Source organism: Lycium barbarum, chromosome 6 (assembly GCF_019175385.1).
Source record: "Lycium barbarum isolate Lr01 chromosome 6, ASM1917538v2, whole genome shotgun sequence".
Lineage (NCBI taxonomy): Eukaryota > Viridiplantae > Streptophyta > Magnoliopsida > Solanales > Solanaceae > Lycium > Lycium barbarum.
Genome location: NC_083342.1, coordinates 115,512,603 through 115,634,883, shown reverse-complemented (window position 1 = coordinate 115,634,883; position 122,281 = coordinate 115,512,603). Strand labels below are relative to the sequence as shown.

The following is a 122,281-nucleotide window of genomic DNA, read 5'->3' as shown; positions in this document are numbered from 1 at the left end:
GGCTAAATCATTCTTCATGAATCCCAATCAAGTTCAAGCAGAACTTGCCAACTGGAAGAGCTTTTGTGAACATGTCGGTAGGATTGTCTCTGATGTTGATTTTCTTAACAGAGACTTTTCCTTCAGCAATGGTTTCCCGAATGAAGTGATACTTGATATCTATATGCTTCGTCCTCTCATGATACATCTGATCTTTAGTCAAGTGAATGGCACTTTGACTATCACAGAAAACGGTAATACCACCTTGGTGTAATCTAAGTTCAGCAAATAGACCCTTCGACCATAAGGCTTCTTTGATCGCCTCAGTTACGGCCATATATTCTGCTTCGGTAGTAGATAAAGCTACTACATGTTGTAATGTAGCTTTCCAACTGATAGCACAACCACCAATGCAAAACACGTAGCCTGTCAGTGATCTTCTTTTATCAAGATCACCTGCATAATCAGAGTCTACAAAACCAACCAAAAAGTCAGTATTTCTCCCAAACTCCAAACATGCGTTTGAAGTACCTTTTAAGTATTTGAGAATCCATTTCACAGCCTGTCAATGTGCTTTACCAGGGCAAGCCATATACCGGCTTACCACACTCACTGCTTGTGAAATATCTGGACATGTACACACCATCGCATACATAATACTGCCAACTGCACTAGAATATGGTACATGTGCCATATACCTCTCTTCTTCCTCTGACTGCGGTGATTGAGCATCTGATAACTTAAAATGAGCATCAAGAGGAGTACTCACTGGTTTAGCATCTTTCATGCCAAACCTCTCCAAGACTTTCTCCAAGTACTTCTTCTGGGTCAGGAATAGCCGGTTGGCTCCTCGATCTCTTTTGATCTCCATGCCAAGGATTTTCTTAGTTGCTCCTAAATCTTTCATTTCAAATTCACTTTTCAGCTGACTTTTCAAATTGTGAATTTCTATCAAATCCTTAGCAGCAATGAGCATGTCGTCAACATATAACAATAAGTAAACAAATGAACCATCATTTAACTTCCAGAAGTAAACACAACTATCATACATGGTCCTCGAATAATCATGACCCAACATAAAGGAATCAAACCTTTTGTATCATTGTCTTGGAGACTGCTTTAATCTGTACAAGGATTTCTTCAACAAGCAAACATGATCTTCTTTTCCTTCAATCTCAAAGCCTTCAGGTTGATGCATGTATATTTGTTCCTCAAGTTCTCCATGTAAGAAAGTTGTCTTAACATCAAGTTGTTCTAACTCCAAATCATACATGGCAACTAAGGCAAGCAAAACACAAATAGAACTATGTTTAACAACAGGTGAGAAAATATCATTAAAATCAACTCATTGTACCTGACTATAGCCCTTTGCAACTAATCGTGCCTTATACCGTGCATCTTCAACCCCTGAAATGCCATCTTTTTTCTTGAAGACCCATTTGTAGCCAACAATTCTCTTTCCTGATGGCAGCTTTACAAGAGACCAAGTACCATTCTTGTGGAGAGATTCAACTTCTTCGTTCATTGTGGCTGAATCACTACCAGAAACTGCTTCTGAATATTTTGATGGTTCTCCAATTTCTTCAGTTTCCGGTGCAACTGAAAAAGCAAATGCAACATAATCTCCATACCTTCCTGGTTATTGAATTTGTCTCTTTGGTATGTGTGTGGCTATGGAATACTCATTTGGTTCAACTTCAGGCTCAACTTCTGGAGCTTCAGCTTCTGGCTCAACTTCAGGAGTTTCAACTATATTTTGTTCCACAGTTGATGAGCTTAGCTTAGAAGGACTCATGTATACCTTGCTCTTTATTCTTATTACAAGAGCTAGAAGACTCTTTTCTGGGATGTAACATAGAAGATTCATCAAAAGTTACATCTCTGCTAATTACAAATTTGGTGACTAGATACCATAGTCTATATCCTTTCACCCCAGATACATATCCAAGGAAAATACACTTTTTAACCCTTGGCTCTAATTTTCCTTCATTCACATGGATGCATGCGGGACAACCAAAACTTTTTAAATCTGAATAATTAGCAGGAGTACCTGACCACATTTCCTCCGGAGTCTTAAAGTTCAAAGGTGCAGAAGGAGCACGGTTGACAATATAACAAGCTGTAGAGATAGCTTCTGCCCAAAAGGTGTTTGTCAACCTAGCATTTGAAATCAAGCAACGAGCTCTTTCCAAAAGAGTTCTGTTTATCCTTTCTACAACACCATTTTGCTTAGGGGTCTCCTCACAGTGTGATGTCGAGCAATTCCTTCATTTTTGCAAAATTCGTTGAACTCATCATTACAAAATTCCAAGCCATTATCTGTTCTAAGCCGCTTGACCTGTTTTCCTGTTTGCTTCTCAATCAAAACTTTCCATTGTTTGAAAGTTAAGAAAACATCACTTTTATTTTTCAGGAAATAAACCCAAACTTTCCTTGAATAATCATCAATGAAAGTTGGCATATACCTGGCACCAACTTTTGACGGGGTACGAGAAGGACCCCAAAGATCTGAATGAATGTAATCCAAAGTACCTTTTGTTCGATGAATTGCTGGAGATTTGAAGCTGGCTCTTTTCTGCTTCCCGAACACACAGTGTTCGCAGAACTCCATGTTTCCAGTACTTTGTCCATATAGGAGACCTCTTTTGCTGAGAATGGAAAGACCTTTCTCACTCATATGCCACAATTTGGTGATGTCGGAATCAGGTTGATTTGATGTGGAAACTGCAGCAGCACCTGTAACAGTGGATCCCAATAAAGTGTACAAAGTACCAGATCTGCGTGCTTTCATGATCACAAGAGCACCTAGAGAGATTTTCAAAACTCCACCTTCACCTGTGTATTTGCACCCAAGAGATTCTAGAGTGCCCAATGAGATGAGATGTTTCTTTAAGTCAGGAACATATCTAACATCAGTGAGAGTTCTCACCACACCATCATGCATTCTGATTCGGATTGTACCTTAACCAATAACTTTGCATGGAGCGTTGTTGCCCATCAACACAACTATACCTCCAACAGATTCATATGTGGTAAAAAAATCCCTAATGGGACACATATGATAAGAACAACCTAAATCTAAAATCCACTCATCATTAGATTTAAAGCTATTGTTAGTAGCTAAAAATATTGTTCCCTCGGTCTCATCTGCAGCTACACTTGCTTCAGCGATGTTAGTATTTTGGTGCTCATTTTTCTTTTCCTTATGCTTTTCTTTGTTTTTCAACTTATAGCATTCAGAAAAAATATGACCTTTCTTATGACAATATTTGCACACAACATTTCTGTATCTAGACTTTGACCTTGATTTAGACCTCTCACCACTTGATTCTTTCTTATCGGATCTACCTCTTACAAACAAGCCTTCCCCAAGGGGTGTACTAGTTTCCCCAGTAATATCTCTATCTATTTGTTCTTTTAATTTTAAGATAGATTTGATATCTCTATAAGAGATATTATCCTTTCTATAAAGCATAGTATCTCTTATATGTTTAAATGACTGGGGAAGGGAAATAAGCAATAACACGGCTTGATCCTCATCTTTAACTTCAGCATCAATAATGCTCAAATCCATAAGAATGGAATCAAATGCATCAAGATGTGAGAGTATAGAAGTACCTTCAACCATACGAAATGTGTAAAGTTTTTGCTTCAGGTAAAGTCTATTTTCCACTATCCTCTTCATATACAGGGTTTTTAGTTTTTCCCACATGCCTTTGGCTATGGTTTCTGCGGATACTTCACGTAAAACCTCATTTGAGAAATTTAAAATGATACATGATTTTGCCTTTTTATCTATGACGGAAAACTCGGGGTCCGTCATACTTTCTGGCTTCTTTTCTTTTCCTACCAGTGCCACATCTAAGCCGTCCTGAATTAGGATAGCTTCCATCTTCAATTGCCACATCCCGAAGTTTGCACTTTGATCAAATTTCTCAACAAAAGTTTTTGTTACAGTCATTTTTGGCTACTGAAATTTACCTGGTTAGATCCGGCTCTAATACCAATTTGTTAGGATCAGTAATCCGGGTAATGAGAAATTTAGCCAAACAATATTATAATGACAATAACAAAGACAATAGTTAGTTGATAACAACAACAAGTAAAGAAAATAAATGAGGCACAAATTTAACGTGATTCGGTCAGTGTGACCTACGTCCACAAGCGGAGAGGAGAAATTTCACTATATCAACAAGAGTACAATGGAGAGTAAAAAATTAGAGTAAATACTCTAATTACCCCAAAAGTATCACAAGAGAATAACCTCACAAGATCACTCTAAAGAAGGGTTCACACAAGTGTTTCCCAACACATAACTCTCTTACAATAATACTCTAAATAAAAAAAGGAGGAAGAAGAAGACAAAGCTAAGAGATGAGAAGCTCTTGAATTGTTTTGGTGTGTCTTCAAATGGAGACAAATGCCTTCCTTTTATAGGGGCCAAACTTGGCCTCCAAGTTGTGGGAAAAAAAATGAAAAATAATCAAAAATTTCTCATCCATACAAAAAAAAATTGGCTCCTAGCATAATATTTTATTTCAAAATAAGGCCACATTACATACTCCAACGTGGTAGCCACCGGCCCACTGGACAAGAACTTTAGTCACAGTTTCAAATTAAATGTCGGAATAAATTATTCACGGATGTATTTCAATTAGCTGTCCTAAAAGTGATTACCTAGTATTTGTGTTTACCCCGAATTTGGATAATCAATTAAATTTGTGAGTGAGGTATAGGATATGTGGTTATGCCTTGAATCTAGTTGATAGAGAAGAGAAATATATGAATGTACTATGAAGAAGCAATTGATAATCGGCGGTTTGCTATAGATTTGTGTATTTGTTAATATGTGAGTGTTGCTTGATTGAACAAATTCAAGAGATGAACGCAAGAGTGGACCGAAATCAGATATTTGAGAGAGAGTTTATATAATTTTTGCTATTACAAGAGTTCTTGATATGAGGGAGTCAACCCCTTAAAAGTGGGCAATGGCCCTTATTTATAGTGTCGCATCATGGGCTCCACACAATAAGAGAAAACTAAAAATAAATAAAAATTCTGACTTGGATTAGGTTGGGTTAGGTTGGCCGTACGGTCTGACACCCGTACGATTGGCAGTTGAGCATGGCAGGACGTTATCGACGCGTGGCAATCGCGCAACGGATCTCCCGGACCAACGGCCATGAATAAACGGACTAACGGCCACGACCAAATGGACCACGGCAACGGCCAAATCGACCATGAGGAAACGTGATCAAATGATGCCCTTCCTTGGCTCCGGTCCAAGCGTTCCTCCGGTTCCGGGTCTCACCGGTTTAACGCGTGTCCAATTTTTACCGTATACAGCTAGTCCCCACACTTCCCGGATCGTAGATTTATCGGAGTAATGGGAAGTGGATGCATCAAGAAATCGGCGACTCCGTTTGTCCGCTGTTATCTCCTCATTTTGGCGGGAACTGTTGCGTCACGTCCCCTTTTCTTCGGTCACGTGTCTTATTCCGGATGGTCAACTCTGACAACCGCCGTAAGGCACGTCGCTTTAGGTCATTCCTCATTAATTATGGGACACGTGGCTCCCCCTGGTTGGCTGGCATCGGTAACCGTTCCATTCCTATGCCTATATAAGGCTCTTCACCTCTTTATTCAAACATTTTTACGATTCATTTCTCTTCATCTTCACTCTTCACTGCATTTCTTCATCTTCGCCATATCTAATTGTCCTCCATATCAAGTTTGTTGCTGATTCATTGCTTATTCCACGTGAAAGGAAGCAACTTTACCACCATCTTTCCTAGCTGCTCTTGTTTGAGTGTTGCTGCTTCTTACTCTGTCATTTCTTGAACCGTCTGTTCCCTTACTCTTTTTTAACTTCCTTTATGAATCCACTCAACTTCTTCTTTTCATATTTTCAAATGTCTGAAACCACTTCCCATGATATTCCCTCGGTTTCATCTCAAGGAACCGAACCTGCATCTCCAACTAAAGCAAAGAGCACCTTCGAGTCCACTGCCTCGGACATTATACCGGCCAAGCCTAACTTCAACAAAGATTTTGAGGTCGAAAAACCTTCTTCGGTATCCGATAGGGGGTTTGATGTGAGGCGATATCCCTCATCCATTACTGAGGAAAAACTCGAGTTAGTCTGGGCTGATTACGGGTGGGACACCCGTCCGGTTCAAGTTTTTGCCCCCGGGCCGAGTGAATCACTCATTGACCACCGGAAAGATTTTTTATACGTGTATACTTACCTTTTCACACTCAAGCTCGACCCTCCGGTCGATCCAGTCATCTTGGACATGTGCCGGACCTATGACATGACCTTGGCACAGATTGGTCCGATCGTTTGGAGAGTCGTGACATGCCTCCGATTGTTGGCCAACAATGTCGGGAAGGAGCTCACGCTATCCCACTTGATACGCTTATATTCCCCAAGGTTGTTCCGGGGTAGCGTAATAAAACTCGCAAAGCGTAGCCGGAATCCATTTTTCTCGAAAATGGACGAAGATAGATGTTGACACCCAATTTTGTCCCGCCTCTCCTCCGAAATACCTATTTACGCTTCTAATATTTTTGAAAAATTAAAAAATATATATTTATACTTTTTACTATAATCAATACCGGCGTTTCATTATTCTATTACAGTTACTAGCCATCATTATCATTATTATTATTATTATAATTCATAGTTTTTATCATTTCGGCATTTTATCAGCTTGCGCACACGCATCGCATTTTACCTTTGCATAATTAAATAATAGCGTGGATTTTCGAAATATTATTGCACGGCTATTACTACGCCATTCTATTATCTAAGCATTAATAATTGCATATTTTATATTGAGCAATATTTTAACACAAGTTATTTAAATAGGTCATTTATTTAAATGTAGTAGCCCAATCAACTCATACAATTTTCAGACCAGTCCACATTTTTATTCCAGCCCACATTTTAATTCACCCCAGCCCAAATAATTACACAACCAGCCCATACTCAGTCCAAATCCCGACCCGACCCGGGCGGCCCAATTCTCATTTAAAAAGGGAAGGGTTTCCCTCATATTTTCCTCACCAGCCGCCCCATCCCCTGTTCCATCTCTCTCTCTCTCTCCCTCCATTTTCTCCTTCGTCTCCCTCATCGCCTCCACCTTCTCTTGTCCCCCCCCCCCCACGCTCACTGCTGCCCCATTTCTCCCTGTTCCCCACGCATCTGCCATCCCCACGTTCCTCTGTCCACGCTCCTCTCAAACAAAACCCTAGTTCGCCCTATAAATAATGATTTTCTAAGTCAGTTGAAGGGAGGTTTTTTGGATTGGTGAAAACCCCCCTAGAATCGGAGGATTTTTGGAAGGTGAAAACCCCTCAAGAAACGGAGGATCTTTGTGATTCAGAAAATTCCCTCAAGGATTAAAGCTTTTGAATCGAAAATCTCCCTGAAAAGAACAAGTGTGAGATTCCCCCTAAGGAATATTACTCATAGCCGCTTTGAATCTATGAAAATAGGAGTTATTTCAATCCCTTTTGAATACCCGAAAATACAAAGTCTTTAATCGTTCAAATTCCCTTTTAATATCAGTTTCAGTTTCCTTGATATTACCTCAAAAATACTAAATCCATTCTGTTTTTGCTCGTTCGAGTCTGAGTACCGAGAGCCCGAAGTTTGTGTTATTTCGAGTGTAGATCGGAGATTCGAGGCCTCATTTCGCTGCACCCGAAGAAGGTCCGTAATTTTCTTGTCCCCCTTTAAATTTTTTTTAGTCTCTGTAGTAGTTAGATGCTAATTGTGTGCTTAGATCAGATCTGATTATGTGGATAATGTGTTTATTATCTTGGTTTAGTTAGACATGTGGTATGTAATTATGTTAACACTATTGGCTTTAGGTTGAATGCACAATGAAGTCACATTTAGCCTATGATTTTATTGAATAGCATACTGTTCTAAGCTTGATTGTATGCCTAGTTTGCTGTTAATTATATGATTGGTATATTGGTTAGTATAGTTTTACTTTAAACATGTACTCGGTTGTACATCAGCTTAGCATTATGTGTTATAATTAGTATATATTAGCCTTAAACTCTTGTTGCATGACTGGAGCATGATTAGTGTACAATCCATAGAAATATATAGGATTTATGATCCATTCTACTTAAATTTCCTAAGTTAGCTATATGTTTGATTGATGTAGCTATATTCAGCATGTAATGTTAGACGTGTGACCCTGTTTGGATCTTTATGTTTGCAAGTTTAGGAATGTATGAAAGTATGTTCTCCTTGCTTCTTTATGTGGTACTGTCAATGTGAAATTCTTTGTATAAACACATGAACTGTTGATTTGAAGACCCCACATCAATCTTAGCATGTTATTCGGTCAAAACTGCCCTCAAAATGCCTATGCTTGGATTGATTGCTAGTTTAGTTAGCTTACATATATGATTGAAGCATATGGACACTGTTGTATGATGATGCTATTGAACCATGATGTTAAATTATGTGTAAGTTTGTGTTGAATCTGCCTAGACCTAAGGCTATGCCCATTGAGGCTAAATGACATATGAATTGGCTTATTAAATGACCAAGACCCCTTTTATGCTCCCCTTAATGACCCTGCCTAAGTTATAAAATCTATGTAGTCGAGTTTGTTGTTAAACTGGTGTTGTGGATCTCTGAGATATGTTGTTTAAACCCATTATTCCTCGCAAAGTATGTGGTTGACTCTAGGACAATAACTCTATGCCTGCTAAACTGAAAACTGCATCTTTTGAGGTTGAAATATCTTGTGACTTGGGTGATTAAAGTAACTGAAACCTTTGTATGCTCCCTCAAATGAACCTGTTTAAACCATGTAGCCTGTGTTATCAATTTGTTGACTGTTTTAGTATCTGTAACTTCAGAATATTTTCTGTTTTTTTTTGGGGGTCATAAGCTTTAAATTCAACCCTTGGTTATTTAAAACTGTGTTGGCATTCTGTTGAAGCTTGTGATCAATAGTTGAAGCTCTTTATTGAGGAACCATGCATTCCTGAGTCAACGACCACATAACCTCTTTGTTTCTCTTGACATTGATCCTCCTGAATGCTTTCCTTCCCTCAGTCTCTATCTCAGTAGTATACATGTGTGTGCTTGCCTGTGTGAATCAATATGGCCCCAAGGCACCTCATCTTGATCAGTAATATCCTCTGCTTTAGTCATGAGCTTGATATCTAGATTTTACCCTTTTTTGTTGCTTTCTGGAATTATGATAAACATATGACATGCTGCTTGCATTCACTGAACATTGAAGCAGATGATGGACCTCCATTGTTCTTGCCATGCCCAAATTGTATCATTCTGCATCCCTACTATCGAAGAGATTCCTCACTTGGCCTGCATTTACACTTAAAACCAATACATCTAAACTTACCTTTGAGCCTTATGTTGCCACTTGTTGATCCTTTGGCCCTGCTCGTTTGCTTCTGATAGTTATACTGATGCTCGTATTTTTTTTGGAGCTTAACCTCCAGCATCATGAGTCGCCTACTGTGCTATATGCCTCTGTTTATTTGCATCATGTAATGATTATGTGTGTCTCTTATACTTCCCTCATTCCTCCTTTACCTGTGTGGCCTGCTGATGACACTTTGTGATATCCATGGTTGGACTTAAGATATGTTGTCATCCTGTGTCACTTCTTTTCTATCTCTAGTATCAGTAATGGCACTATATGCCCTTCCCCCTGATTTATATGTTTCTGTTGGAATTGTTTGCTGTGGTTAAGATTTATCCTAAGCCTAGTTTTCATTATTATGGTTTGTGTAGCCCTTCGCCTTGAGCTATTTTGTTTGTACAGGTTCCTTTTTTTTTTTTTTTGAGAAAACAAAAACGTTGGTATATTTGTGCTTTGCCATAATCATAGTCCTGTACTCTCCCATCTCTATTTCATTTTCTCAGATATACATAGTATATACCTAACCTCCTAATTCTTGTAAACCTATATTTTACATGATTAACTTATTCATCGATTAGATACTAATCCTTTTCCTTTCATTTTATGCATGATCATCGCGTACGAGTCCGAGAGACTCGTTCTTCTCCTGCATTCGTTGTTGGGCTAAAGCCCAACGAAATCTTCTCGAGTCATCTCCAAATCAGCCCCTGTCCGCAGTCAAAATAAGAAGCTAAAAAATTCTGGCCCAAGCCCAATATCAGCTATGGATCGCAGCAGTCCAAACTGGGCCTAAGCCCAATCATGTGCACAGTTCCAGCAGTTGGGCCTTAAAATGGGCCAGATCCATTTCATCTTTTTTCTTCTCTCTCTTCCTTACTTTATTGTTGTGTATTTTTTATTTGCCTTGTACGACTAACCTTATTTTATTTTATTAACTTAGATGAATCCTAATGAATTAGTAGATTCAGTTTTAGTAATGGTTAGTTAGTTTAAGAGTGACTAACAATCAATTCCATAAATTCCATTTTCTTCTTTTTATATTAAAGTCATTTATAGTATCCATAATATTTACTTCTAGAATAGTTGATAGTATAAAATTCATATTTTTTGAATTAAAGGAGTTATATTTTTATTATCTTAATTTCAAAACATCATTAATATGCAAACATAAATTCAAACATATTATAAATAACTCTTCAAGTTTGAATCAACCACGTCTATTTTTAGCCAAGTATAATTAAATAAATCAGTAAAAAAGAGAGAAATTCATCATCTCTGCATTCTATTTTTTAAAACAAGTCTAGATTTCTTACGCTATTATACTGATATAATGTCATATTGGCTAGGTTTTTTCTTAAAAGCTTCTATTTATATACAAATCATTATATTTTGCCAGTCTCACTTTTATAATAAAAATTATTATTAACAACATTTATAAATTTTTATTTTTAAGTAGATTACTATGCATTTCTTCAAGTCAGTTTAAATAGCATAATTATGTTTTTCCTTTAAAACCTCAATAATATTTATAACCTATTTTTCTTAAGAGTTAAGCATTATATTTAATCTGAATTAATTAACCTAAGTTTGGCCGGATAACCGTAAGTTAACGGATTCTAAAGGATGCCTAACCCCTTCCCTTTAGGATAATATAGAGCCCTTACCTAGAATCATACTGGTTAAGCAGACTATTAATTGAGGTTTAGTTTTAACTTTGCCTTAGTTAACCTCTAGGTGTCCTAATTCGCCGTTAAATTAATTAGGTGGCGACTCCTTAAAACAAAATAAATAGGAATCACCAATATGTTGTACTCCTGATTTAACCCGGTTAAAATGGGGTATGACAATAGAGACAGGGGCTGGTTGGAGCGATATGTCCGGGTGAGGACCTCGGACATCATTCCGGACAAATACATGCCTTTTCCGGAAACGTGGAACAACAAGCGTAAGCCTGAACTCTAAGTAACTACTTTTGTATGTTATATCGAACTTTGGTTCCACTTTCTCACCGTTTTTCTTATTTATATTAGCCAATGGATGGATTCCCCCGGTCGTCCGGAATCTGAACGAATGGGTTACTGCACTCCTTAGCCAGCATGTCCACGACGACCGAACGTGGGGTCACCTATCACGCGGCCGATGGGTTGCCCAGAGCCACGGTAATACTCTGCTTCTATCCGTGTTCACTGCATCTTCTACTTCCCGTATTCATTGCGTCTTTGATTTTCAGGTTTGCCCAAGGGCTCGGTGGATCCCAGACCGAAGTCGGCAGCCGGACCAGCAACGTCGGCACCCGAGTTTGATTCGGCGGGTGCATCTCGCATCCTTGCTGCTGCCGCCAAGAGAAAAAGGCCATCGGACAAAGGGCAGAAAACAAAGAAAAGGGCGAGGAGCGTCGTTAGGACTTTACGGGATGAAGCAAAGCCCGAGCTCCTCGTCCGGAGTATCAGTGCGGCCCCTTCCGTGGCTCCTGTTCCGGAAGAGGGTATCACCGCTTCACCCCTTCCTTCAGCCGTAGAAGGACCTTTGGTTCCGGCGTTACCCACAGGTGCGGAAGAAATTCTTTACCCGACTCCTCTAAGGTCGATTGATTTCGTCGACATTTCAGGTGAAGCTTCTTTCGAAGAAACCCCCCTGCAAAGGGCAAGTATATCTGGGGGGGGGGGGCGCAGCTGTCGAAGCTGATCAAAGAACCGAGCCTGCCCCCGAGGGCGAAGCTCCAACGGTCACTGACCCGTTGCCCGACTATGAGACTGCTGCAACTACGGAGCCCCCTGTTTTTGCTGAAGCTGCTGAGGCCTCTCCAGGTTCTCCAACTCCGGCTTCGAGGCCGGATTAGTTTGAGGACATGTTCTCGAGCACTCCTCCTACAACCGGGGAAGCCGCGGGTTTCGGACATCTCCAGATCCCTCGAGCCACGAGGGCGGTTGATCGGGCCACCGAGTCCGGTGCTAGGGATAGCCTGGTCCAAACCTTTCCGGCCCCAAGTGTGGAGCCGAGGAGGACGAGGTCGGCAGTGATCACCGTTCCCGAGGATTGCAGCTTTCTCTCTCACCCGGTGGGCGTGGCGAGCTACCTGAGGCCCCTTATCTCGGACTCGGATAAACGAAAGATGAACGGGGTCTCTTGGCAGTGCCTTATCAATGAGGGTATGCACGCGGGCAATCGGGTAAGTTTTGTCAACTGTCCCTGCATGCTTTTCTTGATAATTTTTGTCTCGTTTTATGAAAAGTGTTTGACTTGCTTCTTTTTGCAGAGTGTGGTGCTTGTTAACGAAGCTTTCGTCCGTGCCCAGCAAGAGGTGGACGATCTCAAGGGCCAACTTGTCATGACCCAACCCCGTAGGCCATGACTAGTGTCCGAGCTGGACACTCGTATACACCTGTTAACCACAATCATCTACAGCTAGCATAACAAGGATTTATATATAAAGGCAAGACGTTGCCTTAATGCGGTCGCATATATGCATGTCATAGCCACCTGTCTCCTGAGGAGTTACAACTTTCATATCAATATATATATATATACACATATATCTACGCAAGCCGACAAGGCTGCCACTACGCGCAACATCCCAAAACATATGTATATATACGCAAGCCGACAAGGCTGCCACTACGAATGGGTACGCCCCAAAAACATAAGTCATGTCTGCATAGCAAACAACAACTATATACAGACCCACACGTATGTCCACAGACCTCTAAGAGTAACGACAGTATCATATGGCGGGACAGGGCCCCGCCGTACCCTGAACAACCACATACATATATAACAAAAGGGATCTATACCACAAGCTAGGCTCCGGAACAAAGGAGCACTCCAAAGTAGCCGAATAGATATCCTAGGCTGGCGGATCTCCGAAACGAGCGTCTGTACCTGCGGGCATGAAACGCAGCCCCCCGAAGAAAGGGGGGTCAGTACGGAGTATGTACTGAGCATGTAAAGCATGAAATATAGTAAATAGGATCATACTGAGACAAAGAGTGTAGGACCCAGTGTAACAACCAGAAAACCATAGGACTTACCTTTGAACATAAATCATAAGTGTCAACATCATATCCATGTCATTATAGAGTTTAATAGTCATAGTTAAATAATCATTCTGTATATAACATGTATAACGTGTCCCGGCCCTCTAGCGAGGGGCTCGGTGAATAATGATCATATGCCATCCTGGCCACCATCCCCATATATATATATATATATATATATATATATATATATATATATAACGTGTCCCGGCCCTCTAGTGAGGGACTCGGTGAGTAATGTAATAAATATACGCACGAAAACGTGTCCTGGCCCGGGACTCAGTGAAGGGTGTAACAGTAAGCACGAGCAGAGTAGTGAGTAACCATATACATACAATCATCTTTTGAGACTCAATAGATAAGTAGATTGATCAGCTCTCAAGTATCAGGATAATAGCCATATTAAGTTCTTTCTAACTGTCATTACGAACTATATCAAGGAACGTCTCAGGGATCATATACATATATCAAATTAATATGAAATAGCTTATGAAAGTCAAGGACACCACTCATTATGGAATTCTTTAAGAATAGGAACTTTTATACATCATATACTAGTCAATCATATAAGAGACTCAAGGGCAATAGCTCAACTATCCTGAGAGTTTTAACATCAAGAAACGAATAAAAATCATAAGTCATGCTCGGAACTAATGAGTGGAATTACCCCCAAAGCTCATATCATATCTTACTTACATCTAGCACATGCCAAAAGAAAGAAAGGATGGGCTCTATATACCTGTTAGCGGTTATTCGTAACCCGTTCGTCTCGTCGCTCTTTTAGCCTATTTAATATAAGAATAACGTTATCGTTAGTAACTATATTTTTCTAGTTCGCAAATCTATAGTCCATTTCCCATAGAACTTATATTTCAGCTTATATATTCTCGATTAGGGTTTTCTATTATCTAAAGATTTAACGAAAATCGGGCAGCACTTCCCCTATATATTCGCCTATCCCGAATTTCCAATTGCCCTCCTGTTGACACAAAAATACCAACAACAACATATGGGCATAATCATATCTCCAATTCTTTCAATTCAACAAGAATAACATTAGGTTCACAAATAACACAAGATTATACCACACTTCTAGTCCTTTAACTCGACCATTCCATATAACAATTACAACTTTGATTATCATAATTCCTTCACTTAATCCATGACAACGACAATAAAATACCAATTAAAATTAACCCATCCTTGCTAGCTTAAAACAGTCCATACACGGCTCAATTTATATTTCAACACCAACATTTACAACTTCTTATATTCATCACATCCCTACAATTTTATACAAGTTTAAATTGTTTCCAAAATGTGTATAAAAAGATTAAATCTTACCTTAATAAACTTGGCTCCTTAACCTTGCTAATCACTTGACTAACCACAACAAATTAACACTTGATTCTTCTCCATCACCAAGCTAACTCTCGGCTGGAAATTACCATAGCCGAGAGCTTCTCCTTGCTCTTTCCCTTTCTAAATTTTTTTTGCTTAACTTGTAATAGTTACAAGTGATGACTTAAGAGTCATCTTGTAACTTAATATACCTTTCACCTTATGCCCACACGTGCACCCTAAGGTGGCCTCTAATTTGGTGATTTGTCTTTTTTTTTTTTTTTAATATCAGGTTAGTGCAAATGTATTACCTAAAGGACTATACATGATTCATATATATTGGATGATGTACATCAGAAAGCAATGGAATGCATGTGCCGCACTATCTTTTTGGAGATTTTACTATCAAATAATTTAAGTCAAATTATGCAATAGACTGGGACAAGGGTAGTTTTCATGCTTTAAAAAAAAAACGTGTGGGGCCCACTTGTTTAATTAATTTTAATTAATTTAATTAATTACTAATTTCTACTTAATAATATAAGCACAATTAATTAATTCCTAATCTCCAATAATAATATTTTTATACTAAATAAAATTTATAAACAATTTATTTTTTAATTAAACTTGGAAAATAAATATTCCTATTTTGCGTCCGAAATAATTCCGCCTTTAACTTGATTCGATTTTTCTTGCGGATAATTCGACGTGCGAAAATACGGGGTATAACACAACTGGATGCCCAAGGGCGGGAAACGGAGAAATATCTGCACCTTCTTCGGGAGAAAGAGGAGGAGCTGAACCGAGCAGTTGCTCTTTCCAACCTCCGACACGAGCTCGATGCAACAAAGGCTGAAAACCGTCGATTGAAGGGTGAGCTGGCCGAGATGGTTGAATACAACCGGAGTCTCGAAGCCGACAAGATCGGCCTTAGCCGAGATAACGCTCAATTTTCCTCGAGGCTTGATGAGCTCGAAACCACCCTTTCTCAACTCCGGGGGGAGCTGGATTCGATGAAGACTAATGCTGCGAGCTTGGCCGAGAGGAATCGGCTGCTCGAATCTGAGAGTGCCCGGTACAAAGAGCGCATGAGGGTGTTCGAGGAGAAGGCGGAGAAGAGGGCCCAGATATGCGATGATCTGAAAACCGAGCTTAAGGAGTCGGCCGATGCTAATGACGTCCTCAAGGCCGAGCTCGAGTCAGCCATCCATATGCAAGATGTCCTCGGAGAGGCTCGGGATGTTCTGGCGGCAAAGTTAGCCCAGGCCGAGGCTGATTTGGAGGAGGCTCTGAAGAGCGTGGAGGCCGCCGAGGCTCATGCCGCTATCGCTGCCGAGTACGAAAAATGGAAGTCTCGGAGGATCACTCTTGAGCAAGCCGAGCATGGCTTTACGGATCTTCCGGCCCTTATTCTCGAGGCTAAAAGAGTCGAGGAAGAGCTAAGGGTGCCCTCGGGGATGACTCCGACGACTCTGAGCGGACAATGTCCGAACACTCCGGCTCCAGCCACTCCGGATAGGCTAGGGCCTGTACTTAGCCTTTTTATTTTTTGCCTTCGTAGTGGGCTCCGATGTAAAGTCCTTTGTATAAATAGAACATGTATTTTCCTTGATTCTTTTCTTCGAATGAATGTTTGTTATGATTTCCGCCCGAATTGTTGGTTTGTTTTTAAGGAGTCACTATTTCTGACTGTGCCTATTTATCGGCTTTTCTCCTCCTCCGGTATATGTCGTCCGGGAATTTTATGGAGGGTTTGCCCATGGGACTTATCTTACGCTTGTGTGAATTTGGACGTCTCCGAATCACGACGGGAGTTGTTAGGGCCAGTATTTTCGGCTATTTTTAGGGCCGGTATATTTCGGACACCTGAGTCTCAGCCTTAGCCGGATTTTGATGTAAAATTCCCCGTTTGTGGAGTTAACGATTTTGGCACGGTTCGCTATGACCTTGTTGCCTTTGTCGAATTTCGACCGTAGTGCCCAGTATAGGGTGTATGAATAAAATAGTGCCGAAATACGGCGGTTATCACCGGGGTGAACTGTTTTAACAGGAAGACATCCGAGATATCGTTTATCCAAACTTTCGATAATTTTTGCATTGCAAGTGTTTGTGTACATGAGAATGAATTTTTCCCTTCCGTTTTTGCCGTAGCAAATACTAAATGGACACGATTCATTCTGATCGTTTGGTCCTTACATCGGAACCTAATGCAGAAAATCCAGTTCTTGGTTTTGTCGTAGTAAATGTTATGTGGACACGATTCGTTTTGATCGTTTGGTCCTTACATCGGAACCTAATATTGAAGGTCCGGTTTTATTTTGTTGAGGGCGGCCTCCGGTTTTAGCTAACCGAGGTAAACTTCGGAGTGGGTGTGATAGTCCCCTAGCTCTTATCCGAGCTGCAAGATCGGGTGAGTGTTATTAAGTCCCCATTCGTTGGGTGTGACCCCGAGTTTCCGAGCGTCTGTCTTCGTCTTCGTTGAGTAACACGTTGTACTTGTTGCCTCATTAAAAACCTTGTTGGAAAACCCATTTTGGGACAAAACCGCACTAAGAAAAAGAGTGCAACACGTGTTTTCAGGCCTAAATTCTAACTTTATCCGGCTCTCGATTTTTCTGCAAAAAGAGAAAGGTTAAATAGAAAACATGGGGAGTTCATACCTTAACAGTAGTATCTTTTCAGATGAGCCACGTTCCAATTGCAGCACAACCGTTGCCCGTTCATGGACTCCAACTGATACGAACCTTTGCCCGTTATCCCGGTTATCTTATACGGACCTTCCCAGTTCGGACCCAGTTTTCCTTCGTTGGGATTCTTGGTGTTCAAGGTAACTTTTCGAAGTACCAAGTCCCCAACTTGGAAATGCCGAAAATTGGCTCATCGGTTGTAGTACCTTTCCATTCTCTGCTTCTGGGCTGCAATACGGACTAACGCGTTTTGTGAAGCTCATCTGTGAGGTCGAGTTTTACGGCCATGGCCTCCTTGTTTGAATCCTCGGTAGTATAGCTGAACCGGAGAGTGGGTTCACCAACTTCTACGGGAATAAGGGCTTCAGCCCCGTAGACCAACGAGAAAGGAGTTTCTCCCGTACTTGATTTTGATGTGGTTCTGTATGCCCACAACACCTCCGGTAATATTTCCCTCCAGTGATGCTTTGACGCTTCAAGTTTTTTCCTCAGATTTTGGATTATTGTCTTGTTCGTGGATTCCGCCTGTCCGTTTGCACACGGGTGATACGGGGTTGATACAATTTTCTTGATCTTCAATCCCTCGAGAAAATCATTGACTTTTCCACCCACGAACTGGGGTCCGTTATCACAGGTTATCTCAGCAGGGATGCCGAAGCGACAGATGATGTGGTCCCATATGAAGTCAATGACTTCCTTCTCTCTGATTTTTTCAAAGGCCTGCACTTCAACCCACTTAGAGAAATAATCAGTCATAAACAGAATGAAACGGGCTTTACCTGGTGCCCATGGTAATGGACCGACAATGTCCATTCCCTACTTCATGAAAGGCCAAGGTGACACCACCGAATGCAGCAACTCCCCGGGCTGGTGAATCATCGGAGCATGTCTCTAACACCCGTCACATTTCCGGACGAAATTTTTCAAGTCCTTGTCCATCCGGTTCCAGTAATAACCGTCCTTGATGATCTTTCGGACCAGAGCTTCAGCACCGGAGTGGTTGCCACAGGTTCCTTCGTGTACCTCTCTCAACACATACTCCGTCTCTCCGGGACCCAAACACCTAGCCAGGGGGCCGAAGAAAGATCGTCGATGTTATACCTCATTTTAACCCGGGTTAGAGCGGAGTACAACATATTGGAGATTCCTATATTGCTTTGTTTTAAGGAGTCGCCACCTAATTGATTTTATGGTGAATTAGGACACTTGATTATTAACTAAGGTAAAGCTAACTAAACCTCCGTTAATAGTCTGCTTAATCAGTGTGATTCTAGGTAAGGGTTCTATATTATCCTAAAGGGAAGGGGTTAGGCATCCTTTAGAATCCGTTAACTACGGTTATCCAGCCAAACTTAGGTTAATTAATTAATGCTAAATAAGATACCTGAAATTTTAAGAAAAGAGCTAAGAAATGTTGCTAAGATGTTTTAAAAGGAAAATATAAACTATTTAAAATAACATCTGTAAATATTATTAAGGCTTTAGATAATAAAGCTATTTAAAATAAACTTAAGAATGTTGCTAAAGATTCAAGTGAAAAATATAATAATGCTATAGAAAATAATCTTATAAATATTGCTATGGCTTTAAAAAAAAATATACTATTTAGAGTGGGATTTGTAGAAATTATAATAATTTGCATAAAAGGAAACTTCAAATGCCATTTAAAATAAACTTATAAATGTTGCGAAACTTTAGATAATAATGCTATTTAAAAAATATGATTGCTTAAAATATATAAGTAGAAAAAATGTGAATTTGTGCAATGTTTGATAAATATTTGAAATAACTGAAATGCCAGGATATTGATTAATTTTAGGAGTATAAAAATACGAAAATAGCTAATAAAAACTCTCTTTATCCTTTTCATTACTTCTTATTAACTGTGCTTCGCTAAAATTTTATGATTGATTCAAACTTGAAGAGCTATTTATAAAATATACTTGAATTTATGTTTACATATTAGTGACGTTTTGGAATTTTCTAGGATAATAAGAATAAAATATGATTCTCTTAACTCGAAATATAAAGTCGTGCTGTTTTGCAAATCAATCATTCCAAATAAAATAATATTAGACATTATAAATAGTTTTAACACATAAAAAAAATAGACTTATGGAATTGATTGTTAATCTTCTGTAATCTAACTACCCATTGCTAAACTATCCATACTAATTTCCAGTAATTCATCTAAGCCAAGGGACAACAGAATAAGGAAAAAGTGTTAGTCAAATAATATACAAGTTAAAGGCATAAAATAAAGCATGGGCATAAATAAAGTTAAATGGGCTCAGCCCATTTTTTAGGACTGCTGCTGTTGGGAATGGGCTCAGCCCATTTTAAAGCTGCTGCGAACTGTTCATGCTTATTGGGCTTTGGCCCAAAATTTCTTTTTCTGTTGTAGACTGTTGCTGCCGTATGGGCCTCGGCCCAACATTATTTTTTATGCAACTGATAGGGCTGACTCGATAAAGAGTTTCGTTGGGCTTTAGCCCAACATTGAATGCGGAAGAAGGACGAGTCCCTCGGACTCATATGCGATGGTCATGCATAAAACGGAAAGAAAAGAATTAGTACATAATCAAAGAATAGGGTCGAAACATACTAACTGTAAACTAGGGAATAGATCAATAGGTTGTACATATACCACGTGTATCAAGAATGAAATAGAGGCAGGGAGAAAAAAGAAAGGTTTCAGAATAATTCAGGCAACCCACTGAAGGCTCAAATCAAATAAATCACTTAAAATCAAATTTAGACTGGCCCAGTATGAACTGAAAGTTTAGTACGTAAAGGAGGCCCAATAATAAATAACTAACAAGACTTGACCCAACTGCATGCATAGACTACAAATTTGTACTTGTACCAATGATCTACCTGATTCATGCCAAATACACAAGTTCCCTTATGCTAACAGTGTGCAGGACTGCCTATATCTGGTATATTCAAGTATATCCGTGGTATACTTGCTCGTAAATCTACAACTAGACCTACATAGAGGAGGGGAAGAAAGAAAGAAAAAAAAGGCGAAGCAACAATTCCGATTCCTAGTAGCTGTTAGGCAAATTAATCTTAGTTACTCAAAACATGACACATAATTTCGAGGTATTACCATCCCAACAGAATCACTATAGCAGCAGTCTCAAAGGATTGCTGACTTCCAATTCAAAAAAAGTGATCTTCTTAAAATCTTTGTGGGTATTTAAACCAGTCACCAGGTCCTATGTATTAAACTTATTTTTTACTTAACAAACTTTCAGATAAGCACATAAAAATCTTTTATGCGACCACTGCAAGTTCAAATGATGACACAATGACTTGTGCTTTTGACACACACACACACACAAGCAAAGTCTACAGATCAACAGCCAGATATTGTTAACTTGAAAGAAATCCAAACGAGGCAGCAGCCATGTGAAACAAGTTATGCTCTTAGGAAATATATCAAATCAGCTTTTTCAGACACCAACCAATTGACTATTCAGGCCTTCGATATCGAATCTGTTTCAGTGTCAGTGAATGCCAACAGTATGGTCGTATGTTTATCATCACTCAAGAAAACAACAAAGGAATGAAAAATCTAGACATCAGGTGCATGACTGAAGCAGACAACATCACTGATCAAGATGAGGTGCCCTAGAGGCCATGTGATTCACACAGACAAACACACAGCATGCATACTGTTGAAATAGAAGCTGAGGGGAGGAAAGCATTCAAGAGGACCCATATCAAGAGGAAACAAAGTTATCATATGAATATTACAAGGTAACTTGGGCTCAGGAAAATGCATAAGCATGCAACAAACATAATCAAAGAGGACAAGCAGCTATAAGCAATGCAGGAGAACATACTAAACTTAGTTGAAGTCATCAGGTGAGATATTTTCAGCATGAAATGAAATAACAGGCTATGGTTGGTGAAGAACTGAGTTACTGTGAAAAGACAAGATAAGGACATCCTGGCAGTCTATATCAATGACTGTCCCAAGCCAAACTCAACATACCAAAGCAAATACAAAGCACAATTACATGCATAACCAAAACACTTTCTCAGAGTCAAAGTAAACTTATTAAACTGTATGCAACATCATATAGGTTGGTTTAGCTGGTCAACTTCAATTCTAAAATGGTTCCCTGAATTTGACACAATTTACATATACACCATATTTTAAAAGTTAACAGTTTCCACTTTTAACTTGGAACAAACTTTTGACTCTGAATCTAGTCTTCAAACTGGTCTTGACAAACTAATTCTTATTTTTCTTTAACAGATCTCTCAAATGCATTTGAGCATATTATTACTAGTTTAATAAGTCTTCATTTTCCTAACTCATCTTAAACAAACTCAATAGCATATTTGTCAAGAAAGGAAAGGAATACAATAAACCCTTTAATCAATTTAACCTTATGCTTAAACATACACTAGCTCATGGATTCTTGGTAATATTTGGCATCCTTTTATGATAGTGAGAAAGAGCCCATGATTCTTGCTAATGATGTTAATCAGTTCACAAGTGGCATAACTTAATGACTCATACACAGCTAATGATATCAACATAATTAGATAGACTGTGAGCCTTAAACATGCAAGATTAAGCCATTTAAGTATGCAAACATGATCCTTGAAGCTGATATAGGCGGATAGCGTATCATCTTGAGGGATTAATTTGAATTCAACTAATCGCAGGGAACCAAGTCTGTACGAAAACTTATCAAATAATATAGGACTTCACAGAGATGAAATGAACAATAGCTAATCCTTTAACAAAAACATGCCCTTGAAACACCGGATGGATCTAAATTGGCTTACAAAGCCAACATACTCACAGAATTAAACCAAACAAAACAGGTCATGCTTAATTCGACCAGAATAATTACGAATAAATTGAAACGAAAACAAAAAATACAATTAAGCGAACCAATCGACAAAGACAATTTAAAACATTCCAGCGGTCACTAAAATAACTTTAAAAGGAGGGAATTTACCTTCTTCGGGTGCAGCGAAGTGGGTACGAGTCCTCGATTCACACCCGAACACTTAAGATACCAGGATCCCTTTTGAGTGCGATTTTCGTCTATAACGAAGTCGAGCCTTCGTTTCTAAGATTTCGACTCACTCAAACAGAACGAAAACAAAAACAGAGAAATTAAGATCCAAAAAAAAAGATGGACTCGATAGAAATTCTATGGCTGAAAACTTCTTAGTTTTGGGGGTTCGATGTTTGAAACTTCTTGTATCTAATTTCCGGCTATCAAACGAAAGAAAAAAGTCCCCCTCTAAACGAAATTTGAGGCGAGTATTTATAGGAAATAACTAGGGTTTGTTAAAGAGAAAAGGTGTGAGGAGAGAGAGGAGCGGGAGAGAGAGAAGAGTGGGGGACAAGGGTGAGTGGGGAGCGGAGAAGAAGGAAGAAAAGGGGGGAAGTGGGAGCGGCGGCGAGGGAGGCGGGAAAGGAGGAGGGAGAAAGGGAAAGGAGAAGAGAGGGGTGCGGCGGTAGGTATGGAGGAAAATGAAGGGGAAACCCTAAAAGGGTTTCCCTTATTTGGCTGAAAAATGAATTGGACCGGGTCAAATTTTAGACTAGGTATTAAAAGAATGGACTAGTAAATTAAACATAGACTGATCTAAAAAATTGAGATAAAAAATATGGTCTAGTCCAAAAATATTAGGAATTAATCGGACTTTGATTTGGGGTCCGGTAAGTCCAAATACGGACTGAGTGCAAGAAATAGTTTGGCTTATAAATTTGAATAAGAGACACATTTTGATTAACGATGTACTAAGGGTGCCAGAATATCACCTAATACAGAAATATGTAATTATAAAAAGACCCGGGTAAAAATTATATGATGTCGCAAATGACCGTGCAATAATATTTAATAACAAACGCTATCATTAAAATGTGTGAAGTAAATGCGATGCGTATGCGGAAGTTGGTAGAAACGTTGAGAAATGCAAGTTTGAATAATACTAAATAATAGCAGCAAATAAATAGCGGTAGTAATACTGCTAATAACAATAATGATAATGGTAATAATGATAATATTGATGATAATGGTGATAAAAAATAATAATAGATATAATAATAATAGTAATAACAAATATTGATAATTAAAAATGATAATAATTAATAATAATAAAGATGATAATAATTAATAATAAAATAATAATAATAAATAACAATTATTGATAGTGGCAAAATGTTAATAAATTAATAATAATAACAATAATAGTGGTAATAATAAGATAATAATGATAATAATAATAAGAAATAATAATGATGATAATAATAATAATAATAATAAATAACAATTATTGATAAAACAATGATAATAATTAATAATAAAATAACGATGATAATGATGATTAATAATTGATAACAAAATAACGCTGATAATAATGATTAGTAATTAATAATAATAATAATAATAATAATAATAATAATAATAATAATAATAATAATGGAAATAACAAGAAATAATAATTAATGACAATTAGTAATAAAATGATAATTTAAGAATAATAATAACAATAATAATAATAATAGTAATAATAATAATAATTATAATAATAATAATAATAACTGCAGCGGAATAATAAAACGTGGGTGTTAATAAAAGACTAATAATTATAGTAAAATTTAAATGCATATTTTTTAATTTCTCAAAACACTAGAAGTATTAATAGGTATTTCGGGGGAGAGGCGGGACAAAATTAGGTGTCAACAGTCGATACAATTAGCCGTCTACCAAGCAGAAACGCGCAACTTTGGTCCTTAATGACCCTGATTCTTTTGGGTCATTCGGGAGCTTTCCATCACGCAAGTAGTCGATGTACTTGTTGCGCCAATCCCAAGTTAAACCCATTGTGTTTATTTCGGCATGTCTGTTTTATATTGTCGTGTTCAACAACTGCACCGTAGTCCCGGGGTTGATTTCTTCCCATTCGACCGAGGATCCCAAGTTTGCCAATGCATCGGCTTCGCTGTTCTGCTCCCTCGGTATAAGCTGCATGGTCCATTCTTTAAACCGATATAGTATCACTTAGATTTTTTCAAGATACCTCTGCATCCGTTCGTCTTTGACCTCGAAGACGCCGTTCACCTGGTTTACGACCAAGAGTGAATCGCACTTTTCCTCGATTATTTCGGCCTCCATACTTCGGGCCAATTCCAAACCTGCAATCATAGCCTCATACTCGGCTTCATTGTTAGTCAATTTAGCAGTTCTAATAGACTATCGAACGGCGTCCCCGGCCGGGGTTCTAAGGACGATTCCTAGCCCGGAACCTTTAAGGTTTGAGGCTCCGTCCGTATGTAGTGACCAAATACCCGAGGATTTTCCCGAGGTTAGCAGAAGCTCTTTCTCAACCTCGGGGACCATAGCCGGGGTGAAATCTGCTACAAAATCGACCAAGATCTGGGACTTGATGGTCGTTTGACGTTTGTACTCGATATCATATCCGCTAATTTCGACGGCCCACTTAGTTAGTCTACCCGATAATTCCGGTTTATGCATAATATTTTTCGGGGGGTAAGTAGTTACTACACATATTGGATGATATTGAAAGTAGGGCTTGAGCTTTCTAGAAGCACTTACTAGAGCCAATGCCAATTTTTCCAAGTGGGGATAACGGGTCTCCGCATCCCCCAAAGTTCTACTTACGTAATAGACAGGGAATTGCATACCTAATTATTCTCGGACCAAAACGCCACTTACCGCCACCTCGGAGACAGCAAGGTAGAGAAAAAGCGGCTCATCCGCCTTTGGTGTGTGCAACAGCGGGGGGCTAGACAAGTATCTCTTCAATTCTTGTAAAGCTCTTTGGCACTCCGGTGTCCAAACGAAGTCGTTCTTCTTCCTTAGTAAGGAGAAGAAACGATAACTCTTGTCCGAGGACCTCCATATGAAACGACTAAACGCCGCTATCCTTCCGGTAAGCCTCTGTACTCCTTTGACGTTATTCACCACCTCGATATCCTCGATGGCCTTGATCTTGTCCGGGTTGATTTCGATCCCCCGGTTTGACACCATGAAACCCAGAAATTTGTCGGACCTTACCCCGAAGGCACATTTTTCCGGGTTGAGCTTCATGTTATACTTGCGGAGCACGTTGAAGGTTTCCTGCAAATGTTTTAAATGGTCCTCTGTTTCCAGGGACTTGACCACCATGTCGTCAATATAAACTTCTATTGTTTTCCCTATTTGTTCTTCGAACATCTCATTAACTAGGCGTTCGTAAGTTGCACCGGCATTTTTTAGTCCAAAAGGCATGACATTATAACAGTAAGTCCCATATCGGGTGATGAAGGATGTTTTCTCTTGATCCTCCGGGTGCATCCGAATTTGGTTATACCCGGAGTAGGCATCGAGAAAACATAACATCTCATGCCCGGCCGTCGCATCGATCATTCTATCGATGTGAGGCAACGGGAATGAATCCTTCGGGCATGCTTTAGTTAAATCCTTGTAATCAACACACATTCGAGATTTATTACCTTTCTTGGGCACCACTATCACGTTAGCTAGCCAGTCCAGGTACTTTACCTCCCGGATAGAACCTATTTTTAAAAGCTTTGTTACCTCGTCTTTTACGAAGGCGTGTTTTGCCTCCGCCATAGGCCTTCTCTTCTGCTCCACCGGGGGAAACTTCCCGTCAAAGCTGAGCTTGTGAGTTGCTACTTCCGGTGATATACCTGTCATATCTATATGGGACCATACGAAGCAATCTGCGTTAGCTCGAAGAAATTCAATTAACTTGTTCCTGAGCTCCGGGGTTAACCCCGTGCCCAGGTATACCTTTCTGTCCGGTAGGTATTCGAACAAGATGATCTGCTCCAGCTCCTCTACTGTCGACTTGGTTGCATCCGAGTCATCCGGCATGACGAACGATCTGGGTACATCGAAATCGTCCTCTTCATACCCCGGGTCCAAACCCGTGTGCTTTGATTGCTATTTGGTGTTCTCTCCTCCGATTAGATCCGCTTCCTCGTGAACCTATTTTTTGGGGTTGGCTTCCTCGACCGCGAACATCTCCCTTGCAGCGGGTTGTTCACCTCGGATTATTTTTATCCCTTCCGGGGTTGGGAATTTCAACAGCTGATGCAATGTTGAGGGCACGCCCCTCATGCTATGTATCCAAGGTCTACCCAGCAATGCATTATACTTCATGTCCCCTTCAATTACATAGAACACCGTTTGCTGGATAGTGCCATCGATGTTCACCGACAGCGAGATCTCCCCCTTTGTGGTTTCGCTCGCCATGTTGAACCCGCTGAGTACCCGGGTTACCGGTATGATCTGATCGAGCAGCCCTAGCTGTTCGACCACCCTCCACCGGATGATGTTAGTCGAGCTACCTGGGTCAATCAAAATACGTTTAACCTGAGTTATAAAGATAAGTACAGAAATTACCAATGTATCATTGTGCGGTTGAATGATGCCTTCTGCATCCTCGTTGCTGAAAGAGATGGAACCCTCGGGTAAATAATCCCGGCTGCGCTTTTCGCGAACAACAGAAACCTTGGCCCGTTTCATCACCGGCCCTCGAGGGGCATCAGTGCCCCCAACTATCATGTTGATTACATGCTGGGGTTCTACTGGCTCGGCCCTTCGATGAGCCTCCCTTTCCTTGTAGTGATTTTTGGCTCGTTCACTCAACAATTCTCGGAGATGACCATTCTTCAGTAACCGGGCTACGTCCTCTATTAGCTGGTGACAATCCAAGGTTCAGTGACCATGGGTTCCATGGTATTCACACACCATGCTCGGGTCCCGTTGGCCCGGATCCGACCTTAGAGGTCTTGGCCATCTTACATCCGGGACACGGCCAATGGCCGAGACGAGGCCCGAGGTACTGACGTTGAAGTTGCACTCCGATATCTTTGGTAAATCCTTGTTGCCGGCAGAGTTTCCGGCATCGCTCCTGAATGAGAGAGCCCGACTGTTCGACGGGCGCTCGACCCGTTTACTACCCCGACCGGAGAAATGGCTTGGGCTAACCCTTGATTTCTCCGACCTAAAGATTGGCTTCTCCGAATGGGAGTATGGCAGATACCTTTCCCTCGACGATTCGAACTTCGTTTCGTAACCTTTCCTTGGTCTCTCAAAACTTTTGTTCACATTTATCGGCCCCGGGTGGAGCTCGAATTGATCAATGCCTTTTATAGCGCATGTGTATGAGGTCACGTGTTCGTGTGGGTCCGTTGTGCCGTCATATTTCTGGATATCCGGCATCTTGAACCTCTTCGAGATTAGTTTTGGAGCTGCACTCGGAGGAAAAGGCCTTTGGATGTACCTCTTCGAATCCGGCCCTTTCAGTAAAGGCGGAGTCCCCGGGATTCGATCTACCCGAGAGTTGTATGTTTCCACCCTCTTCTCGGTTGAGTCTACCCGTTTTGCCAAAGTTTCGAGCATTCTCAGAACCTCGGTGGAGGACCCATCTCCGGACCCATCGCTCTCAACCATCCGTGCCTCATCTCTTCTGGGTTCAGCAACACCCTTTGCCTCCTCCGAGGTCGTTTTATCCCCTCCGTTTTGCAACCGGGCTATTGCGATTCCCTGTTCGACAATCGCCGCTCTCTGTTCCTGCAACATTTCAAAGATTAAACGTAAGTCAACATTATCATTCGGGGTATCCGGTTCTTTCCGGCCCTGAGTCCGGGACAAAGTAATCGAATTGTGTGTATTTAAAGGGTCAGTAGCCGGTTGGGCAGCATTTTCCTGGTCCACGGTGTTTTGGTGGTTGAGGCCCTCCCTCGAATTAACGGGGTTAGGATCAGCGAGGTTTGGTAGTCCTCGTGGACCGCTACTTTCGTTTTCGGCCACGATCTCGTTGTTGTTGACGTGACCAGATTGCCCACTGTCAGCCATTTAGTCCATTTTTTCGGTGACGAACAGAAGATATTTTCGATTTTGATGGGTAAGGTAGAGATCAAGATAAAAGACCACTATTATCCTAGCCCCACGGTGGGCGCCAAACTGTTTACCCCGAATTTGGATAATCAATTAAATTTGTGAGTGAGGTATAGGATATGTGGTTATGCCTTGAATCTAGTTGATAGAGAAGAGAAATATATGAATATACTATGAAGAAGCAATTGATAATCGGCGGTTTGCTATAGATTTGTGTATTTGTTAATATGTGAGTGTTGCTTGATTGAATAAATTCAAGAGATGAACGCAAGAGTGGACCGAAATCAGATAATTGAGAGAGAGTTTATATAATTTTTGCTATTACAAGAGTTCTTGATATGAGGGAGCCAACCCCTTAAAAGTGGCCAATGGCCCTTATTTATAGTGTCACCTCATGGGCTCCATACAATAAGAGAAAACTAAAAATAAAGAAAAACTCTTACTTGGATTAGGTTGGGTTAGGTTGGTCGTACGGTCTGACACCCGTACGATTGGCAGTTGAGCATGGCAGGACGTTATCGACGCGTGGCAATCGCGCAACGGATCTCTCGGACCAACGGCCACGAATAAACGGACTAACGGCCACGACCAAACGGACCACGGCAACGGCCAACTCGACCATGAGGAAACCGGATCAAATGACGCCCTTCCTTGGCTCCGGTCCAAGCGTTCCTCCGGTTCCGGGTCTCACCGGTTTAGCACGTGTCCTATTTTTACCGTATACAATTAGTATCATCTTTTTTAACGAAGAACCCTTGATAATTAAAGTACCAACGAGCAAGTTTTGTGACGGTAAGGTTGTAAATTTGAATCAAATAGTAATAACGAAGGGCATGAATGGACTATTTATACACATGTATGTTTAATTTCTTCAATCAAATCTTAGGCGGAATATATCGACAACCCATAAACTTGTCAACAAAACTCATTTAGACACTCAAAATACAACTTATTCTGATTGAGCGCTGAACATGCGATAAAGTTTTCCTACTACACATTTCGGCTCAAATTTTGAAAAAGTTTCAATGAGTATTCCAAACGCTCATTATGTAGATAAGTTAATTACTTAAAATATTACACCTTTTAATTATACGTATTAGTCTCAATAAACCGTAAAACCTCAAGATTATTCCAATTGAGGTTGACGTGTATAATTCAGCTTAGGTGTTTCATGCTCATTGGCTGCATAAGAAAAATCTAAAGATTCTCTGAGGCAAACTGTTTAAGGCCTCAGGGTGAGTACGTTTCTCAATTTGAGTTTCTCAATTTGAGTGGTTCACAGCTTGGAGATTATTAACTAAATAAAGACGACAAAACTTGGTAAAGGACTTCAATGGGTTCTGGAAGGTACACAGGGTCACTTTGAACAAGGGCAATCATAAATAGACCGAACCAACTTGTCTTTGTTGATAGACTTGATAGAGATTGGAGAAGAAATGACAAGACCAATGATGTTTATAAGAATAAATTAGGTAATTACAAGAGGAAAAGATTCTACGCAACACATGTATATTTTCATTTCAATCCGAAGAAAATTAAAAAATAAAAACAGATTTGCAGTATGCCCATCCGAAGAAAATTAAAAAATAAAAACCCGTAGGCAGTATGCCAGAAATGAAGGTGTTCTCATCATTATTTAAGACCATGTAAAACTGAATAGAGGTATTAGCATCAAAAGAAAACCACTTTGATTAAAACATCAACCCCTAAACCTAATCTATAACAATAAATTCTTTGTTATAAAATAAAGGCTATAAAGTAAATACATCAAAGGCAATTATATAGTAAAAGACTAATATATTATTCAACCTTTAACTTAAGAGAGATTTCATTGTCTATATCATTTTACAAATGAACCTCCTATTTATAGGAGGAAAAATTATTAATGGCCAAGTAATAAGAGAAATACGTGGTGGCCAAGATGTTTGGTGACCAAGCAATAGGCTTTCTCTCCAAGTTAGTAACTTGATGGACATCCATTAGAAAATTAATAATTACAACACTCCCCCTTGAATGTCCATTAATTAGATAATGTGCCTCGTTAAAATCTTATTAGGAAAAACCCTGTGGGCAAAAGTCCTCACGAAGGAAAAAAAGTACACATATCTAGGCAATATGCTTTGAGAGCTACCGCATTAAAAACCTTACCAGGAAAACCCAATGGGACAAAACCTTGGTTAAGGAAAAAAGAGTACAGCGCGTACTTTACTCCCTTGACGAAGACCAAAATTCAAATGTCGAGTCTTCACATTCCAATCTTGAATAACATCTTCTCAAGAGTTGAAGTTGGCAAAGATTTGGTGAACAAATCTGCAGGATTATCAATATCATCAATCTTCTGGAGATCATGTACTCCAATCTTCTATACAAATGTATCATATGTCGATGTTGGTAGTGTCTTTGTGATCAGATCTGTCAAATGATCATTTGACGAACTGGTTGAGCATCAGCATCTTCATTCCTTAGATAGATCTGTTTCATCGTCATACAATATTGTTGCAATCACGTCAAGTACATTCTTGACTTGGTTTATAAACTGTTGTTATCTTTCTACAATTTGATTGTCATGTCAAACAACATGGTATGACAGTAATCCTTCATGGAAATAGATAACATATCTAGATAGAACTCTTATGTCGATCAAATGAATGCCATGTATATCCAAAACACTTGACAATATTTGTTAGGATAAACACATTCATGTCAGGCTTTCATTTGCAGTATGCAATTGATCTTATATCATATCTCAGACCAACATCTGAAGCTCTGTTCTCATAAGCAATGGTTTAGCTATATTATGGAGGCATCAATTGCAAACCAACTTACATATAAACCAGCATTATCAAAATGAATGGTCTTGATTACATAATCTGAAAATTGTGCTTCCAACTCAATTATTTTGAGCAAGCAACTTCGTAAATGTCAAACTGTCAGTTGACAATAAACGTACATCTGACTGTCTCATAGATGCATCTATTTAAGACATCATATTGCAGGTGAAGGGGCCCATATTCACCTTTTATATTTTCTAGAATTTAGGGATTCAGTCCCAACATTAGCTAGTGTGATCAACTTATCATTAGAACAAGCAACACAAATAAATTCTTGAAGAATCTTCTAATTCTTCAATATTTTTGAATACTCAATTAGCACATCAGATTTAAATCAGGACGACCAAAATGGTCTTGTCAACTGATAAAATTATATGTATCCATAAACTTCAAGTTTACCATGACGAATGCTATTTATTTTAGTAAACTTCTGGTTTATTGTGACATGTGATCCATCATGCTCGGGTAATGTTTCATATATGTATTTCTTACCCGTAGTAACTTAAAGATATTCAATTTTCCAATCATTTGTAGCCTCAATATGATAACCAATTTTATTGCTAGTAACTTCAGGTTTACTATAATCTGTGTTCCTATCGTAACGATTACGATCTAGGGTAAATGATGCTATCATATATATCCTCTTCGAAAGACTTTAATTTATTTACTATAATCAGATACTATTTGGAAACTGCTAGTCTCATGATACTTATAGATAAACAATTAGCTTCTAGAGCCCTTGATCATTAGTTTCCACTACCAAATACTTTTTAGGTACTTTTGATATCACAAAAGAAAATTTGGCTAGACACTACTGGTGTCATAAAGGAAAACAGTAATCAAATAAAAATTTAAAGACAATTTTAAACTGTAAATTATGAAAGTAAACGTTAAGCTCCAAACTTTTGTGTGTCAAATAGCTCCTTCAGGGAGATTAGCCATTAACATTTTAATAATTTGTATCAAAAGCGGCAACCACATAGTAATCACATCCTTCAGGAAGAGCTACATTTAGGAAATCAATAACAACTAACCATAATGCATCAATGTGGTTATAATAGAAAGTATTCTACTCTGTTCCCTTTTGCCTTAGAATGATACTTTAATAAAATTATTCCAAATGTTCTACATATGACAAGTACGTGTTGCAATGCCTTAATTTCATACCACAAAAATAACATGTATATCCTTTGTTATTTTATCTATCGAGGAGATATGTTGTGGTATTTCTCATTCACTTGAAACCTAATTATTCAAATGTGCTTGCAATACGACATTAATCAATAGCTCGTTATTTTTCTCAAGCACAAGAAGACATTGCTTAGAATATTTCTCAGATATTTTTCCAGTTCTTTCTACTTCAGGAGTGAAGTTTAAAGTTTTAGTACTTCGGGATTAAAGTTTAAAGGTTTACTACTTCGAGATTAAATCTCAGGGTCTTACTACTTCAGGAGTAAATTTCAGAATTCTACTACTTCGGGAGTAGAATTCAAAACCTTACTACTTTTGGAGTAGAATTCAGAGTCTTACTACTTCTGGAGGAAAATTCAGAGTTGTACTACTTGAGAGTAGAGTTCAAAGTTCTACTACTTCAGGAGTAGAATTTCTGAGTTTACTACTTCGGGAATCAAGCATAGAATATTCAGAATATTTCTTCTCAATTATTCTACCTCTTCTAGAGATGAGTCGTGATAACTTGACAACCAAACGCACGTCCGCATTTATAAGCTTACCACATACTGTCACATTCACTTCAGGAAATGGATCTGTATTTGTAACATTTATAAAAAATTCTCATTTTTCAAGAATGAAACATAATCATCTGGACTTGGCTTAACCATATCAAATATCAAATCGTGATAGCTTAGAACCTCTTTTAAGATATTGCTACTTCAAGAGCAAATCAAGACATACATACAATTTAGAAAATCTTTCTCTAATATCTTCACTTGTAGCCACTATGAGCCTATGAAAATATTACCACTTCTGGTGGTTATAGACATAGATGAATTTAATCATAAGGATATTTAAGAGATATTATCACTTCTGGTGATCATGTATTTCTCGTAAGCTTTCATTCTTAGCCATTAAGGATTATGAAATTAATCTCATAATTCCTCTTAACAATATTGTTCTTCAGGAACAAAATGAGGCATAAATGATCAAGCGAACCATTTAAGATTCTGAGATCAAAAGAATCCAATATACGAAATAATGGTAACAAACATCCAAAATCCATTAAGGATGATAGATAATACACTACTAATGCCATGGATTCATTAGCTCTTTCCATAATAACAATTTTACTTATGGCAAAATACATGCCAAAGATTTAGTCACAACTAACAAGGTTGGAAATCATCTTTCTTCGAGCCACAAAGTCAGAATCTCAAATATCTCAGCAAAGAGAACTTATGTCTCTCACAATATTATATACAACGGAGGGAACAATAAAAAGAAACAAAAGATGCTAAACGGAATACCTGATGCAGCTCTTACTTTCGTCATATTTTCAAAATATTTGGCCAAGATAGTAGAGTCTCATGCTGATAATGTGTTATAAAATAAAGACTATAAAGTAAATACACCAAAGGCAATTATATAGAAAAAGACTGATATATCATTCAACCTTTAACTTAAGAAAGATTTCATTGTCTATATCATTCTACAAATGAACCTCCTATTTATCGGAGGAAAAATTCTTAATGGCCAAGTAATAAGAGAAATACATGGTGGCCAAGATGTTTGGTGACCAAGCAATACGCTTGCTCTCCAAGTTAGTAACTTGATGGACATCCATTAGAAAATTAATATTCTTCACATAATTTTATTGAATTTCTTGCACATCACAAAAAGAGGAAGTGAATAACCTGACTTCTCAGTAGTTATCATAATACAAAACTTTCATATTTCAAGACCCGTCAACAATCTTTTATTTCATAATATTTCATTAAAAAAAATGGAAATATTTTACATCATATCGAGCATAACCGAAGGTTTCACATTTTCTTGCAACTCTGCATTAAGCATACAAGCTCACAGGGCTGCATCAGGCTGTCGTTCTGGCAAAGAAGCTTGGAATTCTGATAACGCCTTACAGGAATCATATATCTTTCTTAAAGTGGGAAACTCAGACTGCACATAGAAATAAGGTGCATTTCAAGTCAATGCCGGTGGATATCAATTAGATGAAGAATACTGAGGTTCTATTCTTTTTTTTTTTTTTTTTTGAGAAGCATACTGAGGTTCTATTCCAAAAAGAAGGAAAACAAAAAATCAGACTGTAAATCAAGAATGCAATAAGTTTTGGTAGATATGTTCATTACATGGTATACAAAATACGGAAAAGGGCCAAATATACCCCTTGTTATAATTTGGGTCCAAATATATCCCTGCTGTTATACTATTGGTTCAAATTTACCCTTCCTCCGTTAAAGTTGTCCAAGGTGGGCATCCAATCATACGTGGCACTGACATTTGATGAGGTGGATGCCGCGTGGCACGCCACCTCATCACCCCTAACCCATTTTACCCCTCCCTCTATTTATTCTTCCACATTAAAATTTTCTTCCCCTCCACCACCATTGCCACCATTACTCTACTTTTCTGTTTTCCAGTGTCTGTCTGTGTGGGCTTCAAAATTGCTTCTTTCCCGAATGGATGTTTCAAAATGCTATCTTTAGAGACACCCATGTAAGTCTAATTCATAAAGTTAATTCTTTTGTGCTTCTGATTAGTTCCAATTGATTTTCTCCTCTTTCAATTCAATGTGAATTTGAGTTGTTTCCTTCTTTCTCTTTGTTTAAGTTTTAGAAAGAAATTTTCTCATTTTCTTTGAACAATTAATCTTTTTACTCCTTTTCGTTGACACCAAACTTTTTCTCGATTCTTGAATTTGTTGAATGTGACCAGGTTAGCACTACTATCTTTAGTTAATGATCTTATTCTTTATAGAAAACAAGTTGCCTCTTTGTCTACTCTCTCCATGCATGGCTTCTGTAAACTGCAATTTGTTGCATTTTCTAAGTTACATAATGGAACAATAGTGGCAGTAATGGTGGCAATGGTGGTGGAGGGGAAGAAAATTTTAGTGGTGGAAAAACAAATAGAGGGGAGGGGTAAAATGGGTTAGGGGTGATGAGGTGTCATGCCACTTGGCATCCACCTCATCAAATGCCAGTGCCACGTAGGATTGGATGTCCACTTTGAACAACTTTAATGGAGGAAGGGTATATTTGAACCAATTGTATAACGGCACGACCAGGAGCCTTGGCGTAACTGGTAAAGTTGCTGCCATATGACGAGGAGGTCACGGGTTCGAGCCGTGAAAACAGTCTCTTGCAGAAATGCAAGGTAAGGCTGCGTACAATAGACCCTTGTGGTCCGGCCCTTCCCCGGACCCCGCGCATAGCGGGAGCTTAGTGCACCGGGCTGCCCTTTAGTATAACGGCAGGGGTATATTTGAAGCAAAAGTATAACGAAGGGTATATTTGGCCCTTTTCCGTACAAAATATCTCTAGGCAACCTACTTGATGATTGACTAATAAAGTTATGATATTTTTTTTCATTGGAAGGTTAGGAGGGAAGAGTGAGTGGGGCAGGAAAAGACAGTAGAGGAAGACATTGTTTGATTCAAACATTCAATGAGTGAGTATTTACAACATGTGTTAAGTATGATGTGAAATGTTTTCAACACAAAAATATCGAAATAAAAGTACTTATTTTTGGTAGATGATTGGATACTATAGTTTTGGTAGGGCTGATGATTCAGAGCCAAGCATCATGTCAACTAAATTCACTAACGAGGTCAGGCTTGGTCGTTTAGACAAATAAGCTGCCAAGCTTGAGCCCGGAAATTAATCAAGTAGAGAGTACGATTGAACTGGAACTTGTATAACATGGCTAAGCAAGTTCAGACCTTCAGAGCTCGATTAAACTTGGCTCAGTTGCAGCTAAGGACAATGAAGTATTTTTGCACTGAAATCCAATGCAGAGAGATTGAAAGGATGGGTAATCATTTTGCAGCCAAAAAATGACCCTAATCCATTTAATAGCAATTTTAGTTGTCATCATATTCACAAAACACCAACCAAAACTTACCATGTCAATGTTAAACCTTTTAGTAGCCACTGCAATTTGAGGGGCCAAAAACACATCAGCCTGCAATTTTCCACCGTGTTATATCAGCTCTGAGATCATTTAGGAATAACATCATCAAAATTATCATTGAGCTGTTGTGGTGATTTCTATTTTCAGCGAAACAAAATAATACCCTGATCTCACTTATTCGAGAGAAGCAACAAGTGTACTCAGGAAAAAAGAAGCTTAATACACAAACAATTTTCCAGAACCCAAACTAAAAAATTACATCTAAATGATGCACCATAAATCAGAGATTTTCAGTTTCCTTGCATGCACAGAAAAATATATCGTCATAAAAACAAAAGCATTTCTTAACAACTGGAAATATTATCTCCACTACTTTCCAATTCATTTATAGGAGCTCAAGGAATCCAGGTGCACAATAAAACAACGCTAGTAAGAAACATAGAAGTGTGGACAAAATACCATGTATACTTCTTCTCCTGTAGCATAATTTCCAGCAGATCCTGTCAGCAAATTTTCAAGAGCTGTTCCAGAACAGATGAAATTTTAAATAAGAGATTGGAGAAGACTACTGAAGGAAACAAAATCCCCTAAATCAGGAGTCCTAGTTTCCACTTGCCACATTGTTAATCCTAGAATCTTTAGAAACAAGAGGATACATCATGATCTATAGCCAAGAAATATCATCTTGTTTAGTTAAGACCAAACGCTTAACAAATGACGATATTGAACACTGTTAGGCTGAAAGCTATCCTTCTCCTATCCAATCCAGAAACAATTTTACTCTTTTGATTCATGAAAAATCAAATTGATCACCAATTAAGGAGAATATTACCACTATCGATATCCGTGATACCCTTTATGATAATTAAATCCAACAAAAGTTCAACTGGATTTCAAAAAAATTTGAAGCACATGTACAACTAATTATGTTCAAAAAGTTACGGAAAATCATGTCTTAAGAAAATAGAAAACTGAAGTCCTGCCCATTTGATGTTTTCCCTATTATACAAATTCTATTTACAAGCCCAAACTAACTCCTTAATAACCAATCCAGTGAAACTACGTCAGCTAAATTGGAATAAGAGACTCCGTGATGATGAACATTCTTTTTTGATAAGTACATCGATGAACATTCTTATCTACCAAAATAGCTCAAAGCTCAAGTTCAAATTAACTTGAAGGTTTTATTGGTGACTTTTGTTTTCTCATGTGGAATAATGAGTATGGGAAATAGAACACGCATAAAACTTAACCCACAGAAATACCTTTCCTGAAATGCATACACAAGCAAGGATATCCTCCTTGGCTTTACATAATTTCCCATTTTTACCTTCTTGTCTTAAAAGCTGACTATAGTTTCAAATGCAAGGAATAGATTATTCCATAAAATCCTTGATAAGAAGTTAAAAACCTCAAAATACAACAATGCCTTTCACAATGGTGGGAGGAATGATATAATTCACTGAAGCTATAGTGAAGTAGCAGATAAATGTTAAGAGAAGGTTACGAAAAAGGCAAAGACCATACTTACATCAAAAGTATCAAGGGGAAAATTCCAAACAAACTTACCTACAAAACCCTTTTGTATGTGAAATTTTGCCCATAATTGTTTCTCTTCGGGACCAACTCTTTCCTCCATGTATTTCTGAAAAATGAAGGCGGCTATTATTGCCCTGACAAAACAACTTCCTTGATCACACAGAGCATAAAAAGGAACTATTGAAGCCAAAGAAATACCAGCACTGACAACATATGAAGTGGCTGCATATTAGAGCTGACAATACTCGCTGCCTGCAGAGAAGGAAAAAGGAGTGCACAGTTTTTATCTTAGTTGCAATTAACCTTGCTCCGTATTTGTGAGAACATTTTCCACAAGTCAGTGTTCATCATTGAATCTGGAAATAATATATATCACCCTTCGTCGAGATATACTGCCCTTATGGACTCAAGATAAGAAGCAGACACACAATAAGCTCATTTTTATTTCTATTTTTTTTTAATCAAAATGTCCTTTAAGGAATTTTTATGATTAGTTCATAATGCCCTTCAAGGACTTCCTGAATGAAGGTCCTCAGGTGCTTGGATCTAACCTGAAGATTGAGAGCTCTTAATTGAGGTTCAACTGGCAACAGGGGTCTCTGATGATACTTCTCTTCTAAATACTAACCAAACAGCAAAGAGATTAGTAAACAAATGAATCATTTATGGTGGTGTCAGGATTAGGAATCAAAGAAGATGATATCAGCTTAAAAAACCTTATTCACACATAAAAGAACCAACCAGTAAAATTGCATAGGAGTCCGAAATGACCACATCGCCATCAACCAACACAGGAACATAATGAAGAGGGTTTAATTTATCAAACTCTGCAAATTATGCATATGATACTAGTCAGAAATGATGTTTCAACAAAAAATTAATGCATATACCACCAATATCCCATTCTGGAAGCATTGCTCAAGTTCAGAAACTATGTTAGTGAACCACTGATCGCTATGGAAGATTGTGTTTATGCTCGTACATAAGGTAATGTTATGAGTTGCCTTAACAGTCAAACAACTTATTCTTACTCTTCACGGAAATAGTTCCATAGTCATTATTGAAATGCTACTTCTGTTCATCACTATAATAATCGAGAGCTATAAGATTTTTGTTTATAAGTAATCATGAGCTATAAGCAAAAGCTTCACCTAAAGGGCTTACATAGACTAGGAAGTTGAACCATTAATCACATCTACTAATGTTCTTATTCTAACAAAATGTGGCAGCTGCTACTATCTCTGTGTCTAGTTAAGCAGATAATAGCAAATTATAGCAGGATAAAGATTAGCCAATCTTCAGACATTCTGGGCACGCCACAAAGAATGAGTTTTATTGGCTGGATTTATCCAATACTATGGGAATTCATTATCTGCATCTACTTTTATCAACACAATATTGCACTCTAGAAAGACTATGGTACTCTGAATTCCATACAGGTGAATGACTAGCAAAAAAATCAAACATACTACCTGGAGTGAACTGTTCTCCTTTGCCAAGGTTGACTGCTCTATATTCATAAGAAAGCCCTGTGCATCCCAGAAACCAAAACACAAAGTCAACAATCAAACAGTTCCTCAGTGAGTTTTTAATTAAGGGTAGTTTAGTCATAACTTATCTTTTCTCAGTATTTTATTAAAAGGGATAAAGGCTAAGCCACACTTATTTTGGAGTGGAGGGAGTAGTGAACAAAAATTCTATCTTGACCAAGAATAGACCTTTGAGATTTAAGGCGAAGCAAACTCTCCAAGAACATGAACTTTGCCAGAAAGAATACAACACAATCTTTGAACATGTCGAATCAGTTGTCTTCTTCTGCCAAAATGCATTCAAAAAGGCTTGTTCAACTCAATATTTGCTCCTTTCAACTGTGTGTTTTTGGTGGGTGTGTGTGAAAAAGAAAGAGAAAGAAAATGTACCTGAGGATTATGGGATTCCATGGATGAAGTTGAAATGGGAACAGCTGATGATGAAGCATTATTAATAGTAGTAATAGAGTTGGTAGTTGGAGTTTCAGAGTGAGAAAGACGTCTACTTTGAAAAGAGTACATTGGCAAATTGTCGGCTTGAACTAGTTTAAGATAGGATCTGCTAATTATTTGCAATAACAGTGGTGGATTAATCTTCATTTCTACTTACTAAACGCAAATTTACTGTTTCTTTCTGCTCTCTCCTATAGATCTAAATTCATAAACGAGGAGGGACCTTTCATAAAGAGACTCAATTTGTAAATATACTCCTGTATTTAAAATTAAACATTTATATTATCTATGTACAAAATTCCACCCGAGTATCAGCTTGAATTAAAGAAAAAAAAAATCTAAAGATTTCCAAATAGAAAATTAATACAAAATACTTAATTGAATGTACCAATTATTAGTAATAATTCTTCTGAACTTTAAACATGTTTATATTTCTCAGTTTTATTTTACTTTGCTTATTTATTTTTTCCGATAAAATTATCTAGATTTACTTAATTCGATGACAATTTCTTTGTGTAGGATTTAATTTATTTTAAAAAATATTTTAGAAAAAACAAGGATGACATAATTATATTTGTGTAGAAATTCTAGTCAATCTTTCAGTTTTTTTTTTAAAACAATAGTAGGTGTTCAATTTTTAAAAAATGATTTTCAAAAAAGGTATATCTGCAACAGGTCATCACTTGAACGTGTTTGATTTTAAAATATATAAAATGTATTTGCTACAATGCCATTATATCATATGCTTTTTCTTTGAGCTGGGGGTCTACCGAAAACAACTCTCTACCTCCCAAAATAAGAGTAAGATCTGCATGCACTCTATACTTCTCAAACCCGTGAGATTACACTAGCTATATTGTTGTTGTTGTCATCATTATATGAGTGTTTAATGTAAATTACTATTTTATTTAAGATGTGAAATATTTCATTTTATTAAAGTGAACATTATTCTTTAAAAGATTAAATTCTATAACTCACGTTGTAAAAATATGCAGAATCATATTACTTATTATGTAATTATGAATAAACTAGTCAATTTGACCGCGCTTAATGCGGCGATGAAAAATATTGGTGAATTTTGAAATAACTTTGTTGTGAATACAAATCGGAGATAAAGAGAAAGTTAAAAATAAAAATAAAAATAAAAAGGTGCATATGAATTGTATGTTTGATTTCCTTTCCAAATTATTTTTGCAAGATTTTCTTTTCATTGTTCTTAATTATTTCTATTTCTTAATTATTTCTATTTCTATTCTTTAATTTCCCTCTTAATCGTTCCTTTTCCCTAATTAAATAATTAGGTCCAACTTTAGAAATTAAAAGCCATTACTCTTCTTCTTCTTCTTCTTTTCCTCCTTTTTATTGGTTTTTTATTTTAATTTCCTCCCTGCCGATCGAAGTTGCATGGAGAAAGTACTCCTCATCACCAAAGGCAACTTCGTCTTCAATATTTTCCAAACTTGGGTCCTTTGACTAATTAAGAAGAAGAAGAAATACTTATCATTCTATCACAATTTTTTGTGATCTTTTTCTCTTTGGTTTTCTTGCTGCAAGTCCAAAAATCTAAAACTTAGCTCCTCTTTTCATGCCTACAAACCTCAAGTTTTTCTCCTAATTCTCTTTTAAATTATAAAAAAGGAAAATTGTTTCTTTCTACCTCAATATTTCCATCACCGATCCTATAAATTGAGAAAAGTGACTAAAAGAAAAGAAAAAGAGATCCCAATACCAAGCCTAACAAAGAGAAAGAGTCTCTAAAAAGAAAAGGAAGAACATTAAATAGAGGAGGTTTTTTTTTTTCTTTTTTTTCTTTTGAATTTTTTTTACATGATAGTATATCTGCGATTGTATAGAGCATCATTAAATTTAAAAGCTAATCTTTTCCTAATATTTGAATATCCATTGACCTTTGAACCATACAACAATTTATAGTGTGTACTATTTCAAAATGAAAATAAGAGAGTATGATTAAATGTCTGTCTTAATTCATAAACGAATTAACTATAAATCTATATCTACACTATATTAAAAGCACGAAGGGCCTTAGAAATATTAATTGAACTTTTTACCCTTTATTAAAAGACTCTATAATAGACAAAATTGTCATTTACTATTTTCCTTAAATTATTATTTAATTATCTTTATATTATTTCACCTATTTTATTTTTTGAAAAAGGTAAAAACCGCACCATTATTTTTGGCAAAATAATAACTGCCATAATATATATTTTCTAAAAAAAAATAAAGAACTGTCATTATTTTTGGCAAAGTAAAACTGTGGTAGGATTCGTCCAAAATAAAGCCGTATGAGTTCTTTTTGATTTGGCAAAATAAAAGTGCCGTAACTTAAAAGAAACTAAACCTACGTCCTTTACTCTAGGGCTGCATATCGGTCGGTTCGGTTCGGGTTTCAAAATTATCGGTTTAACTTATTGGTTATCGGTTTGTAAATATATTAAACCGTTAAAGAACCGTTAAAATATTGGTTAATGGGTTATCGGTTAATCGGTTTTTGTATGTTATCGGTTCGGTTATCGGTTTAACCGTTAAGATTTCACACAACAAAAAAATGGCTTGACCACAATATGAATGGTGACTGGTTAAAATTGAGGTAATTGGCAGGTTTATCCCGCTTAATCATGATTTATAATTGACAATGGGTTTCAACCCACAAAAAGATCAAGAAATGGATGTAGTTCCATATATGACTTTTCTTCATTTGAAAACTAATAATGTTAAAAGAAGGTTATTTTACCACCATCTTTCAAAAGGTTATATTAAAATCACTCCTAACCCATAAACAGAACATAAACAAGCAACAGTTGAGTTTAAATCTTAACATACATCATATGCAAACACAACCTGAGACTTCTATATATACAGAACATAAACAAGGCAGCAAAGCATCTTAAGTGTATAACCAACAAAACACAATACTATGTTTCAGCCTTAATACTATCAAGAAGGCAGGTTGTTAATCATCTTTACATTTCTCCATCATTCTACGGTCTGCATCTTTACAGGGGTTAGTAAACTACCTATGAACGCCAACCCTACTGACAGGACCATAATTAAGCTATAGATTAGAACTTAGAAAATAACCCATAGAACAGCTTCTAGTGGGCACTGGGCAGCAGCGACAAAGGCAAAACAGTGCACAACAACTTAGTTAAAGGGTAGAAGTGTAATTAATTAAATTGTTATCGGGTTATCGGGTAACCCGTTAACAAAAATGGTCAACCCGCGACCCGACCCAATAAGCCAATAACTCAAAAACACCACCCGGAACCCGAACCGGTAATCCATTAACCCAAACCATTAACCCAATAACCTAATAATCGGTTCGGGTTATTGGTTTAACCGTTAACATGCACAACCCTACTTTACTCCTTTCCCTAAACGGCTAAACCCTACCTTAAACTCATAAACTATTTTCCTTTCTTCTTCTCTGGAACTTTTGCCATCAGTCATTTAATTATTTTCTAAAATCAACTACTACTTTTATTTGAACACAGATTCTTCCTTATTTGAAAACGGCACCCTAGATATTTTAGGTGGCTAAATTCCTTAATTTTAGGACCATAATATATTCCAAGTCACTTTTCCTTATTTGAGACTAACGAATTTTTTTACTATTAAATCCAAATAAAATTCTACTAGGTCATAAAATCACATCTATAAAAGATGTTAACAATGAACGTAAATTTGAGCTTAGCCACAACATCCACAACTTTATTGCTCATCAAGTTATCAACTGCCTCGCTTTAAACTGATTTGATTCTCGACTTGATTTTAAACGCTATAGTTTTATAAATTTGATTATGTATTCTTTGATTTTACTACGATTTGTGTGGTTTTCTAAGTTCTATGCTATCTGTTGGTATATCTTGATATTTGATTTGGCAGATATCATTCTTAATATTTCCATTGTGTTTCTAATTCCTATAACTCATGTCTCATGGTGCTTTATGTGTAATTTCTTATTTCGTGGTTTGATATTAACTTGAAAAACAAATTGGGAGTGCCAATAAGAAAATTATTTTTTAGGGTGAACATGTACTCGGAAAACTATATCTGTTTTTTTTTTTTTTTTTTTTTGTGCCGAGTAGAAGCTACAGTGGGTTTATTGCTTGATTTCAATTTTTATGTTGAGGTTCCAAACGTGCGGTTGGAACTTTTTTGCTCAAATAAGAATGTATTAATTGTGACATATTTGATGCTTTTTTGATCAATTAATCAAGGTAAATTCTTTTCAATCCCTATTAAGCCGTCAATGTATGTGACTTCACCCTACTTCAAAAATCTATTTTCTATTTTCATATTTTAATCTTTCTGGAAAAAGTTGTATTTTGTTCAGTTTCATTATTGAAGAATCTTTTTCATGCTAATTGGTGAGATTAAATTGTTAAGTTTCAGTTATTCAAAGAGATCAACTATGATCATTAAATTTATAATTAGTTGTGACAGATTTGATGTTTTTTTATATCGATTGCTCAAGGAGAATTCTCTTGAATCATCATCAAGCCATCAACTAAGATATGTGACTTTAACTCACTTCCGCGATCTAATTTTTTCTTCATGTTTTCATCTTTCTGAAAAAGTAATATTATTCTTCACTAAATTCTTTTATGGTGCACTTTATATATAGATATGTGTTTTTGGTAAATTGCATATTATGCAATGCAATTTGATGAAACTTTTCCCAATAACCTCTCAGAACTAAATGTCCTATCACGAGTTTAATACAAAAGGCAATATATTAATCACTTCAAGTTATGAAAGGTAACTTCTTTCACCAATAATTCTCAAGCAAAATTGTAACTAAACTTTTTTCCCTATTTTTTAAAAACAAAATCAACTTAAAAAATTCTTATTAAATATTTCCTTATTTGAATTATGTAAGAATTCCTAATATTTAGTATTTTAAAATTCATTGATATTTTATCTTATATGAATCCTTAATTAAATTATCTGACAAAACAATAGTTTCTTTCATATTAGGTATTTCGAGTGTACAAATAATAGGTGGAGTGGAGACATACTAAACGGCTGATGATGATTGATCCAGTAACATGCTTACCTAATTAGATTCTAAATTTAAAAAATTAAGGGAAGATTATACTTATAAATCATTTACTTATTGTTGTTAACTACAATTCAATTGATCATGTTACTTGATCGTTAAAATAGATATCACCACATCGTGCTTTTGTATCAATCATTACAAAATTGATACTCAAATAAATATAACCTTTGATTTTAACATTCAAGGGAATAATAAAAAATATTAAAACATAATCGATAGTGGTTTAATCGTTGAATAATAAAAAAACAGTAAGTTTGAACTTTGAATAGATGTGAAACGTTTGTTTGGTCTCTCTTCCTTTTTAAATTTATTATGTTAGAAATGGTTAGCAAAATCCTATTTTCAACTTTTTATCTCTTTATTTTAGTTTGTTAGAATAAATCAAATCATTTTTAGACTAAGATATCAAACTTAATGTAAATAAATATATCAAAGAGTTGTAAGTCTATCTAATTATGAATCCCTGTATTTTTATAAATAATCAAGCAGAAATTAATAAATATTCTACTTGATTTGAAAAACACATCCATAATAAATCTTTTTTTCATGACACGACTTGATGATCAATAAAAAGGAAGCACTAAAAAAGACCGTGAAAAAAAAAGGTTAACTCTCGAGAAGAGAAACAAAAATGTTGCTAAGGAACTTATAATATCATCGTTTAGGAAATAGAATACATAAAATAAAGAGATAAAACATAAATCAATTCTTTTGATGTTTCAAACAAGTAATTTAAATTTTGAATTAACTAATTAGCAAAAGAATTCAATTTTATTCTTTTTCGTTTCACAACAACGAATTGATTTTTCAAATTGAGAAAACTCTTTAGTATATTAATTTGTTAAATAAGAAAAATATCAGTGGTGGAAAAAAAATAGAAATGAAGCGAAAGATTATAGTAGAATGTTAAATGTCAAATTGGTAAAATGCAAATGTTAAATAACAAGGATGAATAGTAGAAAATAAAATATATTTTGAATGAATTGTTATCATTTTTTTTTGTTACGCTCATTCTAATAAATGAAAGCTGTCAATATTCTTTTATATATTAAGTTATTTCACTACTAAAAAAGCATGAATTAGCGATGGAAAGTTAAACAGTAAAGTTCACCGCTAATCCTATTTACCGATGGATCAGCGACAAATTATCAAAAAAATTGTTAGCTACGAGCAATTTAGCGATGAATTAACGACGAAGTTCATAGCTAAGTCTAAATTTTTTTTCCCTATAGATTTTGTTGTCAAAATGAGATACCCGCTTTGGTCACGCACAAAGCACGTACACTGAGCCTAGTTAGTCAAAAAATGAGGCTATTACTAAGATTCTAAGGCAGAGTGTATAAATGTACCTAACTAAATACTTATGAATTGTTGTTCATTTAAGTGACAGTAATAAAATAAGAGAAAACTTATAAGACAAGTACAACATATTTCTTCTATGTTATTATTATAGTCAGTGGCGGAGCCAGGATTTTCGCCTAAGGGCTTTAAATATATAAAGAAGTAAATACACGAAGAAGCCAAGAGGATTCAACATTTACTATATATACATAAAAATAATAATTTTAACCTTGTAAATACAGTGTATTTTTTCGATCGAGGGGCTTCGGATGAACCCCGGAGCCTACTTAGCTCCGACACTGATTATAGTACAAAAAAATTCTAGGCAATAAAATTTGTTATTTACCATGTTGAAAATTTAAAAAGTTAGCAGTGGTACCTGTTACCGAAAATCATATTGTGTACTTTGTTCGATAGCCCTAGCATGCGCATCAAAATGCATCCAATCTTCTTGCATGGAGGAGAACTTTCTTGATTCTTGTAAACTAATAATCATTCATGCGATAAAATGACTCAAAACAAAAGCTACTCTAATTTTTTCATTTACAACTACACATTACAACTAAAACAAAAGTAAGAATTTGGCAATAGAAAAGAAGAAGAGACTATAAGGGGGATAAAAATTTAAAAGTTGAAAGAGGAAAAAGAAAAAAAAAGAGGAACACGGCTGTGCAGTCCACGGCCGTTGACAGTGGCGGAGCCAGGATTTTCATCTAGGAGGTTTAAAAATTTTAAAAGGTAAATACACGAAGAAGTCAGGCGGTTCAACATCTATTATATATACATAATAAAATAGTTTTAACTTTAAAAATACACTGTAATTTTTTGTCGAGGGGGTTCGAATGAACCCCTGGTGCTAACGTGGCTCCGCCACTGGCCGTTGAGGTTGAGAGAGAGAGAGAGAAAGGCATATATGATATATTAATTCCAAAACATACGTTACCCGAACAGACACAATGAAATGTCATGACATCTTAATGTGGAAAGAAGACGAATAGATGAGGTGTAATTAAGAGGATTAATAATGGAATGATTTTTGGGATTATTAATAAAACATAAGTGAGGAAAAATCAAGAAAAATATCAAAAATTTGAGAAAAAATACAAATGTGATTCTTGGCTTTAGAGGTATGCCGTGTGACGGGTTTAGTACCCTGCTTTATATTATTATATAGATATACATTTATTAATAAATAGTATTACATAACATAACTTATTTTACGTATTAGCTATCAGTTTATCTGGTTTTCAATTAATGTATATTACAAAAAAATAATTTTTAAATAAAAATCTCATAGATAATTCCATAATATATTTTACGCGTCTGTTCAAAGAATTTAAATTCATGAATAAATAATAAACACTCCATATATGAGGAGAATATTAAAAGGTGGGTGAGCGCGCTCCCGCGGAACCGAGACCTATAAATAGCTTAGGGTTTGAGAAAAAAACAAAGTATCCTTCACTCGTCACCGCCTAGGGTTCAACAACCAATGGCATTTTGGGGTAAAATTTTCTCAACTTTTTTCTAATCCTTTTTCTTTTTGATCGATCCTTACTATTATTAGCACTAGATCATTTACCTTCCGATTTTTTTTTTTTTTTTTTTTTTTTTTTTTTTTTTTGGGTTTGGTAGGTATTGAAGTGAAAGCTGGAAATCCAGTCACACATTCTTTTGATAATGAGAGAGGAAGGCTCCGAATTTCTCAGGTGATTTTTGTATTAATGAAATCTATAATTCTCAATGTTCAGATTAATTAGAAATCCATGTTGTATAGGGTTTAAAGTTTGAAATATTCCTGACCTAATTTCATATGAGAATGTTTCCCATTTTGGTGCGTTCGGATTGTTTCGATACAACCTAAACTTTGATGTAATGTTTGCCCTACTAATTTTTCAAACACCGGTTTAATCCTTTCTTCCGCCTTCACTAGTATATTATGTAAGTCAAATTAATACTCCTTCCATCCCAATTTAAGTGTCTTTGTTTGACTGGGAATGAAGTTTAAGAAATATGAAGACGCTTTTGGATCTTGTGGTCCTAAATTAAAGATGTGTGTAATATGTACTAAAATGTCCTTTGAATCTTGTGGTTTTAAACTTGCAATGTAGGATGTTTGATTGTCAACTTACTAAATGTAGAAAGAGGTATTTTTTTGGACAGACTAAAAAGGAAAGTAAGACACTTAAATTGGGGCAGAAATGAAATGGTGTGAGTAGATTCGATTTCAGATAGCAAAGCAAAAAAGATGAAAACAAAGGGGAAAAGTTTAAAAGAAGCTCAAAAGCAAGATTAAGTTTTGATTTGGATCAGCTCGGATTCTCTTTGTGATGCGTACTCATTACTTATTGTGGATAGCTAGAAGACTAAACACTTTTAGCTCCTTGTTATGTGTGCTTTGGCTTTTTAGGCAACACTGGGAATTGGCAATGCTGAAACTAAAAGCTTGGTACAATGTAATCTGGGGAACAAGACTCCTGTTTTCCTCTGTGCTTTGTTACCTAACAAGACAGAGTCATGCCATTTGGATTTAGAGTTTGAGGAGGCAGAAGATGTGGTTTTTTCTGTTCTTGGTCCAAGAACTGTTTATCTGACTGGTTACTACGTGGGAAATAGCCGGCGAGCAAATATAAACAGTGATACAGAGTCGTATGGAGAGGATATTGCAGAATCAGAAGCAAGGGAATCCTGCCACGACAGTGATGATGACAAGTATGATGATAGTTTTATCAATGATGCTGAACCAGAAACATTCCCACCTTCACCTGCTTCAAGTAGCGGAGGTATCTTTTAATTCCATGTGATCGTGCAAGATTTTGTAATATCTCCTTCCTTTAAACAAACTAAAAGAGAGATAGAAGGGCAGATTGCTATTCCCATCTCCCTCCCTCTAGATCAGCAAGATCTGGTAGTATTTTGATACAGATGATCCTGGTGGTGTATGAGTTTCTCTTGTCAGTACTTTTATTATTTTTCTAATAATGGTCCATTAGATACCAACATCTCCCACTAGTACAGGTACCGGGTGACTTTGTCTACCAAGTTTAGGAAGATAGAAAAAAAAAACACCTAGCTTTCTTTGCCCCTACTAGGATTTGGACTCTGTCTCCTGCATCAACTTCCAGACCACACCCTTGGATGCTAGTTTCTCTTATCATTATTCATTCCGAACTTCTATTCTTCTAATAGACTTGTTGGCGTTTTCAGTTCAAGAAGATGATGAGGACCTGTCAGATAATAAGCTTCACAACAACAATGGCGGCCATAAAAAGCTTAGGAAGAAGTACCAAGTAAGTGAGTCCGAAGATGAGGATATATTGCAGGAAAGCGAAGATGAAGATAATTGTCTCTTCTCTGCACTTAAGAAGAAAGAAGATGTGAAGGATAAAGCATCAGAAGATAATCAAAAGAATGGCATGCTGAGTGCTGAGGTTCCTCGTAGGATAGAAAATGGTGGCACAGTGGAATCTGAAAAAACAAAGTAAGTCTCACATAAGCAACTAGTGATTTGTGTGATTGCAGTAACCCTTTGGTCTTGGATAGGGGCCATTATAAGCTTTATAAGGAACTAAGGGGACCTAATATGATAGGATCTTCTCCCTTGAAAACTACTTTTTCTCGGTTCTGCATTTTTCATGAACCCCGCTAAACCCTGCTGTAAGTTTTCAATTTATAATTGTTCTGTGATCCATGCAAGATATCCGATCTTTCCAAAGGAAATTTTACATCGAATCATTTCTTATGTTCTCCAGCTTTAAGACACATACCAGGGTTAGCATGATAAATTTTGTTAAAGTTTTCTTTTCTTATATCCATTGTTGGCATGTCGACCTGTTGCCATTTCATGATTGTTTACCAGAGTAAACTAAGAATTAAGATAAATTGCATCTGGCAGGTCAGCTCTCGAGTAATCCTGAAAAAGGAAAATGACTAGAACCTATTCCTTAAAAGTGCATGTTATCCTCTCTGCTTTATGGGCATGCATACAAATGGAATGTTCTTCTCCTTTATTTGTCCATTCAAGGGAAAACAGTGCTTGCCTCTGGCAAAGGGTCTAACCTTCTCCCTGATTATTTTGCTCCATCTTATTGAACAGACATGAAAACAGCATTAAATCAAAGAAGAAGAGGAAACGGCCTGAGGGTAATGGTGGTAAACTTCCTGAAGCAGATACTAGCAGTGATAGGAAGGAAAACAAAGAAGATAAAGCAAATTTGGTGGATGTTGGGTTGGCAATGATAATTGATATGTAAGATGTTGCTTTATTTTTTAATGCAAATGTTTTTTTTTTTTTTTTTTTTTTTTGTGCTTACAGATGTTCAGATTGCAGTTTCATCCACCACCTATGTACTGATAGAGTTTTTCTTAAGTAGTTTTTTTGACACCTCATTACCCTTCTAATTTTTTTAAAGCTACGTGCTCTGGCAGGAAAGATGGCCAGTCTGATACGCTGGAGCCTCCTGCAGAAGAGGATTCTAAACATGTTCCAAGATCGAAGAAAAGAAAACATTCTGTGGAAGCCAAATCTGTTGAAAGCCATGATACAAACTGTGATGTCATTCTTAAAGAGGATCAACTGAAACAATATCCTCTAAAAGCTGGTCACCTGGGTGAGGATCCAATCGCAATTGCAATAGATGAAGAAGATCAAAAACCGACCATCAATAAGTGAGTTTTTAAAGTTTAATTAGGAGTGTTGTTTTCTCCGAAACTGCACCAAATCCCGATCCTGCCTATGGCCTAAATAGGGCACCCTACCTTTGTCAAAGATATATTTGTGTTGTTGAGGGGAAATAGGTTGGAAAAAACTGAATCTGCAATGAACTAGTAAATATATACTCAGACATCATGCACTACTCTCTACCTGCATTCTCTATGCAAGATTGCATGCCAAAGCCTCCTTCTAGATTTTTTTTTTATGGACCATCTCTGGTTATATTGTTTTGACCATCCATGCCTGCAGTGGTGTAGATGGAAAATCTGACTTCTTAGCTGATGGTACCCAATTGGATAAGAAACTTAAAAAGAAGAAGAAAAAGAAGACCAAATCCCAGGAGGAGAACTGTATGGTTAACATGGATCTTCCTGTTCTTCAAGAGAATGAAATGAATAGACAATCCGTGGATGTTGAGGACAAGAGTCAGAAGGTTGAGTCTACTGTAATAAGGACCTTATCTAACGGGTTGATTATTGAAGAGCTCGCAGTGGGTGAACCTGATGGAAAATTGGCTGTTCCAGGAAAGAAGGTAACTTAGTTGGAATTTATAGATATCTCAAATTATGAATTTACGCGACAGAAAATAGAGTCTCAATATTTTCTGTTGAATGTACTGTTGCACAGATCAAAGTTTATTATACTGGCAAGCTAAAGAAGAATGGGCAGATTTTTGACACAAATATTGGAAAATCTCCATATAAATTTCGGCTAGGTACTCACCTGGACTCTTAGAAGTATTTATTTCGTTTTGATGGACTTCTGTTAAACTGATTTTTCTTTCTATTGTTTGAAGGTGATAAAGACATCATTGAGGGATGGAACCTTGGTCTTGATGGTAAGGATGGCGATGAGTAGATTTGATATCTCATTTCTTATTTAATTCTTTTCTTTCGCAGCTGCAGCCACTAATCTCTAATATTATGTCCATAACAGGCATGCGTGTGGGTGATAAAAGAAGGCTCACGGTCCCACCATCAATCGGGTATGCTGCATATTCGGCTTCTGAATATATTTGAAGACACTAAATCCCTCTCCCTGCTTCCCCTCTATTTTTTTTTTTTTGGAAAGCTCTTCCTTTATTACTGTCCCAAGATAAGTTCCTGACTCCAAAATCTTGGCTCTGCTACTGGGTGCACACGCCGACACACATGTAACTTCCTTTTCTGATTTTGTTTAATTCTTGTTATTCCCCGTTCTTGCAGCTATGGGAGTCAGGGAGCTGGGGAGAATATCCCACCAAACTCATGGTTGGTGTTTGATATTGAATTGATTGGAGTACGTGGATAATTCAGCTTAGCATTATCAATTCCTGGAGGGAAGGTCATCTATGCAGAACTTATCTTTTCCTCTTGAAATTTGTGAGTTGATCTCTTTTGACGTTGGCGCTGAGGGAGGATTTGGACAAAGAATCTACAGGCACTTTCTTCATTACTAGGACGGCGGAGTGATTGAGGAAAAGCTAATACTAAAAGGAAAAAACTTTTCATAAATTTGGGTAATATTTTGTTAGCCTGTGTGAGAGAAGGAAAATGAGACAAGCCAGCCTCCGCCTTTGTAGGTGGGGATTTTTGCATACCTGGTTGTGTTAACGATTCTCTAATAGAAAATATATGGCGAGAAGCAATTTCCGTTGTTTTCAGTGAGCGTCCCTGGCTGAAAGGATCAAACTTTTAGAGATCGTATGCATTGAAGTATAAGAGAATTTGATCTCCGTATGATATTTCGTTTGATCATATACTTTCCAGTATAAAATCTTGCTTAGTGTGCTTCATACGAAGGAAAATCTTTTTCATGTAAGATGTTATCTCTAAAAATAAGTGACTTTTCTTACTTATTTTCTAGTGTTTGGCAAGTAGAAAATATTATCCAAAAAGTATTTTTATAATTTAGGAAAATACTATGGGTTGGGGGTGGAGGGTAGGAGTGGGATGGAGGCTGTGGCAGTGTGGTGGGAAGGAGACAACTAGTGTGCAATACCGCTTATGGAACTTGTTTTTTTAGAGATTATTTTTCAAAAAATTTCTTCAAATTAAACATTGAAAATATATTTTAAAAGATCAAACACGCCATGAGAGTTTGCATTCTTTTTTAGAGCTGTACTGGAAACTAAGACGTTTTGTCCCTTCTCGTTATGTGTGTTTCAAATTGGATTTGCTATCTAGGTAATTGGTATAACCAGAAATCGGCAAACGAATGAGTTGGGAACAAAGTATATCCCTTGAAAATTGGAACAATAATCAAACAGCTTCCGTGCAGTCAAATCACATAAAGCATTAGTGAAAAAAACCTAGTTAGAATATGCATTGAACAATGCTCCGTTCACTTTATGCCAGTTTGAGAGGAGTTTATAGTTGAAATAGGCTTGAAATTCTGCAGACATGCTTATTGCCAGTTGTTTAGGTTCTCAGCTCCCGACTAAGCTTCAGTTGCTATTGTAGCGAACGAAAAAGGTGAAGAATAACACTGGGCAACTCCTACTGCATAAGTTAACCTATTAAATACCCACCACCTTGCTAATAACAAGCATGGACATAGACATCTACAGGATAGCTTTCATCTTGAAAGAGCACCAGTCATTTAGACATCAAAAATAGGCAAATAAAGAAAAGGAGTTTGAACAGCCAAATGAACAAACTTGAGGATGGAGTAATAAAATGAAGCTCGTCGAGGTCTAAGATTCAATCTTCACCAGCCCCTCATTTCTTTTTTTCTCTTATCCTCAACCTCAAAAACGTTTGACCGGAAAATCTTTTTAAGTTCACAGGAAATGCCAACTGCCTGTACATCACACAATATGCATCTCTAGGTTTCTTTTTCTACTTTCCACCCAGGTATATACTCATAATATCATTCTCTTCTTTAGCCTCTGATTTCACATTTTCGGAGTCAAGTTCAGGCTTGACCATAAAGCTTCTGGCCTCGTGTTCTGGAATATCACTGATAAATAGATACCAAATACAAGTAATCAGCACCAAGAAAAAATAAAAAAAGAAGTAAAGAGCCAGATCAGTGTAAGGAGTTCGATATATCAAGAAAATTAGAAATATGACCAGACCTGTCTGGAGCTTCTGACTTGGTTATCAAAGTGATTTCATGAGATGTGAGATATTGACAAAAACTTCTCAGGTCTTTTTCTTGGCAGAATTTACACAGGTGGCACAGGAAATCATTGAACTGCTTTGGTTCCTATGCAAGTAAAATTAATGTTGCTTTGTTATTTTATATGGCTCAGATACTCAATATTTAACTACAGCGCAAAGAGAGGACATCAGAAAACACACCTGCTCAAGGATGCAACCTTTGCGTAGCGCCACCAAACATTCCAATGCTTTATTATACGTATCCCCTTCACAAGAATTCTCCACAAGATCAAAGATCCTATTTTTCATATCCTGAATGGCCTTATTAATCCATTTTGGATTATCCCTTCGAGACATCATCTCCTCAAAGTCTTTAACAGGATTTACATCTCCAATTTTCTCAACTTTCGTTTTGGATGAGTACTCAGTGGAGTCAATAGCTTTGGCATCAGCACCTTTGTCGAACTCTTCTTTTTCCTCATCTGATCCCGAAGGTCTACCTTTCATAATTCTTCTAGTTGATTTTTTCAGCTGCACGTTAATTGTATAAAGATTGATAGAGTTATAAGCCTCAGCCGCTAGACTATTCTAGAAAAGTCCAATTTGAATAAAGGGATGAATATTGAAAGTTACCTTAGGATTCTCTTTTAGTTCAAAATACCTATGGAGTTCCTCTATGATGGACTTGTTTTGAGAAAGAAGTTCAACATCAGGTTCTGTTATCTTTCTGAGGGTTTCATCAAGTGGAGGAACAGCAGCATCTGGGTCCTTTGACTTCAAGTCAAGATAGCGGTAGTAACGCTGGATATTTGTATAATACTAATTGGTTAGAAACTGATAATGCAAAAGGTAATTATAGAACAAAATTAGAATTCTTAAGTTATGATTTTTCTTATTTCTTTTCTTTTTTTGGTCACTAAGATTTTTCTTATTTCATATTAGGAATCAGAGAGTTCATAAATAAACTGGCAAGAAAATATCCTAACTATTAATAAGCATAAATTCAGGCAGCTCTTTACAAAAATATTTTAATTACATGCTCCCAATCAGTGATCTGAGTGCAAGGGTAGTTTCAAACTTAATTTTTCAACAATATTCTGCAACTACCATGATGTCATACCTCCAGAACAGGATTCGGTGTAAAGTCAGGTGGCAACAATTCCTGTTTTCCAGGCGGTGCAAGATCCAACATCTGAACCAATTTATCTGCTGCCTCTTGTTGCTTTTCATTTGGCTGCATTGATGAAGGCAGATTGCTGAAAGAAGGAAACTGAAACTCCCGAACATCCTCCGCAAAGGGAAGAATATTGAAGTAAAATGAATCAGGCTGCAAGCAGTGGTCAATGAGAATGTCAACAATTAAGATTCGAATATCCACTAAAACAAGAGAACAGTAACAATCAAGAGGTGAAATTTAAACCATACTTACAGTATTATCCTTGTCAGAGACATTTGGTGTTAGGACCCCAACAACAACATTAGCCTGTCCTTGCCTCCATACGCATCGGACAATTGCTACTTTGTTCATTTCCTTCATTGCCCTCGCCAAAGCAGAAAGTGCAAGGATGGCCTTTTTGTTGCCAGGTTCGGCTATGAAGATATTTACATCTTTCAGGTAGTAATGCCTGAGTAGATGGAGTATGACTGAATGATGATTGGAAAGATAAACGGCACAAGAAATTCTCTCCTATCCAAATAATAACCTGAAAAAGCTGTGAATACAGTACTCAAGAAACTAAAATTATACCGCATTATATTTGAAGCATCAGTGAATCCTAGTAGCTTCACACTTTTCTCTGGTTTGAACTTTACAGCCTCCAACTCAGCAGGGGATATAGGAACTACTTGAGGTCCATACCGAAAACCTTTAATCCTCTCTTCTGGTGGCACAACTTTATTAGGGTCTTCTATGCTTTTATATTCGTAATCAACCTTGATTTCGTGAGTGGCAAATTTATCTGTGAGAGGAGCCTTATCAGAGTACTTTTTCAGGGTGGGGAACTTCTCTTCAGATGTTTTCTTGTAAACCCATACCTATTAAAAAGAACATTTATTAGTTTTTTCTTCTTCTGAGAATGGTAAGATTAAAAAAACATTTAATAGTGACTAAACATCCACAAAAAACTATCTTCACAATAGAATAGGAAGGGAAAGAAAAGGAAAAAAGAGATGTGCAACTTAAATTAGTAGATTAGGGACCAAAAAGGAAATACACTAGGTGTATACTTCTGAAGTGACCACAACTTGTTTGGGATTGAGGCATAGTTGCGCACTCCTAAAAGTTACTATCCTACTCTTTTGCTAGACTACTGTAAAATATCTACAATCTCCATATATTGACATCAGATACAAAAGCTTCTAGATGAGAGTAAATTACCCAATCTGATTATCACAAAATGTGCTGAATGTGTACATATAAAATTCCGGGAGGATAGATTTATTGACCCTATGTATGATAGATTCCTGAAAATAGTCATAAAGAGGTAATGCAAAGACAGAATCATTGTGTACATATAAAATTCCGGGAGGATAGATTTATTGACCCTATGTATGATAGACTCCTGAAAATAGTCATAAAGAGGTAATGCAAAGACAGAATCATTCAAGATTCATTAGGAAGAAAGGCATGTTTTATCTTTCAAACCAGATGTAGAGAAATCCATTTTTTTCTTCAAACAAATCAAGAAAATCATAACCTCAGTTGTCTGTCCAGTTCAATGGGAATTTCAGGCATTTGACTAAGATCTATTTTCCTCTTCGTTAAGTAATAGCTAGAAGGTTTGAAACAGAAGAAATTACTTAATAACCTTTTGGAAATTGTAAAAGATACAATTCTGAGTCACACTGCTGAAGACACAGACAATTGGTCTGTCCCATTTGGACAATAGTTCAGTACATGGGGAAAAACAAAGAATAAAAAAGAAAAAGGCAAGATTTTTTATTTTTATTTTTAATCAGAAGAAAAAGGTAAAGAAAATAAATTGAGTAAATCAGCATAAGTTTCTTAATTCTCACCTTGATCTTCAATTGTGTGCTAATTTCAAAATCACCTCTGAATATCGTGACCGGCGATATATTACGAGTTCTAAGTGCACCTAACAAAGAAGTTGGACTTTCCACGTATACTACTTTTGAGGAAGATTTATTCGAGAATACTGACATTAGAAAATCATTTTCTTCCATAACTCTCCTATTTTCCCAATCTTGTTTCATTCTAACAATTACACAGTCCATCTTCATGCCTTGTGCTGTCATCTGTGTAGTAATGGTGTTCACTTGATCTTCCTTTGTTCCTTCAAATGGATCTTTGATGGGAGTAGCAGCATTTGTAATAAGGCAAAGACGTTTCTTTCCCTTGTTGGTTTGTCCAAACTTTTTAATCAGCATGTCCATTCCAACAACAATCGCATCAAGAACTATTACAGATAGTTAAGGAATCAAGAACTCGTGAGCACGTAAGAATAACATTGAGATTAGACGTCAACAAAATCACATGCCACAACTAGTGCAAAAAAGAGCCAGTGAACAGGCTACAATTCTACAATACAACTAAACCAGGGCAGAAATATTAAATCCCACATCCAGGAAAACACCCTATGGAGTATGGAATGAGAATAGCTATTATACCTTATACGGCCTACTCCACTGCCACCCTCATTTGTAACTCTAATAGATATTAACTAATAATGTTTTCTTCTGAAGCCTGATTTTAGTTACCACCGACACTTATAGCTGTATGCACGAGCATGCATTTTCAGTGAATCATAAAAGAGGAAAAAGTATGTTGATAGAAGACAGACAGTGACTCGAGAAAAAATTGCATGCCTAACAACTGTACTACGCCAAACTTATGACAAACCAATAATCATAGAGGATACAATCTCCAGGAAAACTTCCTCGTGGAAGGTTTTGTAGAGCATCAACAAGATCATCATCTACGACTTTGATATTTCGCAGAACTGTCACGTGTTCATACCCACCTATTTCCTCTGTCAATTCGTTCTTGGTATCTGGGAAAAAATTACATATATAGGTCATCTGATAACACTTCCAACACCAATGCTAAGATACAGAAGTTTTACACAACAAATCCCAGAAAGAAATGGGTTATCATATAGCCATGATGTAGACAAGTCAGTCCAACACCATGCTCGTCTAATAATAAGGCAAGAATAAAGGGGGGCAAAACTACACAAAGTGTGCTTGGTATGACGGAAAATGTTTTCCTTGATGAAATAGGTTGGTTATCCTGAACTGTGAATATAATTTTCCACCAAAAGGGCAAACATGACTTGCATGGCTTACGCGCAGACGTCATTTTCCTTTACAAATATCCAACTCTTAGTTTATTTCACTAGTTTCAACTAAAAACTTAGACATTGTTGTCAACCTTTAATACACAAACATATCAGCAAAACATTATCCTTACACTCTAAAATTCACCTTATAAGATTGCTACTTGTTACCTAACCTCATATCCAAACAACCACCAGAAAATAATCAAGAAAAATTACTTCATGATTAAGAAAACATTTTCCATTGAAAGCATTTTCTGCAGGAATTTTTTTACTCCATATCAAATACATCAGCAGCTACTAATGCAAAAGACTTACCTGAAGTTCCAAATAAGACAAACCCCACTTCATCATATCTGCTGAAAACCAGCTACATACACAAATAAAAAGGAGGAACAAATGTAACATTTTTTTACTGGGGTGTGTAGAAAATTAACAATTCAACAAAAATTGAAACCAGAAGAAAGACAAAGGTGTCAACATACTACCTTCTTCTGTATCAACAATGAACAAACTTTTTCAATCTCAGGTAAAACTGAGTGCATTGAAGGACCCACATCAATCACCAACACTACCGCTTCCTGTTCACCAAAAAGAAAAGGAGACCAAAATTAGTACGTAGTCCCAATTTAAATGTCTTACTTTCCTTTTTGGTATGTCCAAAAAAACATTATCTCTTTCTATATTTAGTACAGTCGACAAATCAAACATCCTGCATGTCATATTTATAATCACAAGATTTAAATAATTTAGGACCACGGCCACAAAATTCAAAAGTGTTATTTATTTTCTTAAACTCCGTGCCTAGTCAAACTAAGACACTTAAATCGACAACGTGGAGTAATTTTTTTTTCAAGAATAAAAGGAAGGGTATAGGAGAAACTGATGAAATAACTAGTGGGTATGAACAAAAAAAAAAAAAAAAAAAAAAAAGATTAAAGACTGAAAAAATTACTACCTTATTACGGGCCATTTGAAGAGTAGCAGAGAATTTGGGGAAGGGCTGTTTGTTTGTTGTTCCCGCGCCCTTGGTCAAAACTTGCAATGGAATTTTCACAAATGTGCTACTCCTAGTAAAGTATTTGAAAATTGAAGAAAGGGAGATTTCCAATATGGCCCCCCTTTTCTTATTTCCTCTCTTATTTTACCCATTAAGTTGTAGACTTGTCATTTCGTATTCCTCACCTAGCATGTCCAAATCCTCTCTCCTTTTACATCACTTCCTCTTCTTATGTGACTTAATTTCTGGAAAATGAAATTAAGAATTTAAAATTGATTTTAAATATTTTACAATTATAAGGGTATTGAAATTTATAATTTTAGATATACATTATATTTATATGGCTATAAAACCTTGTAATTAAGGTTAAGTAGAACGTTCAAGTTAGATTATTTTTAAAGTTAAAAAATATTATTGTTCTTGAACCGAATTAATAAGGAAATAAAGCAAACTTTTTTCCTTTAGTCTCGTTAAAGACAAAGATTTGCGATATGTTTCTTTTTAAAAGAAGCTATTTCTTTTTCTATGAAACTTGCTACTACAGTCAAATCTCTGTATAGTGGCATTTTTTGTCAGGAAATTTCGTGGCTGCTATAGTGAGGTGCTGTTATGCATGTATACTGGCATTCGATATGTAGATCTTATTTAGCTGTTATAAACAAAAGTACGCAAACAATTAACTTTTTGTACTTTTTATGTTTGTTATAAACGAAAACAATATACTTGTAAATTTTAAAATCTCAATTGATTTTCATATCTCATAAATTAAAAATTGAAAATACTAATAACTTACTACTAAATCCATAACTAGTTGTACCAAACAGATAAAGAATTAAAATTTATGGAACATATGCATTTTAAATTAATTGAGAATTTAAATATTTCAAGTTTGACGTAAGAACTCTATAATTGTAGGCTATTTTGTAAATTCTAGTCTCTTAGTGATAATATAACACTTGAACTGACGAAGAATTTTGTCTAAACTTTCAGTAAAAGGAAATTCAATAACTTTCCCTTGAAGGTTGTCTAAGTGCTTAACAGTTGACTCTTCTATCTCCAAGTAACAGTAGGTTAAGGCTCTTAATCGACACTTTTGTTGTCACATACTATAATATATTTTTACAAAATGTTAATACACGCTATTTGAGTATGACTATTATAGAGAGGTAATTTTACAAAAATTGTACCGCTATAATGGATGTCATTGCTGTTATAGGTAGAATGATAGAGAAGTAAAATATATCATGAAAAATTGATTCCGGAGAAAATCAGGTTGCTATAGTGAAATACTGTTATAACGAATGGTAATTATAGAGAGGTCTGACTGTACTACCATTTATTAGAATTGGTTAAAAATCAGACATGGAAGAAACACGTCTTAACTTGACATTTTCATTCAGTGAGTCGTAATAAAACTAGAATTTCTGCAATATATTTTCATCATATTAATATGAGAAGAATTGTCACTTGTAGTAATAGTTTTCAAATATTTAAATTTAAATTTTAAAATATTTACTTAATCTAATTAAATCTAATTTTGAAGATTAGTTAAATTAACTTTTAGAAAAAGAAAACATGTTAAGTATTTTGGACGGAGGGAATACAAAATAACGAGGTCCATGTGATAATTTAACAACAGTTTTTTTTTTTTTTTCCCCCCTTCGAAAACGCTTATAAATATTGGAGTAGCAAATGCTCTAAATAGGCCTTTTTGCAGCGCAATAGGATACCATTTCCCATTTTATCTCAGGATTTAATACTACAGAAAAGCAAAAAGCAAGAAGAAAAAAAAAACAAAGGCAGCACTAGTTCTCAGTCCTCAGTAATGTCTTCAATGGCATCACCAAGTACCCACCATTTTTACCCAAACAGATTCAAAAGCAAAGTATTCAGTACTAAATCTTGTTTCTCCCCTTTTATTGTTTCATGTAAGGAGCAACACAAGCAACAGCAACAGCAAGATGAAAGCACCAAACAAGTGGGTCGCAGGTACTCCCAAGAACCCTTTTGTATAGTTTGTGTAAACTATGAATCTGCACCATCAAAATCTTTCCTTTGTTATATGTAGGGAAATAATACTAAGGAGCAGTGAAGTTGCATTTCTTGGTGCCCTCTTCAACTTCAGGCATTTCTCTTTTTTCTTTTAATAGTACTCCCTCCCTCCCAATATATATGTGGCACAATTGTAATTTCGAGAGTCAGCTGAATTTTTCTTTGACCGGAATTTCTTTATATGCCTTTGAAATTGTTAATTATTGTGATTTATAATCGTAGTTTCTAAATATATAAAAAGAATTAGAAAAAGTTAAAGCTTCTATATCTGAATTCATGGTCCAAGTTTAGAAGTCTTGATTCTCGAAATTCTAAACCGTGCCACATAAATTGGGACAAATGCAGTTATCATTTTTTCCAAGATTTAAAAATAATCTCTGCAGTCCACAAGCTACTGCTTAAAAATTTTGGAATTATTTTTGCTGCTTGACTAATTTGTATAGATATTATTATTTTGGGTCAGCAACAAAAGGTCTGCAGATTTCTGATCTGTGTGGCATTAGTTTGACTTAGAACAAGGTGAGTTGAGTAGAAAAGATCGAATCTTGTTTTTGTGATGCAGTGGTAAAAAGCCAGATTACTTGGGCGTTCAGAAGAATCCACATGGTCTAGCTCTTTGTCCAGCCACCAAAAATTGTGTTTCTACTTCTGAGAACATCAGTGATGCTACCCACTATGCACCTCCTTGGTAACTTGTTTCTTCTCTCCTCTCTATATGTTTTAATGTTTGCTCTAGCTCCATCTCTATCATTTTTTCACTTTTATTATTTAGTATGAAGGTGATATAAAATGAGCACTTTGTCTAACTGACCCAACTTGTTTGGGACTGAGCTATCTCTATCATTCATAAAAAGTGCAGAAAGTGGTTGACTTGCTTTGTGGTGATGATGCTTAACGTTTAGTCTAAAGCAGCACTATCAATGTGCACATGGAAATTGTGCACATTTATATGATAGGTACAGGCTCACATTTGAATCACAATGGCCTACCTTTTTTGACCATTTCTCTATAACTAGAATCACAAAGGCTGATCTTGGATTATTTGTGGACCCGTCCTGGACTAGAGAACTTTGGACTCCATCTACACCATCAAAAACTACAAGATGTAATAGATAATGGTCAAGATGAAATGGAGGTTTTAGATCCATTCCATCAAGAATCAGTATGCTATTACATATAAGCATCTTGGACGACTTACTGTTCTTTTAAAAGTTCACCAATATGCAACCAACAAGGACTTAGCATTTTTTTGTTAATGACGCAAAGGAAAGGAAGATAAAGAGAAAAGGAAATGATAAAATTGAAAGGTATAAGATCATCCATTATCAATGGATACTGAATAGATGTTAAATTTTGGTGCTTTGGTTCTCAGGAACTATAATCCTGAAGGGAAACAGGGGAATGTCAGCAGAGAGAAGGCAATGGAGGAGCTACTTCAAGTGGTAAAGAGTCTTAAAACCTGTTTCTCATCATAACAAAATAGTTGAAGAATATGTTTGACTTACCAACCTCTTGATCTGTTGCATCATTTTGCAGCTAAGATCAACAAAACCAGACAAGTCCTCTCCAAAAATAGTGGAGAAGAAAGACGATTATGTGCGTGTGGAATATGAAAGTCCTATCTTGGGGGTAAGTTTTCAAAGTTTGAATTGCTTAATTACACACATCATATCCTTTGCCACTTATGAATAAGTACATGTTATTACAGTTAGTAGATGATGTCGAGTTCTGGTTCCCACCAGGGAAGAAATCAATTGTACAGTATAGAGCAGCATCTCGCTTGGGGAATTATGACTTTGATGCTAATAGAAAGAGAATCAAGGTATGAATATACATAGTACTAAACACCTTCTCCTATTCCTCTTTTAGCTATTGGCTAACTTGGTCATATAAAACAGGCCCTGAGATTGCAGTTAGAGAAGAAGGGATGGGCATCAGAAGACACATTCTGAAATATGAGATCTTCGTAAAGGGGCACTTATTCTTTACTTCTTAGCGACATGAATAAGATCATCTACTGAAGACAGATTGACTCATATATTGAGCCCTTTTTATTTGAAAACCTTAAGAGAAGAGATGAAATAACATCAACGTTCTGGCCACTGTGTTAGCTTTTGAAATTCTGATGAAACAGCTTCAACAGAGCATTGAATGTATAGGCCTTCAGTTGTTGAAATTGCATTTTACCAAAAGAACAAGCTGCAAATCATCATAGACATATACACCCTGTGTCAAATGGTGGGGAAACTGATAGTGATCTTCTCCCCTGTATGTCCTATTTTCATTTCATCAAATTAACACGCATCATCCCATTACTTCACTTCCCAAATAAGAGATTTTAGATTGGTGGAATGAATTCAAAGTTATTGAGCTAATATTTTGGTTAGTGCTATATAACAACCATTAGAAGACACAATCACAAGGGCTGAGGACACTAAAATGGTGGTGAATCCAACACCATAATATGAGAAGACACAATCTTTACCTTACGAAATTATTTTTAAAAGAAATGAATACGCGAGATGGAATAATAATGCAATAATGGTAAAAAGGTCTTTCTGTTTTTCCTCCTTCTTTAACCTTTATTTCTGAGAAGAAAACAATTTCTTTGGGCAAAATTAAACTGCACATTCAGCATACATTGCTTCTTAGCAATTAGCTGCAATTGACAGCGCACTGCAGTCTTTTATAAGAATCCATGACAGCCGGAAAAAAAAAAAAGTTTCTTATATATCAGTAAGTTTTTGCTTTACCAATTACAATAAAAATGCACTTTCAGAACTCGTTGTTGGGAATTGAAAAAACACCATTTGATTCATTCAATAAAGTTGATTACTACGAGTAATTATAATTATTTAATACTATATTTTTTTTAAAAATATTTTAAATACCTAGTAGATAAAATTCAGTAACATTTGCTTATATAAACAAGTTTTTGTTTATTAAATTGGATTTTTAAAATGTATAAGATCTAACTATATAATTACACTTGTGTAACCGAACATCATATTTGTAATTACACTATAATTACGTTATGACAAACAAACACGTTTTTGTAACTATTATATTGTGTAAGGTGGCTTTCCAAACAACCCAAAATTCAATTAATGTGTCGATAGGAACTTTGTAAATTAACAGCTTCTTTTACAAAAAAAAAATGGAAAAGGTTTTCTTAGGTAATTAGTTAAACTTTTATCATCAAAGCGAGAGTTATGTACAGAGACCAAAAACATGAAGCTTGGAAATGAGACCCCAAGCAATCAACATACAACCTGACCAAAAACCACTAACACTAAACTAGCTTAAACCACCAGGGATAAAAGTATTCACTCTTTTAGTCTCACTGCTAGCCTTGGCTTCATGATTCCTCTATAAACAGCTTCTTGGATTATCAATCTTATAATTAATTCCTTAATTTCTCTATTTTCTCTTAAATACTCTCAAATTTCTCTCCTGCCAAATAAAATATATGCATCCTGTAAAAACCAAGATAAATACGGAGTAATAAATTAGCAAACTTTCTCTTCCGGAGCTTCTAAAATCTACCCTAGGTGGATAGGGCATTGACTCGGCAAAGGTTCGCCCTCCAAAATTTCGAGGGTGATTCAAAGAGAAAGCCAGTAAATTTTTTGCTTTAGGACCCAAACTTTGAAACCCCCAAAAAATTTAATAGTGAGTTTTATGATTTTTTTTTTCTCTTAGACTATTGAAGTTTGTAGGGGGGAAAAAGTACAAAACCTTTATTAGAAAAAAAAATTAGACGGCTTACTTTTACGATACTTATATTTTAGAACTTTAAATTAAACTACTCAAATACTCATATTAATAAATAAAAAATTTACAATAAGATCCAAGATAATATATAGCAAATACATGACTAACATCTTAATATTAAAAACTTCTAATAGACATCATCAATATGGATCTTCTTCTTTCATTGTGCTCTTCTTAAGTAAGTGTTACCAAAAAATGGATAAAGCGAAAGTTGAAAAACTTGACCAACCTCCCCTTTAGCCACTTCTGATGATGTCTCACATGTTGGATGTCATACCCGTCGTGATCCTTTACTACAAACCCGATCACTTTTACTATCGAGGAAATAATCTTCTTTTTTGTATATGAATTTGTCAAGCCTTCCCAAGAATAAGAACGTAAGGATGGCATCTTTTCGTATCTTTATCGAAATTAACATGACCATGCAGAGCGAAGAAGAGAGAAATTTCATTCATATCAGAATGGCAAAAAGGCAAAGGAAATTCTAGAAATCCTTTTTTTTTTTTTGTCCCTACATAACTTCTTGAAGGATTTCACATCTTTTACACAAAAGGGGAATCTTGTGTCATTTTCTTTTTAACAAACTTGTAATTGTGGCTTTCTTTTATATATGTAGAACAAGTCACAAAATACTGCATCTCGATTTCCAATTCGAATTATGTCATGAGAAATAGGGATTCAGCTTTTTGTCTCGTGCGAACCAGAGAGGAGGAAATTCACAGAGAGAGAAAGAGCTGAGTAAAAGAAAAGAACTTCCAACTTCATTTCGGTGGAGAAAAGAAGATTGTGGAGCTGTTCAGGCGGAGGGAAGTATTTAAAGCAGAGTGATCTACTCCGGCACATTTGAAATTGGCAGGGTCAGAACCCCTATGTATACAATTGTTAAAAATGGGAAAGTTAATACATGGGCTAAACCCAGGAAAGTTTCAGTTTTGTACATTTTGAGAAATTTTGCAATGTTGACAGGTTCAAGCGAAGAGTGTGTTGAACAAGGCCTAAAAGATGACAACAAATTTTTGTGATACAAAATTAGTGCTTTTGAGTTCGGTACGTATACAAGAAACTAGAGATTGTAGTTGCTTAATATTGCTGGCAAGTGTTTCAGACATATGATTTTGAAGATGGTTGAAGTTTGTGAGCTTTTATTTTTCTTTGGCACATGCCATAGCTTATGTTAATTGTTAACAATGAAGTTGGAACCACATCAAAAGCGTCATTTTTAGTATATCTGCTCAATGTTCCATATTTATGAGTTTATTCTCATATATATGGCATATATCAACATAGTAGTACATTATATTACTATTAAGCATTGATATGTTTTTATAATTTCGATAAACCATGAAAAGTATGAAATCAATAAAACTAAATTGAGTATTTAAGATTGTGTACTGATGTGGTATTTAATCTCGTCCCTTTAAGATACAAGGCTTTCTTATTACGGAAAAGGGTCAAATTCATCGCTCTATTTTACTATATTGTTCGCATCTATCCTCTGTTATATTACGTGGTCAAAATTACCCTGTTATTATTTTCCTTCTTCTTCAAATTTACCTTTCAATTGACGAATTCCTCTAATTTACCTCTCAATTACCAAATTTATCTTTCAATTACGCAGTTCACTTGAAAAGTCATATAAACCCCCAACCACATAACTTTATTATGAATTTAAAGTTAATACTATCAATTCTATAATTTTAAGAAAAACATTATTAGAAACAAATGATAGATAAGAAGTAACAGATAGTTAACTAAACATACAATTTAAATTTAAAGGGTTAGTGAGGGTACATATACTGCTAATACATATTGTTACTAGTATACATGTCCGCGCTTCGCGCAGTCATAAAAAAAATATCACTATGTATCGATATCATAATTTTTGAAAGGAAAAAATCAAGTTTTACTAATTACCATATTATTATAGTTTTATCATCCTCTATAAAGTCCTTTGACAAAAAAATTGTGAAAACATTTGGATTTAAGTATGAAACATATACTAATGATTATATCATATTTTTGTTCTCTTTTATCTAACATTCAAATACTAACCAAACCAATCTCACAATCATACCTTTAAATATATGATCTTAAATTTTATGTTACCAATATCAATATACCTTCACAATCGTATGTACCAATATGGTAAATAACAATGAAATAAGAAAACCTTAAATTTTTAATTCTCAAGAATTCATTTGTATTGTTCCTCCAAAGTAAAGAAATCTCAAATGTTTGTCTCCTCCTTGCGCTATTCACCAATATCATATCTTTATGGTGACTAATATGAATGGCTTTGGGGACATTTCCTTCCCCGATTTGTTGGTTTAAATTTCATTCAAGGTCAATTATATGCACTCGCTTGTTGATTGATTCAAATTTCATTCAATGTTAACTATGTCTTTTTTTTTTTTTTTGGGAGGGGGGGGGGGGGGGGGGGGGGAGACTATGTATAACCTTGCATTACTTCTAAACTTTAAAGTGTGACATAAACATGAGGAGGGAAAAAATAAAGAAACCAAAAAAGGAGAAAATATACAAATAGAATTTCTATATCGTGAGAGACACTTATGACCATCTTTATATGTATACAAAGAAACATGAAATTTACAAACTTTAAGAATAAGAAATTCAAGTCCCTAGGCTCGAACTCCTCCTTAGTTTTCACTTCCACGTTCCTCTTCCTCTTTAGTCTTATTTGCAAGAGCAATCTGCCAGCAAAAGAAATTAAATTAGATATTTTCATAAAAGTTTATGTTTCCTTTTTCTCTTGTTCAAAGCTTGATTAACGTATAATAACTAAAGTAATAAGCAACTGGTTAAAAGCATCAATAGAAAAATAAATTTGCTGAAAATACGAAACCAAGAACAACCAAGTCATCTAAGTTTCTTCCAATGGAATGAATTTAGGAACTTGGAGTTTTCCTTCAGATTTAACTATAAACTTTTCATCAAAAAATATATGTTTCAACTTTTACTCTCTCAAAACCTCCATCATTGAGAGAGGAAACAACACAAGTAATTTTTTTTTATTTTTTTTTTAAAAGAGTTTCAGTAAAAAGAGTTCAAAGATTGAAGCTCTCTGGGAATGGAGAGAGAAACTTACCAATTCTTATCTGAAACTCCAATTTAGCATAGACACAATTCAAAGGACTCAAAATCAACCCAAAACTAATTCTGCCATGGAAGTGATTTTTTAAGGTTTTAGGTTCTGTGAGTTCTGAATACGCATTAGAAATAATGGAACATGATACATATATATTACTACTGATTATAGGTTATAGTGGTAGTGGAAGGGACGCTTAGTGAGACTACCAGATTTGATGATTTTTCAGTTTTTTTAATTAATAATTAATAAGCCTTTATTAGAAAGAATTTAAATAGAGAAGTTATTGCACTTTAAAAGGCAAAACTATGAGAACCGTGGGCTGCTACATGGGATGATTCAAACTTAAAATTTAATGGACTTAATTGCATTTGATTGTTGCATTTAGTTGGAATTTATGACGCAGCTTTATGCATTAGTTAATATCAGAATTGTATCCAAAAATGCAAAAAAAAAAAAAAAAGAAAAAAAAAGAAGAAGAAGAGGAGAAAATGCCAAAAAAAGAAGAAAAAAGATAAATGTCAATAAAGACCTTAGAGAGGTGCCACATCGAATTTACTATTCCTAACTTTATATTATATATAGATACAGATTCTATACTTCCAATTGTACAATAACCAGTCAAAAACTATTAATATTGCGACACAAGATTCTTTTTTTTGTTTTTTGGAAAAAGAAGAAGAAAAGAAGCATCCCAACGGTACATTATTAAGAGATTTTTACACCCTCCGATAACTTAGGAAAACTAATTACCCGTTTTAGCCCATTTTTAATTTTTTACCCGACTTAGCCATTATCACGACGATCGGCTTGTATTTATATGCTCATCTCATTGTCCATTGCGGGGAAGTCAAAGCTGGACATATCCATTTTCATTCATAAGCAAACCATTCCCATCATTTGTAGGTTGTGCATAATCAGCTAAAATCATGTTCTCCGCTTTTGTGAGGGTGAGAGCCTTTTGTGGCGCTTTGTTTGTAGAGCTTGGGAGAAGAATCGGCTGGGTTATGGAAATGCTCTGTTTTTATGATTTTTTAATGGAGCAAGATGGCTATGGTGTATCCATGACAGGTTTCTTAGCTATTTTTCTCGATGGTCTTGGGTGTATTCGTAGGGGATCAAAATCAATTTTTGTATAATTTTGTATAACAGTGTAAAAATGTGTATAAACACCTCTATACATTATGTTAAACTTCTCTTATGTATAAGCACCTCTTGTATAAGTTTGTATAATATTGTATACTAGTGTAAAAGTGTTTTACAACTCTTGTATAAATTTGTATAATCTTGTATAACAGTGTAAAATTGTGTATAAATACCTCTTATACATTATTATACGCTTTTATACAAGGTTAATACATTGTGTACTGCAGGTGTATAAAATTGTATATATGTTGTATAATAGTGTATACCGTGAAAAAGTGGCTATGCGGGTGTAGTTTAAAAATATGACTACGCAAATGTAATTTTGTATGCTAGATTGTACATTATTGAAATTTCCCCTTTTATTAATGTAAAAAGTTAACACAAACATTATTTTCCTGAGTTTTTAACTAAAATTATATTTTATCTATGAGAGTACGTCTATTTTGGTCCTTCAAAAAATAAACTTGAGCTTTTTTAGCTCCTTAAATTTGCTATAGCAGAGCATATTTGGTCTAACTAACAGAATGAACTTAAAAACTAACGTGACTACCCAAAAATACTACTAAAGACACGGCAAAAATTGATCGACTTCCGGACCGATTGAAAAGCCGACTGACTCAATCAATTTGATCCCAATTTTTTTTTTTATGATATAAAATGATCGTGCTCAGTTGATCTTTTTGCACCAAAACAGGGAAAATAAAACACCACCGAGCTTGGTTGTTTACATATTCCTCAAAAATGTTTTTGGTATAATCGATTGGGCTCGGTCAATTTTATTTAAATTTGTAAGCCGATCAGCTCGATCGCTCTTTCTGATCAAAACTTTGGTCAAACTTTTCAATAAAGATATCAAATAACCGACCGAGCTTAGTCAGTTTTTTATTTTCACGTTTTTTGGCACATAAAAAAACGACCTAGATCAGTCTGTTTTATTTTTTTAAAAAAAAATTGAGAGCAAACCGACCTAGTCTGTCTTGATCGGTTAAAAAATCAATCGATTTTTGTCGTGTTTTTCTTGATAGTCACAATTATTTTTAAATCTATTTTATTAGTCAGATCAAAGGTGTTTCATTATAGCAAACTAAAAGGTCTAACTATGCTCAAGGTTATGAGCCCATTTGGATTGGCTTATAAGTTGCTTATAAGCAGTTTTCAGTTTTTTTGAGTGTTTGGTTGGCCAGCTTAAAGTCATTTTGTGCTTAAAATAAGCTCAAAAAAATAATCGGGCCCATTTGACTTAGCTTATCTACATTTTTTTGCGCGGATTGCCCTTTTTTTGGGGTGGTCTTTAAATTTTGCCCTTTAAATTTGTGGTCTTTAAATTTTACCCCTCATATTTGTGGTCTTTAAGTTTTGCCCTTTGCTTGGAAAGATGGGCGAATACACGAAGTTCTGGCTTCGAACCCTCGCTCAGGCATAAAATAAAAAAACAATTTCGCCAGGCAGGACTGGGGGAGTGTATGCCGGATCCAACATACTATCTTTAAGGAAAAGCTAAATGCCGGATCCGGCATAACTAAAAATCTGCCCTGTAAGGCAGAATTTTTCCTAAGACATAGTTTAGTTATGCCTTATGGGGCAGAATTTTAGTTAAGGCATAACAAAATTATGCCCCATAAGGCAAGAACTTTTCTTAAGGCATAGATAAGACAAAGTTTAAGTTATGTCTTAAGGAAAAGTTCCGCCTTATGGGCATACTTTTAGTTATGTCTTTGGGGCACACTTTTTAGTTAAGGCATAACTAAATATATATATATATATGCTTCAAGGCAAAGTCTGCCGGAGGGGCAGACTTTTAGTTAAACACAACTCAAAGTCTGCCCCCTCCGGCAGACTTCTAGTTAAACACAACTAAAAGTCTGCCGGAGGGGGCATAGCAAAATTTAAACTTTGCCTTATAAGGCAAACTTTTAGTTATGCCTTAAGGAAAACTTACGCCTTATGGGGCATACTTTTAGTTATGTTTTATGGGGCACACTTTTAGTTAAGGCATTACTAAAAGTTTACCTTGAAAAGTTAAAAATAAATACATATATATGCTTCAAGGCAAAGTCTGCCCCCTCCGACAGACTTTTAGTTAAACATGACTAAAAGTCTGCCAGAGGGGGCATAGCGAAATTTAAACTCTGCTTTGCAATTTTTTTTAAAATTTTTGACTGAGCGGGGGTTCGAACCCGGAACCTATGGGTTTTAGCCGAAGGGCAAAATTTAAAGACCACAAATATGAGGGGCAAAATTTAAATACCACCCCAAAAAAGGGCAATTCTGCGAATTGCCCGCTTATCTAAAGCAACTTATAAGCTGAAAATAGCTTATAAGCCAAACAACTTATAAGCTAAAATAAATAAATTGGGATAGCCTAACTTATTTTTTTTTTGACTTATAAGCTGTTTTAGATAAATTAAGTCAAATTGGCCCAATTATTTTTTTGAGCTTATTTTAAGCACAAAATGACTTTAAGCTGACCAGCCAAACATTAAAAAAAACTTATAAACAACCTATAAGCCAATCCAAACGGGCTCTTAGACTATCCCAATATTTTTTTTTTTTTTTTTAGCTTATAAGCTTGAACAGTTCAGAGGCATAGGCCATCCAAAAGGCTCTATATTTTGAAAGACCAAAATAAACCTATAATTTTGATTAAAAACAATCATATTTTAGTTTCAAGAAAGTAGAGAAGGAGCCATGGGCGATCTACTCTCATGGCTTCTTTCCTTCTTCCTTCTCGTCGCTGTTCTCGCCATAGTTCTCTACCAGGTTAATATAAATATCATTTTGCATTTACCCTTTTCTCTATTTTAATTAATATTCCCTATTTGATAAATCCTTTTGCTTTTAAAGTTTTTGAAATTGGATAGGATGATAATTTTGTTCTTTGAAGCTTCTAGAAAGGGGAAAATGTAATGGGAAGTATTTTTCACTGATTTATGGGTACAGTATGCGGTGATGAAAGTCCAAATTTAACTTATGGACTTGCAAATTATCTAGAGCTATACTCCTTATATTACTATAGTTGTTTATGTCTCCAAGTATTAATGGTGTAATTCTAACTCGTTTGTGTGTTTAACCAATTAAACTTTTGTTACTATTTTTCAGTATTTGATTTATTAGAGCCAGGGTAGCCAATGGCAAAGGCATGAATTTCACCGAGGGGTGTCAAAATATAAAAAAATAGACACACGTGAAAAATAAGGGGAGCCGACATACTATACACTGTACATAAAACTAAAAATTTGACCTAGCTGAACAGTGTAATTTTCCAGCAAAAGGTTGTCAATTGACAGCCCCTAGCATAAGGTGGCTCGAGCCACTGGGAAAAGGCTGAGAACTTGACTATACTAAAATTGCTTTTACAATCAACTGTCCAAATAAAGGCTTTCCAAATTAGATTTGCCATTGAATAATCTCTGTGCTGTGGTCATAGCATTCATTGTCGTCGAAAAGGTTCAACAATCTTCCTTTTTGTGGGAGCATCTATTGAATTTCAGTTTTCTTCTGAACTAAGACTTGAATGAGCCGTTATTACTTATTATTAGTAATTCAAATTGGCACCAAAAAGGGTGATTGATTATGTTGGATTTCTAGTATCACAGAATTGCCATAAACGCCCACCACATTCTTTTACGTGTTTTCTGAATACTTCATGTTTGCTTCTCTTTCTACAATCATTGAATTGACCAGGAAAGGAATTCTGAAAATCAATGAATAACCAATCAGTTCTGAGGTTTCTGCTACAAGTGTCAATAGTACTTGCCGAAAACATATGTATCGGATACATAAGCGTCATACTGATTTTGCCTAATTTAACTGCAGTGTAAAGAGTCCCTTACTATAATTAACATTACGACTTTATTGTCAAATAAATAAACTGAAAGATCCTCGGACCGTATTTTTTTTTTTTGAAGAGAGGGTAACATGAGAAGCTTAAAAAGGCATGTCAATCAAGAAAATCGCATTACGACTTAATGAGTTTTTTCTTTCTTTTCATGGATGATGATGGTGTAAGTTAGATTTGTAGCTCTTCTGGTCTTATCTTCTTGTATCAATTGACCTGGAAATCGATATGCGACTAATATGTCTAGTTGAATCTACCGGTCAAAGTTCCTGGGCAAGATGTTGTTAACCTTGAATCATTAGCTGCTCACATTTTTCTACCCAGTGCTTTCCTTTCTATTGTTCTTTTCTGTTCATAATTTTTAGGGACAGTAAATATAGCGCTTGGATTTATTTACTGCAGGTCATGTCCTTGGCGGACCTTGAAAGTGATTATGTCAACCCTTATGATTCAGCATCCGAGATTAACAGACTTGTGGTTCCAGAATTTATTCTTCAAGGAGCACTATGCTTCCTACATCTTGTGATGGGTCATTGGTTAATGTGTCTGATCTGTCTCCCGTACTTATATTATGATGTCAAAGTGTAAGTATTTTAAATAAAGTATGTTGGACTGCTAACCTCTTCCTGCTGTTTTTTGTCAATGGCATCACAAAATGGTCTGACAAAAGATGTTAACCTTTTGATTAGCTATACTGATCGTCGCCACTTGCTAGATGTAACTGAGATTTTCAATCAGCTACCATGGGAAAAAAAGATTCGTTTGTATAAGCTTGGATACCTCGGGATAGTCCTCGTCTTTTCTATAATCTGGTATGGTGTCAATGACGAGCTGTTCCTGTGGTTTTTTTTCTTTCTATTTTTGTACAAGCTGTTACCCTTTTTTAGCTACTTGCAAACCTAATTTTCCTCATCTGTTTGTCTAATTCTGTATGTGATTATAGTATGATCTGGAGCATTGTGGCCGAATGAAGAATGCGGAATTGCTGATCTCACCGAGGTTTTCTAGTTCCCTCTCTGTTGTATAGCATTTGCAAAGAAAAAGATGGACATCAACTTGGTGTGTTTCCTTCAACCTGTCCAACATGTCTATCTTTCTCTTCATATAACTAGTAATTGGCTCTCACAAGAGCTCTTCCTCTTCAAGTTCTCTTAGTTGCTTTTAAATTTTTTGTTTGTAGATGTAATATATCCTCATATCTTCAACTAGTATTTTGGTTTCACGTGAGATCATTTTAGATTTTAACTTTTTACTGTGCAAAAGATGGAGTATAGTTACCTCTTCAAACCAGACGCATTCACTTTTCCAGACTCTCATTGACACTTCCTAAAATAAAAAATGATATGGTGGCTCTACTTGTCCTTCAACTTCTTTTTTTCCTTTGTCTTGGTGTAAAGTTTCCAACTATTGTTAACCATGCTACATAAACACAGAAGAAATGTTCTTAACTCATATAATGATGTTTTATGTGAATCGTAGGTACTACTGCAGATGCATATTTTCTGGAACTCATGATGGATGAGCTTTAAGTCATGGTCTAGATTTTTGTACTTGTATTAGGCAAGTTTCAAACTTTCATCTGTATCATTATGCAACAAGTGATGGAACACTTTTCTAAATAAGCTATTTCTTTACATGCAAAGCAAGTATACTTCAAATCTTTCTAAATCAAATTATTGATTCTATTAAGTAACTTTTACTTGATCCCTTGAATTACCTGTTCAAATGGTGCTCAGTTTCTGTCAGAATATTTTTGGAGTTAAAGTTCCTTGGGACAGTTTAGTTTTTATTTGGTCATGTTCGGTCGCATACTATGGGATAGTGTTGGACCAAAATGGTTTCCTTGTCCTCTGTTTGAAGCACAAGAGAATGAACAAAATTATTAGAGCTCTAATTCTCTCACTTGCATTAGTATAAATAATTGATTCTTAGGAAAGCTAGTTAGCCTATGCCATTAGGCCTTTGACTTATGGTAAATCTGGCATTTGCTCTAAGCACGACCTGCTTTATAGTTATGGATCAAATTACAAATTTCTAATTGTCCAAAAGAAGGGTATCCTTCCGACACATCTATCCTAACTGTTGCAACAATGATCAAGTAATTGTACAAATGTACTTGGACCTTGCCAATCAGTTGCAAATCAGGATAAATCGCAATTTATGCAAAGCTAGTTTTTGTTGCGCATGCTCATTGTTGCTATGTTACCCCTCCAATTACACTTTATCCAGCGAAAGTATCACCCAACCAATTACATCTCTTAGAGCCGAAGAACTATTTTTTATTTTTCCTTAGATGCCTTAACAGTTAACACTCCAATCATAACATTTAATAGCTTATTAGTGGATGACTTAGAACCTACCAAAAGAAACATGGGAGAAAAACAGACCGTTTAGCCATTTAGGATTTTATTATTTATGTCTTGAGCTGCTAACTTGATTAAGATGTATTACATTTTTTTATTTTTCCATTTCTGGGAGCTACACTTGTAAAGGACCTTTTGGCAATTTTGGGAACTACAATTATAAAGGACCTAATCATCTGCGGCATTAACCTGTGGAGTTATTTTCTAAATCCTTTTTTCTACTTTCTCTCAGGTTCTCTATGAACTGATGGAAGTGAGATACTTTGGTCACTTGTATGTTGGAGCTGGCCTTGTGTGTGTTTTCTCAGTAATGAGCCATTTTTTCTGACAATGATGGTGATTGGATGGCCTAGAGAATTAATCATCTAAGGAAATAACTGGTTGTCTTCAACTTGGGAAAACATATTGACATAGATTATTACTACTATTACTAGCACTATTATTATCTTTATCTTTTATTACTACTATTACTAGCACTGTTATTATCTTTATCTTTCTTTTATTTTTAGTAAAATAAAGTAATTTTTTATTACTTAGATAAGATCTTATTATTAGTTCGAAATAGTCTTTTCAATAGTACCTACTGGTACTCTTTTCTTTTCATTCTTCTCTTCATTAGACTATTAGAGAAAAGGCTTAATGCGTATGCGGCCCCCTAAACTTGTCTCTTTTTTTCATTTTGGCATCTCAATTAAGTGTTGTTTCTATTGAATTCTTGAACTCGTCCTCAAGTGTATCTATTAAACCCCTTAAATTTGATTTTTATTAGAAGCAGAAATTAAACTGGGAAAATGAACGTAGAATATTTTAGACACATGATAAGCTATTTTTTAGGTCATGGATGTGTCGATTTTGCTCTTCCACTGCTATCTTAATTAATAGCTACTCTTTTTTCTCCTCTCAATTGATGCTAATCTTAATTAAAAGATAGCATAATTAAATTAGATCATATATTAACATGTTGCTACATTGAAGATGGAATACTATGTAAGTCGAATTGTATTTGATAGACACACTTGAAAACGAGTTCAGGGGTTCAGTAGCAATAACACTTAGTTGAGATGCTAAAATGGAAAAAAGGAGCAAGTTTAGGAAGCCGCATATGGATTAAGCCTAGAAAAAACTACCAACTGATACTGTCTAGAACATAAACAAGTTCAACCTGAAGCTCAAGTCATATAAGCTTTGATAAAACTTGGGCTTAATATCAATTTGGCTTGATAGTTTAAATGAACTCAGGATTCAATTTAAGCTTAAGTTAAAAACTTATTATACATTTTCAATAGTTCCTACACGTTTCCATTTTAGCACAATATTAGAGGCTTAGAGCCTTTCAGAATAATACAGAATTTGAGATACAAGATATTTCCGAAACTACCCAAAAGAGTCTCAATTTGGGTGTAACTACGAACCTTAAACTTTTAACCAAACGTGTTAAATGTAAAGCACTCAGTTCCCTACAACTAAGAATCTGCAACTACACCATAATCATAGATGCTCTTCGGCTGAAATAACAGATTCTATCCTAACACAAGTTATACTATTCAGGTACCACGTGTGAAGAGCTTCAGAATCTGGGAATGAATTCATGTGAGTTAGATTACTCTCCCTGCAACGATATGTTAATATCTGTAGCAGACTTTCTTGAATCTTGAACAGCTGGCATAGCAGCCCAGTGATTTGGTTGAATGGAAGAAGACATAACATTTTGAGTTCCAGCTCCAGGAACATTTACAGTGTGGGCGTTGGAACTTCTAGGCTCCATATTAGAGCTATGGGGCGCAGCAGGAGAGACCGTTGCATAAGCTAGTGCCTTGGGTTCTGCTTTCTGTTTCTTTGGCTTGGCGACCTCTTGGTGGTTGCTTGGTAGAAAACTGCCCACTACAACCTAGTATATATTGAAAGAGCAAAGAACTTGAGCAGAAATTTTTTGTATAAATATGTCATCCCAAATATTAGAATTCTTGTATAAATATGTCATCCCAAATAGGTTACCTGGACAGGACTAGCAGCTATCAACAGTCCTGCAAGTGTACCTCCGACAACACGACCATCAGGACTTGCCAAAGAAATGCTCATTCCTCCAGTTCTGCTAGTACGAGAACCCCCAAACTCTGTTGGAGTAAAGGATCCAGACAAAGAAAGGATTTCAAATCGACCCTACACAACAATAATAGCAAAGGGATTTTTATTACTCATCAAACAATGGAGGGCACCAAGCAGGAATGAAACTTTCGTTTCTTTTCCTAATGCACTAACTACGCCTCAATCACCAACAAGTTAACGGCGGGATTCTCAATATCCATTCAGCTTCATTTATGCACGTTCTATTCCGCTACTCAATAATTTGTCTCTCGACAATTTGGACACAATGAGATATTCTTGCAAAATTTAACTTCTTTTGTCTTATCATTTTTATCCTACCTAGTATCTATTAAGTTCCTTTTCTTTTCACCCATTTGACTGGCGTTTCTTTCAATTCAAACATATTTCTTATGAAACTTAAAGAAACTGAAATAAGTAAGTGGAGTAAATTATTGAAGTAAAGCATATATTCTGCATAAACTAAGATTATTTGCAGTAGACTATTGAAGTAAATTATAATTTATCTACATAAGCTAAGATTTTCTAGGAAGGCCGGCTCAGCATATCTAATGAGACACGTAGGACATTTGTTGGAAAAGAGAAGAAAAATACGGACCCTTCCTTGTAAAACATGCATCCATCTCTAGTACGATAAGTTCTACTGGAATTGCAGTACATATATTTCAATTCTATTATCGACAAAGTTCAAAGAAGGGTGGGCCGTTGATAAAGAAAATTAATAACCACCACGATTGTGATGCAAATAGTAATTGAATGTTGAACACTCAAATGACCAACCTCATAAGTCAAAGTTCCCCCTGATGAATTTGGCTGCCGTAGAGTAACATTTGATATCAACCCAACAGCAGAAATAATGCAAATAGCTCGAGGTCCTTGCTGAGAAAATGAGATTATCTTCATGGTAACATCCTAAACAACCAACGAAAGAGTAAATATTTTTCTGATTTGGAGTAGTATCAGAGAAAATAAACTACAGAGAAGAAGAGGACGGTGTTGACAAGTCCTGGTTAGGAATTCTAATTACAAAAGACAACTCTAGTTGCATGGAAAAGGTTAATGCATAAAGCATAACGTATATGCTTAGAACGTAATACTCCCATAGATATGCAGAAACTGGCTTATTAGAACCGCGAAGACGGTTGCTCCAATTGTAGTAGTTCTTGAAGAACATCCTACCGATTATAAATGTAAGTAATCACCCATGGATAGACGAAAAGGATCACTCCTTTATATTGAAGTACCGAAAATTTGTCAAATATTTTTTGCAGCGAAGCTAAAGTAGCTAGAGCATTAACGATGCTAAGTAACTAAGTTTAAAAGTGGATGGAAGGCACATGTGATCTAATCATACACCTACGTCACAGACATGCAGAATTTCTAAGTAAGCTAGAAAGAGATTAATTACTAAAACCTTGATGTTGAGTTTGATTCAAGAAAAAACTGTGTAGCTGTAGTTAAGGTAGGAAGGTAGGCATGTAGCTTTCGAATCAGATGAATCAAGTCATAAGTTGACGGTTAAGCCACAAGGCTTTGGTCTACTGGTAAGAGCCCAACGCCTCATGTGCTGGTTTGGCGCACTCACATTTTGAACCATGCCACAAACAAAAGTCTGGTATTTAAGTGGAGAAGGGTAAAGGGCCACACCCATTATCCACTGAGTTTCGAACTGTGTCCCATTGGCCCTCCGAGATTTCTCGGTTATTTAAAAGCATAAGTTGACTGTGAGGGTATAGTAACATGCAGGAATCGATTTTCTTAGTTCATCAACTCGTAAAAAGAATAACTGCATGAACAACAATATCCAGTTTGAGAATTCACATAATTTTTTATGAGTTAGAAAATTCACATCATTTTCGAGTACTTAAATTTCTTGTTGAACAACAAAGCCTTAATTTTTTTTTTTTTTAAACTGGTAAAGTTACAACTAAGCCTTTATTATGCTAGCTATATGTGTCAATCACTCCCTCTCCCCCTCCCTCCAAACCCTTGGTCACATAGCTGAACACAGATGGTAGCTACAGAAGCAGAACTGCTAATGCCAATGTGTGGACAATCAGTCCTCTACTCAGTAATGTGAAATCTCCTAGATTAGAACAGAAATACTGGTACTGTTGGTTGCTCAATTTAAATTGAGGCTAGAGGTCAGGTAAGTCTTCAATTATTACTGCAGCCAGTATCCTGGATCACTTTACTTTTTTGTTTGCTTGATTTCCTTCCTTAAGCAGAACTCTTTTATAACCAAAAACTGAAATTAATACAAACTAAGAGTTGTTCACATTATTTTAACCTTGGCCTGGTAGTTCTTTAATAATCAATCTATTTCTAACTCCTTCCACCAATTATCTTAGACATATTCAAATTTGACTTGCTACAACAACAACATTATTTTTTCTATAAGATAATGGATACAACAACAACAACCATAACATACCCAGTGTGATCCTACAAGTGGGGTTTGGGGAGGGTAGGATGTACGCAAACCTTACCTCTGCCTTTGAGGGGCAGAGGCTGTTTCCAAAAGACCCTCGGCCCAATGATTTTTTTATCTTGAAAAATTTCTTTTGACTAGTTAAAGAGAATCATCTAAATTGAAATAGCAGGATTACTAGGGTAAGTTGGTGATGATTTTGCCTTTGCATTTGAATGTTCGCGTGTCCTACCAATACCTCTTAAAGAATATTATGGACTTACTGTCATCTACTCACTGGTCATTGGTTATTGTTGGGACACTTCATCAATTCTGTGCAGTTCATCCTTGAATTTGTCATTAATGATAGTGCAATAATTTTGTTTGATCCTCAATATTGGATTTGGGATGTAAAGACAATGCTGAGTATGAGAACATGTTATTAAATTTTCCAGGTAACTATCTCTGACTCGGAAAAACAAATCAGACGTATTAGACTTTCCCTTAAATTACCCAACCCCAACCAGAAAGCCAGCTGTTAACTCTACAGCAACGAAGTTGAGGTTAGCTTTGCAAGTTATGACTTCGAAGGGAGTTTCCCATCCCAAAAAGAATGAAATATAGTTCATCAGTAAACATCCACATGAGATAGAAGGAAAGGCAGCAATATCCACAAGGAAAGACAAATAAAAGCTTTTCTATATGTTAAAGAAATGCCTTGTTCAACCAAGCATACCTCACCAGCTTCAACTGTAATCATGTGTGGCAAAAAGTTGCCACCTGTGGAACATGAAATCCATTCACCTACACAAGATGAGATCCAGGTGATTAGTTACAAGAATTGCATTGCTATTTGGAAGCATATCAGTAAAGGGTAAGCAATCAATACGGAAAAAGAATAATTAGCGTCCAAAAAGATCTTTGATTCAACAAGGCTACTTAAGTTCTCCTGCCAAGATTTTATTCAAAAAAAAGTTCTCCTGTTAAGATTCACCCTTACTACATGCAACCAAAGCAGAAATGCAAAAAAAATAAACTTTTTGATATTTTCCTACTAACCAAAGAGTACCTTAAAAAAACTAATCGAGTAATTAAAAAAAACACGGATTATATGTTTTTTCTTTGCATCAAGAACAAGGGTAAAACTAAGCATCAAGATCACGGTCCCTGTTCCGCACATATCTACCATAGATCTGTTTGTCACAGAAGGGCCATACAAATCCTGTCCTCTTGATCAACTAATGCTAAATCAATCACTAGTAGTTTATAAAAGCAAGTTTCATAATCTTCATTTGGCAAAATGTAGATCAAGCCAGGAAAAGAAGAAAATAGAAGCTACAGTGAATCACCTACCATCATGAATTCAGACAAAAATGGTCCCCCAGGAACTACAATAATTAGCACTAACTTGCCAAATGGACAAATCCAAGTCCCAGGTCTCCACAAGGCACAAGTTTCCACAGGGAATTGTTTTAACTTCATTAGTGTAAAAAACCCAGCAGTACTCCATATCCTAATTATTTCAACCTGCTCATATCAACTAAAAATTCCAAGATTCCAGGTCCCTACTAAAAACACATCACTACTACACACTAAAGCCAGAGACATAAACTTTCTACATTACCTAAATTTTCAGCCCCCACTTTGTTGCGAGGCTTCTTCTCCGACGCCGGACGGGCAACACTCACTTTCTCCGACAAGTAGTTGCTGGAGGTTGGTGGTGCCGACGCCGAAATAGGCATAGGTGAAAGTGTCCTTGCCACTGCCCCATCAGGCCCATACTTCCTAGGCCTGCCCCTTTTCTTCTTCTCTGAGGTCATTGGAATGCCAGTACCTAATGCAGGTGTAATCACCTGTGATGTTCCAGCTGCCACTGGAGTAGATTCAGTTCTTGATGCCATATGATAGTTTGATGGAGCTTCTGGAGCTATCACTGTTACTCCAGAATTCATACCTTCCCTTGACTCCATTTTTGCAAAAGATTTTAATGCTTTGCAACTGTTAAAAAAAAGTAAAAGAAGTGAGCTTTCTTACATTTGGTTTAGTGGAGACTCAGTTTGAAATCAGAATTAACAAGTACATTGAACAATCTACACAAGATTACATCCTTGTACCACACAAATAACAAGCACATTTCAAGAAACACTCACACACAAAAAAAAAAAAAAAGCCTCAAAGAACAAACTATAGAAAGAAAGAAACAACTGTTTTTCCTTTTTGTTTTCTTTTCTTGTTGAAAACACAAGATGGGAATTCAACATTTTTTACTTTATGAAAAACCAAGGAAAAAAAAAAAAGGAAAGGAAAGAACAACATGAAGAGATAATATAATAGCAAAATAGGACTTTTGGAAAACCAACATTTTCTGAACCTTTAATTTTGTATTGACAAAAATCAAGACTTGAATTAGAAATAACCAAAGTACAGACCAGAAAGAATGTTCTTGCTGCTTTTAAAGATCAGACCAAACTAATGTTTAAACAAAAAAGCCAAGAGATTTTTAAAACTCAAAGCTTGCAACTTGCAAGAAAACTAACAAGAAATATAGTAACTGGTCTTAGAAAACAGATTTAATAAAGACAAGAGTGAGAGTACTGGAGTTTGACTTACACTGTTGTATAATATCTAAAGCTCCGTAAAACTGCCTTCACAGATTAAAATTTTACAAGAAATAAATGGTTAAAACCAAAAGATATTAAAACTTAAAAAATTTCTCTTTTGGTGGTTTTAAGATGAAATAAATGGCTGTTTCCCAGCAAGAGAACCAGTTTTCAGGTGGGCAAAATCAGTTCACTTTAGAACTTCAAGACAACATGTAAAACCAAAAAGTGGAAAGCAAATTTCTGAATACAATGCAAATTCACAAGGAAAAAACAAGGCAACTTATATTTTTTCCATTTTAGTAAGCAATAAACTACACTCTCCGTCCGGCGCCCACATTACATAAATCATGTTCCAAAATTAAGGTAGAATTATTTTTTTTATTTTTTTACTTTTAATATTAATTTTTTTTTTAAAATAATCAATACCGATTAAAATGTAATTATTTGGAGAGAGATAAGACTAATGTAGTAAAAATATAGTTTTATTTATGAGTTCTTAAAAGGCGCCAAAGGGAGAAAGTGAACCACTATATACTTACTCTATCCCATAATAAGTGTCACTTTAGCAAAAAACATGCATATTAAGAAATTAAAGTTTACCAAATTACCCTATATAATAAAAATAAATTACTTTTATATTGTGATTAGAGCATGCACAAGAAGTAAACCTTTTGACATTGGAAATTCAACAATACCAAGTTATTATGTGGCTTTTCCAATCAATATTTAGATGTTACTTTATTGTCTAAGGATAGAATTGAAAAAAATCAGTCAATTTATTTATTAATTTTTTAAAATGACACTTATTATAGAATAAAATAATTTGACTAAAGTGATATTTATTATGAGACCGAGAGAGTATTAGTTTTTATAAGACGTGTAAATGAGAAAGTGTACAAATAATGTGAGACGGAGGGAGTATTAATTGCACTAGAACGAAAAAAAAATGAAATATGATTAAGATGAATTTCAAGTCCGACTAAAGAAATTAAAAAATCCCTCATATGATTATTGGCTAAGGGTATTTTGGTAAAATGTTGGTATGTTTGGGTAATATGGGGAAAAAGATAAAGTTTCTTTTTGAAAATTGGATTAAATTTTGTACAAGCTAAAGCTGAAAAAGTGAAGTAGGGGACCAAAAGGTTGTCAGGGCGGTCAACCTTTTTCTTGCAGCTGACCTACTCTTTGTCCTTTTTTTCAAGGAAATGGTATATGTGAGATGTTAAATTTATGCCCCTGAAGTGTTTGATTAATTACTAAATGCTGCCACTAATATTTGAGTAGTTGATTAATCTCCAATTTGAATAGACATTAAAGTAATTGCAATTTTCTGTATTAACTCTTTTCGTGAAAGTAGCAATCCTTTACCGTACACAAAATTTAATGAATAAATAGACGTTTGATATATGAGTAAATATTTATTTCCTCAGTCTCAAAATATTTGTCGTATTTTTTATTTACATGCCCCTTAAGAAAGCATTTATAAGGGTAACATTTTGACTATTTTATCCTATTAACATATTTCATGTAATTTCTCTTCAATAAATATCTACTCCATCAATGGTGAGAACCTCTTAAATGTTACTAATTAATTCAAGGGTAAACTGAGAAAAAACTACTTGATTTTGTCTTGATGAAATAAAATGACAAATATTTTGTATTTTTAGTAAGGAAGACAAATATTTTGAAACGGAGGGAGTATGAAGTATTAAATTAATCTTACTATTAAAAATTAAAGAGGAGGTGATGATGTTTTCATAGTCTCCTGCCAAATAAAAAGGTAAACTTTGATATTAAATGGGTCCTAACTAATTTTTCAATATGAATAAAATGAGAAGGGAATAACAATATCAGCACAATTCTGTCTTTATTTATCTTGGAGGAAGTGAATTTCTCACTCGTGGGAGACATGCAATCGGATCCACCAAATTATTTTCTTAAATATGGTCATCCATATGAAAACAACGAAAAAATTTGCATTTCTTTATTTGCAGCTTTTATGTTTTAACTTCTGTACTGTTAGATTACAAAGATTTTTCTTGCACTTGACAAAGATGTCCAAATTTACCTTTCAATTCTACGTGACATAACAATTTACCTTTCAATAAAATCTTGAAAGAAGCTCAACTCCAACTCTTTACCTTTCTAACAAATACTCACACGCACCTATCACCCTATAAAGTACAACATAGTGAATATAATTAATATAGGTAGTATTGAAAATGACATTAATTGAATAAAAAAAAATACTCGTGCATAGGTTTGTCAAACTTGTAAAAAAGTAAAGTTGACGACGCAATTATTTACGTTGTATTAAATGTAAAATTGTAAAAATTTACTAAAACATAGTACTAAAGAATGAGATAATAAAAATTACACCAACAAGTAAAATCTAATATTTGTTATATACTTTATTGTTTAGAACGATATGTCAACAAATGGATGTCGATGATATTGCTATTTCATGTACTTCTAAAAAATCCCTATAAAATCCGCAGTATATTTTTCAGAAATATGTAAATGAGAAAAGAATTAGTTACATCTCGTGTAAAGAGGGTGGGCCATTTGTAGCAATATTGTCTTAGATTTATTTAGATATAAATTAATGCAAGAGCAATAATTCTCTTAAAATTGTGGTAGTACTCAATTGCATAGATTTTGCGAATCCAATTCATAGTGGCTTAATGCATAAATTACGCGCTACATGACAATTTCTAATATTGGATCGAAAATCAAAAAATTTAAACCCAATAGTCAATGGAACTTTAATTCTTTCCTCATAGTAGTTTACATTTTTTTTAAACCCTATATCAACTTTGAGTCACGGGTTCAATCAAGAATGACTTTTTAATAGAATATAGGATAGATTTTTACCAATGTCTTAAGAGGCAAAGTTCAAGAGGTCAAATTTTGTAAATCTACAAAAGCATTTAAATAGATAGATTATTTAAAAGTTAATTATCAATAATTCACAGATTGAGATTAGTAATTTCGAATGTAATATTTAACTTATATAAATTGATAATTCTAAATAATTTTATATTATTAGTATAATTTAACATGTTAAATGTATTACATTATCTTATTTTTCATATAAAGGATTACTTTTATTATAGACAAGTGGAGTATTTGTAATTAGCTTTTGTGAAAGCTTGTGCTCGTGTCTCAATGCCTATATTGTGAGATCACTTCTGTCAAATCGGGCCTAACCAGCTCCTTTATTACTGGGCGATTTACAATAATAATTTTACTCTATAAAGAATGGCCTTGAAATTTTGTTTACTAAAAAAAAATCATTCGCTTAAGAAAGTTCATTAGGCATGGCCATTAGACATAAGTTATGGGGTTAAATTAGTTTTGCTTATTAGGGAGGAGTTCGGATATTTCAATCAGTCAGAAATAATAAACCAGCTCAATTAATTACAAATTCTATTTCATATGCAAAAAGTTGCATGTGTTGCTATGTTTTCACTAGTCATGACAAATGAGCAAGATTTAATACTATTCAATCTACATATTATGTTAAGTTAATTACAAATTGTGATGTATTGATAAAAATTGCATGTATTATTTAATTATTTAGATCTTTTTCCTCCACCTTACGGAAAGTCATTCTTATAACATATAAAATAATTTTCAATACATATTTATTCGAAGTGTATGTTGCTAAAACTATTGCTAGAAAAACATAGTTAAATTTGATCATGATATATTTTATATTAAATAAGCCAGTCAATACAAGTGAAAACCCAATAAGTATCACATTACATTATCTTCAATTTGTAAACTACTAAAATGTCACAAATTTATGCCTTATAGGCAAAACTAACTCATGCGCACATTAGAACTAGAACTCATATGTCGTGGGGAAGTTGAGTGCATTTTTAAAGATTTTATTAAGCGAGAACAAACACTCAAGACCACCCTTAATGATATCATATTTACGCAATTTTATGCTTATTACTTATCACTGTTTTCCCAAAATCAAACTAAAATATTTTATATGGACTAATAAACAGCCCAAGTTAAGGTTTTTCAAAGGTGTTTCCTCATTAAGTCAAACATATGACTGTATTCTAAAATTGTGTTCAATTATTTTTTGCAAACTTATTTTTTGAGTCACAAGCGCAAGCTAAAATCCAAATAAGATACTGAGGTAGGAACAAATCAAAAAGGAAAAAGGGGCATTGGCGGGACCTTTGAGGCAAGTCATGGCCCAGCTTCGATATGTTGCTGAAATATGAGTCTCCTTCCTTCATTAGTCAAAAGCCAAAATTATTGTCTTTTTGCTGTTGAAAACAATAAATCGGTTGGTGAAAGAAATTCATATTTTGGGCATCTGTGGGGTCCGAAGATAGACATAACAATTTCCAACTAAGAGCATGTTTGGATGGGCTTATGCTTATAAGCTCTTTGCAAACAACTTATAAGTTAAAAAAAAAAAATTGGATAGTCTAACTTATATTTTTTGACTTATAAGTTGTTTCAGCTTATAAGTTGCATTAGATAAGTTAAGTCAAATGGGCCCAATTATTTTTTTGAGCTTATTTTAAGCACAAAATGACTTTAAGCTGGCCAGTCAAACACTCAAAAAAGCTGAAAACAGCTTATAAACCAATCCAAACGGGCTCTAAGCCACAAAAAGTATATTCGGGCCCGTTTTTCCATAAATACCAAAAACTTTTTCACTTTTTTTGAAATTTTTGAAGTTGGAGTTGGAGTTGTGTTTGACCATAGTTTTTGGTGAAATATAGTGTAAAAAAGTTTAAAAAATTTGAAAAACGAGTTTTTCTTGTTTTCAGTATTCCAGAATACAACTCCGGAAAAAAGTGAATAATTTTTATGGCCAAACGCTAAAAATAAAAAAAGTGAAAAAAATTTCCGGAAAAAGTGAATAATTTTTATGGCCAAACGCCCACTCATTTAGCGCCGCTCAATATTTCCCTGTTTGAATTTACGTAAACCTATTTAAGTGAATATGAAGTTTAAGATTTTTTTTTTAAATTATAGGATTTTAAGTATATTATAATATTTGTGTGATTATAAAGACTTCTCATCAAATGTAAACAAAAAGAAGCTTAAATTAAATTATTTCTAAATTTAAAAAGTTAGTCCCTTCTGATAAAAAAGAGTGTCCACTTAGCCATTTTTTTGGATAAAAAAGAGCGTCCACTTATCAAATCAAAAAATAATTAATCTTATTTTTTCAGATTTGCCTTATTAAGTGCTATGTGATCAAATCCCAATATTTATTTAATTAGAGTCAGTTTAGTGAAATTATATCTATTTTTCTAGGAGTTAGTATTTTCTTAAGGGGTGTGCAAATGGCTAAGTGGACATTCTTTTTGATCCGGAAGGAGTATATGTTTTTTAAAACAAACTAAAAGGAAATAAGTTCACAAAATCGAAACGAATGGAGAAGTAGTTTTATGTGAGAGAGAAACTACTTATTACTACTATATATAAGTGAGGATAGTGAATTTTTGTAGTCCTCACATCCTCACAACACTAATAAGATGCTTACATGTGACTTTTTTTATTGACTTTTTCTTGCATATTTTTATTTTTTATTTTTTGTTCTCATTCATTTTTTTTGAGACCACTCCACATGGATTTTGATAATACCAACTTTTTGTAGTTCTCAAATGAATTTATTTTATCTCTTTACGCCTAATTGAAGTTTTTATGACTTTATGAATCCTCAAACATTTTGGTAAATTATGATAAATTTAGGGATTTTTTTTATGTTACTAAAAATAATGATGTCATGGAAAAGATTATAGTGGACCCCACAAATCATATTATAGTGGACCCCACAAATCATACTCATATATATTTGAGTCTTTTGAGGAAATATTATTAAACTTGTTTTAAAATATATTTTTCCTTAAAAATTTATTATAGACACGTAAAGAACTATCCTATCATTCAAATTCTATCTTAATGTAGGCTTAATAATTGAATTAAAATATTATTCTTATAATACTATTTAGTATTTGTTGATGTTGTTTACTAATTATCATTTGCTATTTTCAATTTTTATTCGTCTGGTTAGACGTAAAGTTATTTTATTTTCTCCTGTAATTTTGTGTCGTACATGCTGGGAAAATAAATAATTAACAAAGATTTCACTTAAAGTAGAATCAAGTTTAAAATTAAAATAATAATTACATATAAACTTATATTAATGTTAAATACTTTTAAAATGTAAATTATAGTCCTTTCGTTTCAATCGAAAATTGAACTTCAAAGTACAATAATAATTAATCAAATTTTACATACGCACACTTTTAACTAGAGCTGTCAATATGGGCTTGGCCCGCGAGACCGACCCAACCCAACCCTTTATTTAAGTAGGGTTGGGCTAAGATTTCTTTGGCTCATATAGAAGTGAGGCTCAAAAGCCCAGCCTCTTTGGGCCCGCCGGCCTCAAGGGTTGGGCTGGGTCAGCCCTTGAGGCTAAAAAAGAATAATAAATAAATAAACATTTAAAAAATATATAAGTAAATTAATCAAAAAGATAAAAGGTAATGAGAAAAAAGAATGTACTTACTACTAAGTAGTAATTAGAAACTGGAGTAATACTTTTTAGTCTTAATTTATATTATGTTTAATTTCTTTTGAACGTGATCTGAATTAGTGATTAAAAATAATAATTTATATTTATTCTCTTGATATGGATTTGCGCAAGAATGAGTGGTAGAAGATTATATTTCATATTGCAAAAGTTTTGTCACACCCCAATCCTGATAGGGCATGACGGGCACCCGACTCTCATCAGAGTCGAGCGAACCCTCAGACATTCGTTCTATCAAAACCTGTCATTTCAAAAACTTTTAAGAACATGAAATTTTTTCAAAAAGAAATCATCTAAAATACATACTCTTTTAAAGTACACAAATGGCTCAACTGACATCACTCTGTCGACATCTCGACAAACATACCACAGGACACTGTCTGCAAAGTCTCTAGCACATACAAAATACCATAACATAAGTGCTTTGACTCGGCAACACTCCGAACTGAGATGGAGCTCACCAATCCAGCTGATAGCCTGGGAACACCCTATAGCCAAATGTCTTCTACTCATCTGTATACACCTGCGTGGCATGAAACGCAGCGCCCCCAGGCAAAGGGACGTCAGTACGAACAATGTACCGAGTATGTAAGGCAGAACTGAAACAATATATCTCGACTCGGACGATAAAAGAGTAACAGACTCAACCTGTACCTGTAACTAACTCTGATAAACATGTACGTGCATATGAACTTTTGATGCAGCATGAGTATGTATATGTGTATGTATGTATATATATAATGCATGCCTTTACCCTGCTCACAGCCCCTTCGGGCATAATAGCATAATGGTCCCTTCGGGCAGCCGCTTCCGGCTTAATGATGATCGTATACCAGCTGATCAGGTGGTTTGCGTATATAACGCCTTAGCCCTTTTCCCTTCCCCATGAAATGATGTCGTGCATGTATGTAAATATGCAAATGCATGAAAATCTTTGAAAACCATCAAAAGACTCCCTTCGGAGCAACTTTAACGCAAAAAGGGAACTTCTTCCCCTTTGAGACCCCAAAATTTAAATGTAAAATGCATTGGAAAGAGAAAACCTTTTGAATGTCCCCTTCGGGAATTAAACAACATTATGAAATCGCACAACCTATGGATGCCCTCGCGGGACTTAAAAGGTCAAAGATACGAATACTCCTACACTGTCTAGGAATAGTCTTTGGAGTTCATTTATTTGTTGGGTTCGTTTAGATAATAAGGATCTTCATCACTACCATAATCATCACCACTATCATGTATCACTTTGAATGATCCATAACATAAACTGAGGCCATATGTTATATAGCACGCTCAGACATAAGCTGAGGCCATAGCACACTCAGACATAAGCTGAGGCCATAGCACACTCAGACATAAGCTGAGGCCATAGCACACTCAGACATAAGCCGAGGCCATATGTTATATAGCACACTCAGTCGCGTCATGAAATCACCTAGAAACTTAGGCTTGAAAATCTCTAGGATTGGAGTCATCGTAAGATTTTTCAGAAACTATAGACTTCTGGAATTTCTAGGAGTAAAAACATTATGGATGTCATGTATGGAATCAAAACATAGGAATCATGCCTTTGAAAGAAAGGGACGAGCCTTAACATACCTGGAATCTTAGTCCTTGCCCTTCCCACTTATCTCCTGACTTGTAATCTACATATAAAATCGTTCATACTATTATTAGGCTCACCATCATACACTTTTCTTAAGCCTTTAATTAAAATCCCTTTAGAACCTGCCGAAATTCGGGCAGCATCTCCCCTGTTTATATGCCTTACCCGAAATCTCAATTCAGCAACCAACAACAACAACAACAATACCAACATCAACAACAATATTACCAACACCAAAATATTCCATAAACATCTCACACGATGCTTTATCCAATTTCTCGACCCATAAATTCATTATACACTCATTTAGTAACTTTTCCTCCGTATATAAGCTTAAATCAATACTAATAAGGAAAGATTCATACCTTTCACCCGCTAGAATTGCAATATCTTCGATTATCACCTTGAATCCAAGCCAAGTTTCACCGCAATACGATAGTATAATCGCAACTACGCATTGTCCAACCTTAAATCCGGAGATTATACTTAATTCGCGTTAAAATCTAGTGGATAGAATTTGGGAGAATTTTCTAGAAGGTTTGGGAAATATTTGGAGGAGTCTTGGCTGAAAAATGAGGTTTTGGATCAAATTTGGTCCTTAAATAGTGGGTCAAATTCGGGTCGGGTCACTGTAGCAGCACTGTAGCACACGTTTTTGCTTTGTCAGCCGAACTTGTAACGTCCATATTTCTCTACTCCGATGTCCTATCAACGAGCGGTTTATTGGGTTGGAAACTAGACTCGACGAACTTCATTTTAGGCTTTTACCTTGCTTCAAAACTCTTCATCTACTAAAAGATGTTCTTTCTCCAAGTTGGGCCAAAATTACCCCTCATATTCTCTACCAGGTTCCAACAAATTTAATTTTCTTAATTCACTTGCCCTTCAATCCTTCCATAGCCTACAATATGCACTTAAACCCTTATAACCATAAGTTAAACACATATAAGCTCACATACTTCCTGAACGGTAACTCGAATCTCAACATACGAAACTACGGGGTGTAACAAGTTTCATGTTCAAATTGTACCAAAAATCACTTAGAAAATGTTATTTCGGAAGACGAAAAAACTTAAAGGGCTGGCTCGTCCTAGCTCGCGGCACGCTTAGGGCTGGGTTGGGCTGTCATTTTGCAGGCCCTTCAATTAAAAGGGCCAGCCCGTCCTAGACCATTTAATTTTTTGGCCCTTTAGGGCTGGGTTGGGTTGGGCTGGGCCATCCCATTTTGACAGCTCTACTTTTAACATAAAACTTATCTAATACTGTAATGTCTTTTGGTAAAAAATAAGTTAGCCAATATGGGTTCAATTCGAAGAATCAATGAAATTAATATAGCATATGAAAAACTCAATTTGGATCATCGGAGACTTTAATCTCAAAAGATGTAAGTAAAATATAAATTAGAAGAGCTTTCTATTGTTTGATTTTTTTTTTTTTTAAAGAATCTAATACAACTAAGAAAAATGTTTTCTAACTTTCATATACGTTTTTGTACTTTGAAATTTTAGAAGTCTTTTTAAAGTGTCAAATTAATGTTATAAAAATAAAGAAGCAAGAGCAGACAAAATTTAAAAAATATCTACAAATTAAATTTTAATGTCGCCCGGGCCAATTGACACTAGTTCATGTATATGTCTGTTTAGACTGAAAAATCTAACACCTAAAGTTCACAATTGAAATGAGAATATCTATGTTCTTTTTTCTTTTCATTTGGCAGTTTTTTTTTTTATTAAATGAATATAGCACTATAGAGTATCATTTGACTACTACTTTGAGTTCCTGAGGAACAGCGTTGAAATATAATCGTTTGTTTAAGCAAAAAGGAAATATAATCGTTTGTAATTGGTGGACCGGACAAAGCATGAATCAAAAGATGCTTGACCTTGACTTGGAATGTGTTTTCAGAATTTATTACCACTAGTACTAGTATATATTTTAGCTACCAACCGAAGCAATTCAACATTCGCATTTCAGAAAGTAACTTTGACCATTGGAAAAGCAAAGTCTCATATAATTTGGTATTGGAGGACACTGAGAACTTCAGTTCATTCACAACACTAAATCACCAAAACAAAGAAAACAGCATATCCTGCCTTGCAATGCATCTATACAAATGATTAAAGAAAAAGAGCATTTCGGTGCACAAAGCTCCCACTATGCGTAGGGTTCGAGGAAGAGTCAAACCGTTGAGTCTATCGTACGCAAAGAGTAAAAGGCATTGGCAAAAACCAGATGTTTAGAAAGCTTTTACTACATACTAGTATCAAGAAAATCCACTGATACTAGTACTGCTAAACCAAGCATTTGGAAATAACCTTGGTATGTGATAATGGATTATAAGTGTAACCAGCTCGTCTCTCCTCGAATGAATACTCAATATCATCAGCACAAGCAGAAACATGGCGTCTGAAGGGGGTTATCGCTGTCTGCATTGCGGTGGAAACTGAGGAAGGAGTTGCTGGCATTGGAGTGGGCAATATTTTCGGGGTAATACTTCCATCAACAGCAGAGGCAATCTTGGCTGGAGTCATAATTGGAGTTTTGTTCAAAGACACTGTTTCCTTCAGTCTTCCTTCAGCAGAGGCAATCTTGGTTGGAGTCGTCACTGGAGTTTTTTTCAAAGACGGTGTTTCTTTGACTTCCTCGCTCTTTAGGTTCTGATTCTGAATATTTATGGTGCTTGCATTTGATAAAAACAAAGACGATAAGGGAGAGAGAGGCTTCCTTGTCTGTGTTGATTCAGTTCTAGGTGCATTTAAAAGGGGCTTCCTTGTCTGTGCTGATTCAGTTCTCGGTGGATTTGATACTTTGCATGACAACTGCTTTTTTGGTACCAAAAAACTCTCTCTCCTTCCTGCAACAAAAATTCAAGTTAGACAATTCGAATATCAATAACAAGTTCCAACTTAGAAGCCGCAAAAGCTCAATAAACATGTAGATATAGAAATGACCACAAGCCTACCAGTTTGGTGAGAATTTTGGGGAGTTTTTTGTTGTTTCAACGAGCTAGGCAGTCGAGAGGATGGTGCAGCTTTACCAGCATATGGGGTTTGAAGTTTTGATCCTCCAAGCGAAAGTCTTCTATTGGACGAACCTCCCATTGATGGTCTAATATTCTTCTTTGCACTCTTTGAAGGACTAGGTATTGACCCAAAAAGTGCTTCTTGCTCCACCATCAACTGTCCCTGAAGCTTCTTCTGTTCCTTGAATAAAAAAGAAGAATCTTATAAACAACTACTAATACATAGTGCAGTCATTTCATGTGCAATCAAATGGCAAATCTGTACCCTCTGCCTCTGATGCTCAAGCTCCCTCTCCCGCTTTAGATCACAATACTGCTCAAGCATAGAAAGAAGGGCTACCTGGAAAGCCAAAGTGAAGGGATAAGTAACAAATATAATTCAAGTCCGATGGACAAACATTTAGGTTTAACAAATACGGGTTAGGTTCTTACACCATCATACAAGAATTCATGTCGTCTTTCTTTCTGCCAAGCGCTAGCTCTCAATCTCAATGTCTCCACCATAGCTGCCACAAAGTAAATGTCAAGATTGCTTATCAAACTGATCAAGTTTGAGGGGCATACTAAAAAGACATTCAACAATGTAGGTGATTTTTGTTCATGATAATCTAATATTGACTTGCATAACAAATTTTCAGACACCACACAGACGAGTAAACTCTTACTTTCTGGTATCTGTATTTTTAGAGCACAATACATGTAATGCAGGAAGTAACTCAAAGAAGAGTACATCAAAAGAAAGGTATTTCTATTAGAAAAATCAGTTTTCTCATCTCGAATGAGTATCCTGATAAGGGAACAAAAAATAGGTTCCATACCAGGGATTTTGTTGACAAGAACTCGTGCTTTCTCAGCTCGCTTTAGATTACGATGTGTACCTCTTCCACCATGGTAACGATTTTCATCCTAAAATGAAACATATAAGAAACAGAAGTGTGGTGTAGAACATACACGAAAGATGTTGAAAAACAGAACATAACATCCAACCCTGTTGTATTCCTCGAGCCAGCACTCCTCATCACGTGCAGCCAACCACTTCTCTAACTTTTCAAGAATATCTCTCCTGCTAAAAGCCTCCTCTTTAACCTTGAAAATTTGGACCTCAATTTGCTCAAGCAGATATGAAGGATCAATTGCCCCTACAAATGATAGCGTTACCACTTGAGAGATAAAACAAACATTCATGCATTAAGAACTACATAGATTTCTTCTAAGAAATCAATTTGTTTAGGCATATAAATAATCCACAAATTACCGCAAAAATGATTCAGTTACAAATTCATTTGGTTAGAAGTAGCTATATGTAACCTTGATGTCTGGTTTATGACAGAAAACAATTACCAGATTCTATAGTTTCAACAGAAAAGTCGACTGAATTTTGTGTTTCAGTAACCAAATGTGCCTTCCTACAGATTTCCTCCAACTCCAGCCGCTTTCTCAGAAGAACCTCTTTCATTTTCGTTGATTTCATTGCCTGCAACCTCGAGACTTCTGCCTCAGCCTGCAGAAGAAGTATAGAATCAAGAAAATTTCAGTACTGCAACAAAAGCATCACAACTATCCTAGGAAGCACTGGAATTTTGCTAAGAATTAACTACATAAAATAATTAATTGGACAAAATTTGGTTACTTATTTCATACATGTTGAAGACTATCAGTTGACAGAACGTTAGGCTCATCTATTTCATTTTCTGAAGCTGCAATGTGCCTTGTAAAGTCATGAAATTTCTGTTGCTCCTCTAATGATGTATCCATCAAGTTCCACAGCTCTATCAGGGTAGTTGCAAGAACTTGAAGCTAAGCAACAAGAAGATCAGCATTAGTACAGAGAGCAATATAAAACTTGGTTTGGAACAATTAAATTGACATTTATACTAACCCTAAGCAATCTTTGTTTCTTGAGCTCTTCCAATCTGTTGATTGTAGCAGACAACTTAACGATCATATCTTTGCTTATGTTTTTTAAGACACAGCAGTCTTCCATGGTTGAATCAATCTCAGCAATAGTTTGTTTGTAATCAACCCCAAGCACCACACATAACGAATTGATAGTTGTCAAGTGGTCAACCAGCAGCTCCAGGCGGTCACTCTGAAAATGTATACGAGATTCTGTTAGACAAACAATAACTCTTGTAATTATTTATAGCTGAGGACATATTTCCAATTAGTATGAAACTCGGCAACATAAAATGGAATCATACTTCCCATTTGTTTTTTTCCCTCTATTCTAAGCAGTACTGAAGTGTTTGTGAAGTGACAATTCTACCACACTCGTTTCGAACACTTGAAAATTTTTGCAACTATTTTATTCAAGGCAGAAATCTCAGTGCTAAAAAATGTGAAAATTTAAGACAGAGAAAGAGATGAAACAGAAAAAACCTTCTCTTTTTGCAAAGCAAGCAAATAATTCTGCATTTCTTCTAGTCTTTTGACAGACAAATTATTCTCATCAATGACACTCATTTGTGTATTCTCCTGGAAATGTGCACAGAGCTCTTTCGAGATACACTGTATCTGATCGACGACAGATGCAAATTGGTTCTTCCTCTCTCTTTTTCTTCTCTTCATATGCTCTAAGTTAGGCTTAATGGCCTCAAGCTCTTCCTTCAAACTTCTGGAACTCTGCTATTTAGGAGGCCAAACGTTAAAAGGTTCTACATACCAAGCAAAAGATCATAAAGTTTTGCTGAATTCTCCAAACGAGAGCATTTTTGTCTGTCTCTAACCTGCCTAGCATATGATGATTGTTCTCCTAGTGCTGCACATATTTTTGCAAGTTCTGCTTCAGAATCAACAACAGCTTGCTGCAGTTGAGCCCGGCAACGACTTGCCTGATTCACTTTTCGTCTATATACCTCAAGACACTCTTGTTGAAGTTCAAACAACATCTTATCCCTTTCGCTCTCTGGCTCTCCCATCTCATCCCATATTTTCTGATCCAAAAAACAAGGTGAATACAAAAAAGAGAACACTTAGAGAATACAATATAAGTCTTCTGTTTCGAGCAAACCTGCATCTCAGACAGAAGAGAGCCACAAGTCGTTTCCATATGCAAAGGCTTCTCACTTTGGCAGTTATGCATGTTGAGGCATTAACACCTTGAGAAAAAAAATGCAAAACTTAGAGACATCAAAAGAGAAAGAGATGGTAAAGGGAAGATTTATAAGACTAGCTAGAGGCAATCCAGAAGCACTGAGATTGAATTTAGATGAGCTACACAGCAAATCCCAGCTAAATTTAGAATAAAATGATGAAGTATTTGCTGTTTAGCACCCTCCAACTTTAAAATGAAAACAAGTATGAATACTCTTATCCTATGTAGCTCGGACTCTTCAATACCACCTATTGGTGCGTGTCAGATCCTTCAAAAGTAGTGCATTTTTGGAGGATCCGACATGGGTGCAGCAGCATTTTTGGAGAATTCGAGCAATATAGCTCCTAACAACTAAATGTACAACCTTTCTCATTGGAACACTCCTAAGGCCTAAGCAAGAATTCTTGAACAGCAAACAACCAGTTCAGATATTCACGACCAAGAAGTACTGGATTCAAAAATAGATTCATAAGTTCGATACCTTGTATAAAACTCGTGTGTAAGAAATATTCGATCGCATAGAGTGTTCGTCTACTGTAACCCTCGTTTTCACTACTATTTCGACTTTCACTACCACAAATGGTCCTATAAATGTAACTGTCACCGTAATTCTCACTACCACACATAATGCCCAATCCGGATGGGCCTTCGATTTGCCCCTACCCTAGCTCTACAATCCACCCGTCTTCCCCAGTCCCTGAAAGCCCTCCGAGGGCCTAGCCAAACAACTAAATGTACAACCTTTTTTCATTGTTTCAAAAGTTGTGATGATCTTACAACATCTCTTGGACAGAAAGTCACAAACAAATTCTGGTATTTACAATGTTAACCAATAAAAGCTCATGTTCAATCTGAATTTATCTATACAATCAATCAATTATACCTCAATCTTAAGTTTTATAAATTTGAAAAAGATACTGCAGGAAATAAAGCTCTTTTTTGTTCATGTATAGTCCAAAAACATGAAGAAGATTAAGCTTCTCACGGATGCACATGTAAAATTACATGAACAATGAATTAATTGCCATAGAACCCACCCCAACTCCCAAGTATTCCAGTTAAATGTACAAAAACAGCAAAGTAATAGTCAACTAGTAATAAAATAGAAATCTCCATGAAGGTAAAATTACGATCATTTTTTCTAAGTCCCATTTGGTTATTCTAGAAATAGAATTAGGGAAACAAAGAAATAGAAATCTTACCCTTTGTTTGGATTTATTTACCCATGGTTTCATAATGTATCGTAACGTATAACATATTGTGTTGTACTGTATTAATGAATACAATGTTTGGATAGACTATATCGTTTGTTGTGGTTTAATGGGTAAATGAAATAAATAACCAGGCAGAAATCATCAAATCTGTTGTTACAAAAAAATTGAGCTTTTTCATGTTTATATAACAACGGAGTTACAACCCGAGGCGGAGTCAAGATTTTTTCTAAGGGTTCAATAATATAAAGAAGTCAATGGGTTCAACACCTACTATATATACATAAAAAATAATTTTAACCTTATATATAGAGTGAAATTTTTTGCAGAAGAAACCCTCGGCCCTTACTGGCTTTGCCCCGGGTTACAATGAGTTTATAACACTACAATGTAATTTCATGGTATGAATAAAAACAATACAATAATGAACCGCGGGAAACAACCATCCAAACAGGAGTAAGTAGAAAAATGCTTACGTTAATATATAGGCAGAAGTGTTCTTTTTCCAGCAAATTTCTCTGTTTTCCTCAGTTTGGTTAAAAGACAGTTGAAATGAAAGAGAAGCAAAGTGAGATTATGTAATGCTTGTTATGATAAATTGGTGTAGAATAGAAATTGTTGAATTTTGAGTGGTACAAAGGAGGGAAACGAGAAGTTAGCTTTTGTAAAAGTTTTATTATGAAAGCAAACGTATGCACAAAGAGTGGGCGCTCTGATCTCTTTATAGGGCCGTTTGATAATCATTTGCTTACTGTTTTTGAATTTCAAAGTTGATCTCTATTTAATCCTTTAAAGATACTCTATTTCTTTATTTCTTTCAAATCCTTTGTTATCCCATTTTGGTACAACTAAATGCAAAGTAATCAATGCATTATTTGTTCTTATTAAAATTAATACCAATTCTAAATCATGTTTGAATATTAAAATGTATATTTGGATTAATCTTAATAGATATTTGTATATGTAGATTTTGTATTAAACTATAAATACTAAATAAGTAAGATTGTTATTTATTCAATATTTGACGTAAAACTTGTCTTTATTTAAAAATTAATTAGTAAATATAAGATTAATTGAATTCATGGTTAATTAGCAATTCTTTTTTAGAATTACAAAGTGCAATTAATTCCTTCGGTTGCATAGAATTTCATGTTGATCCAGCAATAGTAGGGCAAATAAACATGCCAGAACTGCTTAATTACACTAGCCTAATTTCAATGTGTCAGTCCAAACATGTCTTAATTAAATAAGAGTCAATCTTCAAGTTGAGGCATTCATGGTTTGATTTGGTTCGATTTTTATCTAAATCGAAATTTAATTGACTATTTACGCGTACAAAATAAACCAATCATTAAATAATAAAGATCATCGATATTAATTCTAGCATCGAGACACCATTTACAAATTGGATAAACTTTTCCCTTGATTTTCGCAACAAATATCTATCATTTCCCAATCGATTTCATCATTAAACTTAAAGTCGATCATACTAATTACATTCACCACTTGGGACCTTAGGCCCTTTCCCAACTTGATACTTGAAAAGGATACAAATGTATGATTTTTCCGCGCACCAATTGATTGCAGATTTGCAGTATTTAGCCGCTATAAAAAAAAAAATTGATACGTCAAACACCTTTTACCTCTAGCAACGATTAGAACTTAGAAGGATAGAAGAAAAGAACAAAATTTAATTCAAAAAACTGAAAATATCATCTCGACTCTCACGTAGTTTTGAACGTATGCCCTGTACCTAGGAAAAACTCTCGCACAAATACGTATATTACTACTTTGTTTCCTTCTTAAAAGATTAGGTTATATACCTCAATTTTTTAACATATAGATTGATATTTATATTTCTAGGTCCTCCCTCGGTCACAAGTGTGGAATGGTTCAATATAACCCTTTACTATTTGAATAAAGAAATGACATTATAAGATCTCTCATGTTTTATTTTCAGATCTCTTACGCGTAAAAAATAAATATCTCTCGAGAAAACTGATATAAAATTAATTTTTTTCTAATGAGCGACAAGAGCAATGACAGTCTCAAGTTATATGCACTAGTATTATTTGGGAGTCAGAAATGTTTTGTCTCAAACAAATTTTCTTTTGGCCATTTTCAGGATATTTTAAATTAAAAAAAGATTTTTTTTGATTTATAAAGTAATTTCTAAATATTTAAGTTCATCCGCATCTCTCCTTTCTGGTGGCATCGATATAAGTTCTTTTCTCCCTTCGAAAAAAAAAAAAAAAGACTTCAGTTCTCATTCCTAGTTTAAATGTTTTTCCACGTCATCTAACATGAAGTTTAAATAGAGACGAAGGTGATTTTTAAATTGGTTTTGGGAGATTATTTTTTTAATAGAGTACTCCCAATATTCCTTCTCAGCATGATATGCAATGGCACCAAACAATATACATAATGATAGATTGTGAATCCTACGAAGATTTGACGGCTGAGATTGATCCAAGATTTGATGATGGGGAGTCCAGACTCCAGAGCAACATTCCAAAAAAAAAAAGACACACTCTCAGAATACAATATAAGTCTTGTGTTTCGAGCAAACCTGCATCTCAGACAGAAGAGAGGCACAAATTGTTTCCATATGCAAAAGCGTCTCCGGTCTCACTTTGACGGTTATGCATGTTGCACTCAGATTAAACTTAGATGAGCTACGTAGGAAAATCCCAGCTAAATTTAGAATAAAATGTTGAAGTATTTAGCACCATCCAACCTTTAAATGCTTTTGATCTCTCAAACGATTACCTCTGTAAATATGGTTCAGTACAACCCATTTACTGTTTTGCTCATGATGAAATATAGATACAGTTACCAATTTCAAAAAAATTGTTTGAGAGATTCTGTCCAAGAGGTGCTGAATGACCATCACAACTTTTGAAAAATGTATCTATACAATCAATCAACGATACTTCAATCATAAATTTAATAAATTATAAAAAGATACTGCACGAAATAAGGCCCCTTTTTTGCAATTATCAACTAGTAAAAAATTAGATATCTAAATGGATGTGAAATTACGATCATTTTTTCTAAGTCCCATTTTGTTATTCTAGAGATAGAATTAGGGAAACAAAGAAATAGAAGAAACCAGACGATACGATCTCCTAGGCAAGAAGAATATAAAAAACAGAGCACCAATTTCAGCCCAAGTCCGTTGAGCACTAAAACGTTAAAAATTAAAAACGAGGAAATAGAACGAAAGAAACCTTACTAAAAATTTGATTAAAACTCCACCGAAGGGTTTCGTAATATTCCAACAGAAGTGTTCTTTTTCCGGCAAATTTCTCTGCTCTACTCAGTTTGGTTAAAAGGCTGTTGAAATGGAAGCGACGTAAACTGAAATTGTGTGATGCTTGTTATGATAATGTGATATTTTGGTGTAGAATTGAAATTGTTGAATTTGAGTGGTACAAGGAGGGAAACGAGTCGTTACTTTTTTTTTTTTGTAAAGTAAGTACAGAAAACAAAGAGAGCGCCTTTTCAATGGGAATGAAGATCATTTTCCAATGTGTAAATTTTCACCAAAAAGAATAAAACAAATGAAGCAAATAAATGCAAACTTAATAGAGGAACAAGCGCAGTATGTCAAGTGAGAACATAACGAGCAATAATCTGCAAATATGGGAAGAAAGACACAAAAGATGCTTTGAAGATAAATCAATCCATATCCAGAAGATAAAGTTGAACTGTTTGGTACTTTTCAAAAGCTTGTTTTCTTCAAAATAGCAGCCTGCCAACATTTTGCTATCGATGTCCTTGCGTCCGCCTGTGACGGCTTCCGTATGGGAGCTAGCCATAAACTCTCTTGAACATCTCATCAAAAAAAATCACCCAGCGCCAGAAAAACTAGTCTGCTCCAATTTCCAAGATCCATAATGGGCTATCTGTTCTAAGCTTAGGATACAAACACCTACTCTACTAGACACATGGAAAACCAAATTAACAGGATGTGCCATAACTTGAAAAAGAAGCCAAAACAGGCAGAGGCATTTATCTTGATTCTAATTTCATAGGTTAACTGTTTAATTTGTCTACCACATCACAAGTAATTATAAGAGTTACAGAAGTACAGTAAAAAAGAAGATACAAATATGTGTTGATGAAGGACCTTGAGACCCAAAGAAGCTCAATAAGTTAATGATAGATAAGCCTTTCGCTTTCGCTCATGTTTTTGTCAAGAGGATGAATGTATTAACTTTAAAGCCTTCATTTAGATATGTGCATATGTGGAACTGTACTAACAAAAATGTGGATAAGTGGGGAAATACCTCACAGGTAATAAGGGATGATGTAACAAGGTCCACCAGGGGAAAATAACAATCAAGACGTTAATTTTATCCTTTAAAAAAAAAAAAAAAAGAGCAAACATCAGCCTTCTTTAGACATACAAATACATTTTTCTAAGACCAAAAATCGTTATTCCAACAATTCAAATAGAAAGAAGAAAAGTAATGAACAGAAAAAATTCCATAAGCTCTTTGTATGTAAAGGGAGGTGGCCAACACACATTCAAGGAAATCTTAAATGAACTTCAATTGTCTTTTACCCATCATTTTCATTTTCAGATGCTATACACGTAAAAAGGGCAGCCCGATGACTAAGCTCCCGCTATGCGCGGGGTCCGGAGAAGGGCCGGACCACAAGGATCTATTGTACGTAGCCTTACCTTGCATTTCTGCAAGAGACTGTTTTCACGGCTTGAACCCATGACGTCCAGGTCACATGGTAGCAACTTTACCAGTTATGCCAAGGCTCCCCTTCTCAGATGCTATACACGTAATTAAGAAAAATTAGGAAACAATTACAGGTATATGTGAGGATAACTTTTATGGTTGAACTGAAAATTACAATGACAAATTCCCATAAGCTTTCTATTCATCAACTGTATGTCCAATTTAAGATATATGCCACAAACTAGTTCTTCAACAATAAACCTTCATACTTTCCATGTTTGCTAGCAGCTTAATAGGTCCTCACCACACGACTGCATTCAGAACTCGAGGCTAAACTTAGCAACTTGTGCTCAGTAGTGTGAACACATTGATTGTTTCTTTCTTAAGCAAAAACAACTTCAGTAGGAAGATCTGTCATTTCCATTTTCCACAATAGCAAATCTGGAACTAAGTCAAGAGTTGACTGGAAAGGATTTTTTTTTTAGAAGCAAACCAATAAAAATCTCTCGAGCACCAATGGCACGAGAATTTCAACCACACCGTCAAAACTTATTAAAGTTGTATGACAAATCAGATATTCACAGATTGCTTTCACACCAGGGATGCCTAAAGGATTTGATCATTATTATTATTAATGGCTTTAAAAGAGATTCCAAAAATGTGTCCAAAGTTTAGAGATTGACGGCATTTAATTTTGCCAAAACTTTCCAAAAAGAATCCTAGTGATTTTAGTATATAGTCAAAACATATCTGTTCATTGATATCGATATATCAGGAATTTAAATAAGTAACACTATTTTACATACTCTGTACTTAGATTGAGACTCATCTTTCAAGAAAACAAAGAGTTCTTACTAAATTGGGTTAGTTTTACTGATTCCCAAATATCAACGAGGTTTACATGCCAGTTATTATTGTATCATAGCACATAAACAAGATCAGGATACACAATCATGTGTACTGAATGAACATTACACAGCTCATCTTATCCAAAATTTCCCTTGTTTCTGAAATGGGACTTAGATTTAGAGCAGAACACTAAGATTTTTATCCTTGCCTTCTTCATTCTTTTTCCACATCAAGATGATTTGATTAGCGCAAGTCGAGTTTTTTTTTTTTTTGGTCAAAGTTTGTTGAAAAACAGAGTAGCGTTGCTGATAATTAAAAGAGATTAACAAGCCTTCACAATTCATATCCTAGGTATACTAACAAAGTACGGAGTATGAACAAATAAGGTAATGCTTCTTGAAGCCAAAAGGTATTGTGAACAAGTATCCCATAATCTACAGTATTGATTAGCTATTATTCTTTTCCTATTTATGTGACACTTTTCCTTTCCTGAACTTCCCAAAATTTGTTTATACAACGCTACAAATACATGCATGATGGTTTAGTAATGTGTTTATAGAACTCCAACTTTTCCGTAAGAGACTGCATATAGAAATTGTTTTAGAATAATTATAATGCCGAAACAGAAGCGCAGGTAGATTCAGTAGTAAATTATCAGCTATATGCATCTCAGAAATAAAATCAATGGAGCAGCAACATACACGATAAATGCAAGAGAATCTCAACCACACCGTCACAACTTATTAAAGTTGTATGGTCATATATTCACAGATTGCTTTCACAACAGGGATGCCTAATGGATTTGATCATTAGCATTATTAGTGGCTTTAAAAAAAAAATCCAAAAATGTGTCCAAAGTTTAGAGATTGACGGCATTTAATTTTGCAAACTTTCCAAAAAGAATCCTAGTGATTTTAGTATCTAGGCAAAAACATATCTCTTCATAGATATCAATGTAACAGGAATTCAAATCAGTAACACTATTTTAAATACTCTGTACTTAGATTGAGACTCATCTTTCAAGAAAACAAAGAGTTCTTACCTAAATTGGGTTCATTTTACTGATTCCCAAAATATCAACGAGGCTTGCATATCCTGTTATTATTATATCATAACACAGAAACAAGATCAGGATATACAATCATATGTACTGAATGAACATTAACAGTATCATCTTATCCAAAATTTCCCTTCTTTCTGAAATAGGACTTAGATTTTAGAGCAAACAGGTCAAACTAGAACTTGACCAAAACAAATCCTGAATAAGCTAGAGGTCTATCCTTCTTTTTCCAATCAATATGAGTTGATTAGCTAGTTGAATTTTATTTTTATTTTTTTGGTCAAAGCTTGTTGAGTTATCCTCAAGAGAATAAACTACAGACATCTATTTACATGATGATTTCAAACCATTGAATAGTATCATTTCATGTACCCCTGTTCAATCTCACTCAGAAATATAATCCATCATTCGTACATCTAACATTAAGGTCATCAACAATTCAAAGAAATTGTGACTTCATAGAGATCCAAATTGCCATCTCCAACTAGAAGCTTTTGCCACCTTCATCAAAAAGGAAGAAATAAAAATAAATGAAGACCTAGAACTTTTTGCCACATTCTCCAACAATTTTGTTAATCTCCAAGCTCTAGTTGTGGAAGAAGGAAAAGAGAAGGAGGTATCAGCAGCAACTGGTTTTACGATGGGACGGCTCATTAGTCACAATGTTCATATTAATCTATTGAAACAATCAATAAGAATCTTCTCCCATATTATCCACGTATACTTAGTCACTCTATTAATTCACAGGATTTCGAACCAATAACAACTTATGGTCTTCTAGGCTTTTCCTTCAATACTACCCACCAATTGCTTATGACAATGTATAAATATTCATAAATATGGAAGAGACAGGCATAACGACCACTTCGGATTACATTCTTAAATAAACACAAGGGAGAGTTTGTTAAAGAGATCATCTTAATCCTAAATTAATACAGCTAATAAAAACAGATTTAGTCAATCTTGCTCGTTATTTAAATATTCAAATTATCACCGTCCTCATTCTTTAGTTAGCATCAATAGTTCGCAAAGAAGAAGTCAAAATTTATATACTTGATCTTTTTTCTTTCTTTTTGGGATAAGTATGCATGTTAGGGGAAATAAGAAGGATACTTTCGGTTTTAGCATGACTGAAAGAGAAATGTGAGTCTAAAACTAACGGGTATTAGACAACTAATTCAATGAAATCATCAAGACCTCACTACTATGCAAAAAAAAAAAAAAAAAAAAAAGTAATCATGCTTCTAAGGAGAACAACCAGTTGGAGGAGCACTTAGCTCAACCCTTCTAAAAATAATTATGCTATTTTTAAAAATATTGCGACATCTTCAAAGAACTCCAATCTTCCATAAAAAAGAAATCCTTGCCTATCAAACGTTATTACAACTGGAGATAGGTTTGCAAATTCTATCTAAATTGTTAAACAAACCACCTTCAACAGAGTGCATTCATAGACATCATGCTTATCTTTTGCATTCCGGTAATAGGAACAATATTTCCAGAAGTGTTTAAGAAAAAACTCACCATCCATAGTCACAGTAGCAATGGTTTTAAGAGCACTCACTGGTTTGTGCAGTAGGAACAGGACGAGAACCGCCAGCATTGCTCACCCCACAGGATGGTCCAAGGAAGTAGGTCAGTTATCGATCCTGGCCCTGTCCTGGATCCCTATACAAACTAGACTAGAGTAGTGTCGCTGATAATCAAACGAGATTAACAAGTCTTCACAATTCATATCCCAGGTAATGCTTCTTGAAGGCAAAAGGTATTATGTAACAAGCCTCCTATAATCTACAGTATTAATTAGATTTTCTTTTTCATATTTATGTGACGTTCTTCCATTCCAGAACATCCCAAATTATGTTTAATGCCATCTACAACGCTACAGATTACATGCAAGATGGTTTAGTTATATGTTTATAGAACTCCAACTTTTTTTTTTTTTTGATGAGATGAGAACTCCAACTTTTCCCTAAGAGACTGCATAAAGTAATTGTTTTAGGATAATTATAATGACAAAACAGAAGCACGGGTAGATTCAGCAGTAATTATCAGCTATATGCATCTCAGAAATAGAATCAATAGAGCAGAAACATATGCGATAATAAAGGTAATCACTAACTCAGATATGGAAACCAGGTTTAAGTTTTGAAAATTTATGACAAGTCAAGTAACTATCTAATCTATGTGCAAAGAAGCCCACAGGCTGTACTTTACAGAAATACAACAGCAAAGACAACAAAGAGGCTGCCAGATATTTCAACCTTTTGTTTACACAAATATACAACCCACCTCTAACATTATGGCATGAAAAATGGAGCAAAGAAGACTCAAATTAAGTTAGAGTGGGTCACCAGCTGTAAGATCTCTAAACAATCTCCCCAGGCTTGAATCCGCTGTCAACACAATCTGTGTGCGAGTCCAGTTCACAGGGAGAATCAAACCATTTAGGGTTCTCTGGGTAGAAGTTCTCTACAACGAAACCTACATCTGTATCTATACTGTCATCATGCCTTAAGGGCTTGGTCAGTTTAGAATTCCCACAGTCAAGAATGCGCTTCTGATCAAATTCATTGCATTCCAATGGTTTCTCTGATTTACAAGACTCACCCAGCAGATCCTTCTCATTCCTACAATCTGACCTTATCTGATCCCAAGATGCAACCTCCCCAAGCGTTCTCCCAAAGCTGTCTTCATCTTCATCGATGAGCTCTGCATCCTTGCCGTCCTCAAAAATACGATGATGATGCGCACCCCAATCTGCCAAATCATTTTCCCCTACCAGTAGATCATCTGAGATCGGCTTATCCGAGAGCAATCCAGCTGACTTTGATCCATATTCTCTCACATTCCTAAGCTTATTCACAAAATCAAACAATTCACGAGACACCGAGCACAATAACTCCTGAGGAACTCTCCCGATCTGGCCCTCAAGTAGGTCAATCTCATTCCTCGCTTCCTGAATTTGCTGCAAAATCGAATGTTGCAGATCTCCACCGTCCTTCCCAAGGAACCCAAAATCTCCATTTTCTGCTTCATCGCCCATCCCATACACTGTTTCCTGATCCATCAAAAACCCTCCTTTATGCCCAACAACTCGATGCATTATTCTTGCATTCCCATCCAAAGGGCCAGGTTCATGCCCCGAGTGTACCACATACAACTTAAATACTGCTGTCCCTTCCTCCTGATAGACAAATGTCTTATCTTCTCATTATAATTTGATATAGGAACTATCGCCCTTATACGAAACCCACACCCACACCTTTTTGACGCGTAAGGCTCCCTCTTTAATATCTTCGATTTCTTCGAGGACACAGGCTCTCCCGCTCGATGACACGCGTAATCTTTAACTTCAGCCATAAATGGCTTGTACCTTATATATTTCTGTCTAAATCACAACACCACTTTATACTTCGTCGCCAATTGCTGTAATCTAAGCAGCACATCCTTGGCGGGTACATCAAACGACTCCGTATACTCAAACCTACGCCTTTTAGTATGTGGCGTAGACTCACAGCACACGGGGCAATTTTCAACACAGACCCTAATATAACTCAGGTATTCCATAAAACTTAGCACCTACAGTCCAAACCTATTTAATTCTATCTACAGTTTCTTTCAACCCCAAATGTTTTAAATCCGCATATAACTCTCAGGTATTCCATAAAACTTAGCACCGATAAATGTTCGTGCATCAAAATAAGTACAACCAATCATGACTCACACCTTACTTAAGGAAGCTATGTGACAGCAGTCCAAAAGAAATATGGCAGCAATTACAAAATCTGAATCTCAAGCAATAATACAGGTTGAAAACTTAAATTTTATTTACCCCCTTGAAAAATCATGTTTATATATCAACTGAACAACCAACTTTGTGCTATCTAGGTGGCATCAATGGAAAGAGAATTACCTCAATGATCATGTTTTAGCACTTCTATCAAGCAACTCCATGTGAGACTTCTCTCAAGATAACTCGCCGAGGTCGTCTACTTGCGTTTTTTCGTAAAAACAAAGAGTCTTCTAAACTATTATACGAGGTAACCTGTACACATGTAAATAGAAAACAAGAGGATGGTGAAACTTCGGTAACTGTAAAAGCAATTATGCATAGGAAGAGAGCTTGCTTGTTCTGATCCCCTCAAGGTCCCAAGTCGAGTAAGACGGCACTCAAAGCTGCTGTTCTCTTCACGAACGTTGGAGACCATGTAACCTGTGACTCAGCTGAAGTCGGATGAAGTTTACATGGCTCGAATATTAGTTGGAGTTCCACTACACTTCTTCGCATGGATCAACTGAGTGGACTGTTTGTTCCTGAATTTACAACCTAAGGTGCCACCAATCTTGAGGGATACAAAGGGGCATAAAGAAAAAGTCAGGATGTGAAGGGAGGGGGCATACTTTTTTTTTTTTTGACATTAGGGGGCATATGAATTTCAGGGCCCAGATTGCACGCACAACCTTTAACAGGTTCAAAAGATGCAACCTCAGATACAGCAGCTGTCAACTGGGGGGTAAACTATCAATTAAATTTCATTTTCATGAAAAGCATATAAAACTTCAAGGGTTAGAAAGACAGCATTCCAAATGCCACATCAAGTTGAATTTTGAATTAGACAGGCCAAACATGAGAATGGTGATTTCAGAATCATCACATAAAGAACAGACATTAGGGTGTTAATAAGCTCCTACAGCTTACTTGTTTTCAACATAACATAATCAATTGCTTGTGAAGCTTGGATTTTAGAATTCAAATCCCATATGGAACATATGAAAGAGAGAGAAAGGGCATCCAACTGCAATCATACAAGTTCTTTAGTTTTTCATACACAGTATGTGCTGACAAAACTGAAATTTAAATCTCACAAGAATAGTTGAGGTACTCTGGCTTTCTAGGGGTGAACTGGACCAAGCCACATAATCCGCTGGAATGGACCAGAGGGGAATTTGTTCATCCAAAAGACATTCAGAGAGTCAATTATGCTTCTGACCATGCCACCCCCAACAGTAAAATTTTATCCTTCCAAACCAGAAGATAATGAAAGCATTGTTTTCGTTCTTTAGGACTAGAAAACTGTTGTTTGCACTTCATTAATGAACATCCCCAAACATAACATAAGCAACATCAGTCGAGCAACTCCACTTCAAAAAAAAAAAAAAACTATTTCAAAAAGCATCAGTCAAGCAACAAAGATCATTTTTCAATATGTAAATTTTCACCAAAAAGAATAAAACAAATGAAGCAAATAAATGCAAAAATAGAAGAGGAACAAGCGCAGTATGTCAAGTGAGAACATAACGAGCAACAATCGGCAAATATGGGTAGAAAGGAACAAAAGATGCTTTGAAGATAAATCAAGCCATATCCAGAAGATAAAGTTGAAGTGTTTGGTACTTTTGTATTTTGGTGTAAAGGAACATGTGTAGAAGATCATGATTCAATTTTTAATGTTTTAGACTCCTTGTAGATGATAGAGGAGCTGTAAATTGGTCTCTTTACAGTCCTGTAATTATGGATGATTATGCAGTCTTTTTATAGTCTTACTATCTATATAATATATGTTACCTGCTTCACAAAAAAAAAGAAAAAAAAAACTGCAAATAATTAACTTACTGAAACTTAAGTTTTCCTCACCAAAAGCTTCACGCCACCCAAGCAATGTGTCAAAAGCTTGTTTTCTTCAAAATAGCAGCCTGCCAACATTGTGCTATCAATTCCGTATGGGAGCTGGCCATAAACTCTCTTGAACACCTCATACATACCTCAAAATCACCCACAGCCAGAAAAACTAGTCTGCTCCAATTTCCAAGATCCATAATGGGCTATCTATTCTAAGCTTAGGGTACAAACACCTACTCTACTAGACACATGGAAAACCAAATTAACAGGATGTGCCATAACTTGAAAAAGAAGCCGAAACAGGGAGAGGCATTTATCTTGATTCTAATTTCACAGGCTAACTGTTTAATTTGTCTATCACAACAAGTAATTTTAAGAGTTACAGAAGTACAATAAAAAAGAAGCTACAAATACATGTTGATGAAGGACCTTGAGATCCGAAGAAGCTCAATAGGTTAATGATAGATAAGCCTTTCGCTTTCGCTCATGTTTTTGTCAAGAGGACAAATGTATTAACTTTAGAGCCTTTCATTTAGATATGCGCATATGTGGAACAGGACTAACCAAATTGTGGATAAGTGGGGAAAGACCTCACAGGTAATAAGAACCCTCAGGGGTTGGCCTGGTAACCCTCAGGGGTTGGCCTGGTGGAACCCTCAGGGGTTGGCCTGGTGGTAATTGGCTTGAGCCTTGGGGTGCTCCCTTTCAAGGTCTCAAGTTCGAAACCCACTGGGTGCAAACAATTTCTGAGGGCCATCGGACTGGGGTAAAACCCTGAATTAACCGTGGTGCACTTGCGGGAAACTCCTTGCCGAGGGCCTGTGCACCCCCGGGATTAGTCGGGGCTCAAAGAGACCCGGACACCCGGTGCTTAATCAAAAAAAAAGACCTCACAGGTAATAAGGGATTTGTAACAAGGTCCGCCAAGGGAAAATAACAATCAAGACGTGAATTTTATCCCTAAAAAAAAAAAGCAGGAGCAGACATCAGCCTTCTTTAGACATACAAATGCATTCTTCTAAGACCAAAAATAGTTATTCCAACAATTCTAATAGAAAGAAGAAAAGTAATGACAGAAAAACTTCCATCAGCTCTTTGTATGTAAAGGAAGGTGGCCAACACACATTCAAGGAAATCTTAAATGAACTTCAATTGTCTTTACCCATCATTTTCATTCTAAGATGCTATACACGTAATTAAGAAAAATTAGAAAACAATTACAGGTATATGTGAGGATAACTTTTATGGTTGAACTTAAAATTACAGACAATGACAAGTTCCCGTAAGCTTTCTATTCATCAATTGTATGTCCAATTTAAGATACATGCCACAAACTAGTTCTTTAACAATAAACCTTCACACATTTCCATGTTTGCTAGCAGCTTAAGAGGTCGTCACCACACGACTGCTTTCAGAACTCGAGGCTAAACTTAGCAACTTATGCTCAGTAGTGTGAACACATTGATTGTGTCTTTCTTAGGCAAAAACAACTTTAGTATGAAGATCTGTCATTTCTATTTTCCACAATAGCAAATCTGGAACTAACTCAAGAGTTGACTGGAAAGAGTTTTTTTACAAGCAAACTAATAAAAATCTCTCCAGCACCAATGGCAAGAGAATCTCAACCACACCGTCACAACTTATTAAAGTTGTATAACAAATCAGATATTCACAGAGTGCTTTCACACCAGGGATGCCTAATGGATTTGATCATTAGTATTATTAATGGCTTTAAAAGAAATTCCAAAAATGTGTCCAATGTTTAGGATTGACAGCATTTAATTATGCCAAAACTTTCCAAAAAGAATCCTAGTGATTTTAGTATATGGTCAAAAGATATTTCTTCATTGATACCAATGTATCAGGACTTCAAATAAGTAACACTATTTTAAATACGAAGAGTTCTTACCTAAATTGGGTTAGTTTTACTGATTCCCAAAATATCAACGAGGTTTGCATATGCCTATTATTATTGTATCATAGCACATAAACAAGATCAGGATACACAATCATATGTACTGATCACACAGCTCATCTTATCCAAAATTTCCCTTGTTTCTGAAATAGGACTTAGATTTAGAGCAGAACACTAAGATTTTTATCCTTGCCTTCTTTATTCTTTTTCCATATCAAAATGAGTTGATTAGCGAAAGTCGAGTTATTTTTTTTGGTCAAAGCTTGTTGAAAATTAGAGTAGTGTTGCTGATAATTAAAAGAGATCAACAAGCCTTACAATTCATATCCCAGGTTTACTAACAAAGTACGGAGTATGAACAAAAAAGGTAATGATTCTTGAAGCCAAAAGGTATTATGGAACAAGTCTCCTGTAATCTAAAGTATTGATTAGCTATTATTCTTTTCCTATTTATGCCACACTCTTCCTTTTCTGAACTTCCCAAAATTTGTTTAATGCCATTCTACAAACACTACAAATACATGCACGATGGTTTAGTAATGTGTTTATAGAACTCCAACTTTTCCGTAAGAGACTGCATATAGAAATCGTTTAGGATAACTATAATGCCGAAACAGAAGCACAGGTAGATTCAGTAGTAAATTATCAGCTATATGCGTCTCAGAAATAAAATCAATGGAGCAGCAACATACACGATAAATGCAAGAGAATCTCAACCACACCAAGGGAATCTCAACCACACCGTCACAACTTTTAAAGTTGTATGACAAATCATATATTCACAGATTGCTTTCACACCAGGGATTCCTAATGGATTTGATCATTAGTATTATTAATGGCTTTAAAAGAAATTCCAAAAATGTGTCCAAAGTTTAGAGATTGACGGCATTTAATTTTGCCAAAACTGTCCAAAAAGAATCCTAGTGATTTTAGTACATAGTCAGAACAGGTCTCTTCACTGATAACAACGTATCAGGAGTTCAAACAAGTAGACACAATTGTAAATACTCTGTACTTAGATTGAGACTCTTCTTTCAAGAAAATAAAGAGTTCTCACCTAAATTGAATAAATTTTACTGATTCTCGAAATATCTATGAGGTTTGCATATACATGTTATTATTGTGTCATAACGCATAAACAAGATCATATCGCATCAGGATACATAATCATATCTATTGAATGAAAATCAGTCTCATCTTCTCCAAAATTTCCCTTGTTTCTGAAAAAGGACTTAGATTTTAGAGCAAACAAGTCAAACTAGAACTTGGAACAAAACAAATCCTGAATAAGCTAGAGTTTTATCCTTCTTTTTCCAATCAAGATGAGTTGATTAGCTAGTTGATTTTTTTTTATTTTTTTTTGGTCAAAGCTTGTTGAGTTATCCTCAAGAGAGTAAACTACAGACATCTATTTACATGATGATTTCAAACCATTAAAGAAGGGTGCTTTATCACGCTTTCTACTATAATATGAACCTCGACTTATGAAACTTTCATTCTTTTTTCAGCTAAAGACTCGTCGTATGCGTATAATCCTTTTATTTCATAATATCGTATATAATGAAGTTAGTATATGTATGTACCTTTTGACTTCATTTAATATTTAATTTAATAAAGACTTGAAGTAATCTAAGATAAAAAGAACGAGGGGAATAGTATCATTTCATGAAACCCTGTTCAATCTCACTCAGAAGCCAAAAATATAATCCATCATTCGTACATCAACACTAAGGTCATCAACAATCCAAAGAAATTGTGACTTCATAGAGATCCAAATTGTCATCTCCAACTAGAAGCTTTTGCCACCTTCATCAAAAAGGGAAAAACATAAAAAATGAAGAACTAGAACTTTTTGCCACATTCTCCAACATTTTGTTAATCTCCGAGCTCTAGTTGTGGAAGAAGGAAAAGAGAAGGAGGTATCAGCAACAACTGGTTTACTATGAGACGCTTCATGAGTCACGATGTTCATATTAATCTACTTAGCCACTCTATTAATTCACAGGATTTCGGACCAATCACAACTTATGGTCTTCTAGGCTTTTTCTTCAATACCATTACTACCCAAAAATTACTTATGGCAGCGTATAATATTCACAAATATGACAGAGACAGGCATAACAACCACTTCGGATTACATTCTTAAATAAACACAAGAGAGAGTTTGCTAAAGAGATCATCTTAATCCTAAATTGATACAGCTATAATATAAACAGATTTAGTCAATCTTGGTCGTTATTTGAAAATTCAAGTTATCACCGTCCTCATTCTTTAGTTAGCATCAATAGTTCACAAAGAAGAAGTCAAAATTTATATACTTGATTTTCTTTCTTTCTTTCTTTCTTTTTTTTTTTTTTTTTGATTTTCTTTCTTTCTCTTTGGGATAAGTATGCATGTTAGGGGAAATAAGAAGGATACTTTCGGTTTTAGCATGACTGAAAAGCAAATGTGAGTTTGAAATTAACGGGTATCAGACAACTAATTCAATGAAATCTAAGGAGAACAACCAGTTGGAGGAGCACTTGGGTCAACACTTCTAAAATAAATTATGCTATTTTTAAAAATATTGCGACGTCTTCAAAGATAGCATACTTTTCAAATCTCACCATACTCCAATTTAAAATTAATCACTTTAAAACTGAACAAAGAACTCCAATTCTTCCATAAAAAGGAAATCCTTGCCTGTCGAACGTTATTTCAACTGGAGATAGGTTTGCAAGTTCTATCTAAATTGTGAAACAAACAACCTTCAACAGAGTGCATTCAGAGATATCATGCTTATCTTTTACATTCCTGTCATAGGAGCAATATTTCCAGAAGTGTTCAAGAAAAAACTCACCATCCACAGTCACAGGAACAATGGTTTTAAAAGCACTCACTGGTTTATGCAGTGTGAACAGGTGATCCAAGGAAGTAGGTCAGTTAACAATCCTGGCCCTGTCCTGGATCCCTAACTAGGGTAGTGCGGCTGATAATCAAGCGAGATTAACAAGTCCCAGTTAAGGCTTCTTGAAGCAAAAAGGTATAATGTAACAAGCCACCTGTAATCTACAGTATTAATTAGATTTTCTTTTTCCTATTTATGTGACTTTCTTCCTTTCCAGAACATCCCAAATTATGTTTAATGTCACTCTACAATGCTACAGATATATGCAAGATGGTTAAGTTTATCTGTAGCAAGATGGTTAAGTTATATGTTTATAGAACTCCAATTTTTCCCTAAGAGACTGCATAAAGAAATCGTTTTAGGATAATTATAATGACAAAACAGAAGCACAGGTAGATTCAGTAGTAATTATCAGCTATATGCATCTCATAAATAAAATCAATAGACCAGAAACATATACGATAAATGCAAGATAATAAAGGTAATCACTAACTCAGATACGGAAACCAAGTTTAAGTTTTGAGAATTTATGACAAGTCAAGTAACTATCTAATCTATGTGCAAAGAAGCCCACAGGCTGTACTTTACAGAAATACAACAGCAAAGACAACAAAGAGGCTGCCAGATATTTCAACCTTTTGTTTACACAAATATACAACCCACCTCTAACATTATGGCATGAAAAATGGAGCGAAAAAGACTCAAATTAAGTTAGAGTGGGTCACCAGCTGTAAGATCTCTAAACAATCTCCCCAGGCTTGAATCGGCTGTCAACACAATCTGTGTGCGAGTCCAGTTCACAGGGAGAATCAAACCATTTAGGGTTCTCTGGGTAGAAGTTCTCTACAACGAAACCTACATCTGTATCTATACTGTCATCATGCCTTAAGGGCTTGGTCAGTTTAGAATTCCCACAGTCAAGAATGCGCTTCTGATCAAATTCATTGCATTCCAATGGTTTCTCTGATTTACAAGACTCACCCAGCAGATCCTTCTCATTCCTACAATCTGACCTTATCTGATCCCAAGATGCAACCTCCCCAAGCGTTCTCCCAAAGCTGTCTTCATCTTCATCGATGAGCTCTGCATCCTTGCCGTCCTCAAAAATGCGATGATGATGCGCACCCCAATCTGCCAAATCATTTTCCCCTACCAGTAGATCATCCGAGATCGGCTTATCTGAGAGCAATCCAGCTGACTTTGATCCATATTCTCTCACATTCCTAAGCTTATTCACAAAATCAAACAATTCACGAGACACCGAGCACAATAACTCCTGAGGAACTTTCCCAATCTGGCCCTCAAGTAGGCCAATCTCATTCCTCGCTTCCTGAATTTGCTGCAAAATCGAATGTTGCAGATCTCCACCATCCTTCCCAAGGAACCCAAAATCTCCATTTTCTGCTTCATCGCCCATCCCATACACTGTTTCCTGATCCATCAAAAACCCTCCTTTATGCCCAACAACTCGATGCATTATTCTTGCATTCCCATCCAAAGGGCCAGGTTCATGCCCCGAGTGCACCGCATATAACTTAAATACTGCTGTCCCTTCCTCCTGATAGACAAATGTCTTATCCTTCTCATTATAATTTGATATAGGAACTATCGCCCTTATACGAAACCCACACCCACACCTTTTTGACGCGTAAGGCTCCCTCTTTAATATCTTCGATTTCTTCGAGGACACAGGCTCTCCCGCTCGATGACACGCGTAATCTTTAACCTCAGCCATAAATGGCTTATACCTTATATATTTCTGCCTAATACACAACACCACTTTATACTTCGTCGCTAATTGCTGTAATCTAAGCGGCACATCCTTGGCAGGTACATCAAACGACTCCGTATACTCAAACCTACGTCTTTTCGTACGTGGCGCAGACTCACAGCACACGGGGCAATTTTCAACACAGACCCTAATATAACTCTCAGGTATTCCATAAAACTTAGCACCTACAGTCCAAACCTGTTTAATTCTCTCTACAGTCTCTTTCAACCCCAAGTGTTTTAAATCCGCATCACAATGAAAAGTTGTAACTATATCATGCCATTGATCAAAATGGGAAACAAACTGACTGTTATTATTCTTGAAACAGAGTAATTCATTACCATTCAACGGGTCGATATTCGCCACGAGCTTGTCCTGGATCCTTTTCCAGGCTGTGAGGTACGCTGTATCCTCGTTTCGATCCTTCCACACGACGCGCCAGCTCTGCAGCACCGGTGCCGATGTGACGGATCGGATTTCATCAGGCGTGGCGACACGGTTTTCGAGGAGGACACGTATCATCAGGGCATGTGATTCCTTATTGAATGTGTAGAATTGAGATGAAATGTGCGGTTCCGGGCTTATATAACCCCGATTGCGCTTCTCCCCCTTGTTTTTATCGGTTCCCAAAATCAAATTAGGGTTAGGGTTTAGAGAAACGGTGTCGTTTTGTTGGTCCAATCGGGGTAGCGATTGAATTAGGTGATCGGAGGAGCTGTGGCTAGCAGCATCTTCATCGTCATCGCGGAAAAACCCGATATCTGAAAAGAAGGGTTCATCTTCATCGTCACGAAGAATTGACGGTTGAGATTGATCCAAGATTTGATGATGGGGGTCTAAGTGATGATGGAATAGATCATCTGCTTCAATTTTACTAGGATTCATTGCTTTCTGCAAAATGGGTGTTTGGTTTTCTCGGAGAAATCGAAGTTGGGTTACGTTACATTCTTGATTTCTCCATTCAGTTTGTTTGTGTTGTTATGATCAGTGGTGGTTGAGGGAACGACAAAAGAAGAAGAAGTAGAACGAGGAAAGTGAGTCGTGAGTATGATGTGGAACTTCAAAGTCTTTGACTCATGTCAAACATGCACAATCTTTGTTGTTTGTGTGAGTTTGAATTTGTTTCTAAGGTTTGCGCCTCTTTCTTCCTTTTATATTGTGTGTGTATTACACCCCTTCAATTTCTTTACTGTTTATTATCTTCTTCTTCTGGTGGTCCAACTTATGAAATGAGTGAAGGCATTTTTTGGTGATCTTTGTTCTTCCCTTCTTTGGCAAAAAATATGTTTGATGGATATTGATCTTTTAATTTTAATTCCTCATTTGACTACTCAATTAGCCACTTCATACTGTGCTCTTTCAAAATTTCACCGGAATCTCGTCTGGGCCGGTCGTCCTCCCCGGCTCCCCCTTCTCATCTTATGAATAACATCCCCAAATTATATAACCCTCAAACCGTCCACGACTTGCAAATTACTCTTAATCGGCCAACACAATATTCTTGCCCCCCCCCCCCCCCCCCCCTTTTTCATTCAAGAGTTTATGGAACATATGAAGGTCGACGATTAGGATAGAAGTTTAGTAAGAAGTCGGCCATTGTCTAGTTTCTGTTTCAATGTTGCTATCATTACTGTTCTACTATCTTATTCTTGATTTTAGTATCACCTGTTGTTTCATTTGCTTCGGTTACCTTATTATTTGTTGTTGCTATTGTTCTCTTCTCCATTGTTTTCAGTGTAGCTCCTTCACTGCTGTATTTGCTTTGCCTACTTGATTTTTGATATGCATTACTTGATCTGATGGTCTATCGGAAATAACTTCTCTACTTTCACAAGGTAGGGATAAGGCTGCGTACACACCACTCTCCCCATACCTCACTTATAGAATTACACTAAGTATGATGTGTTGTTGTTATTGTATTTGACATGAATTATTTTAGGATAGATTCTTTTACCGCTCGAGACATTATAAATAGTTAATTCTCTTAGGTGATTAAGAGTATTATGTCTCGGCCCCACAAAGGCAGGGGTAAGGTCTGCGTACATCCTATCCTCCTCAGACCCACTTATGGGGTCCGATGTTCACCCTGTATTTCATATTTTGATGCTCAAAAAGTACCATTCGGATGGTGCTCATGTGACTCACTGGATTTCAGTGTTGCTTGATAAGAATTTGACCTTTTGAGGAAGAGGCAGTAGCCATTTTATGTAGACAGGTTCGGAAGTTGAGATTGTTGTTGTTGGTCAAAAGTGTTATATAGAGACAATCAAGAAGTATTCACGAGGTGAAGTAATTAAGAGTAGGAGAAAGAAATTAAAAGCGCGCTCAATCAGTTATCAACTTAATCTTATTAAGTTGTAGGATGATTAATGCATAATCAAAGTGGCCTATTATATGGTTACATGGTAATTTATTTATTTTGTATGCTTTAGGGAAGTATACTTCTTTGGCCATTAAATTTAAAATTTGGACCAACGGTTTTTATTTCAGAAAGTCACTTAATTTATTTTGTAACATAAAAATCACTCAACTAATGGTAATTATCTTAGAAAGTGACACAACTTTGTTTTGTAACTGAAAAGTCACTCAACTATTGTCAGTTCTACAAAGTCACTCAACTATTACAATTTGACCTACAAAGTCACTCAAACAATTTAAGCGATATTTCCGGTAGATATTGCTGACGTGGAAAATTTTTAAAACCATTTTAAAAGAAAATAAAAAGCGATTCATTCTAGTAAAATAAAAGACGGATCAATTAATGGTTAATCAAAATAAATAGTTTTTAGTTTGAAAAAAATTGGTTTTAAGAATTTTCCACATCAGCAATATCTACTGAAAATATCGCTTAAATTGATTGAGTGACTTTGTAAGTGAAATAGCAATAATTGATTAACTTTGAAGGTGAACTAACAAAGTTGAGTGACTATATTGTTACAAAATAAAGTTAAGTAACTTTATGAGATAAATACCATTAATTGAGTAACTTTTGTATTACAAAATAAAATTGAATGACTTTCTGAGATAAAAGTTATTAGTATTAACTCATAAGTTGGATATAGCATCCACCAAAGAGATTGACTTCTACTCCCATTTTCATTGTCATGAACTTAGTACCTCAAATGATGACACTGTCATTATAAAATCAAATCCATGGGGATCTTGTGGAATGGTCAACAGATGTGTCAATAAGACGTTGTTATCAATCAGTATATTCGTCTGTATCTTTCTTCATTGACATCACTTGTTCACTTAACAATAGTAGTAATTTATTTATAATGGTTCGCGTCAATTTTCAGTTCTTGTCTTTCTTTTTAACTCTAACACCTCTAATTTTTCACAGTTCTATAAGTTTTCAGTTTTTTATAATTGTTAATTCCAGTGGTCTTATGCATATATTTGTAGTAATAACTAAGAATATAATTTATCTGGACACTCTATTCTCTCCAAATTCACTCGTGTGAATACACTCCGCATATTGTTGTTGTTTGTTTACAAGGTTGTCAAATTAGACTTGCTAGTGCTAGAGGCGTGTACTTGTCTTGCAAGTGACTTTAATTTGATAGTGCAGACAAACTATACACCTAATTCAATTCATTTATTAATTATTTATTCAACTAGTAAAAAGGTCCGCGCTTCACGCGGTTGTGAAATATAGTTTCTCTTAGAATTGTAAAAATTGAATATAAAAAATTTATCATAAATAAGTAATTAAAGATATATATACATTATGTCTTCATTTAGTTTAAAACATTTGTTTCAACCAAGAAAAAGAAAAACTACAAAATAAATGGATAAAAATAAAACTAACATGCTAACAAATATAAAAGCGATAAATTTAGTAAAAAGAACTCTATTCTCTCTCTGAGTACAGTACTGCATTTGCCTGCTACCAATTGTCTCTCTGAGAAAATTAGTACGAAATAAAGGGATATGAATAATCCCTTGACCTCTCACGATTTATGACTGAAGCAAATTAAATATATTAATTGTTAAATAACTGTAAAAGCCTAGACAGTTGCACTTGAATAATCCATTAGCATTTTACATTCTATATTCATATTTTAGAATTTATAGAGATTATTTATTACTTTTTAATTGCAGCATTATAATTGTTGCGAAAGGAAGAAATGATTAACATATCTTTAACGGAAAAAATGAAAGTAGATGCTAAAAGAAAAAAGACAAACAACTTTCTTGAGCCAAAAAGAGGTGTCATTTCACTTTTTCTGCACCTCTCTTTGGCTCAAGAGTGATTTATCTTTTTTCTCTTTTTTTTTTTGCCTTTTCTTTTAATTAATAGAGAATTATTGAAAACATATATATTTATTTGAAAAATAAAGTATAACTAAATAATTTTTGTCGTGTAAAAGAAAATGATTTGATCAAATATTTCTTCATGATTTACTATAAAACTATTACAATAGTTATAACAGGTAAAGTGGAAAATGTTTTTGCACATCAAATTTCATATACATTCTCTCATTATGCTTTTGATCATTTTCTTTAACTGATTTCAGTTCAATTCCAACTAAACCAACACAATAATTTTTAATAGCTTAAAATCTAACCCAACAAAGACCAAAAAGTAGTAATATACTGAGAAATGTTCAAGTGCCTTTGTTTTATTGTAAATGCATATTCGGAACATTTGAAATTAAATTGCTTGAACCTAATTTGATGGTTCCCATCTAATCCTGAAATGAGAAAAACAACATCCTAAACTTTAAAGAAAATAACTTGTATATTGATCAATTAAGAAAACTCATACTAAATGAGTTAAGAGAACAAAGTAAGGGAAAAACACAAAAATGAGAATAAAATCATGTACAAAGCGAAGTTCAGGGAGAAAATAAATAAAAATATAGGTCATTTCATGATGGTGAGATGACTAAAAAATTTGCTGAAAATAGATTTTGCTATGAAAAATTTGCAGAAAAATATAATTGGCTTTGTTTCTATACCTCTATCGTCTCACTATTAACCAATTCCATTATCGTTTCTCTTCAAGAGATGATGTTCAAGAAAAATTTTGATTAGAGTTTTCATGCTTCATACTCTGCCAAATTCCATGTAAAAAAGAAAAAGAGAAGATTTAATACATAATTACATGAAATAAAACACCAATCAAAAGATGAAGAATCAACACCTTCGAGTATTTCTCAAGGATAATAAACTTCTTTTCTAATATTGTTCAAAAAGTCAGCCAATGGAAGTT

At 35.5% G+C, this 122,281-nt stretch overlaps 9 protein-coding genes across 19 annotated transcripts; 3 read left to right on the top strand and 6 right to left on the bottom strand.

The window, feature by feature from the left end:
• Positions 1-34,023: 34,023 nt before the first annotated feature.
• LOC132645702 (glutathione S-transferase zeta class-like) lies at positions 34,024-40,082 on the bottom strand. The gene is made up of 10 exons (XM_060362844.1): positions 39,775-40,082; positions 39,574-39,670; positions 39,328-39,384; positions 38,597-38,682; positions 38,407-38,478; positions 38,054-38,107; positions 37,886-37,961; positions 36,776-36,837; positions 36,308-36,367; positions 34,024-34,342 (listed from the first exon to the last, which is right to left on the bottom strand). Exons 1-10 carry the CDS (start codon positions 39,982-39,984, stop codon positions 34,244-34,246), a joined length of 873 nt encoding a protein of 290 aa, XP_060218827.1. The 5' UTR covers positions 39,985-40,082; the 3' UTR covers positions 34,024-34,243.
• Positions 40,083-47,500: 7,418 nt separating this feature from the next.
• On the top strand, positions 47,501-52,714 carry LOC132645701 (peptidyl-prolyl cis-trans isomerase FKBP43-like). Its single transcript, XM_060362843.1, has 11 exons — positions 47,501-47,769; positions 47,900-47,973; positions 48,675-49,047; positions 49,472-49,745; positions 50,361-50,513; positions 50,693-50,932; positions 51,228-51,510; positions 51,606-51,693; positions 51,775-51,816; positions 51,915-51,963; positions 52,184-52,714. The coding sequence occupies exons 1-11, from the start codon at positions 47,757-47,759 to the stop codon at positions 52,266-52,268; spliced, it is 1,674 nt and encodes a 557-aa protein (XP_060218826.1). The 5' UTR covers positions 47,501-47,756; the 3' UTR covers positions 52,269-52,714.
• A 799-nt stretch (positions 52,715-53,513) lies between these two features.
• On the bottom strand, positions 53,514-59,512 carry LOC132645700 (ATP-dependent DNA helicase 2 subunit KU80). Its single transcript, XM_060362842.1, has 12 exons — positions 59,315-59,512; positions 58,845-58,937; positions 58,675-58,726; positions 57,940-58,071; positions 57,077-57,477; positions 55,809-56,095; positions 55,491-55,686; positions 55,182-55,388; positions 54,695-54,862; positions 54,263-54,592; positions 54,037-54,167; positions 53,514-53,918 (listed from the first exon to the last, which is right to left on the bottom strand). Exons 1-12 carry the CDS (start codon positions 59,327-59,329, stop codon positions 53,798-53,800), a joined length of 2,133 nt encoding a protein of 710 aa, XP_060218825.1. The 5' UTR covers positions 59,330-59,512; the 3' UTR covers positions 53,514-53,797.
• Positions 59,513-61,043: 1,531 nt separating this feature from the next.
• On the top strand, positions 61,044-63,628 carry LOC132645699 (uncharacterized). Its single transcript, XM_060362841.1, has 7 exons — positions 61,044-61,345; positions 61,425-61,481; positions 61,971-62,096; positions 62,781-62,850; positions 62,945-63,037; positions 63,117-63,230; positions 63,307-63,628. Exons 1-7 carry the CDS (start codon positions 61,182-61,184, stop codon positions 63,358-63,360), a joined length of 678 nt encoding a protein of 225 aa, XP_060218824.1. The 5' UTR covers positions 61,044-61,181; the 3' UTR covers positions 63,361-63,628.
• An 8,417-nt stretch (positions 63,629-72,045) lies between these two features.
• LOC132645698 (protein cornichon homolog 4-like) lies at positions 72,046-77,220 on the top strand. Of its 9 annotated transcripts, none has more exons than XR_009584164.1 (6): positions 72,046-72,194; positions 73,675-73,856; positions 73,962-74,084; positions 74,216-74,271; positions 74,752-74,832; positions 77,184-77,220. XR_009584164.1 is itself a non-coding variant. In XM_060362839.1 (5 exons), the coding sequence occupies exons 1-4, from the start codon at positions 72,123-72,125 to the stop codon at positions 74,241-74,243; spliced, it is 405 nt and encodes a 134-aa protein (XP_060218822.1). In that variant the 5' UTR covers positions 72,046-72,122; the 3' UTR covers positions 74,244-74,271; positions 75,868-76,086. The 9 variants fall into 9 exon arrangements, 3 of the variants coding, with proteins under 3 accessions (XP_060218822.1, XP_060218823.1, XP_060218820.1); XR_009584161.1 differs by lacking the exon at positions 74,752-74,832 and adding an exon at positions 75,868-76,015 and having other exon boundaries at positions 74,216-74,331; XR_009584163.1 differs by lacking the exon at positions 77,184-77,220 and adding an exon at positions 75,868-76,086.
• LOC132645697 (AT-hook motif nuclear-localized protein 1-like) lies at positions 76,889-83,067 on the bottom strand. 2 transcript variants are annotated; one of them, XM_060362835.1, is made up of 6 exons: positions 82,759-83,067; positions 81,773-82,146; positions 80,885-80,952; positions 78,519-78,650; positions 77,631-77,795; positions 76,889-77,523 (listed from the first exon to the last, which is right to left on the bottom strand). In XM_060362835.1, exons 2-6 carry the CDS (start codon positions 82,116-82,118, stop codon positions 77,236-77,238), a joined length of 999 nt encoding a protein of 332 aa, XP_060218818.1. In that variant the 5' UTR covers positions 82,119-82,146; positions 82,759-83,067; the 3' UTR covers positions 76,889-77,235. The 2 variants fall into 2 exon arrangements, with proteins under 2 accessions (XP_060218818.1, XP_060218819.1); XM_060362836.1 differs by lacking the exon at positions 82,759-83,067 and adding an exon at positions 82,578-82,725.
• Positions 83,068-92,916: 9,849 nt separating this feature from the next.
• Positions 92,917-98,958, bottom strand: LOC132645696 (65-kDa microtubule-associated protein 3-like). 2 transcript variants are annotated; one of them, XM_060362834.1, is made up of 13 exons: positions 98,738-98,958; positions 96,967-97,054; positions 96,683-96,889; positions 96,336-96,578; positions 95,836-96,045; positions 95,598-95,753; positions 95,298-95,457; positions 94,944-95,095; positions 94,775-94,862; positions 94,389-94,462; positions 94,222-94,296; positions 93,897-94,131; positions 92,917-93,788 (listed from the first exon to the last, which is right to left on the bottom strand). In XM_060362834.1, the coding sequence occupies exons 2-13, from the start codon at positions 97,036-97,038 to the stop codon at positions 93,226-93,228; spliced, it is 2,235 nt and encodes a 744-aa protein (XP_060218817.1). In that variant the 5' UTR covers positions 97,039-97,054; positions 98,738-98,958; the 3' UTR covers positions 92,917-93,225. The 2 variants fall into 2 exon arrangements, with proteins under 2 accessions (XP_060218817.1, XP_060218816.1); XM_060362833.1 differs by having other exon boundaries at positions 93,897-94,137; positions 98,738-98,957.
• A 2,948-nt stretch (positions 98,959-101,906) lies between these two features.
• Positions 101,907-108,358, bottom strand: LOC132645695 (uncharacterized). Its single transcript, XM_060362832.1, has one exon. The coding sequence runs from the start codon at positions 107,971-107,973 to the stop codon at positions 107,236-107,238; it is 738 nt and encodes a 245-aa protein (XP_060218815.1). The 5' UTR covers positions 107,974-108,358; the 3' UTR covers positions 101,907-107,235.
• A 7,407-nt stretch (positions 108,359-115,765) lies between these two features.
• On the bottom strand, positions 115,766-118,346 carry LOC132645694 (uncharacterized). Its single transcript, XM_060362831.1, has one exon. It carries the CDS (start codon positions 117,946-117,948, stop codon positions 116,032-116,034), a length of 1,917 nt encoding a protein of 638 aa, XP_060218814.1. The 5' UTR covers positions 117,949-118,346; the 3' UTR covers positions 115,766-116,031.
• Between the last annotated feature and the right edge of the window lie 3,935 nt (positions 118,347-122,281).

What these genes read in the sequence shown, in the direction of transcription:
- LOC132645701 (XM_060362843.1), top strand. An exon ending in GAAGGCTCCGAATTTCTCAG is followed by an intron (nt 47,974 to 48,674) that starts GTGATTTTTGTA and finishes TTGGCTTTTTAG; the next exon opens with GCAACACTGGGAATTGGCAA. An exon ending in TCCATATAAATTTCGGCTAG is followed by an intron (nt 51,694 to 51,774) that starts GTACTCACCTGG and finishes TATTGTTTGAAG; the next exon opens with GTGATAAAGACATCATTGAG.
- LOC132645702 (XM_060362844.1), bottom strand. Translation starts at nt 39,984, where the DNA reads ATGAAGATTAATCCACCACTGTTATTGCAAATAATTAGCAGATCCTAT. An exon ending in TGGAATCCCATAATCCTCAG is followed by an intron (nt 39,671 to 39,774) that starts GTACATTTTCTT and finishes GCATTTTGGCAG; the next exon opens with AAGAAGACAACTGATTCGAC. An exon ending in ACTCCTATGCAATTTTACTG is followed by an intron (nt 38,479 to 38,596) that starts GTTGGTTCTTTT and finishes CTGTTTGGTTAG; the next exon opens with TATTTAGAAGAGAAGTATCA.
- LOC132645699 (XM_060362841.1), top strand. Translation starts at nt 61,182, where the DNA reads ATGTCTTCAATGGCATCACCAAGTACCCACCATTTTTACCCAAACAGA. An exon ending in ACCCACTATGCACCTCCTTG is followed by an intron (nt 62,097 to 62,780) that starts GTAACTTGTTTC and finishes TTTGGTTCTCAG; the next exon opens with GAACTATAATCCTGAAGGGA. An exon ending in CTAATAGAAAGAGAATCAAG is followed by an intron (nt 63,231 to 63,306) that starts GTATGAATATAC and finishes CATATAAAACAG; the next exon opens with GCCCTGAGATTGCAGTTAGA.
- LOC132645700 (XM_060362842.1), bottom strand. An exon ending in TGTCTTATTTGGAACTTCAG is followed by an intron (nt 58,072 to 58,674) that starts GTAAGTCTTTTG and finishes ATTTTTTCCCAG; the next exon opens with ATACCAAGAACGAATTGACA. An exon ending in AAGTCAGAAGCTCCAGACAG is followed by an intron (nt 53,919 to 54,036) that starts GTCTGGTCATAT and finishes TCTATTTATCAG; the next exon opens with TGATATTCCAGAACACGAGG.
- LOC132645697 (XM_060362835.1), bottom strand. Translation starts at nt 82,118, where the DNA reads ATGGAGTCAAGGGAAGGTATGAATTCTGGAGTAACAGTGATAGCTCCA. An exon ending in GGGGAACTTTGACTTATGAG is followed by an intron (nt 77,796 to 78,518) that starts GTTGGTCATTTG and finishes ATTGTTGTGTAG; the next exon opens with GGTCGATTTGAAATCCTTTC. An exon ending in TAGCTGCTAGTCCTGTCCAG is followed by an intron (nt 77,524 to 77,630) that starts GTAACCTATTTG and finishes AATATATACTAG; the next exon opens with GTTGTAGTGGGCAGTTTTCT.
- LOC132645696 (XM_060362833.1), bottom strand. Translation starts at nt 97,038, where the DNA reads ATGCATAACTGCCAAAGTGAGAAGCCTTTGCATATGGAAACGACTTGT. An exon ending in TTGCTTTGCAAAAAGAGAAG is followed by an intron (nt 96,046 to 96,335) that starts GTTTTTTCTGTT and finishes ATACATTTTCAG; the next exon opens with AGTGACCGCCTGGAGCTGCT. An exon ending in TTGAGCATCAGAGGCAGAGG is followed by an intron (nt 94,138 to 94,221) that starts GTACAGATTTGC and finishes TTTTTATTCAAG; the next exon opens with GAACAGAAGAAGCTTCAGGG.
- LOC132645698 (XM_060362839.1), top strand. Translation starts at nt 72,123, where the DNA reads ATGGGCGATCTACTCTCATGGCTTCTTTCCTTCTTCCTTCTCGTCGCT. An exon ending in TCGCCATAGTTCTCTACCAG is followed by an intron (nt 72,195 to 73,674) that starts GTTAATATAAAT and finishes TATTTACTGCAG; the next exon opens with GTCATGTCCTTGGCGGACCT. An exon ending in CTCGTCTTTTCTATAATCTG is followed by an intron (nt 74,085 to 74,215) that starts GTATGGTGTCAA and finishes ATGTGATTATAG; the next exon opens with TATGATCTGGAGCATTGTGG.
- LOC132645694 (XM_060362831.1), bottom strand. Translation starts at nt 117,948, where the DNA reads ATGAATCCTAGTAAAATTGAAGCAGATGATCTATTCCATCATCACTTA.
- LOC132645695 (XM_060362832.1), bottom strand. Translation starts at nt 107,973, where the DNA reads ATGCATCGAGTTGTTGGGCATAAAGGAGGGTTTTTGATGGATCAGGAA.